The sequence below is a fragment of the Neovison vison genome, chromosome 6 (assembly GCF_020171115.1).
Source record: "Neovison vison isolate M4711 chromosome 6, ASM_NN_V1, whole genome shotgun sequence".
NCBI classification, from domain to species: domain Eukaryota; kingdom Metazoa; phylum Chordata; class Mammalia; order Carnivora; family Mustelidae; genus Neogale; species Neogale vison.
This window is the reverse complement of record NC_058096.1, coordinates 213,191,207-213,328,571: the sequence shown is the minus strand read 5'-3', so window position 1 is coordinate 213,328,571 and position 137,365 is coordinate 213,191,207. Positions and strand designations below refer to the sequence as shown.

Below are 137,365 nucleotides of genomic sequence, written 5' to 3'. Positions count from 1 at the left end.
CTTAATAAATAAGCAGTTTGGATCATGGGAGTCCTGGTGGAAAAAAATGGTTACTTATTTTGGAAGTCATTATTTCAATTTGTGTGTGTGTGTGTGTGTGTGTGTGTGTTTAAAGATTTTATTTATTTGACAGACAGATCCCAAGTGGGCAGAGAGAAAGGCAGAGAGAGAGGAGGAAGCAGGCTCCTTGCTGAGCATAGAGTCCGATGTGGGGCTCGATCCCAGAATCCTGGGATCACGACCTGAGCCAAAGGCAGAGGCTTAACCCACCTAGCCACCCAGGCACCCCTCAATTTGTGTTTTGTCTTGCATGTGCTTAGAATGCTGCTGTGGCATCTGCCTCCAATGTAGCCGGACAGCCACCAAGCAGGCCACCTCCATGCTAACTGAAACCCCCTTCTCTTTTTGGTTCATCTTTTCCAGGATGTTTGTTTCTTTATCTTTTCTTTCTTTCCTTCCTTTTTTTTTTTTTTTTTTTAAGATTTTATTTGTCAGAGAGAGAGAGAGAGAGAGAGGGAGAGCACAAGCAGGGGGAGCAGCAGGTAGCTGCTGGGAGCAGGGAGCCCCACCCGCTGGATCCCAGGACCCTGGGATCAGGACCTGAGCTGAAGGCAGACACTTAACCAACTGAGCCACTCACTCGGGCGTCCTGGGGTATCTTATAGCCATTGATATTTGAATGTCCTATACTTTTCACATGTCACTAAGAACTGTTTTGATTCCCTGTCCCCTTCAACCACTGACACATATAAAAACGTTTTTTAGGTCACAGGTTGTATAAAAGCCAGACAGTAGGCCAATCCAGGATATTACAGGAAATGGAAAAATATAGAAGAGTAGACAATAGTCTGTTCCCTAATATTTCGCATTTTCCCCTGTGGGGTATAAAAGCATGTTATCATATTAAGTACTTTCTATCTCATTGAAAAAAAACTGTGTCTGAGAATGATGGAATAGGCAGCTATTAGACCTGAGCTGGAGGCAAGGGTGGCGACAAATAGGTCACACATTAGCAGCCTGGGGGCTTTCTTTGTGGCTTTGTGGGAGCAGGCTAGTCGACCAAGAACCACGGGTGCAGAACCTGTGGTCTCCTCTCCAATCTGTGCTTCAGGGTGACTGCCTGGGCTCATTATAATATATTTACATTGTGGCTTTGACCCCCACCTCCTACCCCACTGTGGGGGAAGATGGCCACGACACTTCCGGCAAGACCCTGTAGAGTCAAAAACTCCCCTTCCGAACCGGTAGGAGGAATCCCTTAGTTGGAAACCTTAATGGCAGACCACTGTAACTGTGCTCCTAAACATAAAAGGAAAAGACACCCCTAGCCTCAGGTCAGCTGCGATCCCTGAACCTGCCCGTTCTCCCACGTCGAGTGTGCGGTTCTTAACAAACTGCTTTGTGCTTGCTACCTTCCTCTTGGCTGTCTTCACTCCAGCGCGGATCCCCGGGTAAATCTTTAGTGGGGAATTCAAGAACCGAGACCTCCATTCACACAACGCGGTCTCCCGCCCCCCCCCCCCCCCCCCGGTAACATGAACAAGTCTGCAAGTTACACAAGATTTATTGGCTCATGGTGGTCCGTATTTTTTGTTATTTAAAGTAATCGCTGCATAACCCATGAAAGTTTACTTTAGGAAGACTTTCTAGAACTAGAATTGCTTTTTTTCACATTTCTCCGCTAAAAGCCCGCGCGTGCGTCTGGAGAGGGTGGTGCCGCAAGGGTTTCTGGGGAGCGTAGTTCTGGTTTAGGGTAAGCCGCGACTTCTGGCGCAGAGCGGGGATATTTCTAGCGGAAGTCGCTAGGAGAGAGAAGGAAGCAACGCAATTCTCCGTAAACGTCGCTCACGGGCGCTCCTGCGCGACGCACGGGGACGTGGCTGCACTTTCCCATGCGATTGGCCAGCTGTCTTCCGGGCACGCGCAATCGGCTCTTTTGACCCCGCCTTCCTTACGGTAGTCTGGGATTTGTAGTTCAGACTCTTACCCGAACTCCGCGGCGGTTCTGCGGGTCGGAGTTGCGAAGCCGCCCGGCCTTCGGCTCTTGTCTGGGAGGATGGATTCAGGACCCGGGACCGACACGGCGCCGCTGACTGGCCTGGCCTGGTCGACGGCCTCGGCGCCTCCCCCGCGGGGATTCAGTGCGGTGAGCTACGTCGGGGGCCCGGGGATTAGTGGGGGCAGAGGCGGCCGCGTCGGGGTAGGAGCCTGATGCTGACTCCGGTCCCCGCCGTAGATCTCCTGCACCGTAGAAGGGACGCCCGCCAGCTTCGGCAAGAGCTTCGCGCAGAAATCTGGCTATTTTCTGTGCCTCAGTTCTTTGGGCAGCCTAGAGGTAAGGGGCGCCGTCCTTCGGCATCCCCCGGGTACGCCCACTCCCCCGTTCTCTTGCGGGGCCCTACGCCAGGCGCGCTGTCCCCGCTGCAGAGTGACTGTTGCTGTGTCCTCCCCTTCCTCCCCCTCAGAATCCGCAGGAGAATGTGGTGACCGATATCCAGGTCCTGGTGGACAAGAGCCCCCTCCCACCGGGCTTTTCCCCGGTCTGCGACCCCCTGGACTCCAGTGAGGCCCGCGTCCGAGGCTGGGGTGGGATGGGGGGCCGCGTTCGGGTCCCCGTGGGTAGGACCAGGGAAGGGTGGAGGGACGACAGGACAGGTGCTTGTTTTCCGAGCCACGACCGCGCACTGGGTGATGACAGGGCTGGCTGTGGAGTCGAGCCCTGTTCTGAGGCGGGGCCACATGCCCTGCCCTGCGTAAAAATGTGTGGTTGGCACAGCCTCTGACCTAGACCAAGAGTTGTGACCCGTTTCATTACTGTCTGCTGCTTCTTACACCGTAGCCAAGCCGCACCACGGGTCATTGCCAAGCCTTTTCCTTTCCAGGCTTTTGCACACGGTTTCCTCTGCCTGGAGCACCCTTCCGGGACTCTTCCCCCTAGCTAATACTTGGTTCTCCCCCAGGTCTTTGGTTACTTCTCCCCACCCCTCTCCTCTGGCTCCTGTAGCCGGAGCTGTCCTCCCAGGCCTGACCCTCTGCTGCTTTCCAACCACCTGGCTCCCCCTGCCTCTCGCTGTGACTTGTCACGTGTATTTAACTCTCAGGATGTATCTATGGATATTGGAGTTGGCAAAGTTTTTCTGTTCAGATGGAGATAGTAGATATTTTAGGCTTTGCAGGCCAGGTAGTGCTGTTTTCTCCCTGCTCCCCCTGCCCCCCATAATCCTTTAAAAACATGAAAACCATTCTTAGCTCATAAGCCCTGTAAAAACAGATTTTGGACGTCTTTTGGCTCATAGGCTGGGGTTTGCAGACCCCTGGATTAGAGGACGAAGGAAAAGTTAGGTTTGCAGGCCAGGATAGGCATTCAGTTCTGTCTGATTTCATAGCTGTCCACCCTTGCTGTAGGTGCCCATGGTCATCCCATGAATGCTTCTCCATGTCACCAGCTCCTAGAGCTACATGGAGTCCCCTCCTTTGGCTATACCATTCATGATTTAACCGTTGACCTAGAGCTCTCCAGGGAGCTGCTTTAAACAGTGCCCTGGCGAGCATCATCCTGGAGCCATCTTTGGACCCCCTTCACTGCTTCTTCCCTCTTCTCACACCCTTGCCACCCCCCACTCCCAGAGGCCTCTGTGTCCAAGAAGAAACGCATGTGTGTGAAGCTCGTGCCCCTGGGGGCTGCAGACATGGCTGTGTTCGATGTCCGGCTGAGCGGGAAGACCAAGACGGTGCCTGGATACCTGCGAGTAGGGTACGGCCACCCCTAGCCTCTGGCCTCCTTTGCCCTCCAGCTCCCGTATCTGCCCTGCTGACCCTCAGGGACTCTCCTGAGGCTTCCTGTGCCTTCTATCACTTCCCTGTGCCTCAGTTTCCACAGGTTAAATCTGGGCTAATTTGTATCAGTCTTGTAGGGTTCTTGTGAGGGGTGCGTTGATGAGTCTGAAGCTCACAGTACGTGCTCAGACCCAGCAATATTAATTTGGAATGTTGCTCAGGGTGTGGGCTAAGACAGAAGGCAAATCCCCCAAAGGTCTGGGGTCATCCTCTTGGACCAGGACCCCTCCCTACTTCTCTCTCCTTCTAGGGACATGGGGGGCTTTGCCATTTGGTGCAGGAAGGCCAAGGCCCCAAGGCCAGTGCCCAAGCCCCGAGCTCTCAGCCAGGACATGCGGGGCCTCTCCCTGGACCCACCTGCCCAGCCCAGGTGAGTCCTCAGGCTTGGGGATAGGGTGGCCATGGGGGGAATTATGGCTGACCTGTGCTGTCCTGCCCCCGTCAGTAAGGGTGGCTTTCCAGAGCGGACCCTGTCCAGGTTAGGCTCTCGGGCATCTACACTGCGGCGGAGCGACTCCATCTACGAGGCCTCCAACCTCTATGGCATCTCAGGTGAGCGCCATGCAAGAAACTGAGGCACTGGGGCGGGGTAAGACTGGCTCGAGGTGGGCTGGCCAGGAGGGGGTGGGGTCAGGGTTGGAAGCCGTCTTGGGCCTCCCCAGTTTTTTGCAAAGACTGCAGAGAGCCTGGGGCTTAGGAAAAGGCCTCTCTGGCTGGGGGTGGACCGCAGGCAGGCCGCACCCGCCTTGTGTCTCAGCCCCTACCCTTACCTGCCTTCCTCAGCCATGGATGGTGTTCCCTTCACCCTGCACCCCCGGTTTGAGGGCAAGAGCTGTGGCCCCCTGGTGAGTCTCTGCTGGGGGGATCCTGGGTCTGCGCCTGCCAGTTGCCTTCCTAAGGGTTCAGGATGCAGGGAGGGAAAGAGGGTCATCTGTGTACCCAGTGGCCCAACACAGAGACCATTTTCCTGGGTTGGAGGAGGCTGGAAGCCAGAGGGTTGTAGTCCCAGAATGGGGAATCAGGCGGGACAGCTGGCGGCAGGAGGCTGTGGCAGGAAGGATGAGGGGATGTTCAGGCAAATACTGGGGGGCGGCCCTCCTTGAGGATGAGGGCATGGGGTTCCAGGAGGTTAGGGTCCCTCCCGCAAGACTGACCCATGTCTGCCCACCAGGCCTTCTCTGCCTTTGCTGATCTGACAATCAAGTCGCTGGCGGATATTGAAGAGGAGGTGGGTGTGGGGCCCAGAATGGGGTGCTAGGGGACCCCCGCCTTCCTGGTACCCCAGTTTGCCCCAGCCACACCCCATCTCCTGAGAGCTGGAGCTCACTAAGCCCTAATTGCCTTCACCCCCTCACCATTCCTCAGGCACCACTGTGCCCCCCTCACTCACTCTGTTTTCCCTTTCCCCCTGCTCTGCTGTCCCCCAGTATAACTACGGCTTCATGGTAGAGAAGACTGCAGCCGCACGCCTGCCCCCCAGCGTCTCGTAGCTCTCGGTCAACCCCGGGACAGAGCGCCCCCACCCGCCACCCCGGGACCGGCCGCCATCCTACCCCACAGCATCTTGGGAATCTTGGCAGGGCAGGGCCTTCTAGACCCTCAGCCATCCAGGGGAGCCACAGCCCTGGAGAAGGAGCAAGACCGGTCTGCTTGGTGATGGGGTCTCTCGCCCCCTGGGCCCTACAGGGCAGGTGTGGGGGCTGGACGGAAACCAGTGCCTTCAAGTCATTTGTGTCAAAACTCTCTGGTGCCTGGAGGCCACGCAGGCGTCCTCCTGGCAATAAACACTACCCTGTGCCCACCGTCTGGAGTCCCGATCCTGGCTGCCGGTCCTCTGTGGCTCACCGTCTTTGCCATGCGCACCCAGCACAAGACAGGGCAGGTGCCCACCCAGTAAGCAAAATCGAGGAGAGGCAGCAGCTCCACTGCCACAGCCAGAATATTCCGCAGGGGCAGGGAACAGGCTTAGCAAGCGACTGAGCGGGCCTGTAGATCAGAGAAGCCCCGGTCCGCCCCTCTGACACTGCGCGTAGCAGGAGTAACAGTTTCAAGTACGTTTGGATCATGGGGAGGGGATCAGATCCCCAACACCTGATGTGCAGTGTCTCATTTGGTATTCCCAGACCCCGATAGGAAGCCCTAGTTTTGACATCTTACAGACAGGGAAACTGAGGCCAGAGCAGCTGAAGTCACAGCTGAGATGTTCTTTTTTTTAAAAGATTTTATTCGAGGGGCGCCTGGGAGGCTCGGTTGGTTAAGTGGCTGCCTTCGGCTCTGGTCATGATCCCAGCGTCCTGGGATGGAGTCCCACATCGGGCTCCTTGCTCAGCAGGAAGGCAGAGGCTTAACCCACTGAGTCACCTAGGTGCCCCCGGAAACCTTTTTAAATAACAAAACTGCCATGCAAAAATGTGGAAAATGCCACTAGATGGACCGTAGAAAGGTCACTTGTGCACAGTCCAAGCTGATGTGAGATGGCGTCCCACTTCAACGGGGGCCGTGTTCCTCGGTGATTCACATTTCTGGAACCCTGCTCCGTGCGTGTCCCTGAGTGACCACGAAGGGCTACAAGCTTTGGTTTGAAGGTGGCAAATCAGTCTCGGCCAGCGGAGCTCCACAAACACCGGGATCTGCGCATAATGGGGTGGACCAATGCGTAAATGAATGATCCAGGGCTCACACCATTTTTCTCCCGCACCCCCGCATTTCTTCCTTTCCTGCTCTGTCCGCCCTGGGTCCCCGCAGCATCAGAGTGGCCCAGGTTCTGGTGATGTCAGGAACATGCCCGTATCTCTGTGGCTTAGAAAGGCTAAGGCTTCTTTCTCTTTTGTGCTGGGTGCCGATGGCGGTGCAGCATCTGACTGCTGGCCACAGGCTCTGAGACCCGCCCAAAGGGGCTGCCCCTTCTCAGCTGTGACAGCAGGGCAGACTCAGGAAGCTCTTGCCCTGTCAGTGAGATACCCTGGATTAGAAGTGCCTCGTCAGAGCTCTGGTCACAGATCACCGGCCAGAACTCACCCCACTTGGTCCCCCGCAGGGGTGTGCCACCCACTCAGTCACTTGTGTCCTGTCCTGGTCTGGAGTCAGAGGGAGGCAGAATGGTCCTGTCCTGGACGTCTGAGGGGAGAGACAGCAAGCTGTCCTGGACAGGGGGGCAAGGGGAAACCGAAAATATGCTCCCTCCCCCGTAGAGCTCAGCTGCCCCGGGAAAACTAGGCCTTCGGTGCTGCTGAGACATCTCCCCAGCTCTCCTCTCTCGGCGCCTGTTGGTCCCGCCCAGGCTGCTCTGGCGCCGGCTGCGGAATCTGATCTGGCCGAGAAGCAAAGGCTGTTTGTTCTCCCTGGTCACCCTCTTGGCGACCCTGAAACCAGCTCTGGATCACTTTCCGGGGCATCCGTGGGTGACCAGGGGCCCCCAGATGAGCCGTCCTGGCCCCGGATCTGACTGGCCTTGCTGGTATTGCTAGGCCGATGACCCAGCAAAATCCAACCCTCTGAGCCCCCTGGGGCCCGAGGACAGCATTGGGAAGTGCGTGAGGGTCACCTTGGAGCCTACTCATGCACCTCTGTCTTGGGCCACATCAACCCTGACTCCTGTGGCTGAGTTGACACCACCTGGGCTACAGAGGAGGGGGCCAAAGCTTTATCCCTCCTGCCTTCGGCTTGCTCCCACCTGAGACAGGTGACATAGGGCGAGATGAGGTACCACCTCCCCTGCTCACTTGCTGGTGATGCTGAGCTGTGGCTTAGCCTCTCCATACCTCAGTTTCTTCATCTTTATAATGGGAATCTCAATGGGCCTACCTCAGTGCAGCTCTGAGGGAGAATGCACTCGTCCCTCCACAGCTCTACTGACTTGCAGAAACACTTCCCGGCTCCAAAAGTTCTGCCCCGCTGAATGGTTTCTGGAGTGCAAAGTCCAAGCAGGTGCAGGAGGGATGCAACCCCAGCGGCCTCTGCTAGTGCAAAACCCATGCTTCCTGGATTCAAATGTTGCTGAGCCCAGCTGTGGCCCCTACTGCTCTCTCCACCCCATCAGAGCACCCTCCCGGGCCAGATTCAAACATCCCTTTGCCACCCGCCTTCAAGCCCCCTAAAGCTACAGGGTTCTACCTCATCAGTCATCCTACTGGCTCTTGAACTTGATAGAAGTGTAATGCTCGGGCGCCTGGGTGGCTCAGTGGGTTAAGCCACTGCCTTCGGCTCAGGTCATGATCTCAGGGTCCTGGGATCGAGGCCTGCATCGGGCTCTCTGCTCAGCAGGGAGCCTGCTTCCTCCTCTCTCTCTATGCCTGCCTCTCTGCCTGCTTGTGATCTCTCTCTGTCAAATAAATAAATAAAAATCTTAAAAAAAAAAAAAAAGAAGTGTAATGCTCTCCTGAGTTCTCTTCTGAGTCTGGCTAATTCTGTTCAATATTCCCTCTCTGACATTTATCTAGGGTGTCGCCTGTATGAATCATTCCTTTTTCTTCATTGCTGGGTCCATTGCATGGATGTACCAGTCTGTTCCCCTGCTCCCCTGCTGATAATCGCCTGGATTGTCTTCTGTCTGCGACCACTGAACAAAACCACCCTGGGAGGGTGCCTGGGTGGCTCAGTGGGTTAAAGCCTCTGCCTTCGGCTCAGGTCATGATCTCAGGGTCCTGGGATCGAGCCCCACATTGGGCTCTCTGCTCAGCGGGGAGCCTGCTTCTCTTCCTCTCTCTCTCTGCCTGCCTCCCTGCCTACTTGTGATCTCTGCCAAATAAATCTTACAAAAAACCACCCTGGATACTGTTGTACATGTCTTTTGAGGAACGCACACCCGCTCCTGTTGTGTAAATGCCCCGAGTGGCAATCGTGGGTGGTAGGCGAGGCCTGTGTTCAGCTCTCAGAGTTGTAGCCAAGCAGACTTCCAAGGCTGTTGTACGTTTACGCTCCCATCCCCAGTGAATGAGTTTCAGCGACTCTGTGTCTTCACCAACACTTGGCATCACAATTGCGTTAATTTTGGCCGTTGGTCTCGCCAGAGTTTGAGTTCCTTAGCTGTTCTGCAGTCTTGGTGGCTTAGAGATCCTAACTGAAAACAGCTGATTTGTGCTGTATGGAAAACACCCCTTTCTCATCTTGCTCAGACCCCTGCCCTTTTTAATTGTCTTCGGGCAGAGCCTGACGAGAATTTACGAGACATTAGGTAGTTTCTCAGATGGTCCCCAAAGACCATGGTGTCCCGGTGTTCAGATCCCTATAATCCCCTCCCTTGGGTATGGGCTGGACCTAGCAACTCACTTCTAACCAGCCCAACATAGCAAGGGGGCTGGGTGTCACTTCCATGATTAGGTTCTAAGCCAGTGGCTTCCGTCTGGTTGCAGACTCTCTTGCTGGTTTTGCTAAAGCAGATTGGCTTATAAAGATATAAAGATGTATGATGGGACTGAGGGCAGCCTCTTACCAACAGCCAGAAAGGAACCAAGGCCCTTAGTTCCGCAGCTTGTAGGGAATGGATGGACCCCTGCCAACAACCCCGAAGTGAGCTTGGAAGCAGATCCCACCCCTGTTGAACCCAGATTGCAGTCTGAAGGGGAGGTCTCAGTTGAGCCATGCCCAGATTCCTGATCTCCAGAAACTGTCAGATAATAAATGCGTGTCTTTCTTTTTTCCTTTTTTTTTTTTTTTAAGATTTTATTTATTCATTGGGCAGACAGAGATCACAAGTAGACAGAGAGAGAGGAGGAAGCAGGCTCCCCACTGAGCAGAGAGCCTGATGCGGGGCTCGATCCCAGGGCCCCAGGATCATGACCCGAGCCAAAGGCAGAGGCTTTAACTCACTGAGCCACCCAGGCGCCCCTAAATGTGTGTCCTTCTGAGCGGCTAACTTTGGAGGATGATTTGCAGCAAGAGCTAACAGATACAAACTCAAAGGATATTGAAGTCGGAAAGCAGGAGTGCTGGATTTTTAGACAGTATTTTTGTGATTGTTGCTCCATTTATCCCAATAAACTCAGTTTTGCATCTTGAGTGGTCTTCTGAGCCTTCTGAACCCTTCTGAGCTTGTGGTCCAATTTGCACTGTACTTAGAACAGTCCTGAAATGGAGGGTTCATGAGGTCTTTTCAAAACTCTTATTTCACCCAAAATATGTTTTAAAGTGTGTTCATAAAGTGTTCTCTGGGGAATGTGTGTGTGTGTGGGGAATATGCCCCTTGTCATGCAGAGCAATTTCCTTCAAGGTGGCTTTCCATTCTAAATATCACAAGCACAGAGGACCCCAGCTCTGTCCTGCCACTTTTCAGTAGATTGCATGTGCAGAACTAAAGAGAGACCAGTTGGATCAAGGGGACAACAACAGTGATGTTTGTGTGAATTACTCAGGGTATCCAAGCCATGGTGGGCAGCCAAAACTCAATAGTTCTTCTCAACCAGGAATAGTGTGGTTAAGTGTTTTCAGTATCCCCACTATGCCTGCTGTTGCAAAAATGCAACAAAGCTGGAACAGACACTCTCTGCTCCCAACTCCCCTTCACCCTCTTCATGTTTATCTCTTCCTGATGAATGTCATTCACAGAAAATACCTCCAACCCTTCCTGGGCCTTCCTTTGGCCACAAGAGTGTGTCCAGCTGGTGCACAGGGAAGACCAGAAGCGTGAGGGGTTAATCTCTCTAGAAGCAGCTCTCAGCCAATACCTGATGGGGTTCAGTGGATAAACACCCCAGGCCCAAGCCCCACTCTGCTTGTGTGCTCTATGCTGTTTCCCAGAGGTCCCCAACAGCATGGAGCCTCAGTTGCCCACAGTACTATCTGCTCACTGGCAGATAGTAGCCAGTAGCCCCCGAAGGGGCTCTGGGGGTTCCTGGGGTAATCTCCCATATAGACAAACTACATCCCTCAAATCCTCTCAAGGTCTAGTTTTGTTTTTTTTTTTTTTAAGATTTTATTTATTTATTTTTTTTTCTTTTTTTCTTTTTTTTTAAGATTTTATTTATTTATTAGTCAGAGAGAGAGAGAGCGAGCACAGGCAGAGAGGCAGGCAGAGGCAGAGGGTGAAGCAGGCTCCCTGCCGAGCAAGGAGCCTGATGTGGGACTCGATCCCAGGACCCTGGGATCAGGACCTGAGTTGAAGGCAGAGGCTTAACCCACTGAGCCACCCAGGCATCCCTCTTTGACAGAGAGAAAGATCACAAGAGGCAGACAGAGGGAAGGTGGGGGGGAAGCAGGTTCCCCGCCAACCAGAGAGCCAGAGGTGGGGCTTGATCCCAGGACCCTGAGATCATGACCCGAGCCAAAGCAGAGGCCCAACCCACTGAGCCACCCAGGCGCCCCTCAAGGTCTAGTTCTGATGATCCCAATTCAAGGCAACATTTTTGAGAGATGTTGTCCACTTTCTAATCACACCAGGATGCTGACAGCTGCTGGTTTTGCATGGCCCGTGGAATTAATGGAGACTTCGATATCCTTTCTGATTTGGTCCTCATAGCTGTGTTTGGTGGAGTGGAGGAGGTTACCTTATTTTGTAAAGCAAACTAAAGTGGCAGGTCGCATGACTGTTTCCGGAGCCAGGTCTGTCCTAGCTCCTGGAGGACACAGAGCGACCTGAGCCTTTGGCTCCAGCCCCAGAATCAGCCTCATCCCCTCTTACCTGATTCTGGCCGAGATATGAGGATGCTTGGAGTCCCTTCCAGGGAACAGCCGGCAAGGCGGGGCAGGTTTCAATTGGGCTATGGGCAGCACTCCCAGCCAGCCTTCCAAGCTGAAACCTTGCATAGTTTTCAGGGCTCCTGTCCTGGGTCCCATGAGGATGAGCAAGGGTCAGACCAGAGTGAGGCTAGTAACCTCAAGAGGTACAACATTTAAGGAGCTCATTCTAGTTCAGGACCCCATCTGTACCTGCAGGAGCCTGAGAACAAGTGCCTCCTTAAATTTGTCTTGATTTAGGTGAAATTCACATAACACAGGATTCACCACTTGAAAGTGCACAATTCTAGGGCTCTCTGCTCAGCAGGGAGCCTGCTTCCTCCTCTCTCTCTGCCTGCATCTCTGCCTACTTGCAATCTCTGTCTGTCAAATAAATAAATAAAATCTATAAAGTGCACAATTCAGTTAGCATTTAGTGCACTGACAATGTGGTGCAAACATTACTCCTGTCTAATTCCAGAACATTTCTATCACCCAGAAAGGAAAGCCTGTCCTCATGAGCAGTCACTCCCTATGCCCCCACCCCAACCCCCAACCCCTGGCAGCCACTGATCTGCCTCATCTCTATGGATCGACCTGTTCTGGATGTTTCATATATGTGGAATCACACACTATGTGGCCTTTTGTGTGTGACTTCTTTCACTTGGCACGATGTTTCCGAGCTTTATCCATATGTAGCATAGGTCAGTGCTTTGTCCCTTCTCATGGCTGAGTTAATATTCCCGTTGGATGGATTCATCACATTTTTTACCCGCTTACCTGTTGATGGCCATTTGGGCTGTTTCCACCTTTTGGCTGCTACGAATATGCTTGTAGAAGAATTTGTCTGAAGACCTGTTTTCAATTCTTCTAGGTCTCCAGTTTTGCACCTGCACCCTAGGCCTGGCCCTGGAGATGAGGCTGAGGGGTCCAGCTTCTGGTTCCCCTGCCCAGTCCAGGAGATGAGGTGCTGCTCGCTGGCAGACAGCCACGGTCCTCCCTCCTCGTTCTCTTCTCCCACACCCCAGAGTCCCAGGGGACTGCCCGATTCCAGGGGAGTCTCAGAAACGACAATTCCCAGTGTTTCTCAGGCACCTGCTGTGTCCTGGAACCATCTGTGATGGGGTAATGAGGTTCCAGCCATGGCCACCATGTGGCCTTATTTCCTGGGTCTCAGTTTCCCCATCTGTACGTGGGGCTGTCCCAAAGATAAACCGAGGCCAGGAAAGTGCCTGGCACGCGTCTGCAGAACCAGGCATGTTATAATGATGTAACACTTATTTACTTATTTATTTCTAAAAGTAAGTTCTACACCCAACATGGGGCTTGAACTCATGGCCCTGAGGTCAAGAGTCACACGCTCTACTGACTGAGCCAGCCAGGTCCCCTGACATTTATTCTTATTTGATCTTTTTCATTGATATTTATGGTGGTCCCCGAGAACCCATGCTTACTGGGTGCTCCCACGTGTCAGGCGCCATGTGGGACGTTCATGTGTGCTCTGTCCTCGCTCCATTCCACCAGCAAGGTCGTCTATGCATCTTACCAGCCGCTCTGGGAGGAGGCAGCTGGAGCTGGAGTTGGTGGGCCACTCAGGTCTGGGTGTATCAGATCAGCAGGATTCCTGCTAGGGTCAGGCTTGAGGGACCAGCTCCCCACCCCCGCCCCCGAGTGCTGTCACCTGTCTGTCTGTTGGAAAGGGTCCTAGGGGGGCTTGAAATCACTTTGTGGCTGAGCCGTCTCCTCTCTCCCTGGGACTCAGAGTGCCTGTGTGGCTCAGGAAGAGATGCAGTAGGAGAATTCTGGGGACATTTGTCCGTTTGGGGTGAGAGTGGAGGCCAGGCATCCCCACTCCCAGTGCAATTTATGTGCATGAAGATTTGTGGGACATGGCTCCCCAACTAGGGTCTACAATGAATAGACCCTTGCCCCCCCACTTCTGCCTCCCCACCCCACTCCTGTCATCCCACCCATTACCCCAGGCCTGGGCTTGACCGCACATGTTTGGATGTGACTCGAGTGACAAAGGAGATAGTGAGGGTCAGAGTTTATTTGAGGGCTGCATGAGATGGGAATGGGGCCAGGGCCTCTGGAGATCCCTGGGGCTCTGAGTCATCCACTCTAAGCCTTGGCAGTTTTGTGAGCCCCAGAAAGTGGCCATCAACCCACCTTCTCCTGCCACCAGGGCACCCGACTGACGACGACACAGGTTGACATGCACTGAGGATCTACTGTGCACAGGCACCTGGACTGGCTTACACCGAGTCTCACAGGAGCCCTAGGAGGGGGAACTGCTTCTGGCCACATTTTATAAACAAGGAAACTGAGACACAGAGCAGCGAAACCCACAGCCAGAAGGCTGGATCCAGCCGTCCATGTGCACCTGGGGCCCTAGGGTGCTCTGAGCTCAGCACACACAGATTTCAAATGCTCACAGCCTGGAAGAAGTCGCAGAGTCTGAGACTTGCACTCTCAGCAGCATGGGAGTTACAGAAACCCGGTTCGAATCCTGACTCTGATGCTCAGTACTGGCCATGGGACTCCTGGTGAGTCACTGCCCTTCTTTGGACCTCGGTTTCCTCATCTGTAAAATGGATGGAGACATTTAGAGAACCACTGTTTAAGCCCGACCCTCCCCTCCTGCATCTAACATCTGGAGAGCTACATTTTCCAGCTTCCTCTGCCCAGAGATGTGGCCATGTGACTCTGTTCTTGCCAGTGAGGTATAAGCAGGAGGGTCCCAAGGCTTCCCGGGAAGATTTCCAGGTGCTGAGTGCCCCCTGGTCTCTGCCTTTCCCTCTGAGAGAGGAGGTGAAGGCTGGAGCCCTGGCAGCCATTTTGTGACATGAAGCCACCTTGCAGACACAAGGCACGGATGCTGAGAAAATCAAGTCATACTGCTACTGTGGCTGAGCCTGGACCTATCTTTACAGAGTCCTCTTCCTGCTGCCTGACACCAGGTCTCTACCCCTGATCCCTGGGTTCACACCAGTGTAGAGTCCTTCCCTGAGCCCCGTGACCGGTGGCCCAGCATGCTACGCATCTCGTGGGTAACCCCTTCCCAGTGGCCCCTGCCAGCCGGTAGTGTCCGGTGCAAGCGGGATAAAGGCAGGCTGCTCTCCCGGCCTCCCCCCATGGCTGCAGGTGCTGTAGCAGTGACTGTGGGTCTGAGGGGGTCCCCAGGTTCTGGGCAGGATGAGTAGGGGGTTTGGTGGTGGGTACCCTGCTGGGGCTGAGCCCTGGGGCTGGCCTTGGAGACTTCAGCAGGGCGAACAGGGTCGTCTTCAAAGTGTGGTGGGGACAGTTCATGGAGGCCACGGCGGGTGGCCTGGGCAGCTCGGAGCAGAGTGTGGGTCAGCGCCGCCACCAGGACCAGAGCACCCACTCCAAGGATGGAGGCGGCTGCTGCACCTGTCTCGATCTCAAAGAGCAGCAGGGCGTAGATGGACAGTGCTGGGGAAAGAAATGACTCTCATTTACTTAGTCAACAAACATTTGATCCCCAAGCTCTGGGAGAGCTCCCTCAAACAGAGGGCAGTCACAGAAACTTGTACACGATGGGCACATAGCTTAACTACCTAATCCTTTTACACCATCATCACATGCATTTTACTGTAAAATGGTGAATTTTATGTTATATGTACTTGACCACAACTAAAACAACCCAGATCTCAGGCTTCCTGAATCCCGTGATTTAACTTTGAGTGAATCACAGCCCCTCTCTGGCCTGTTTACCGGTCTCAATGAGATGGTTGGTGACCTGACCTTGAGGACCAATCTGTGCTAGTTTGTTGACTTGTCCAGCACCCAGTTGGCACCATTCTTTTTGATGAGGACTGTCCTGTGGACTGTAGGATATTTAGCAGCTTCTACCCACTTGATGCAGTAGCATTCTCCGCCTTCCCTGTCATGACAACCAAAAATGTCTCCAGATATTGGCAAATGTCCCCTGGATCAGCAGAATCTGTTCCCATTGAAAACCACCAGCTCAGTCCCTTCCTTGATCCAGATCGTTAATGTAGGAGCACTGAGCCACCTCTCTGACATGTTGATGGGTATGGTGCTAGGCTAGGCCAATCAGAACTTTGCTACCCCTCATTGTACTGATTGGGTGCAGGTCTATCACATGACCCAAGCCCAGCCAATCAAAGCGAGCCCTGGGGCTTTTGACTGGGCTGTGGGTAGGGAGGAATTTTCTTACTGCAGCAGCGGGGAAATTGGTCCAGGAGAAGCCCAGAGTGGGCTGGAAGCCTTCTTGGCACTTTGCTGGCTGTCTTTATGCTTTCTCTGGCTCTGTACTGTTTGCTTTTTAGATGCCACACTGCATCAAGTTCAACAGATTAAAGTGAGGCCAAGGACTTCTTTTGCTCTAAACATTTTTGAAAAGGTTTTTTAGATTATTCTTTTGGCTCTGGCTAGCAACGAATGGATGATTGGGTGATTGGCTGGATGTGCTCGGGCATTCTTGCTGAGTGAGGTAATCTAACCTCAAAAGGAATCTAAATGGGAGCTCAACAAATTCTTAATTTAACACTTAATGAGGCTGACACAGTTACCTTTTTTCCCTCTTTGTGAGTTTTCTTGTGTTTTAGAATGAGGATATCTTATTCTCCAAGTCTCCAACAATTTTTTTTTTTTAAGCCAGCCTGGGAAAGGGCTCAAGGTTGTAGGCATTGTATTGAAAGCACTTATAGATACAGGCATCTTTTCCAGGGGATAGCAGGTGAAGAGGTGAAACAAGAGGCATTTCTGATTACCTTGTGGAGCACCTAGATCCAACTGCACCTGAGGCCAACCAGCCCCGATCTTTACAGATACATGCGTCACCCCCTCCACTCTTCTTTTTAAAAAAACTCACCGCTGGAGCATTTTATTAAGTCTAACAGCAAAAGCTATGCAGAGTTCCCTGCACTTTATATATCCATATATACCCTTATAGTCCCATAATGAACCCTAGGCTCACATCTTATAAATAATTTAAATATATCTCCTAAACTTCTATTTCTGTGTTGTGGAAATGAAAAAAACAAAACAAAACAGCAAACCCCTTGTTTTTCATTCAGCTGAATATTTTCTTCTTCTAGTAAAACAGGTTGTTTATAGGACTGCCAGTGGTCTGTGTATGTTTCAGCCCTGGGTCTGCAGCATCATCAATGCATTTTCCAAGATTAGAATGATATATAAGATGTTGGGATGCTTGACGCTTTGGTTACTTTACTGGCAAGTGTGGGTGACAGGATGTTGATCTAAGAAGTATCACGAGTCAGGGAAGGAAAGACAATGTGCTGTGTCCTTCTGGCACCCACACTTTTAGTTTTTGTTCTGTTTCATGTTATGGGATTTACAACTGCATTTCTGGTTTATAAAGCATTTTTTTTTAACCTAAGCCATTCTTGAGCTAGAGGTTCTGATTATTTGTAACCAACAGCTTTTTACTAAGACCAACCCATGGAACACTATCTCCAAAAAAACACCAAGGACATGAAAATTTTTTGTTCAAACCAAAGGTAGGAAACTGAAGAATCAAAAATGTTCTGAAGACCACTACGACTTACGGAACCCCTACTGGGGTCAGATGCCATTCACAGTCTTTCTCAGGGATGAACCCGAAATCCCCTTAGTAATTCTAGAAGGCAAGGAACTATGTATCCCCACTGTACTGATGAGGAAACCTGGACACAGAGGGAATCTGCCCAAGGTCCCAGAGCAAGAAAGTGTCAGAGCCGAGAGTTGAACACAGGCCGACAGGCACGGGAGCTGACTTCAGTTATGGGACCACGACCCTTGGCCACCCCAGCCCAGGGCTCTACACCCAACATTCTATCCCCCAGCACGCACCTGCTAAGTAGACAGAGACCCCACAGCAGAAAAGGCCAAGGGCCACGTGTCTGAGGAGACGGCAGTCATAGAGAAACCAGTCAGACCTGAGGGGGCAGCAGGAAGAGAATGGGCTCAGGTGGAGCTGGTGGGGGAAGGCCAGGGAGGCCCGAGATCTATGTAAGGACCCATCCATCCACCCATCCATCCATCCATCCATCCATCCATCCATCCATCTCTCTATCTCTCTACCCATTCATCCATCCATCCAGGTACCACTACCATCTACACATCCCCATCGATTATTCAACCGTACAGCCATCCATCCATTCAATCAGGCCCTATTAATCCATCCATCCAACCACTTACTGAAACAGCAACCATCTGTCCATCCATCCATTTGCCATTCACCACCCAACTACCCATCCGTCCTTCCATCCACCCTTTCATCCTTCACCCACCCATCCATCCACCATCCATCTCCCCCTCACTATCCATTGATCCAACCAACTATCCATCTGTCTATTCATCCATTCCTCATTCACCGCTCATCCATCCATCATCCTTTCCCCCTCTTCTATGGCCCATCCGTATACATCAGTCCATTCAAACATGCAACACTCATGAGGCAGCTATGATGCACAGACACTAGCTGTGCACCTGACTTCCATTATTTTACAGACCATAAGCTCATTTGGGAAGTAAAGAAACCAGGGCTAACTTGTTATCAGACATGGTAGAAACAGAGATTCCCAAGAGCTGAGACTGATGGAGGTCTTCGTTTTGAGCCTGGCACCATGCTAAGTGCTTCTGTTGTGTGTACTCTCCCTTCCTCCCTCCTGGAGGCTTAAGAAATAGAGGCTCTGAGAGCTTCCATTATCACTCATCTCCCAGTGGTACAGCAGAAGTGGCCTCCTCCCCAGTCTCTCCACCGCCTGACCTCATGCCCCCTTTTCCCACAGTGGCCGGAGGGGTTATTCCAAACTGAAGTCAGATATGCCCCTCCTTTCTCCCAACTCTCTCAGGCAGAGTAACCCTCAAAGTGTTCATCACAGCACAAGAAGAGCTACATGGTCCAGTTTCTGATTTCTCTGCCCTTATCTCCCTTATGTCTCCCTCTGGCCACATCAATCACCTTGATCTCCCTCTAACACCCCAAGCTCATTCCTGCCCCAGGTCCTTTGCACATGGTGTTCCTCCTGCCTGGATCACAGTCCTCTAGATCTTCTGCTTCCTTCCCTTCTTCAAGTCTCTGCTCAAGCCTCCGCTGATGGTCCCATTTCAACCCCCATTCTGCCCTCTTTCTTGGCATCACCCCATTTTCCTCCTTTCCCAGCATTCATCCTAACAATGTTATTTGTCTTGTCTCTATTGTCTACCCTATGAAGACAGGTCTGGGTCCACCTGGTTCCTGCTGTGTCCTCTACTCCTGGTGCTGGGCTCAGCCCCCTGAAGACACCCATGATTGGGTGTTTGTTGACTGACACATGAGTTCACTCCCCCTTGAGATATGGAATGAATAGCGCACACTTTAGGTGAGATCTACCCCAGTGGTGAAAGTTCCCATCCATTCAAATCCATGGAATAGGGGACCCTGATTCTGGCTCCCCTCCCCCAGCATCCTGGAGGGGAATACTGGGAAGGTTCTTTGTTATACTCCCTGTCCCCTGACACCTGCCTCCCCCAGTGCCCATGTTCCTGAGCTCAGCTGCCTGAGGAAGGATACCCACCCAGGACCAGAGCACAGGCTCTGGCTCTACCAGAAAGAAGTTCAAATCTCCTCCACCCTCTTCCAAACCGGGAAGCCTAAAGAGATCAGCTTCCCCTGTGTAAGAGAGGCAGGAACACCAGCCTCGCAGGGGGTCACGGGCCTTCACTTGGCTAGTCCACAGAGTGCGAAAAGCACATAGAGCTTAGGGTTCCCTCAATGATAAGCTGTCAACACCGGGGCCACCCGGCCCTGGGTCCCCAATGACCGCAGCTTCCACCTCTGTAAAGTGGTGGGGGGAGTGCAGCAGTCGATGGACTCCCGATGGAGGGAGGGATGGAGGGAGGGAGAGATGATAGAGGGAGTGGGGGATGGAGAGAGAGGAAGAAGAGAGGACGGGGTGGAAGCAAGGAACAGGGGAGAGGGGACGCTCTCCCCCAACCTGAGGTCCCGATAGGGGCAGCGGCTCGCCTGGGCTTGCCCAGCCCCCAACCGGGCCTCGGGGCGGAGGGGCCTGTCCTACCTGCCGGGGCCGGGCCCCCGCGCCAGCTCGGCGCCCAGGTGGCCGCAGAGCGCCGCTAGCAGAAGGCAAGTCAGGCCCAACACCAGGGCGAGCGCGGCAAGCGCGGCGGCCAGCGGCAGCAGCGCCCCGGCCGCGTCCTCGGGCAGCCCGGGGCCGGCGCCCAGCTCCGGGCCGAGCCCGTCGACGCGCAGTCCCCGAAGCTCGGCGCGGCCCGCCTGCAGCTGGAACAGCAGCTGCGCTCCCAGTGCCGCCAGCACGGCCGCGGGGATGCCCAGCAAGGTCATCGCGGCCAGCACCCGGCCACCGTACGACCGGGCCATGACTGGGGGTCTGTGAGCCGGGGTGGGGGTGGGAGGAGGTCGAGGAATAAAAGAGATTTTAGCGGGGCAGGGGAGTTGGGCGGGCGTCCAAAGGTCCCCAGGAGTTCCGAAGGGGGCGGGACCGCAAGGGGTATCTGAAAATTGAGGGGCCGAAGAGGGATTGGTGTGCAGATCGCCGTGGGGATGAGGAAGCTCTGCGAAAACTTGGGTCAAAGTCTTTCTCCTCCCTCCAGGGACCCTGCGGGCGCCCTCTCCCGGTCTCCAGGTCCTGGCCGGGCGGGGCCGGCGCGGGGCGGGGCGAAGAAGGGACAGAGGCGGCCCCAAGATAGGAATGGGCTCGGTGGCTGGATCCCCGGAGCCCTACAAGCCCCTAAACTCATTAAAGGGACCGCCACACCAACCACTGCCCGAAGTACCTGTTTCATTGCTTAAAAAGAAAAAAAAAAAAAGAAAGAAAGAAACTTGAACGAATTTTTAAATAATTTACTTTGATACTCGGTCTCTTTACCTGCGGCGCTTGCAGTTGGCTGCGATTTCCCCTCCGTTCGACCTTCTTTTAAGGCTTTGCCGAAACGTCGCCTCCTGGGCGAGGCCCTTTGGCGGCCGCGGCTTGAGCAGGCACCCCTGTCTTTTGCTGTTCGACTTTGTTCTTCCCAAGGCCCGTATTTTTGGTTATTATCTATTTATTTTTAAGTTTCAACACTGAGGTGAGATTTAAATGACATAAAAGAAACCATTCCGAAGTGAACAGTCCAGTGGTATTTAGTACATACACAGTGTTGTGCAAACAGCATCTTCGTCTGGTTCTCGAACATTTTCATCATCCTCAAAGGAGACCCCATCCCCTTCCCCTAAGCCCTGGCAACCGCTGATCTGCTTTCTGTCTCTGGATTTGCCTGTTCTGGACATTTTATATAAATGGAGGCAGAGCCTATATGACTTCCGGTGTCCTGTTTCTTTCACTGACGTTCATCTACATTGTACCGTGTATTAGTTCTCTGTTCCTTTTAGGGGCTGAAGAGTATCTCACTGATGGATGGACCACATTGGGTTTATGCATTTGTCTGTTGAGGGGCATTTGGGTTTTTTCCCACCTTTTAGCTGTTGTGAATAGTGTTGCTGTGAACACGCACACGGTTATTTGTTTGAGTCCCTATTTCTTTTGGGTTTATACCTGGAGTGGAATTGCTGGCAATTACGGTCATTCTGTATTTATCTTATGGAGGAACCTCAGACCGTTTTCCACAGCAACCTGCACCCTTTTACCTTCCCACCAGCAATGCCCGAGGGCTCCACTCTCTTCATTTCCCTGCTAACATTCATTACGCCCTGGGTTTTGATTATAGCCATCCCACTGGGTGTGAAGTGGGATCTCACCGTGCCTTTTTTTTTTTTTCCTTAAGATTTTATTTATTTATTTGACAGACAGAGATCACAGGTAAGCAGAGAGGCAGGCGGTGGGTGTTGGGGGGGGCGGGAAGCAGGCTCCCTACTGAGCAGAGCCCCATGGGGGACCGTGGGATCATGCCCTGAGTCGAAGTCAGAGGCTTAATCCACTGTGCCACCCAGGAGCCCCTCACCTTGCTTTTGATTTGCATTTCCCTAAGGGCTAAGGAGGCTGGGCATCTTTTCGTGGGTTTGTTGGTCGTTTGTGCATCTTCTTTGGAGAAATGCCTCTTCAGGTCCTTTGCTTAGTTTTGAATGGGTTGCTTGTCTTCTTGCCACGCCCCCCCCCAGCCTCCCACCCTGCGGCACTTTACATCTCTCGAGGCTCCGCAGGTGAGTCCGAGGGCCCCCTGCTGGGGGGGGTTGGCGCTGCTCCCGGACGCCGCGACGTCTGCCTCGATTGTCCCCTTCTGTGACCCCTTAGAGTCTGGGGCGGTAACTCCTCTGGAGGTCGCAGCCCCGAATCCCCACTCGCGAGCTCCCCGCTGGGGTCAGAAGAGCTCCCCGGCGCCGCCGCCCTCCGCCCCGCCCTTCGGCTCCGGCGGGCTCCCGCTCCCGGGGCCGCGGTTGCCCCGGGCGGTCTGGTCTACGCGGTACTTGCAGCGGCGCAGCGGCTCGGTGAGGCTCCGCGGCGCGGGGTCGTCCAGGTCTTCCGGCTGCAGGAAGCTGCGGTCCAGCAGCTCCGCCGCCTCCTGCCAGTTGGCGAAGCAGGCGGGGCCCAGGCGCCGGATCTCGTCGGTGGCATCGTGGGTGAGGACGTCCCCGCTGGGCTTGAGCACCACGACAGCCGGCAGGCGCTCCACGGAGAAGCGGCGCCCGAGGTCCCTGTGGGGCGGGCGCGTCAGTCGGGTCGGAAGCCGGTCCCTGATCCCGAGCTGGGGAGCCACCCCCACCCCCAGGACTCACGGAGCGCCTTCCGTGTGCACGGTGTGCGCTGGGGGCGCCCGGGGACCTGGCCAGGCCTCAGTGGCCTCTGCACTGTGTCTCCAATACCTCAGACAAGCTACCACTTCATATATTTCATGTCATGTCATGTCATGTCATATTATAATTATATATGTTATAACACATCACAACATGCACTATGCGGGACATACTTATGCTAAAAACGTATACTGGGGGGCGCCTGGGTGGCTCAGTGGGTTAAGCCGCTGCCTTCGGCTCAGGTCATGATCTCAGGGTCCTGGGATCGAGTTCCGCGTCGGGCTCTCTGCTCAGCAGGGAGCCTGCTTCCTCCTCTCTCTCTGCCTGCCTCTCTGCCTACTTGTGATGTCTCTGTCAAATAAATAAATAAAATCTTAAAAAAAAAAAAAAAGTATACTGGGGCTCCTGGGTTGTTCAGTTGGTTAAGCATCTGCTTTGTGCTCAGGTCATGATCCCATGGTCCTGGGATCCAGCCCAGCGCCCAGCGTTGGGCTCCCTGCTCAATGATGCCTGCTTCTCCCTCTCCCACTCCTCCTGCTTGTGTTCCCTCTCTCTGTCAAATAAATAAATAAAATCTTTAAAAAAGATAAAAAGTAAAAAATACACTAAAAAATGACTCATTGTTGATGCGAAATTTGTTTTTGTATTTTTTTATTTTATTATTTTTTTAAGATTTTATTTATTTATTTGACAGAGATCACAAGTAGACAGAGAGGCAGGCAGAGAGAAAGGAAGGGAAGCAGGCTCCCTGCTGAGCAGAGAGCCCCATGTGATGCGGGACTGAGCAGAGACAGCAAGATGCGGGACTCAATCCCAGGACCCTGAGATCATGACCTGAGCTGAAGGCAGCAGCTTAACCCACTGAGCCACCCAGGCGCCCTTGTTTTTGTATTTTATCTGGGAACTCTGTGTGTGTGTGTGTGTGTGTGTGTGTGTGTGTTCCTGTGTGTATAGGGTGGCGAGAAGGGGGTAGGGAATCGCTCACTCTCTGTCCAGACACCTAAGCCACCCTGAGTAGGCTTTGTCCAGAAGACCCTGTGTCACACGAGGTCAGCAGGTCCGAGTTTGGCTCTGACACCCTCACAGCTGACATTTCTGCCCTGGGAAGGAAAATGTTGCCACTTTGCAGGAAAGATCCCCCTCAGCGGCAGAAAGGGCAGAAGGAGGAAGCAAATGTCCTAACTCTGATAATGTTGGGTGGAGAATGAAGGTCTCTAGAAACTTCCAACTTGGGGAGCAAAATTAATGAAGTCAGTCAAGTGTCAGAGCCTGTGATTCACTTTCAGATGGTTCCTTGCAAACTTCCCGTGTGTGTAGATAAAGCAGATATGGCCACGTGCCAACAAGTGCTGTGGATTTCACTGCATGCTTCTTCCAACTTGAGAGATCTTGGAAATTTTTCATCATGAAAAGTTGAAGTTTAAAAGAAGGAAAGCCAGGGTGCCTGGCTGGCTCAGTCAAAGGAGAGTGTGACTCTTGATTTTGGGGTTGTGAGTTCGAGCCCCATGCTGCGTGTAGAGATTACTTAAAAATAAAATGTTAAAAAAATTTTTTTAACTAAAAAAAAAAAAGGAATGCCTTCCTGCAGAAAAGGGGAGGGTCCTAAGACAGCCATGAGTTGGAGCATGGTTCATTGGGCAACTGGATACATCACCTCTCTCTCAGTTCCGATGCCCTCCTGCCTGGCTCCCAGCTACTCTGAGGATCATATCCAATCCCGTTAAGATGGAGACCATGGTGCTGCCCCGCATGGTGCTTGCAGACCTCTCCCATCGCTTACTTTTTTTTTTTTTTTTTAAGATTTTATTTATTTATTTGTCAGAGAGAGAGAGAGAGCGAGCACAAGCAGGGAGAGCGAGAAGCAGACTCCTGGCTGAGCTCGGAGCCCAACGTGGGACTTGATCCTAGGACCCTGGCATCGTGACCCCAGCCAAAGGCAGACATTTAACCTGCTGAGCCACGCAGGCATCTCTCCCATCTGTGATTGCTTACCGTTCCCTGAACTGCTGCTCTTTCTCTGATGGCCTCCCAGCCTTTATCTGTGCTGTGCCCTCTGCCTGGGAACCCGTCCCTCTCCTCACTCTTTCTTATCCTCCCTGGCCTTGGGGGTCTCTCTCTCTCTTTTTTTTTTTTTTTTTTAAGATTTTATTTATTTATTTGACAGACAGAGATCATAAGTAGGCAGAGAGGCAAGCAGAGAGAGAGTGAGAGAGGGAAGCAGGCTCCCTGCTGAGCAGAGAGCCTGATGTGGGACTCGATCCCAGGACCCTGAGATCATGACCTGAGCCGAAGGCAGTGGCTTAACCCACTGAGCCACCCAGGCGCCCCGGGGGTCTCTCTTCAAAAACACTTCTTCAGGGAACCATTCCCTGACCCCAAACCTCAGCAACATCTCCCTATTATATTTCCACATGGCATCCTTTGTCCTCTGGACCATTACTGCAGTTTCTTATTATATATGTATTTGAGTCTTTGTGTCACATCTGTCTCCCCAACTAGGTTGTAAGCTCCTTGAGAGCTAGGTAGAAATGGGCATACGTAGCCCCTTAGGTGGTCCCCTCCACACCCCATCTGGGGATAGACTGGCACACAGGACATGCTCATTAATTCCAGCTGGAAGAGAGGGAACAATAAATAAAAACTTCACTTTCAGCAGAAATATCTCCTCCTCCAGGAAGCCCTCCCTGATCTTCTCCCACCTCACCTCCTCAGGTCATCCTCGAAGGGCAGGAAGAGCCACTTCTTTGGCATGTCCCTGAGGAACAGATCCTGCTGCTCCTCTGTGGGATCCTGGGACACGTACACCAGAGCCAGCTGGGCTGCCCGCAGCACGTAGAACTCATCTGTGAGCTTTACGAAGAAGTCCCTGAGGATAGGTGCGAAGGCTTGACACTGTGGGCAGGACCCGGAGCCGAAGAAGAGAAGCACCAGCCGGTTCTCCAGCCTGCGACTGAGCTCAGCCTCTGTGTCCAGCTCGTCCTGGTCACTGTTGTTGCGAATCAGGACACGGCCGGAGAACAGGGAGGCCATGGCAGCCTTGGCTGGGAGCTGGGGACACAGTGGAGGGACTTTGTGTGGCCCTGGGTCTGCTGGCTGGCGGCTGGCCCAGGATTAGGTATCTTTAGGAGGCCAGTTTAGGACCTCACTAATCTGCTTAAACCACGACCTGATTCTGTGCTGCCTTTGAGGGTAGGGGCAGGCTGCCCAGGGGCTCCTTCCCGGAAGACAGCTAGAAATCCATTAAGAAAAAAGTACAGGATTGCAAAGGAAAACAGTAATCCTGACATATGGGTGTGAAAATATCTTATTAAGTTGTGATGTAAAATATACGAGATTCTTCATGAATTCAATGTGTTAAGTAATTGTGGGTCACCCTGGCTCTACAAATGATTGTGATTTCTACTGTGATAAATGGTATTTTGAAGTGTCTGCCTGCAATGGCCAGGATGTGATGTGAAATTATCTTTGATTTCCACGGGAGTCAAAGTCACAGGGCTGGCTGATACCTGCTTTGACAGGACATGAAAAATATCCCACCTTCCAGTTAAGTGTAAAATTTAATGGGAAACTTGTTAAAATGGACGCGGGAGGCCAGGAGGGGGCGCTCTCACCATACCAGCTGTCAGTTACCGGAAGACGGGTCAGTTTCAGAACTTCAGTAGAAGAATCCAGGGGAAAGAATGATCAATTGTAGCTCCCAACAGGAAAAGAGGGACATTGCAACCACCCCTGCAACTCAGCCAATTAGCCATCATCACCCTGAACTGCTTTTCTCCATTGGACTTTCCTTCAAAACAACCCCTCCCAACTTCCTCCCTTCTTCTCCATAAAATAACCTTCATCTTCTTTATTGAAAGAGGCTTCGGTTTTTGTTGTAGTTTGCTTTTCCTGAATCACAATTCTCTACTATTTCCAAATAAACCTATTTTTGCTAGCTGACTTTATTTTTAAGGTCAATAGAAGTTAGTGAAAATAAATGTGGGTTTTTCCCCCTATACCCTCCTGAATTCAGTGGGGACAGCCCACCTTAAGATCCCTTGGTGTGTAAGGTTGAAAATCATGGCCACAAGCATTTGCAGTCCCCTCTCATCAAGAATTTGAAACTAGTTCCCCTTTCCTTGAATCTGGGCCAGCTTCATGACTTGCTTTGACCAAGAGAATGTGGTGCGAGGTCTGAGTTTGGAGGATGAGTCTTATCCTCGCTTGTCATTTTCATTCTCTTAGAAGGCTGCCTCCAAAACCCCTGTGTGAGGAAGCTGACCTCACCCAGGGGTTGACAAAGCTTTTCTATAAAGGGTCAGATAGTAAATACTTTTGGATTTGTGGGCCATAGGGTCTCTCTCTCTCTCTTTTTTTTTTTTTTAAGATTTTATTTATTTATTTGACAGACAGAGATCACAAGCAGGCAGAGAGAGAGAAGGAAGCAGGCTCCCCGTTGAGCAGAGAGCCTGATGCGGGGCTCGATCCCAGGACCCTGGGATCATGACCTGAGCAGAAGGCAGAGGCTTTAACCCACTGAGCCACCCAGGCGACCCGGGCCATAGGGTCTCTTGCAATTTCGAATTCTACCAATGTCTTGCAAAAGTAGCTCTGGACGATATGTATATGAATTTATGTGTCTGGGTTCCAATAAGACTCTATTTACAGACACTCAAGTTTGAATTTCATAAAATTTTCGCATGTCATGAAATATTACTCTTGATTTCTGATGAAGTTCTAGAACCTAGGTGAGTTTCGGTGGGGTGAGGTTCGGAGCCGACGGCTAAAGAAAGAATTCTTAAGACGTCTCTGGTGCAAAAAGGTGGTTTATTAGAGCACGGGGACAGGACCCGTGGGCAGGCAGAGATGCGGCTGCCCCGAGCCTGTGAATAGTGTCTGGTTATATACACAGGAGTTGGTAGGTGAGGACAAAGGGGTGTTCAGAAAAGCTATTGGGGCAAAGAAAACTATCAGGATATTGAAGGCCTGGTTACTATCAAGTCAAGGCATTTCCCCTCTAATGAGGCATTAACATAAAGACAATTGGGAGTTTCCTGGTGGAATGTGACATTCCTGCTATCAAGCGTCCTTGCGAGTGAGATTTAGGTTTAGAAGAAATTTAACTTTATTTACTTTTCTTTTTACCTCCGCCTCCTTTGGTTTCTTATGGAGGGGAGGGTGGCATTAGGGCTTGAGGAACTGAGTTATGTGTCCTTGGAAATTGGGCTATTGATAAGGTAACTTCTTTGTAAATCTCAAGGACATTTGCAAACCAAGGGAGACTCCTGCCTTACAGGACTGTGATCTCTGCAATATAACCATTTGTTCTTCTTTTAGGGCAGTCAGGGGTGCCTGAGGAATGTCATACATATTACTAAGGGGAGTGGGTAGAGAGGGGGTGCAAGGCGCCAGCCCCTGCTCCCTCCTCAGCCAGCCTCCTGCTCCCTCATCAATTTCCTTCAACCATTCCTCAATGTAAAAACGATTCTCAGCTTCTGGCAAGCCAGATCTGGCCAGTGAGTTGTATTTGCAGACCTCTGTTCTAGCCTATTGGATAAGGGGCCACACGGAGGTGTTGACCTTAAAATTAGAAGAGTCAATTATTTTACCAACAAAAATGGGCTTGTTCAGGAATAGCAGAGAATTGCAATTCAGGGGAAGCAAACTATGGTAAAAACCACAGGCTTGTCCAACAAACAAGAGAGGATTTTATGGAGAAAGAGGAAGTTGGGAAGGGTTGTTTTGAAGGGAAGTTCGCCGGGGGGAACCAGGAGTTTGGGCTGATGATGGTTTCTCATTGGCTGATGCTTGGATAGTCAACTGGATAGTCCTTATAGGAGGTGCAATGTCCACCTTTTCCTGTTGGGTCCATTAAATGATAATTCCTTCCTGTTGATATTTCTGTTTAGGGTCTGTAATTGACATTTCTTCCTGTAATTGAAATGCGGTGGTACCGGCAGGAGACCTCCCCCTTCTGGCCTTCAACTGCATTTCAGGAATGTTTCCCTTTATTAATTTTCACCAAGGCGAGCTAGATGCTCACCGATTGCTACACACCTGATCTTCCAGTCCAGCCACTGGCAGATTGTAGCAGATTGCCTGAGCCAGCCACGTCCAGCAGAGGGACTGCCCAGGCAACCTATGGGGTCCCCAAAACAGTTGGTCCCTGTCGTATACCCACTCCAGTTTGGGGTGATTTGTTATGATTTGTTACACATCAATAGCTAACTAGTACACCAGGTCTAGAGGATTTTTTCCAGGCCTAGGAAAACATGAGAGACTCTGAAAGACACTTCACATTGGCTTTAAACAATAAGAAAGAATGGGGCTCGCGGATGGCTCAGTAGGTTAGGCATCTGACTCGATTTCAATTCAGGTTTTGATCTCAGGGTGGTGAGACTGAGTCTCTCTCTTTTTCTCTTCCTCTGCCTCTCCTGCTCATGCATGCATGCATGCTCTCTCTCTCTCTCCAAAATATAAGTAAAAAATAAAAATAAATAAAATAAAAAGGAAATCACAAAGTCCACATTCTCCAGATTTAATTCATGTTGTCAAGTTTTTGTGAACGGGCTCATTCCTAATGTGTCCTTGTTACATTCTGCTTAGAAATGATTTTCGGGTCAGATTTTCCTCAGCCTACCAGAACCCCAGGAAGTCCTGCTGTGTTGTGAATGCAAGATGCACTGGGAGCATAGTGATCTCAGTAATGGGGGACTCTCCTCTAATCTCCATAGGGTGCCAGGCTCCTGTTCTCCGAACAGCCCTACCAGGTTTGTGCGATTTGATTCCATCGTACAGGTGCAGCATAGAGCCTCAGAGAAACGGATTCTCAAAGCCAAGTCACCCAGTGAATGATGTGTGGTGGGGGCGGGGCAGGGGGAAGTCACCCAATGAGTGGTGTGTGTGTGTGTGTGTGTGTGTGTGTGTGTGTGTGGTGTGCTGCGCTGCGGAGCCAAGTCCAACTTGATTGGGGCCTTTGTTTCTCCAAGCATTTCCAAACTGCCGCATCCTTGGCATTTGGGGCTAGATCATTGTTTGTGGTGCAGGCTGTCCTGTGTATTGTAGGATGCTTAGCAACACCCCAGCCTTGATCCGCAAGATGCCAGCAGCAACCCTTCCCCTTGTGATGATTAAATATGACTCCAGACATGGCCCGGTGCCCCCAGGGGGCAGTTGAGAGCTACTACTCTAATCTTTTGTTCTGTTGTAGTGGGTTGAGTGGTGGCCCCCAAAGAGATATGTCCAAATCCTAAACCCAGAATCTGTGACTGTTGCCTTATTTGGAAACAGGGTCTTTGCGGATGTAATTAAGAATCTCAAGACGATGGGGCACCTGGGTGGCTCAGTGGGTTAAGCCGCTGCCTTCGGCTCAGGTCATGATCTCGGGGTCCTGTGATCGAGTCCCGCATCGGGCTCTCTGCTCAGCAGGAAGCCTGCTTCCCTCTCTCTCTCTCTGCCTGCCTCTCCATCTACTTGTGATTTCTCTCTGTCAAATAAATAAATAAAATCTTTAAAAAAAAAAAAAAGAATCTCAAGACGAGATCATTCTGGATTATCTAGGTAGGTTTTCAATCCAATGACAAGTGTCCTTATAAGAGACGAAAGACGGGGCATCTGAGTAGTTCAGTCATTAAGCATCTGCCTTTGGCTCAGGTCATGATCCCAGGGTCCTGGGATCGAGCCCCACATCGGGGCTCGGTGAGGAGCCTGCTTCTCCCTCTCCCTCTCCCACTTCTTGTGTTCCTCTCTTGCTGTGTCTGTCTCTGTCAAATAAGTAAAATCTCAACAAAAAAAAAAAAAAAAAGAGAGAGCGAGAGAGAGAGACCGAAGAGGAGACACACAGAGGCAGAAGGCCATGTGGACATGAAGCAGAGACCGGAGTAATGTGGCCATAGCCAAGGAACGCGTGGATCCTCCCCTAGAATTACAGAGGGACTATGGCTGTTCACACTTGAATTTCAGACTTCTGGCCTCCAGAATTGTGAGAGAATAAATTTCTGTTGTTTTAAGCCAGCTGGTTTGTGGTACTTCCTTAGGGCAGCAGAGGAAATTCACCACTGCTTGTGGCCGGCACATGACTTGAGCAGAGAGACACTGTTCACTCCCACAGGGCTCATGCTCTCTTTACAGTGAAACCCCCAAGCTATGATCATCCTCTATTTTACTTTTAATGTATGCTTCATTTTTCTTCTTCCGGAAAGTCCTAAGAACTCCCTTTGCTGTGGCCTGCAGCCCCTTGTGTTTGCTGAGGAAGGAGATGCATGACTGCCTGTGCCCCTATACCTATCATGTGCCTGGCCCATTCAGTCTGCAGATGCGAAGTCACTTGTCAACCGTGGCGCAGTGGTGATCAAGAAATATTTGTTGCACAGTGCTCTAGGAGATGAGCAGGACCGCCCAGAAGGCAACAAAAGTACAGAGGGGAGAGGGGACCTGCCCAAGGCCACCACCTGGAGGGTAGAACTCGAATTTACCCCCCACCAGGTGTTCAGGCCTCAGTTTTCACGTCTGTGAAATGGGGATAAGACAGTGCTTCATCCAGAAAACCGGGGGAGAGTTGCACTTCAGAATTGGGAAGTTTTTTTGGTGTCTTATGAAAGTAATCGAGTGTAAAAGTTGCTGTATATTGTGTGATGCCCCTGGGGATCTAGGAACAGCCTTTAAGCAAAGGCATAAATAATGGATAAACAGGGATACAAAGGGGTAATTGACCATTGAAATGGATTCGGTCAGCTCAGTGGGAGGTGGTTCTTCTGCACAGGAAATTGGGTTCTCCTCCTAGTGTGAGTCTGGCTAGAAGACAACCAAGCCAAAGAGTGGGAAAAGGAAGGGTTTTATTCGCAACAAGTAGGGAGACCACGGAGGATATTTCCCAAAGTAGTGTTCTCTCCCTCCTCCCTACAACAAAATTGGGGAAATTTTAAGCTAAGGATTCATGCATATTTATGAAGGGGCTTGGCAAAGGAAAGATCTGTAGAGAACTGGGGCAAAAGTCATCAGTGTTTGAGAGCTCAAAGGGGTTTAAATTCTGCAATGACTCAAGACTGTGTTTTGGGTCATCCTTTACTTCTACAACAGCGCTGGGAGTTTGACCCCTGATTTATTGTCTGAAATGGTACGGCTCGCCCCTGGCCTGGTAGTGGATGCTAGTTTTCAAGTTCTTTTGTTTCTTTTTCTTCTTCTTCTTCATCTTCTTTTTTTTTTTTTTTTTTTTTTAAGGTTTTATTTATTTATTTGGCAATGAGAGAGAGAGAGGAGAGAGGGAACACAAGCAGGGGGAGTGGGAGAGGGAGAAGCAGGTTTCCCGACAAACTGGGAACCCAATTAGGGGCTTGATTCCAGGACCCTGGGATCATGAACCTGAGCCGAAGGCAGATGCTTAGTGACTGAGCCACCCAGGCACCCACATTCTTTCGTTTCCTTAAAATCATTAACTATTAAGGTCTATTTTTCTGCAATTTGAACATATCCCAGGAAGTTCTGCAATTGGACTTGACAATGTGCTTGGGCAATGAGGGCCTTTCAGGTGTAGATCAAAGTGGCTGGGAACCTAAAATGACTTCTCTTATGTTAAGAAAGCTGTGGTTCATCTTTCTATTTTGGGGAACCCTTCACCCTACCTGCCTACACCTACATCTGGAGTTCTGGTCCCACCTGAAGGAAAAGTTGGGTTTCCAGAGCCTTTTGGAATTGGGGATTTCAGACTGAGGACCCATAACAGTATCTTGAAGAGCTGTGGGCAGAATTGGAGAGTGATGGTCATGGACACTATTTATTTATTTATTTTATATTTTTAAAACATTTCTTTTCAGTGTTCCAAAATTCATTGTTTATGCACCACACCCAGTGCTCCATGCAATACTGCCCTCTCTAATACCCACCACCAGGCTCACCCAACCTCCCAACCCCTTCCCCTCCAAAACCTTCAGTTTGTTTCTCAGAGTTCATGGGCACTATTTACTGAGGTCTCAATGAACTTGGTAGGATGGAGAAGGAGGGAGGGAAGAAAGGGGGGAGGGGGGAGGAGGAAGGGAGAAAAGGAAGAAACTGCTGGAGAGGAGGAGGGAAGTCAGGAGGGCAGGGGTGGGGGTAAGAGGAGGGGTGCAGAGGAGGAGGGATGAAGCAGAAGAGAAGGGGAAGGAAGTAGGTGGGGGAGGAGCAAAGAAAAGGGAAAGTGGGGGAAAGGGGGAGGGGAGGAAGAAAGCTGAAGGCGGGGAGGAGAAGAGAAGGAGGGGGAGGAAGTGGGGAAGAATGGAGGAATCGGGGTCAGAGCGAGGAGGGGGAGGAGAAGTTTAGGGAGGAGGAAGGAGGGAAGGTAGGGGGAGGTGGAGGAAGGTGGGAGAGCAAGCCTCTAGCCCACATTTGTGAATGAGAGAATTTCAGCTCCAGCTCATGTGACAGCTCTGGTTCTCGATTTCTTTACCTGTAAAATGGGGTGAGCACAACAGGGCTACCTGACAGGATAAGAGCGCAGCTGTGCTTACTGGTCATTGCCGACTCTGCTGATCCCTGTCCAAGAAAATAGCCATCCAGTGGCTGGCTCTGGGCCTGTCCTCCAGATCTGCCCCCTTAACCCCCATTCCACCAACCCCGGGCAACTACAGGCACCAATGGTAGCATGTGGGAGGGGTGGGAGCCTGCCCAGCCCTGTCCTCCAAATGGTGCTGGAAGCAGGCCCTGGCTGCCTCCCAAGGAGAGCGCTGAGAAGGTCGGCCAAAGCAAGGCAGAAAACAAGCTGGGGTGGGGTGGGCAGGGGGGCAAAGGAGGGGGAGCTTGGAGGGAGGGATCCAAGGCGGTGGCCTGCATGGGCATAGCACAGGCGGAGCCGGGCCCAGGAGTCTGCAGAAATAGTGGTTCCGGAGGGCCCCCACTCTCAGGCTAGGTTTGGAGTCCTCTGTCTTGGCCTCATCGTCCCTGCCTCAGCTTCTGGGAACCCACGAGGAAGCGGCTAAGACTGAGGGTCTGTGCACCGCTCCAGGTAAGCCAGGGTCCAGGGTAGTGGGCAGCCAGGCCAGCGCTGGCCCGTGCCTGATCAGGAGGGCTTTTGGGTCTCTGGGTGGGCATTTAGAACTTCCGGTGTGGGGGGTGGGAACCTGGCGTGTAGCTTTTGCCGTCCCTGGGCTCCTGGGGTGTTACATTGAGATTTAACTGACAAGATTTTGCGTTATGGATTGGGGATTAGTTGAGTCCTTGAAATGTATAATTAAGACTGAGGTGGGGTTTGGATTTAGAACATCCTGAGGCTCCTAGACTGTGAGTTTAGGACTCTCCGGATCCCTGGAATGTGTAAGACCCAAGAGGCGTCGCAGCCTAGACTCAGGATAAACGGGGCGAGAACCCAGTACACACAGGCCCTGGGTGTGAACCGAGACTTTCTGGTCCCCCGGGCTAGGAATCCATTTGCCATCCAGTGCTCAGCCCTGAGCCACGCCCCTAGGGTGCGGGAGCACCTGTTTTCTAAACGCCGCTCGGGGGCGGGAGTGGGGGAGCCGTTTGGGTGTCTCCAAGACAGCGCTCGCCCTTTCTGGGCCGTTCTAGGCTCCGGTCTCGTTGGCCGTCGTCTCTCTGGCCTGGGGCCCCTCTCTATGGTCGTGGCCTCCCGAAAGGGGCGGGCTTTGGCTAAGCAGCTGAGGAGCTCGTATCTGGACAGGTCGGAAGATAGCCTTGGGGCGGGCCTGGGTTGGCAGATGGGGTGGGGCCTAGGGCTCTAGGTGGGCCAGAGGGAGGTCCAGAGGGTGTCGATTGGGCCAAAGCCCGAGGGCGGGGCCAGTGGCCGGGGACGGAACCTGGGCCTGGGTTAGGGGCGGGCCGGGGGGGGGCCCTAATTGGGAGTGGGCGGGGCGTTGACTGTGGGCGGGACCAGAGGCCAATCTGGGGGCGGGGAATGAATGGCGGAGTAGAGATAGAGACGGGTCTTGGAGGAAAGCCCCGGCCCTGTGGGAACTGGGGTGGATCCTGTAACCGAGGACGGCGCTAGATCACGGCAATGGAGGAAGGCTGATCAAGTGCCTGGGAAGGGCCTGTGTCTGTAGTAGGGACGAGGTGGAGCCCATGTTTGGGGCCAAGTCGTGAGCCCGGAGCTTGGGTTCAGAGCCCAGCCGCTAGGTCAAGACGTGGGGTAGGTCTTGACAGTGACTGGCGGAGTCTAAGAGCTGCGTCTGAGGGCGTGGCCTGTGCTAAGAATTGGCAAAGAGGCTTGAGCCGGGCCAAGAAGAGGAGGGAGGCCTGTGCCCAGCATGGGACGGGGCGGAGCCCTGATCCGGGGGCGGAGTCTGTCGGGACCTGGCTAATTCCAGGCAAGAGCGCGGGGCTCGAAGGGGGTGGCTTGGGCTCCCTGAGGAGGCGGAGCCGGGAGCTGGGGGCGGAGCTCATTCTGGGGGCGGGGCCCCAGCCTTCCGCGGCCTGAGAGCTCTCCGCCTCCCCAGGATGCAAGCTCCCGGTGCAGGCTCGGCCTCCGTGGTCTCGCTCGTGCTGCTGTGGCTGTTGGGGCTGCCGTGGACCTGGAGCGCAGCTGCGGCGCTCGGCGTGTACGTGGGCGGTGGCGGCTGGCGTTTCCTGCGCATCGTCTGCAAGACCGCAAGGCGGGACCTCTTGTGAGTGCAGTCGGGGCCTGGCCCCGGACCAGCTGCGCGTCTTGGGGGGTGATCAGAGCGGGGGTGTTGCAGGGGCGGAGTCGGGGGCTCTGAGAGCTTGGGGTGAGGGGTTTTGGAGACTGGCGGGAGAGGCTTAGATGAGGGCGGGGCTAGGGGCGGGGCAGGGACCTGAAAGAATGACGGATTGGGGGTCTCTGAGGGGAACTGGAGGGGACAGCTAGACGGTCTGTGGAGGGAGAGAGTAAGTTTCAAGATTCTAGAGGCTGAAAAAAAAGAAAAAGATTCTAGAGGCTGTTTGGGAGACCTCAGGGGACTGGGCGATAGCTTGGAGATCTCTGGGCAGCTGGTAGGTGTTCCAGAGAGCCGGGGCTGATTGGGAGGCTTGGTTATTTGGGGGTCTCTGTGGGGACTTGGTGACGGTGAGAGGCTTCTAGGGGTTCTTCAGGGATTTTCATAGGTCTCTAGGGGCCCTGGGTGGCGACCCAGTGGTCTTTGGGGGATGCAAAGACACTTTGGAGTTTTTTAGGGCTTTCTCGGTGGGTGAGGGATGAAGGGGCTTCTTGAGACATCTGTAAGAGACTTTTAGGGTTTCTGAAGGGTGTGTGTCTCCTGGGGGCCATTTACCGGTTTCTCTGTGGCCCGGGTGCTCTTTGAAAGTTTCGGATCTGTACAGGATTTGAGGGGTTCAGAGTTTGTGGAGACGTTGCTGCGTATTCCAAGACTTGTTTGGGGATCTCTAGAGATCGTGATCTTTCACGAGGGGATTCTGGTGTCCTATGCGGGTTTCCTTGGAAGAAGGTCTCTGGCGTGTCTCCAAGGGGAATGCTTGAAGAAGCTTTTGGGGGTCCTCCTGGGGTGAAATAGGTGTTGCTGGGGGTTCCCATTGGAAAGAATCTTAATAACAACCACCACATGGGAATGCCTGAGTACCTGCTGTGGGTCTGCGGGGCTGATCCTCACAGGTGAGGTGGGGTAAACTAACTAACCCATTGTAAGGGTAAAGAAACTGGCTCTGTGAGCAGCAGGGATGGGATGAGTTGGGAAGAGTCCCACCGCCAATTGACTGGTTCCGAACCTTCTAGAATTCGTCCTTTTCTCTCCATGCCCTGGCCCCTGCCTCTGCCTTTGGTCTTTCTGACCAGATTTGACTGTGCCCTCTGTTGACACATCCTCCACAACCCCCATCCTCTGCAGGAGAAAGACTCAACCTCCAGCTGGACACTAGGTTCTGTGACCTACGAGGGGATCTGCCCACTCGTCACTCCCCATCTTCATAGATTCACCTGACCCTCACATCAGCATGCCTTGTCAGGCTCAGGATGTTCCCCCTCTGCCTGGAACACGCCAAGCCTCCTTTTGCGTGGTGATGCTTTATGATGTTGCTACACTGGCCTTCTTGCTGGCCCTCAACATGTGCAGTCCTGGGGCCTTTGTACTTGCTGCTGTCTCTGCCTGGATCACTCTTTCTCTGCTCTTCCTTTTCATCAGGCTGTGGCTTGAATGTCACCCCAAGAGCCCTCTCCTGACACTGTGTCCCTGTATGCCCTCCCACCTTGTTGGCTTTTTGGCAGAATGGCCAACATTTGCAGAGTGCTTCCTCCATGCCAAGGCTAAACATGACTTCTTTAAATCCTCCCAGCAACTTGCCCCCTGTGTGACTCTGGGCAAGGGACCAGCCTATGCTGTGCCTGTGATGTGGGTACTCTCTTGTCCCCATCTAACTGATGAGCAAACTGAGGCACAGCATAGGCTGGTCCCTTGCCCAGAGTCACACAGGGGGCAAGTAGTGGGGACAGGATTAGAACCTAGGCAGCATGGCTCCAAAGCTTGACTTGGTGCCACTAGTAGCATCTGTCATTTGTAATTATCTGCATTTAAATGCTTTCCAAAAAAAAGATTTTATTTATTTATCTGAGAGAGAGAGAGCTTGAGCACGGGGAAAGGCAGAGGGAGGAAAAGATTCCCGGCCAAGCAGGGAGCCCAGTGTGGGACTCGATCCCAGGACTTCGAGATGAGGACCTGAGCCGAAGGCAGCTGCTTCACTAACTGAGCCACTCAGGCGCCCCATCGTTTGTAATTCTCTTATGTGTCTGATTTCTTGCCTTTTAATTGTTGAGCCTCTTTCTCCCAGCCAGGCTGGGGGCCCTGTGGGGGCACAAGGGAAGCTGTGTGGGGTCTTCGTGCCACCTTGGATGAACTGGTTTCCACATAGGGTGGCATAGGGCAGGAATATGGGCTGTGTGTGTTGGCTGGCAGCCCTTCCCTTGCTACTGTGGGCTTGTCCAGGCCCCAGCTGTGCCTCATTGATCCTGAGTATCTGTGCCTGCCTGTGTTCCCCCGGGGATGGAGTAAGAGCTGGGCGGACTACAACTCCCTGACCTTGGGCTTGACACACTTTTCTGTAGGAGACTGCCTCAAAGATGACCCAACCACCTGGTCTTCACTTTCATATGATCCCCCCCATGCTTTGAGTGTGGGCTGGCTCTAGTGATTTGCTTGCCATGGATAGAATACAGCAAAAGTACTAGGATACTATACCCAAGATTAGTAATAGAATGTGGCTTCCATCACCAGTACTCTCTCGGATCGCTCCCTCTAGGAAAAGCTGGCTGCCCTGATGCGAGGCAGCCCATGTGAGTGAACTTGGAAGTGGATTCTGTCCCAGTGAAACCTTGAGAGGACTCCAGCCCCAGCCAGCACATTGATTGTAGCCTCACAAGACACCTGGAGCCAGAACCACCCAGCTAAGCCCCTCCTGGCTTCCTGACCCTCAGAAGCTGGGAGATAAGAAATGTTTCCAACTGGTAATTGCGGAGATGATTTGTTACACAGCAATAGCTAACTAATGCAGCTTGCTTAGCCCTCTCTAGGGACTAGGATCACAGTGCTAGAAAGAAGGAATGCCTACTAACCTCACTTTACAGGCTGGTGTACCAAGGCACAGAGAGATGAGGTCATTGACCTAGAATGCACAGCCAAGGAGGACTTAGGACACTGGGGTCCCTGTTCTTAGCTACTGTGCAGTGCTGGGAATGGTGGGGGGCCTGCACTGAGACCCGGGCATCTTCTCCCACCTCATCCCATGTCCCGTATTTGCGGCCTGAAATCTGATCCCGTTTATCGAGTTGGTTTCTGTCTGTTCTGGTGCTCTGGGGCTCGGGGTGAAAACATGAGGGGGCAGAAGAAATAGAAAGAAGAGAAGGGTGAGAAGAGATCTCAGGAAGGGCTCAGAGGTGGACAGTGGCTTCTTTGTCTCCGGGTAGGGGTGGCTTGGGCTGCTGCCAGGTGGGGCAGCCCAGGCAAGTGGCTAGAGCTAAGAGCACTGGAGTCCACTGCCTGCCCACGTGGGTGTGCTCCGGAGAAAATGGGGGCGAGGGCAGGATGGGACAGTTGGTAAGGGCTGGGCCTTGCCTTAAGTGCTCATGTACCCTGATCATCACTAGCTCTGGCCTCAGTGCCCGTTGCCTGGAATGTCACTTATAGATGGGGGCTGTGGGGGCGCTTCTTGGCTGGAGCTGCCTGCTCTGGTTCCCAGTCTTGCTGGTGGTCCTTTCCCCATGGCTATAAAAGTAGTGCCAGCTCCTGGGGTTCTTGGGGTGCTCTGTGAAGTTTATTCATGGCAAACTCTCAGAGGAGAGCTGGGTACCCAGTAGGCACTCAAATGCATTCGTGCTGGCTGCCATCAGCTGGTTGGGGGCGGTGAGGGGGGGCCTTGGCGGCTGTGTGGGTTGGATGGTTGGGGGCTGGGTGGCCAGAGCCAGTGTGTTTAGCTGTGGACCTCAGCTGTGCCCCTTGCTGGCCCCAGGAGTCGTACCTTCGGAGTCTCACTTCCTCCCTCTGTAAAAACAGTCGTTGTGTGGTACCGCCTCTTCAGGAAGCATGCGTTGAACATCTGCATGCAACATGGGCACTTGGCCTGCCTCATGGTACGCGGTGAATACTTTATTAATGCTTTGTGGCAAGCCTGTGGAGGAGCAGCAGGCTCCCCCTGCTGGGGCCTGGTTCTGGGCTATTCTGTCTTGACTTGCTGGCTGACCTTGTGCATGTGAATTCACCTCTCTGAGCACCCACCTCATCCCATCACCTGTCACGTGGAAATCTTAGGACCCTACTTTGGAGGGTGCCCATGAGGTTAGCTCAGTGCCTGGCACACAGTAGGTGCTCAATAAATGCTAAGGCTGCTCATCTTAGCTACTCTGTTCACTGTTGAATGGGTGAGATATCAGGATCTGACCAGGGAGGTGGGTGAATTTTTGTTGTTTTTTTTGTTTTATTTTTTAATTTTTGTTTTATTTTTGTTGTTGTTGTTTACTTTGTTTTTTAAATTTTGTTTTATTTTATTTTATTTTTTGTTTTTTATTTTGTTTTGTTATTTTTATTTAATTTTTTAAAAATTTTGTTTTATTTCAATTTTTAAAAATTTTATCTATTTATTTGTCAGAGAGAGAGAGAGAGAGAGAGCGCATACAGGCAGGGGGAGCGGGAGGCAGAGGGAGAAGACCCTTTGTTGAGCAAGGACATGGGTACGGGGAACGAGGACCCCGGGATCATGACCTGAGCCAAAGGCAGACACTTAACCAACTTAGCCACCCAGGCATCCCAACAGGTGTCTTTTAATATTTTGTGTTTACTTGTTTTGTGTAATAGTCAATATATAACCCGTGGCACAAAATTCAAATTTTAGAGAGAGGTTTACAGTGAATGCTGTCCTCTCTGCTGCCCCCAGCCCTGCAGTTTCCTTCCTTAGAGGCATCTTCTGCCACTTTCCCAAGATACAGTTAGAAAAATCTGCACAGACCCACCTGTTCTTTGTGCCTACAGATGCCCTCATGTTCTCCGTCCTGTTTCTCACCTGGTGCTTTCTTTCCATTTTTACTTGTCATTTTTATTTTTTATTTATTTATTTTTTTAAAAGATTTTATTTATTTATTTGACAGAGAGAAATCACAAGTAGGCAGAGAGGCAGGCAGAGAGAGAGAGAGGGAAGCAGGCTCCCTGCTGAGCAGAGAGCCTGATGCGGGACTCGATCCCAGGACTCTGAGATCATGACCTGAGCCGAAGGCAGCGGCTTAACCCACTGAGCCACCCAGGCGCCCCTTACTTGTCATTTTTAAATTTTATTAAAGTCACGCGAGCTTTGAGATGAAAGCCTCTGAGCCTTCTACTTCGAGGGGCAGCTGCGTGCCCCACCTTTCGGCCACACCCACACTTTTCCTTCCCTACCTGGAATGACTCTTAGGTCTTGTCTGACTCCTTTGGGCTTTTACTCCGCCGTCTCTAAATGGGTTATGGGATGATATCTGCATTTTTTCACTTGGACACTTCATCAGTCGTCTCCCTCCGTGGAAGACAGGGATGTGGCACCCCTTTATCCCCCTTGTCCTCACGCTCTTCCTGTCCCTCTACATACATGTACGCCCTGCTCCCCAACAGACACGTGTTTTTCCATACCTTCATTGTCCCAATATTATTACAGTCGATTCTCACTATCTGCGGTAATTTTGTTTTATAAAGTCACTGCAAACATTGGATTAACAAATACTGAACCATCATTCCTAGGGCAAGTACAGGGTTAGGGTTCTGCAAACCTTTGGTCACAGCATTTTTATCAACCAAGCAATACATAACCTTGTTTTATGTTTGTTCTATTTAGAGACACCTTGTGGGGCGCCTGGGTGGCTCAGTGGGTTAAGCCTCTGCCTTGGGCTCAGGTCATGATCTCAGCATCCTGGGATCAAGCCCCGCATTGGGCTCTCTGCTCACCCAGGAGCCTGCTTCCCCACCCCCTCTCTGCCTGCCTCTCTGCCTACTTGTGATTTCTGTCTGTCAAATAAATATATAAAATCTTTTTTAAAAATAGACTTCATTTCATATATATTCCCCCCCCCTTTTTTTTTTCCAAAACAAGCTCTGTGCCCAGTGTGGGGCTTGAACTCATGATCCCAAGATTCAGAGTTACATTTTCTACTGCCTGAGCCAGCCAGGTACCCCCATAGTCTTTTTATTTATCTATTTTTTAAAAAATATTTTATTGATTTATTTGACAGAGAGAGAGCACAAGCAGAGGCAGCAGCGGGTAGAGGGAGAAACAGGCTCCCCAGTGAGCAGGGAGTCCGATATGGGACTCGATCCCAGGACCCTGGGATCATGACCTGAGCTGAAGATGGATGCTTAATGACTGAGCTGCCCAGGTGCCCCGCACCCCCATCCCCACACCATAGTCTTTTAAAAGAAATGTATTTTCTTGACTCAATACCAGTGAACTTATGGCCAACAGCATTGTAACTCACACCTGAACAAAACTTTCTAAGTAAGGCACATCCCAGCCTTCTTGCCCTTAGAAACACTAGAGAGCACTTTAGCATTATGCCTGGAGGCCCTTTTAAACAGCAAAATCACCAGCAAAAAGGACAAAATGCAAAAAATGTGGTGCTAAATAGACTGCCAAAAGGATGCTTGTTTACAGCTTGAGCAGAAACAAGAAGGCCGAGTGTTGCCTTGTTTGACCTAACCTGGGAATGTACACATTGGCAATGCAACTTACTTGCTGCTCTGTGTGTGTCCTCGAATGGCTATGAAAGTAATGTGGATGTTGATTTTGGGATTACAAATAAATTTTAGTGAGCAGGCAGATTTGCAATGAAGAAATCTGTCAATAATGAGACTTGACTATTATCCATTATTATAATTTGGTCAGTTCAGTAATTGGTGTTTACATTTTCTTTTTTTTTAAGATTTTATTTACTTGACAGAGAAAGACACAGCAAGGGAGGGAACACAAGCAGGGGGAGTGGGAGAGGGAGAAGCAGGCTTCCCACCGAGCAGGGAGCCCGATGCGGGGCTCGATCCCAGGACCCTGGGATCATGACCTGAGTCGAAGGCAGCCCCTTAACAACTGAGTCACCCAGGCACCTCTACATTGTTTTCAACAGTAATAGTATTCTCACTCAGTTGAGCTGTCTAGTATACTATGATCATTTTTTATTCTGTTAACAACCTTTGTGTATTTTCTTTGAGGTTATTGGTTGCCTTTATATTTGTTAGTTTTCTTGGTATTTATCATTACTTCAAGCCCAGACAACGGTTGTCTCTCTCTTCTTTCATGACTTTTATAGCATAAGATGGGCTTTCAGTTTCACCTTTTTTGGAGAAGTCTCTCTAGCCTTCAAATTGTCCAGGCTAGGCTCGTTGCCTCCTGCACCTGTTGCATAGCCATCATCTAGGCTTAATCCTAGCCACCATCCCGAGGATGGGTATTACTTCTCTGCCTGCTTGTGATCTCTGTCAAATAAATAAATAAAATCTTTTTTAAAAAATGGAATTAGCGGGGGGACGCCTGGGTGGCTCAATGGGTTAAGCCGCTGCCTTTGGCTCAGGTCAGATTGTGGGGTCCTGGGATCGAGTCCCACATTGAGCTCCTTGCTCGGCGGGGAACCTGCTTCTCTCACTGCCTCTGCCTGCCTCTCTGCCTGTTTGTGTGTACTCGCTTGCGCGCTCTCTCTCTCTCTGCTCTCTCTCTCTCTGGCAAATAAATTTAAAAAAATAAAAATAAGAATAAATGGAATTAGTGGGCACCTGGGTGGCTCAGTGGATTAGGCCTTTGCCTTCGGCTCTGGTCATGATCTCAGGGTCCTGGGATCGAGCCCTGCTTTGGGCTCTCTGCTTGGCGGCGAGCCTGCTTCCCCCTTTCTCTCTGCCTGCCTCTCTGCCTCTTTGTGATTTCTGTCTGTCAAATAAATAAATAAAATCTTAAAAAAAAAAAAATGGAATTAGCCCGCCATCTTGAAAAGTCTTGGGTTGGATACCCTGCTTCCTGGATCCCTGGTGGTTTTTTTCTTTGGTTTACTCCTTTGCTCTGTTGCAGCACATCCTTATTAGCTTTTGGAGAAATATGGATGAGAGGTTAATTTTTTAAAAAAATATTTTATTTATTTATTTGACAGAAATCACAAGTAGGCAGAGAGGCAGAAGGGGGTGGGAAGCAGGCTCCCCGCTGAGCAGAGAGCCCAATGTGGGGCTTGATCCCAGGACCCTGGGATCATGACCTGAGCAGAAGGCAAAGGCTTTAACCCACTGAGCCACCCAGGCACCCTGAGAAGTTAATTTTTTGAGACCCTTCACATATGAAAAGATTTTAATTTCTACCGTCACACTTGACTGATGGTCTGGGGATAGACTTCTAGGTTGGAAATTATTTTCCTTCAAAAATGAAGACATTTCGGGGCACCTGGGTGGCTCAGTGGGTTAAGCCTCTGCCTTCGGCTCAGGTCATGATCCCAGGATCCTGGGATCGAGCCCCGCATCGGGCTCTCTGCTCAGCAGGAAGCCTGCTTCCTCCCTCTCTCTCCGCCTGCTTCTCTGCCTACTTGTGATCTCTGTCAAAAAAATAAATAAAATCTTTAAAAAAAAAATGAAGACATTTCTTTTCACATTATTGTTGAGAAGTCAGAAACCCTCCCAATTTCTGATTTTTTTTTTTTCCCTTTCTGGAAGCTTCTGGGATCTTTTCAAGATGGTGGGCTAAAAGACTTTTTTTAAAAAGATTTTATAAAAAAGATTTTTTAAAAAAAGATTTTATTTATTTATTTTTTAAAATATTAAAAAATTTTTTTAAAAAAGATTTTATTTATTTATTTGACAGACAGAGATCACAAGCAGGCAGAGAGGCAGGCAGAGAGGCCGGGCGGGGGGGGGGGGAAGCAGGCTCCCTGCTGAGCAGAGAGCCCGATGTGGGGCTTGACCCCAGGATCCTATGATCATGACCTGAGCCGAAGGCAGAGGCTTAACCCACTGAGCCACCCAGGCACCCCTATTTCTATTCTTTGTATGATCTTTTGGTTGGTTTCAGGTCCATGAAGTTTTTTTGAATGATATTGATGATTTACTTAAGTTTATTTCCTTTGCTCTTCTTGGAACTCCTGTTATTCAGTATCTGGAACAGCATTTGGTTTGATAACTACTTTTTTTTTTAAGATTTTATTTATTTATTTGACAGACAGAGGTTACAAGTAGGCAAGAGAGGCAGGCAGGGAGAGAGGGGAGGAAGCGGGCTCTCCGCGGAGCAGAGAGCCCAATGTGGGGCTCCATCCAGGACCCCGGGACCACGACCCAAGCCGAAAGCAGAAGTTTTAACCCACTGAGCCACCCAGGCACCCCTGATGACTATTTATTGAATAAACGTAATGTTGGACCTTCTTGGCTGGTTCTCTAATTTTCGTTTTTTCTTTTCCATCTCTATCTTATTATCCTACTTTCTGTGATATTTCTTCAAATATACCTTCTAACCTTTCTTTTTTTTTTTTTTTAAAGATTTTTTATTTATTTATTTGAGAGAGAGAGACAGTGAGAGAGAGCATGAGCGAGGAGAAGGTCAGAGAGCAAAGCAGACTCCCCATGGAGCTGGGAGCCTGATGTGGGACTTGATCCCGGGACTCCAGGATCACGCCCTGAGCCGAAGGCAGTCGTCCAACCAACTGAGCCACCCAGGCGTCCCACCTTCTAACCTTTCTATTCATGTTTGACTTATGCCCTCACATTTGGAATTTCTTATTGTGATCATTATTTGTTTAAAGTAAAAGATTTTATTTTTAATTTTTTAAAAACTTTTTTTTTTAAAGATTTTATTTATTTGACGACAGAGATCACAAGTAGGCAGAGAAGCAGGCAGAGAAAGAGAGGGAAGCAGGCCCCCCACCAAGCAGAGAGCCCAATGTGGGGCTCATCCCAGGACCCTGAGATCACGACCTGAGCTGAAGGCAGAGGCTTAACCCACTGAGCCACCCAGGCGCCCCTATAAACTTCATTTTTTTAAAAGATTTTATTTGTTTATTTGACAGAGAGAGAGCACACACAAGCAGGGGGAGCAGCAGGCAGAGGGAGAGAGAGAAGCAGCCTCCCCACAGAGCAGGGAGTCCCATGTGGGCCTCGATCCCAGGACCCCAGGATCATGACCAAGCTGAAGGCAGATGCTTAACTATCTGAGCCACCCAGGTGCACCTCTTAGCAAGTTTCCAATATGGACTACAGTACAGACAGTCCCTGGCTTTCAGCGGTTGACTTAGAATTTGTCCACTCTACAGTGACGTGAAAGTGATATGCATTCATTAGAAACTGTACTTTGAATTTTGATTTTGGATCTTTTCCCAGACTACCGACAGGCAGTGTGAGACTCTCTCGTGATGCTGGGTGGTAAGCCTCAGCTCCCAGTCAGCCATACGATCGGGGGTAAGCGGTCCACCCAAGCATTCTATTTCTCACTTTAGTACAGTATTCAATAGCTTATGTGAGATATTCAACACTTAATTTAAACCACTGAGCCACCCAGGCGCCCTCAACACTTAATTAAATTGGCTTTGTGTTAGATTATTTTGCCTAGCTGTGGAGAGTCTGTAAGTGTTTTGAGCACATTTAAGATAGGCCAAACTAAGCTGTGATGTTTGTTCGGTTAGATGTATTTTTTTTTTTTTTAAAGATTTTATTTATTTATTTGACAGACAGAGATCACAAGTAGACAGAGAGGCAGGCAGAGAGAGAGGAGGAAGCAGGCTCCCCGCCAAGCAGAGAGCCTGATGCGGGGCTCGATCCCAGGACCCTGAGATCATGACCTGAGCCAAAGGCAGCGGCTTAACCACTGAGCCACCCAGGCGCCCCTGTTCGGTTAGATGTATTAACTGCATTTTCGACTTAGGGTATTTTCAACTTACGATGGGTTTATTGGGATGTAACACTACTGTAAGTCGAGGAAGATCTGTTTTTTTTTTTTTTTTTAAGATTTTATTTATTTATTTGAGAGAGAGAGATCACAAGCAGGGATCTCAAGCAGAGGGAGAGGCCAACTCTGCACTAAACCTGGAGCCTAACATGGGGCTCGATCCCAGGACCCTGGGATCATGACCTGAGCCAAAGGCAGACACTTAACTGACTGAGCCACTCAGGCACCCGGAGGAAGATCTATATTACGAACTATGGTCACTATGTTGTACGTTACATCCCTGTGACTTCCTGATTTTATATAGAAGGTTGCTTCCTAGACACATTTCTACCCATTCTACACTGGAGCCTGGGATTCAGCTTTCTCCCACTTCCAGGGACCCCCATCTGTCATCACTGCTCCCCAGCTTCCAGAAGTGGGGAGATTTGGTCTCCATTCCCATTTTCCTAGTCTTTGTGTTCACACTTTAAAAAACAAAAATCCCTTTACTGGCTATTTTGGTGGGGGCGGGGTGGCAGGGAAGCACAGTGATCAGTCAGTGTCTGGGTATTTGATCTGCCAGCTTTGCATGAAATCACCCATGCCTTTTCTCACTTGTGGCTCCTTCCTCATCCACCTGTGTTGGGGCCCCATTCTCATAATGGCTGTACAGCCTTCCATTGTAAGGACCGACCATTGCTCATTGGACCCCTCCCCTACTGCAGGACATTGGGTTCTTTCCATCCTCTACTTACTGAAAGCTACAAATGAATAATGCTATCATTTCCCCCATGTGACTTTAACAGGCCGAGACCGATCTTCTAATTAGTGGACTGATCCAGAGCTGTGGAGAGAGTCCCATCCCTGTGCAGTCTCTTCCCACTCTCTGTTCTCTCTATCCCACTGACCTTGGCTGTCTTTGAAATGTGCCAGTGTCCTTCCTGCCTCCAGGCCTCTGCACTCAGGGTACTGTCTGCCTGGAATGCTTTCCCCCTGAGCTTTATCGACTGCTGCCTCCTTCCTATCCTCTAAAATGCAGTGCAGATGTTGCTTCCTCAACGTGGCCTCCCCCATTCCCATGGATAATGTCTTCCTTGGTTATGCTCTATCACATCAGTCTGTTTGTTTCCTTTTTAGGAAACTTATTATAAGACTACCATTGCTGGGGTGCCTGGGTGGCTCAGTGAGTTAAGCCTCTGCCTTCCGCTCAGGTCATGGTTTCAGGTTCCTGGGAGCCTGCTTCCCCCTCTATCTCTGCCTGCCTCTCTGCCTACTTGTAATCTCTCTCTGTCAAACAAATATATAAATAAATAAAATCTTAAAAAAAAAAAAAAAAGACTACCATTGTTTTTCTTTGCTATTTCCTTGGTTATTAACTCCCTCTCCTCCCTAAATCGTAAACCCCATGTAGGCAGTGATCACACCTACCTTAGTCACCTGTGAGTGTAAGGAGCATGAATCCCAATTTGGAGTGGCATTGGCAGTTAGGAACATTTACAGCTGATTATAACATGGAGTTCTGACCTGAGATGGCTTTGGGCCGGTCAGTTCATTGTGCCGTATGTTGTCATTGACTCGGGTTCCTTCTGTCTTTATGCTCTGCCATCCTTGCTGTAAAGGTTTCTTGTCTCCAGCTGGGTACCCTCATGGTCTCATATTGGCTGCTGTGGTTCCAGCCATTACATGCCTGTGACAGCTTCTCTGGGTAGAAGAAAGGGAACATGGGACTGCTGTGTTTCATGTTGAAGAGATTGTGTGAAAGTTGCTTATGTGTTGCAGGGAGGTGTATGCGCTGGGAGTTCAAGAAGCCAAAGAGGTCACCGAGCGGAGCCCGATTTCTAGGGCTTTGAATGCTGAGCAGAGGAGCGTCGTGTGCCCAGGGAAGGGTTCTGAGCAGGAGAGCAGCATTGTTAGACTGGCATGCACCGAGGAGGAGGAGGGTGGCGCAGCAGGGAGGGTTTGGGGCAACCAAGACGAAAGTGGACTTGTTGCTGGACAGTAGGAATGGAAACATGGGCTCCCCTGTTTTAGGTGCTGGGGTGAGAACAGTAAGCAAGACAAGGATTGAAGATGAAGCATGGTGTATAGGCATATCTCGGTTTATGGTGCTTTGCAGATATTGTGGGTTTTTTTGCTTTGTTTTGGTTTTTTTATTTTTATTTATAAATTAAAGGTTTGTGGCAATCCTATGTTGCGCGCATCTCTTGGCACCATTTTCTTCTCACGTGAGCGTTTGCTCATGTTGTGTCTCTGTCACATTTTCACATTTTGATAATTGTTGCAATATTTCAAACTCCTGTTTCATTATCATTATATTGGTTACGGTGATCTTTTTTTTTTTCCCAATTTATTTATTTTCAGAAAAACAGTATTCATTATTTTTTCACCACATCCAGTGCTCCATGCAAGCTGTGCCCTCTATAATACCCACCACCTGGTACCCCAACCTCCCACCCCCCCGGTTACGGTGATCTTTGATCAGTGATTATGACTCGCTGAAGCCTCAGATGATGGTCAGCATGTTTTAGCTGAAGAAAGGAGCTAAATAAAGTATTTTTTTTTTAAAGATTTTATTTATTTATTTGACAGAGAACACAAGTAGGCAGAGAGGCAGGCAGAGAGAGAGGAGGAAGCAGGCTCCCTGCTGAGCAGAGAGCCCGATTCAGGGCTTGATCCCAGAACCCTGAGATCATGACCTGAGCTGAAGGGGCTCAGTTCGTTAAGTAACTGCCTTGGGCTCTGGTTGTGGTCCTGGGGTCCTGGGATCGAGTCCCATGTCGGACTCCCTGCTCAGCGGGGAGCCTGCTTCTCCTTCTCCCTCTGTCCCTCTTCTGTCCCCTGTCAAATAAATAATATCTCTAAAAAAAAAAAATAAAAGATTTTATTTGTTTATTCATGAGAGAGAGAGAGAGAGAGAGCAAGAAAGAGCGGCAGAGGGAGAAGCAGCCTCCCTGAGGAGCAGGGAGCCCAGTGTGGGACTCGATCCCAGAACCTTGGGTTCACAATGTGAGCTGAAGGCAGGTGCTTAGCTGACTGAGCTACTCAGTGGTCTCTAAATATGTATTTTTTTTCCAATTTATTTATTTTCAGAAAAACAGTATTCATTATTTTTTCACCACACCCAGTGCTCCATGCAAGCTGTGCCCTCTATAATACCCACCACCTGGTACCCCAACCTCCCACCCCCCCGTCACTTCAAACCCCTCAGATTGTTTTTCAGAGTCCATAGTCTCTCATGGTTCATCTCCCCTTCCAATTTACCCAAAAGCACATACCCTCCCCAATGTCCATCACCCTGCCTCCCTTAAATATGTATTTTTTTGATTAAGATACATACATTGGTCTTTTAGACATAATGCTATCTATTGCACACTTAATAAACTAGAGTATAGCGTAAACATAACTTTTATATGCCGTAGGAAACAAATTCATTTGATTTGCTTTGTGGTGCTGTTTGCTGTATTGTGGTGGTCTGGAACCAAACCCACAATATTTCTGAGGTATGCCGGTGCTCACTTCCCGTGACACAAACTGGGTGACCTAAGACATCCGAATTTAATTCTGCTATAGCTATAGAGGCCGGAAGTCTGAAGTCAGGCTGTGGGCAGGGCTGGATCTTTCAGGAGGCTCTGAGGGAGACTCTCTCATGCCTGTCTCCTGGCTTCCGGTGGCGGCTTGTGCTCCATGGCAGTCCCTTGGTTTGAAGGGAGGTTGACCGTTATCTCTGCCTCCATTCTCACGTGGCCTTCTTCTCCGTGTCTGTGTCTCCTCTTCTGTCTCTTATAAGGACATTTGTCATTAGCTTTGGGGTTTACCTTAGTCCAAGACGATCTCTTTAAGATCCTCAACTAACTAAGATCTACAAAGATCCTTTTCCCACATATGGTTTCTTTCACAAGCTCTGGAGGCCAGGACTTGGATATGTCTTTTGGGGGCCACCATTCACCCTGCTGTGCAGGGAATGGGGCCTGGCCCAGACCAGAGCCAGGAGACCAGGAAGACTGACTACAGTGCTGGTCCCATGGAGTCATGGTGGGGCCCGGGCTGGGCTGCCAAGAAGGTCAGATTCTGGCTGGTCTGCACTGGAGAAAGTCATTTGTTCTCTCCATCCCTGAGAACCTCCTAGGTGCCACACCCCATCTGGGCTTATGGGACAGCATGTTCAGTGTGACACGCTCTGAATGTGTCCAGTGGAGCCCACAGTCTAGTGAGAGAAGAATAATCAAAAAGGCAACGAGGACATAATAAAACATCCGAAATTGACAAGAAGGCTTGAACATGTTGGGGGTGGGGCAGGGATCACTGGTGGTGACTCCAGCCAAGGTGATCAGGGCAGGGCCTCAGGCGCAAGTAGGCAGATGAGAGGAAGCAACCTTGCAAAGATCTGGGGAAAGGAAGAGGGAAGAGCAGGTGCAAAGCGCAGAGGCAGGATCCCGCTGGGCAGAGGAACAACGGATCCCTCTTCTTCAACCCTTCTTCTTGGCTGGGCACTTAACATGCTTGACAGATATTAGGCTGAGAATTGCATTGTTTGGGTGGCTGCTCTGGGCCCCACTTCCTGTTTGTAAATAGGGCAATGGCAGGACCTACACTTTGGTGAGCTGGAGAATACCTTGGAGGTCGTTTGGTCCAGTCTTTGGACATTCCAAGTAAGGAAACTGAGGCCTATAGGGAGGGCAGGGTCTGCCCAGGCCCCCACAGCTTGTAGGCAGTCAAGGAGGCTTTGAACTAAGATCGTGAACTCTAGGGCACTTTTTTCTCCTGGGTTGTGTTGGCGCTCAGAGCTCCTGGACAGGTGCTTGAGAAACCAGCTCCGCCGCCTCCTCTGCCTCTCTGCCTTACCCCTGGGGGCTTTGCGGGCTGACCCCTGCTCTTATAACTTGCTTGTTCCTCTCTTTTCCTTGCAGGGTGAATACCAATGAAGTTGCTGGGCAGATAAAGTGCTAATTCCATTCTGATTTCTTATTCACCATGTTTCCTTCCCGGGGGGAAAGGATAGCAACAGAGTTGGTTGGGCATATAGGATGTGCCAGGCCCCATCTTCAGCGGTCTACCTCTGGCCTCTTTTCTCCCCAGCATGACCTGGGAGGTGGGGGATCTTATTGTGCTCATTTGTCGTGTCCCAGGACTGCTGTAACTGACCACAAACGTGTGGCTTAAAACCACAGGAATTTGTCTTCTTCTAAGTTCTGGCGACCAGAAGCCAGCCATCGAGGTGTCGGCAGGTGTGCTCCCTTGGAAAGCTCTCGAGGGAATCCTCTTTTGCTTCTTCCAGCTTCCGAGGGCTCCAGGTGTCTTGAGGCTCGTCCCCTGTGTTTCTGGGTTCTCCTTCAAAAGACACCTGTCAGTGGACTTAGGTCCCGCCTGGGGAATCGGGATGACCTCGTCTCATATGCACCTCAGTTACATCTATAAAGATCCTACTTCAGGATGAGGTCACGTCTGAGGTTTCCGGTGGACATGAATTATTGGGGACACTCTTCAATAGCCACAGTTGCATGCAGATGGGGGGGGGCGGGGCTGTGTTTGCGTAGCGTGGTAGGATACCAGCATCGGCCTGTGTTTCGTGCCAGTACTGTATTCCCGGACACAATAGACAGGGTGCTTACTCTCATAGACATCAACATAAAATGCCAGGAAACCCATAAAGGAAGCTGGTCATTTCCGATTGTGATGATTGCTCCGAAGGAATAAAACGGGCTGGGAGCGTAGCAGTTACCCATCAGTTCCATGGCTGCGTAACAAATTACCTCAGAACCTAGAGGCTTAACACAAGGCCCAGTATTATTTCCTGTGGTTTCTCTGGGTCAGGAAGTCAGATGTCACCATGTTGTCTGCTCTGCCAAGTCTGGGGCTTCCGCTGGCCGACTCAGAATCTGGGACCAGAATCACCCGAAGTTTTGTTCACTCAGACGTGTTGTTAGAACACCTGTATATGGGCTCTCCACATGGTCTGGGCTTCTTTGCAACTTGGTGCTGGGTTTTGAGGGCCACTGTCCCCAGAGAGTGTGAGAAGATCGGTGTGCCTAGAGGAAGGGGGTGCTGTCTCTGTGCCCCCATCTCAGAAGTCACACAGCATCACTGTTGCTATGTTTTCTTCATTAGAAGTGAGTCCCTGAGTCTGCCCCTTCCCGAGGGGCAGGGAAATAGGACCTGCCTTTTGAAGTGAAGACTGCCAAGGATTTGCAGGCAGGTTGTCAAACAGCCATAGTGATCCAAGCTGGGCAGGGCAAGGAAGACCTCTCCAGGCAGGAGCTGGAGCTGAGAGGTAAAGGATGTGAAGGAAGCCTGATGAGATGTCTGGGGCAGAATATTCCAGCAGTGCCAACTGCATGGGCAAAGGCCCAGGGGCAGGAACCTTTGCCAGGCTGAAAATCAGGGAAGGAGGTGAGAGGAAGCTGGAGGAATAGATGGCAGGATGAAGTGGACAGATAGATGGAGGCTGGGGCAGGCGGGGCTTCACAGGCTGTTTGGAGGGTTAAAACATTTTTGTGGGGAGAGGGTGCCTGGATGGCGCTGCTGGTTAGGCATCCGTCTCCTGTTTTCAGCTCAGGTCACGATCTCGGGGTCGTGAGATCAAGTCCCATGTCTCAGCATGGAGCCTGCTTAAAATTCCCTTTTCTCTGTCTCCCTGTGCCCCTTGCCCCCCCCTTAAAAAATAAAAATAAATAAAAGATTTTATTATGGAAGATTTCCTGCCTATGGAAGTGGAGAGAATAATGTTTTGAGCCCATGTGCCCATCCCCCAACATCCATGACCTTCACTGACTCTCCCTCTGCTCTCGGAGTCCCACGGGCACATCCTTTCACCTGTTAGTTTTCTAGAGTCTGTCTCTGGGAGGCAAAGACTCCCCCTTTTTAACCTTGCTACAAGATATTCTTCCCGAGTTGTCCTGTTCATTTTTATTGTAGTGAAGTGTGTATAAAATTTACCTTAGTGACATCGAGCACATTCACAGTTACGTAACCACCACCTCCATCTGGTTCCAGAACATTTCCATCACCCTAAAAGGAAACCCCATTCCCATTAGCAGTCCTTTCCCCTCCCCGCAGCCCCTGGCAACTGCCAATTGGCTCTGTTCCCATGGGTTGTTTTTGAGGTATCACTTACATAAAATGAAATATACCCGTGCTAAGTGTACGTTTGGGGTTTTCGATCTAGGTAACTACCACCATCAAGATACAGAGCATCCCCATCTCCCCACAAGACTCCTCCCGCCCCTTTGCCACCAGTATCTCAGCCCCCCAGCGCTCACTGTGGGCCGCCCCCCCCACCGCACCCACCGATCTGCGTCTCCCACGTGATCAGCTTCACCTGTGCAAAGCAGGTGCTTGCTGTGTGGGCATGAAGGAATCCGTGTTTCTGCACTGGTCGCCAGGGAGGGACGGGCTCCTGGGCTCCAGATTCAGGGTCTTGAAGGGAGTCATTCAGCCTCTCTTTGCTAAGCACCTACTATGTGCCAGGCTCCTGGTGGGAGGCAGGCGTCACTTCCCCTGGTCACTGCAAACAGGGGCTTGGATGAGCAGAGCTCTGTGGTTAGAGGCCATCAGTCACCCTGGGAGTAACGGGGCAGGCACCCAAAGGGGACTGGTGGGTGGTAACCCCCCCACCAAACCTTTGGTTTTGGTCCTTACAGCTGTCCCCCTGCCTGTCCTGCCTCTCTTCACAGAGGTCTTGGCCTGGGACCTTGCTCCTCCTCTCACCAAAGATCTGGCCAGCCGTAAAGAGGTGGCTGCTTTTTTTGGGCTGCGGGCTTCAGGTCTGGCATGAGAGCTCCAGATGCCTCTCTCTCTCTCCCTCTAAGAGTGTCCTGTGGGATTATTTGTGGCAGGCTCACTGCGCTCCAGGAGAGTGGGGCCTTGGTCTGTCTCCACGGCTGTCTCTCCAGGGCCTAGAACAAAAATAGACACAAGTGCCTGTCATCCAGAGCAGGGAGAGATAGATAGCCCAGCAGCAAGATGGTAGGTCAGGAAACTGCACAGGGCATCTGACAGTGTAAGTGCTGTGTTGAAAAATAAACAAAGCAGGGATCAGAGGGGGTTGGTGATGGTACCGTAACAGATGGGTGTCCGGGAATGGCCACCTGAAGAGGGTGGCATTTAAGCTAAGATCTGATGCAAGTGGGGTAGGAGCAATGTAGATGTTGGTGGAAGAGTGGTCTAGGCAGGGGGCATGACCTGTGCAAAGGCCCTGAGGTAGGAGTGTGCCGGATGTGCTCAAGGAACAAGGAGGCCCCGTGGCTGGAGTGAGTGAGCAAGGGGGAGCTGGCAGGGGAAGCAAGATGGAAAGGGAGGTGGAGCAGGAGAAAGTTGGAGGGGGAGAAGGGTTATGTCCGGGTCACCACTGGGTCTTGCCCATTGGGAGCCTGGCACACAGGAGATGCTCATCATTTGGGAGATGAGAAAAATCTGACTCTATGCTGGCTGCTACCTCCAGGGATGGAGGGCACACTGAGGTCCAGGTTTGGGCACATGAGTACAGTCCGGCCTGTTTATTGGGTACCTAGTACGTGCCAGGCTCCTCAGCCAAACCAGATGTGACTTCCCCTTGGGTGCTCACGATCTAGGGGTGGGGGGAGCACCCATTATCGAATGGCTTTGCACAGAGGCTTTGATGGAGAATAGGGGATAGGGAGAGCTTCCAAGGTGGGCAGGAGAGAGTTTTCTGAGCCCAGCCAGTGCCTGCCCCAGTTTGGCCCCATTTGGGGGACTCTATGCTTGATGGAGGAGCAGTGGGCACAGTGCAGGGGCTGAGCCCTGGAAGTCTTCCTGGAGGAGGTGATAAGGACACCAGGTTGGGGTGGATGCAGCATGAGGAATCCAGGCTAAAGGTGGTGGTGGGGTCCATGGGAGGCTCTGGATGTTCCAGGAGAGAAAAAGAAGGACAGGACTGGACCCTGGCTCCCTCAGAGTCACTGAACTAGCTGGGGTGGAGAAGGACAGAGTCACTCTGATTTTCATGGCATGGCATGGCATGGCATGGCATGGCCAGCTTTGACCATCTGTGTACTTCTGGGCTGGCTGGCAAATTGCCCTTTCTATGCCCTTAGTACCCCCAAGAGACCCAGTGACCAAAAGGTCCTTATTGAACCTTTGCCTTCCTTGGGGGTGCAGGACTTTCCCCCCTGCTTTCTCCAGATGGAGATGCTGAGGCTTGGAGAGGTCTGGAGGCCAGGCAGGGCACCCAGTGACCTCATCCCCTCCATCCGCCCTCCTCCCAGTGGCCTCTTCGTGCTGATCCGTGTCCGTCTGGAGCTGCGGAGGCACCAGCGCGCCCGCCACACCATCCCGCGGATCTTCCAGGTGGTGGCGCGGCGGCAGCCGGATCGCCTGGCACTGGTGGATGCAGGCAGTGATGTGTGCTGGACCTTCGCGCAGCTGGATGCCTACTCCAATGCTGTGGCCAACCTCTTCTGCCAGCTGGGCTTTGCACCAGGTGACGTGGTGGCCATCTTCTTGGAGGGCCGGCCAGAGTTCGTGGGGCTCTGGCTGGGCCTGGCCAAGGTGGGCGTGGAAGCCGCTCTGCTCAACGTTAACCTACGGCGCGAGCCCCTGGCCTTCTGCCTGGGCACTTCGGGGGCCAAGGCCCTCATCTTCGGAGGGGAGCTGGCGGCAGGTGAGGTTGGGTGCACGCATCACCTTGGGTCGGGACTCCCGGGTTTCTAGGACCGGGAGATGGTGTGGTGCATCCCAGGCCTTGGGAGGGGCCCTGGCCATCCTTGACCGTGACATCTGTTTTGGACTGCAGCAGTGGCCGAGGTGAGCGGACAGCTGGGGAAGAGCCTGGTCAAGTTCTGCTCCGGAGAACTGGGGCCTGAGGGCATCTTGCCAGACACTCAGCTCCTGGACCCGTTGCTGAAGGAGGCCTCCACAGCCCCCCTGGCACAGCCCCCTGACAAGGGCATGGATGGTGAGGCCAGGGTGGGACACCCTTCTTCAGCCAGTGCCTACCTACCCTGTCCTCTTGTCCCACCCACCCAGTCTTCGGTCTCCAACACACGCATCTCCTGCAGATCGACTCTTCTATATCTACACCTCGGGGACCACAGGGCTGCCCAAGGCTGCCATTGTAGTGCACAGCAGGTAAGGGGCCCATGGGCCTTATCCCAGGTTTGGAGAGTGACTCCAGGTTGCCTCTATGGCTGACCCTTTCCCTCAATCTTGTTGGGATCTTGGGAACATTTCTGTCTCAACCCAGTAAAACCCACAGCCCATCTCAGGATAGTGGTGCTCTGTGTCCCTCCTTGGTCTCTTGCTCCTCCTCCTACCCCTAATGGCCCTGCTCCCCTCAGTGGCTGCAGAAGGGTTTAAAATCCTAAACCAGACCCCCCTGTGCCAGACTTCCCTGTACCTGCCTTGGCCCTCAGAGTAAAATCCATGGTCGCATTGTGCAATGCCTGCCAATTCTCTCTGCTGTCCTCTTCCTTCTCTCCACCCCTCACTCCTAGCCTTTCAGCTCCTTACACTTCCTCAGATCCACTAGTGTCCTTCTGGCCTCAGGGCCTTTGCACATGCTATGTCCTCCACCTGGCAGCTCTTCCCCGGCCCTCCCCGGTCCCCACCATGGCTCCATCTCACCAGGTCTCAGCTCATGCGTCACCTCCCCACACAGGATCCCCCAGCCTCTCTGGCTGTGTCACCTTCAGCCCCTCTCTCCGTTTATCTGCTCTCCTATTTCTAATGGCCCCTAGCACCACTGACATTATTGGCAGCATGTTCCTCTCCAGCACCCCTGTGAGCTGGGCTGGCTCTGCCTGGGTCCCTGCGGTGTTCTGTCCCCTCCCCCCCCCTGCGCCCCTCTCTGCACGTTCCCCCCACTCCCCTGCCCGGGAGGATGTAATTCGCAGCCCCTGCACTCCCCGCCCCTGCAGGTACTACCGCATCGCAGCCTTCGGCCACCACGCCTACAGCATGCAGGTGGCAGACGTGCTCTATGACTGCCTGCCCCTGTACCACACCGCAGGTACTGCGGGTGGGTGGGGGCGGGGTGGGGGGCAGGGACTGGGGACTCCTCACCGAGCCCGCCCTCTGCAGGGAACATCATGGGCGTGGGTCAGTGTCTCATCTACGGGCTGACGGTGGTCCTCCGCAAGAAGTTCTCCGCCAGCCGCTTCTGGGATGACTGCGTCAAGTACAACTGCACGGTCAGGCCCCGCCCCTCCCGCGTGGCCCCACCTTCCACCTGCCAGGCCGCCTCCGCGGTGCAGCCACACCCCCACCCGCCTTCCAAGCACCACCCCCACCCCGCCCCACCATGACTGCTCTGGAGAGGGACAGGAGGGTGGCCCGCCCCAGGCTAAACCTACCCCCCCTCCCCCGTAAGCTCAGTGGATCCGCATGACTGCGTGAGAGTGGGCAGAGGCACCACCAAGACCATTTTGCAGGCCGGGAAACTGAGGCCTATACTACAGACGGGGTGGGGCCCAGGCTGCCGACTTCTCTAAGGAGTCCGCTCTGTGCCCCAGGAGTCTTCCCTGCTGGTGGCCCCAGGAAATCAGGAAATGAGACCAGTGTGTCCAGACCCCGCTCTGGGCTGGTTAGGGCCACAAGGTGTGGGGCTTCCAGGCGGGGTGAGCATGAGATAGAGGTGGAGGACATCCACGGTCCTGGAGAGGGGGAGGATAAGGGGAACTAGGCCCTGCCCAAACCTCTTTTTTCCCCTCACGGTGAGAGGAAACCAGCCTGAGGATCTCAATGCCCTGATGGGGGTTTATATACAGGTTCTAGCAACTTCCTCCAGGAAGAAGGGTTGAGGAGAGGAGAGAAGGGGGTGTGGTCAGGGACCGCCAAGTTTTGGCAGGTGCCCGCCTTGCCTTGGACAGGTGGGGACCAGAGAGGTCAGGCTGGCTGCCCAGATCGCACAGCTAGGCAGGGTGGGGGCTCTGGGCTGGCATCCTGGGGACCCCTGGGGGCAGAGGCTGGGATCGGCTCCACTTTTGAGGATTTTCCGTTTTGCTCATGGGGAACTCTCTAGGAACATCGTTAAACCAAGTCTTGAAATGCGGAATGTTTTATTAACTTGATGATCAAGAGTCGTGAATATAGATAGTCCACACTCTGAAAGTTCTGATTATGGTTTCGCTGTGGGGAAAGACTTATATCAGTCCCTGATTTCGCTAACCGAAAGAACTCCAAAGAGGATTTTCTCTTTTACAAGAAAAAAAACAACACACATTCTAGTACTGATGTATATCTTTCATAAAAGTGAAGTGTAATTCGTACTTTTAGGTATCAGGAGATATGTTTGATGCTGTTCCAGCTTATGAAAGTTTTCCTAGGAATGCTCTGTTTTCGGGTTGTGGGCAAAGGCTGTGTACATGAATATGGACAGAAGAAGGTACAGGTGATTCCCAAGCACCTGTCACTGGCCCCAGGGGGCCTTCAGACACCCATCCCACCCCCTCAAGCCCCACCCACCTCCCTCCTCCTGCATCCTTGTGAAGCAGCCCCCAGAGAGAAGTGTGTGTCCTTCACAGAAATGCTTCGGGAAAACCTCCGAAAGATGAGAACGACTTTGTTTTGGGGGCAAAATGTGTATAAAAGAAACCATTTTTATTTTTTTACTTTTTAAAAAAGATTTGTTATTTATTTATTTGACAGATAGAGATCACAAGCAGGCAGAGAGGTAGGCAGAGAGAGAGAGAGAGAGAGAGAGAGGAGGAAGCAGGCTCCCAGCTCAGCAGAGAGTCCAATGCGGGGCTCGATCCCAGGACTCTGGGATCATGACCAGAGCCGAGGGCAGAGGCTTTAACCCACTGAGCCACCCAGGTGCCCCAAGAAACCATTTTTAAAGCGAACAGTTCAGTGGTGTTTGCTATATTCACAATGTTGTGTAGCCATCATCTCTGTCTAGTTCCAGAACATTTCCATCACGCCAGAGGGAAAACCCGTTAGCAGTCACTCCCCATCCCTGTCCCGTCACTGGCAGCACCCCCCCACCCCAAACTGGGTAACCACTAATTTGCTTTCTGTCTTCATGGATTAGCCTGTTCTGGACATCTCTTGTAAGTGGGACTTACACAGTGTGTGGCCTTTTGTGTCTGGTAAGGACTATTGTTAAAACAAGAAAATTGAAAGCAGGGTCTTGAAGGGATATATTTTTTTAATTTTTAATTTTTTATTAACATATAATGTATTTTTAGCCCCGGGGTACAGGTCTGTGAATCGCCAGGTTTACACACTTCACAGCACTCACCATAGCACATACCCTCCCCAAAGCCCATAACCCCACCCTCCTCCCCCACTCCCCTCCCCCCAGAAATCCTCAGTTTGTTTTGTGAGACTAAGAGTCTCTTATGGTTTGTCTCCCCACACCGGTCCCATCTTGTTTCATTTTTTCCTTCCCTATCCCCCAAACCCCCCACATTGCCTCTCAGATTTCGAAGGGATATTTGTATATCCCTGTTCCCAGCAGCATGATTTACGATAGCTAAAGTATATAAGCCACCTAGGGGCTACCAACCTGGGAATGGATAAACAAGAGGTGGTGTATTCATATGACAGAATATTGTTCAGCCTTCAAGAGGGAGAAATTCTGGCACATTCCACAACATAGATAAACTTCGAGGACGTTATGCTGAGGGAAATAAGCTAGTCACCCAGAGACAAACGCTGTATGATCCCTCTTATATGAGGGACTTAGAGCAGTCACGGTCATAGAGACAGGAGGTAGCCTGGTGGGCACCTGGGGCTGGGGTGGAGTGGGGACTCAGTGGTTCGTGGGGATAGAATCTCAGTTCTCCAAGATAAAAGGAGTCCTGACAGATGATAGTGGCTGCACGGCAGGGTGAGTGTTCTTAATGCTACCGAACTGTGCTCACAATGGTAAATTTTATGTTATGTATATGTGGACACAACAACAAAAGGGAAAAAACAAACAAACAAATACCCCATAAGCTCAGCCCCATCATCACAGCCAAAATGTGACAGTGAGCTCTCAGTATCATCAGAAATCTGAGCAGTGGCTCCACCCCCTGTGTCTCACTGGGTCAAAATGTGACTTTCCCCCGTTTCTATAATTTGGAAAAAATCTGGTTTTAGAGGAGACCCACACATTTTGACCTGTCGATGTGTCTCATGAGGATCCCTTCATCTGTAGGAGCCCTTTGTCTCTTTTTTCTTTTTCTGCCTTATATTTACTGAAGGGCTGTGCGTCCTATAATATTTTCCCAGTCTGGACGTTGCTGGGGTGTCTCTTAACATGTTCCTCTATCCCCGGTGTTTCCTGTCCGTTAGGAGTTGGGTACAATGCAGTGTTTCTCAGCCATGATGCTAAGGATATTTGGGGCTGGATCATTTGGCGGGGGCACACTGTGTACTATAGGATATTCAGCAGCATTCTTGACCCAAAATCACTAGACCCCGCCCCCCTTCCCCCCCAGGTTGTGAGCATTAAAAATGTACCCAGATGTTGCCAAGGGTTCTGAGAGGACAGAGTTGCTGGTGGTTGAGAACCTCTGGTCTAGATAATTGATCAGCTTCAAGTTCAGCTTTTTTTCCTGGAAGGCCCGTAGTGTCTGGTGGTCCCTCTCTTTGTCCTTGACGTGCCATACTCCCACTGGGCACTGGGCACTGTCTCCAGATCCTTGATAGTCTATTCTGTTTCTAAGAAGGGGAATTTCTGTGTCAAGAGAAGTACCCAGGAAACCCTAGGGGTCCTTTAAGGAATAGAGGACAAAATCCTCAAAGGTCAAGTTTAACAAGAATGTTGCTAAAACAAGCGCATGCATTTGGGTTCAGAAATCCCATCCTCTGGCTGTTGGATGGGGAAACGGTGGCTGCAGCCAAATGACAGAACACCTATCCTCACGGGAGACAGCAGGCTGTCATTTAGAACCCACTTTCTTAGTTACATAGGAACAGACAGGCAGGAGACAGGGCTGGACCCCTTCTCATCCCTGGGGGACTGAGTATGTGGTGCCTTTATCCTCCCATACCCACTGGGGTGTGTGCACTTAAAGTATAAGGTCACCCTGACACAGGAGTCATGGCAGGGTCCCAGGTCAATCATCTCCTCCCAGAATCTTTTTTTTTTTTTTTTCCCTATTCATCCAATCTCTTTTTTAAAATTTAAATTTAATTAATTAACATATACTGTCTTATTAGCTTCAGAGGTAGAATTCAGTGATTCATCAGTCTCCTGTAATACCCAGTGCTCATTCCATCATGTGCTCTCCTTAATGCCCATCACCTGGTTATCCCATCCTCCTACCCCCCTTTTTATTTTATTTTTAAATTTTTTTCCACCCCCCTTTTTAAAAAAGGTTTTATTTATTTATGAGGTAGAGTGCACAGCGGGGGTGGTGGTGGGGAGGGACAGAGGGAGAGGCAGAAGCAGACTCCCCCGCTGAGCAGGGAGCCCAATGCAGGGCTTGATCCCGGGATCCAGGGATCATGACCTGAGCTGAAGGCAGATGCTTAACTGACTAAGCCCCCCAGAGGGCTCCCCAGCTCCCAGTTTCTATCCAGTTGTCACCCTGTAGGCTGGAGGTCTTGCCGAAGGCCCACTGATGTATGGCTCTCTGAACTGACCTGAGTTGTCTTCCCTTGAGCACTGGGTCTGTCTGAGGGTCCAGACCAGAGGTAAAGATTAAATGTTTGCTCTCAGTGCAGGGACACAGCCTCGGGCCCGAGGGGGTCATTACCCCCTCAGCTGCCTCAGTCATGGCTGGCATCCCTCCCCTGGCCTGAAGAGAACAGCTGAGAGCTGCTCAGGGCAGGACTTTGCATCATTTGACAGGAGCCAAAAGCCTAACCTAAACCCTGGCTTCCTGAAGAAGGGGATTTATTAGCTCATGGACCTGAAGATTCCACATGGGGACAGCTTCAGGCACAGCCTGATCCAGGAGTGCCTCAATCCCTCTCCAAGAGCCAAAAGCCTAACCTAAACCCTGGCTTCCTGAAGAAGGGGGTTTATTAGCTCATGGACCTGAAGATTCCACATGGGGACAGCTTCAGGCACAGCCTGATCCAGGAGTGCCTCAATCCCTCTCCATTTCTTGTCTTTCTCCTTCCTTAGTGGCAGCTTCCTTCCCAGCCCTGCTTCTCTGGGGCTGGGAAGGTTCCCAGCAGCTCCGGAGATAAAGAGCCTTTCTCTTCTTTTTGGTTTATCAGAAGTTCTGGGGCTGATTCTTATTGGTCTAATTCTGGTTAGGTTTAAACCACTTAGTAGCTGAGGTTGTACTGGGCTGATTGGCCAGACCCTGTCTGATGCTCTGCCCTGGAGATGGGGTGGGCTGGGCCACAGGCAAAAGCAGGGACCTGAACCTCAGGGCCCAAGGAGAGAACGTAGTGCCATTGGGTTCCGATCTAACCTCCTGGTTAGATCTTGGGCACTGGTTAGAACTTAGCGCCATTGAGTTCCGATCTAACCTCCTGGTTAGATCTTGGGCACGCTCTTTCCCTCTGTGGATCTCAGGGCTTCATGTCCAACATAGGGTGTTGGGAGAATTAAATGAACTCTGTGCTTGGCGGGAGAGAGTACTCAGCACATTTGTTTTCTCATCAGAGATTTAGCAAGCAGTGTTCAGGGACAGTCTGTCCTCAGCGGTTACCTTTCTCCCAAAACGGGAGAGCCAGATGCATCCCAGGGAAGAATGCCCCAGGGAAGAAAGCATGCGTGCAAAGGCCCCGAGGAGGAGCTGTGGTGGTAGCGGGTGTTGGTGGGAAATGAAAGGAGAGGAGACAGTGAGGACGGTGGGGCCAGAGGGAACTGGCCCCTGGCAGAAATTTGGACTTGGTCCTGTGTGTGAGGGGAAGGTGTGAGCGCTTGGAAGCTGTGACATTCAGCTTGGCGGTTAATCCCGAGCTCGTAACTGCTTCATTCAGACTCCGGAGTCAGGCTGCCCAGCTTCAAATCAAGCTCTGTTGTTTATCAGTTTTGGTCCAGGTACTTACTGTTGGTGACCCTCAGTAAAAATTGGGGATGTTGGTGGTAATCATTCAAAGTCAACCCAGAGATGAGGACTGGAAGGCGCCTGAGGTATCTGGGAGATGCACCCCTCCCCACTGGGAGTGGAGCCCGCGGAGCTAGGGCTGTAGGCTGAGGGCTGGCTGGTGGGGTGTCAGCGGTGCGCCCCTCAGTCTTGCGCTGCCTGTGGCACACACGGGGGTCCCTGGAGACAGCGTGGGGAGCAGAAGGGCGGGGAGGGGCATGAGAATCGCTGAGTGCATCCTCCTGCCCCCCACCCCCATCCAGCAAGGGGTAGGCACAAATGGCCCGGGGTTGGGGAGGTGGGTGTTACAGCGCCTGAAGACGATTTGGTTTTAGCACCCAGGTCGGAGTGGTGACTCTCCTCAGGCCCACCCCTTGCTTTCCCACGCCTCCCCAGGTGGTCCAGTACATCGGGGAGATCTGCCGCTACCTGCTGAAGCAGCCGGTACGTGAGGCGGAGGCGCGGCACCGTGTGCGCCTGGCGGTGGGCAATGGGCTGCGGCCCAACATCTGGGAGGAGTTCACCGAGCGCTTCGGTGTGCGCCAGATCGGCGAGTTCTACGGAGCCACTGAATGCAACTGCAGTATAGCCAACATGGATGGCAAGGTGGATGGGGATGGGGGTGGTGGGGGGTGGGCGTGGGCAGGTTATCGCTGCCACCTTGGCCTCCCCAGTACCCCCCCACCCGCCCCCGGATTCTTGTAGGACAGCCTTACCCCTGGGAGGGCTCTGCCAGGCTGACAGGGTTGGGGGAAGGGGGAGCTCCTAGGCCTGGCAGGACCACACACAGCCCTGGGTCTGTGCCCCCAGAGTTCAAGTCCTCTGTCAGGCGGTATACCTTGGGCCAAGGCCTCAGCCTTCATGAGCCTCAGGCCCCACCTGTGGGGGTATCGGGTGAGCAGGGACCTGGGGGTCCTGGCCCGGGGTTGGCGTGCCCATCTCCTTCTACCGGGGAAGCCACTCAGACTCCTTGGGCTTTGGTTTCATCATCTGTAAATGGGGATGATAGCTCCCTGGGTTTGTCGGATCCCCAGCAGACCGTGAGCTCAGCACAGCACCCCCAGGGAGCAGGCTCTCTGCAGATGGTTTGAGGGTTAGCAATCACTGTCTCCATTCTGTCCGAGCGGGACCCTCCTCTTATGCAGCCCTACTAAGCCACGCATAGATCAGGAGAATCATGATAAAGCAAGCGTCTGGGGGCAAGGATTCCTTTTTTGTCTGTCTCTCTGTTGGGGCCCCAGTACCTGAGAGCCAGCCTCCCCTCCCCCTGCCCCAGCCCCATGCATATCTGTTAAATAGACAGCCGGGAAGATACCCTGGCCATGCTCATGGAACTTGCTGCTGTAACAAATATGCCCAACAGTGTAGAAACAGGCATTTCTATTCATTGGATTGAGCCAGGTGGGCAGTGGGCTTCAGGGTCCTTCTAGACATTTCCTTCCTGCCAGCACAGAGGGTTTTATGGACCTGGAAGTGGTGACCAGTCAGCGGGTTTCCTCACATGGTTGCAAAGGCAGCTGGGAAGGGGGGGAAGAGGGAGCCTGAGTCCCAGGAAGGAGGCACTGCCCTTAAGACCCCCTTTTTCAGATCACCCAAGGTCACAGAGTTCAGGCAGCGCAGGGGCGTTCATTCCAGCCCCTGGGGCAGGAAAGGCAAGGTGTCCGTGGGGAGGACGCTGTGTCCCCTCCATCCCCTGGGGCTTCTCACCAACTCAGATCGCTCTGTCCCAGGTTGGCTCCTGTGGCTTTAATAGCCGTATCTTACCCAATGTGTACCCCATCCGGCTGGTGAAGGTCAATGAGGACACCATGGAACTACTGCGGGATGCCCAGGGCCTCTGTATCCCATGTCAGGCTGGTGAGCCAGGCCCTGTCCAGTCCCCTGGGGAACTGGGGCCCCCACCCCCTGCCCACCCAGCACAGTCTGAGGGTGGCCTCCTTCCCAGGGGAGCCCGGCCTCCTTGTGGGCCAGATCAACCAGCAGGACCCACTGCGTCGCTTCGATGGCTACATCAGCGAGAGTGCCACCAGCAAGAAGATTGCACACAGTGTCTTCCGCAAGGGCGACAGTGCCTACCTCTCAGGTGGGAAGACCCCGGGGGTGGGGTGCTGGCTATGGAGATGGTGAGCCACCATCTCACCTCTCCTTCTCCCCTCTGCCAGGTGACGTGCTGGTGATGGATGAGCTGGGCTACATGTACTTCCGGGACCGCGGCGGGGACACCTTCCGGTGGCGTGGGGAGAATGTTTCCACTACAGAGGTGGAGAGTGTGCTGAGTCGCCTTCTGGGCCAGACAGACGTGGCTGTGTACGGGGTGGCTGTGCCAGGCAAGCTGGGGTTCTGGGGCTGGTCCTAGGGTATGGCAGCCCCGGAGGAGCCAAACCTGCATGAGCTTGAAGGCACAGGTGCCCTTGGGCAGTGCTCAACCTGGGTAACTGCACATGGCAGCCGGGATAGGGGCCCTGGATCTGGAGTCACCCCTCATGGATGATAATCAGCCTTGGTTTCCTTATCCAGAAAATGGGATCAGGAAAGCTACTGTCTTACTGTTACAGAGAGTGCTGCAGGAGCTCAGTAACACAGTGACTGTTCCAGCAAATGTTATCTCAGATGGCAGGGATTGGACATCAGAGGCCAGGGGCCTCCAAGGGTGCATCCAGTCCTGCGATGGGACAAAAGGTGGGGTGTTCTTAGCAAAACCTCTGTCTCCAGGAGTGGAGGGAAAAGCAGGCATGGCAGCCATCGCGGACCCCCACGGCCAGCTGAGCCCCAATGCACTGTACCAAGAGCTGCAGAAGGTTCTGGCGCCCTATGCCCGGCCCATCTTTCTACGCCTTCTGCCCCAAGTGGACACCACAGGTGCGGCCTCCTGTGTCTGTCTGTCCATCTGTCTGTTGATTCAGCAACCATTTGCTTATTTGTCCCATTTTAGGCGCCCCCGCCAGGTCTGATTGCAATGGTCCATGGCCAGCGGGCACCATGGGCTCATGTAGGGGCCTTACCTTGTTTTCTCTGCATCATTATTTATTCCCATTCCTCGATCCCAGCCCCCCTAGGCATTCTGCAGTGTTTGGTGCATTTCTTCCATTTCCTGTATTTTTCTGATGAAAGGAAATTTGAGCAAATCGTATTAGTACCTCGGAAGTTCGCAGAACTAAGAGGTTCCAGCTCCTATAAGTCACCTGTTTGTAATTTTTGTCCATCTTTTATAGCCTTGCTCTCTTTTTCTTCTTGACCAGAAGTTTCTCCTAATAGTCCCATTGTTAATTCCTTAGCGGTTTCGGACATCAGGAGTCTTCTCTTGGGAGTCTTAACTGTCAATCTTGTTAAGGGGGCCTTTGTTGAAAAGCCCTTCATTTTGATACAAACTTACCTTTTTTTTTCTTTTTTAATCTTATGGGTTGTGTTTTTGAAGTTCTGTTTAAAACGAGAAACCTTCTCAACTCCAATGCACACAGGTCTCCTGCCTCAGTTTTTTCCTACTCACCCTATCCCTGAGCCTTAATTTTCATGAAACTTTTCTTTAATTGTCCACCGCAGGGAGTGCAAACTGTTTCTTAAAGGACCAGATGGTAAATATTCTCAGATCTTTTTGGGCCATGCAGTCTCTGTCCCAGCAACTTACCTCTGCCTCTGTTGTGCAAAAGCTGCATTGGATGGTGTGTAAATGAGTGGGTGTCACTTTGTGCCAGTAAAAACTCTTTACAAAACAGATGATGAGCTGCATTTGGCCCTCAGCTCTGGGTTGCTGACCTCCGACCTACTTTGTGGCAGATTCAGCCCTTCCTTGGCCTCATGGGAAGTGGACCCGTGCCCAGGCAGGGAATCCACAGTGTTTGGGATTGTGATGGGGTAGTGGGCAGGGAGGTCTCCCTGGAGGAGGGGGTATGAAGTCAGGATCTGAAGGACAAGGGGGAATCAGGCCAGCAAAATGGGGAAGCATGTTTCCAGCGCTAGGGGATGGCTTATGCAGAAGCCTGGAAGTGTAGGACAGGATGGTGAGTTTGGGGATCCCAGAACCTTCCCCCCAACAGCTGAGAAACCCTATGCCCACCCCCACAGGCACCTTCAAGATCCAGAAGACTCGACTGCAGCACGAGGGCTTCGACCCACGCCAGACCTCGGACAGGCTCTTCTTCCTGGACCTGAAGCAGGGCCACTACCTGCCGCTGGACCAGGGTGTCTACACCCGCATCTGCTCGGGTGCCTTTGCCCTCTGATGCTCCTCCTCTGCTTGCTAGAGGCTGCCGGCTGGACCCTGCCGGTGAGGCAAGCTTGAGCCGGACAGCCCTGCCTGGGGAGGGGCTGGTCCAGATGCTCCAGGTGGGGCCATCCTAGTGCCGAGCAGCTGGATCCCAGCAGGAGCCCACGGCTCTCCTTTTTTCTCTTCTAGGCTCTCTCCTGCCTGAATTCTGGCTTCTGTGTTTATGTGTGTGTGTGTCTTCTCCCTGCTTCTGTTCATCTGCCCTCACCTCTTCCCTCTCTCCTCCCCTGCTCTCTCCTGGGATCTATAGGCGTGCAGGGTCTCGTTGCCCTCGAGGGGCATCTTGCTGGATCCTGGACCCAGAGTGGAGCCTCCTGGCCTCCCTCTCAGCTGTGCCTTAAGGAGCCTCTGTCCAGGCCTCCCCAGGCTGCCGGACTCCAGGGCATCCTCGCCCTCTCTGAGTGCCAGGCAGACCCTCCATCCTCCCCCACGCCCCCCCCCGAGCAGAGGAGCCACAGGTGGTCCACCCCACTCACCTGGATGTAGTGGGGCATTGTTAAGGGACCTCCAGGCTAGCTAGAGATCTCCCAGGCTGGGCCAGTTGCCCTTTGCACTTGACCATCTTTGCTGGGTCTCCCATACACTGTCTGCCCTTCCTGATGCCCGGAAGGTTCCAGAATCAACTCTTACCCCTTGGACATTGCCCCTGCCCACATGTCTCCTTTTAGGCGTCTCCACGGAGCTCCTGTTAGAGGGGCCCTTGAAGATTGCATTGGGTGGCTGTTCGGCTCACCGTTCAGATGCCCACCCCGGCAGAGGCCTCTCGGTGTCCCCATTTGGCACGGCTACTGCTGGGACCCATAGGAGTGGCAGCAGGGGTGTCAGGGGAGGGCTCGTGCCTGGGGGGTGGTGTCTGAGATGGACTTTTGGGCCTTGGGGTTTCCAGCCTGTTGAATATCCCCACTGGCCTCGTTGGTGATGGTGACCCAGTGTTGGTGGTGACATCCTGGACGACACAGCCAGGATGGCTCGGATGTCCCCGTTGGCCTTGTTGGTGGCTCATCCTGGACTCCCATGGTTGGGACTGGCCACCCAGACTGTCCATCCTGCTCTCCTCCCGCAGCAGCATCCAGCCCCACAAACACTGGGACTAGCGCTGTTGCATGTGGGCCTTTCCAAGCACCACCAAGGTTTTGTTTCCTGGTTGAATTCAAGAAATAAACCTGCAGAGTGTCTGGTGCCGGAATCCCGGTTATTTACTGTCCGTCTCCATGTGGCGCGGAACCCTTTCTGAGTTTCAGATGGCAGGACTTTTTGCTGGGGAACTCACGGTCATTTCTTGCTGCCCCCCCCCCCGGCCTCTGGGGTCTGGGGACTGGCTGCATATGGGGGTGGGGGTGAGGGGAGGGGAGGTGGGGGAGTGAGGAAGGGTGGGAGATGGGGGGCTTGGGGGTGCAGAGGGGTGGTTAGCATCCTCCCTACCTCCCGGCAACCTCTGGGGCCTCACGGAGTCCTGCACCAGCTTCAGCCCCAGGGAAGGGACAGTTGATCTGCCTGTGGGTTCTGGCAGGTGCCCCAGTGTGGCCGTAGCTCTGGGTGTGAGCTGCAAAGGGGCCCTTTGGAACTGGCTTTCCAATCCAGGACTCCCAGCTCCAGAGTCTAGACACTCAATCCTAATTTCTGCTGTTCCCCCTTCAGTATTACAATGTCTGTTTCATCTTGTCTCCACTGCAGGGGACAGAGGAGGAAAGGGTTGTGATGCCTGAGCATTTGCTGGGAGGGGGCAGCCCTGAGAATGGATTGGGGTGGGGGATGGATGAAGCCCTAGTTGACTGGGGATGGAGTGTCCCCAGTATGCTGATAAGGCAAGTGCATCCCATATGACATCCCATCAGACCTCGCAACTGCCATGGTCCCCCTTATACAGATAAGAAAACAGGCACGAAGGCAGCTCCTGGTGAGAAAGCGGACCAGCGGGACCTTTCCCATTCCAAAGCCTGTGACTCTCATCAGGGTAAGAGGCTCTCTCTGAGCTGGCAGGGAAATAATCCTGGTGACTCTCGGCAGCAGGCTCTGTGTTTGTCTTTTTAATTAATAACAGACTTTAAGTATTAGAGCAATTTCAGGTTCATAAAAAAATGAGCAGAAAGCACAGACTTCCCATACACTCGACCCCGCACCACTGTTTCCCTTACTATTTATGTCCTGCATTACCAACCTGTGTTTGTTACAACTGTGCTCTCGCAATGTTATTACCTGAAGTCCACGGCTTCCATCAGCGTTCGCTCTGTATTGTACCTTCCTTGGGTTTTTTTTTTTTTTTAAAAGATTTTATTTATTTATTTGACAGAGAGAGATCACAAGTAGGCAGAGAGGCAGGCAGAGAGAGAGAGGAGGAAGCAGGCTCTCCGCTCAGCAGAGAGCCCGATGCGGGACTCGATCCCAGGACCCTGAGATCATGACCTGAGCCGAAGGCAGCGGCTTAACACACTGAGCCACCCAGGCGCCCCCTTCCTTGGGTTTTGACCTGCGTCCATTGTGATGGTGTCATCATTCCTCTGCCTTAAAAATCCCCTGTGTTCCCATCTCTTCATCCTTCCTATCCCAATCCCTGGCCACCGTCGATCTTTTATGGTATCCATAGCTTTGCTTTTTCTGGGTCATGCACTTGGAATCCCACGAGGTACAGCTTTTTCAAACCAGTTTCTTTGACTTAGCAAGATGCTTTTAAGATCCTTGCCTTTGGCTGGCTTGAGAGCTTTGTATTTTTTATTTTTTTTTTAAGATTTTATTTTAAAGAGAGAGAGAGATAGCAGGAGTGGGAGGGGCAGAGGGAGGGGGAGAGAGAGAATCTTAAGCAGACTCCATGCTGAGCATGGGTGGAGCCAGATGTGGGGCTCGATCCCAGAACCCTGAGATCATGACCTGAGCCAAAACCAAGAGTCGGATGCTTAACCAATTGTGCCATTCAGGCGCCCCAAAAGCTTTTTTGTTGTTGTTTTGGTGGTTGTTGTTGTTGTTGTTGTTGTTTTGGAACAAGAAGTTCTGTGACTTGCCCCCAGGGACCATCATTAGGTCGGGAGGAAAGCCAGAATCAGAAGGTGCTCGGGAAGGATGTGTACAGAGAGGATGTTTGTCCCTGTGATGTGGGAAGAGAAACTCGCCCCAGCCTGGCATCAATACGTGGGCCAGGAGTGTCAGGGCTTAAGCGGCGTGTGAGGGACGAAGGGAGGGAGGGAGAAGCGTGCTGGAGAGGGCATGGGGAGGAGGGAGAGTTGAGGACATGAGAGGCTTCCAAGGAGAGGTGGCTGCAGGCTAGAACCTTGCCTCTAACCTTTCAAGGGTTTCCCTCGCTCTGGGGAAGAGTCCAGTCTCCTGGGTGCTGCCATCCTGAAGGCTCTTTTCCTTCCATGGTGATTGGTTGTTTCCAGTCTGTGTCTTGCTCCATGCCTTTACTCCTGCTGTCCCTTGTCCCTGAACCATTGTTCCTATGCTGCATGCCTGGCCAACTCCAGCTGATCTGTTTTTAATTAAGGTGTCATTCACATGCCAAATAATCCACGCTTGTAAATCGTACAATTTGGTGGCATTTAGTGATCGCAAAGTTGGGCAACTGTCGCCTCTGTCTGGTTCCAGAACATTTTCATTCTCCCAAGAGGAAACTTCAGACCCATTAAAGTCTCTCCCCCAGACCCTGGCAGCCACTAACTGGCTTTCTGTCTCTAGATTTGTCTATTCCTGACATTTCATGTCAATGAGATCATACAACATGTGGTCTTTGGTGTCTGGCTTCTTCCACTCAATGTCTTATTTTTAAGATTCATCCAGGTTTGTCCCTTTTTATGGCCAAATAATATCCCTTTGAATGGATGGGCCGTGTTTTGTTGACCATTTATCCAGTGGTGGACATTAAGTCATTTACACTGTTTGTCTATTGTGAGTAAGGCTGCTGAGAACATTCATATACAAGTCTTTGTGTGGACGTATGTTTTTAATTCTTTCTGGTATAAACCAAGGCGTGGAAATACCAGGTCATATGGTAACTGTTTAATATTTTGAGGACCTGCCAGACTGTTGTTCAAAGCGACTGTGCCATTTTATGGTCCCACCAGCAACAGTAAATCAAAGTTGCAATTTCCCACATGCTTGCCAGCACTCTTATTGGGAAATATATGTATTACAGACAAGACATGGCCAACACATGGACCTGAGTCTTCTCCCCAACCCGCTTCTCTGGCTCAGTTAAAGCTCCACGTGCATCCAATTAAGCTAGAAACTCAGGACTCAGTCCTGAATCCTCTTTTTTGTCATGTTCCAAGGCTCATAATCGGAAAGGACCAAGAACTCTGCCTCCAAGACACCCTGAACCCACCGAACCCAACCAGCACTAGATTTCTCTAGCCCACTAAATGGGCTCCTAGCTGGCCTCCCTGCTTCCATACCTTCTTTCACAATCCCTTCACCGAGTAGCCACAGTGACTTTTAAAAAACGGACCCTAGGGGCGCCTGGGTGGCTCAGTGGGTTAAGCCACTGCCTTCGGCTCAGGTCATGATCTCAGGGTCCTGGGATCGAGTCCCGCATCGGGCTCTCTGCTCAGCAGGGGGCCTGCTTCCTCTCTCTCTCTGCCTGCCTCTCTGCCTACTTGTGATCTCTCTCTGTCAAATAAATAAATAAATAAAATCTTTAAAAAAAAAAAAAAAAACAGACCCTAGTCACTCCCCTACTCAAAGCCCTCCAAAGGTTCCCCTAAGATCAGTTTTCCAGTCTCACCTTTCCTGTCTGGCCTGGGTGGTCAGCCTCCAGTTACACGTGTCTGCCTTCTGCTAGTTCCCGCCTTGGGGCTCTAGTCTCCTTGTGCCCCTGTTGGAGATGCTCTTCCTCCAAATACACAACCGTGTCCTTCCTGCCATTCAGGCTTCCATGTAAATGTCGTTTTTGTTCACCTACCGATCTCTACAGCCCCCAGTCACCTTCTCTCCCGTCACCCTATAGTATCTCCATTATTGTGCTGGTTTTTTCTTGTGTTTATGTGGCTTACCTGTTCATTGTCTGACTTCTCCAGGAGGGTATGAGCTAGGAGAGGGCAGGGACTGCTGCCCTCAGGGGCTCATTCAGATGAAGGACAGCATTGGGCACAGGTGGAGCTTGGGAAATGGTTTTCTTTTTTTTTTTTTTTAAAGATTTTATTTATTTATTTGAGAGAGAGAGACAGTGAGAGAGAGCATGAGCGAGGAGAAGGTCAGAGAGCGAAGCAGACTGCCCATGGAGCTGGGAGCCTGATGTGGGACTCGATCCCGGGACTCCAGGATCACGCCCTGAGCCGAAGGCAGTCGTCCAACCAACTGAGCCACCCAGGCGTCCCGGGAAATGGTTTTCTGAATGAATGAATGAATGAATGGTTGAAGAAACCATTGCACTCCCTGAGCCTCGGTTTCTCCAGGTGTGAAATGGGAGCATTTGAGGGAAGGCTCAGATGTATTGTGATGGTGAGTGAGGGCACGTGGAGCCCTGGTGAGCAGGACAGCTCCTTATAGGTGTAAAGTATCAGCATCGTGGGAACCAGGACATCAGAGCGAAAGCCTCTGGTCCTGATTTCTGCTGAAGCAAAGGGTGCTAAATAATAAAACTTGCCTGAACAACACTTTGCGGGTCGGCCTGTATAATTTGTCTATAGCACCTTCATTCACTGCCCCCAACTGTACTGTTTAAGGGACACCATGGGAACCCACCAGATTTTTTTTTTTTTAGATTTTATTTATTTATTTGACAGACAGAGATCACAAGTGGGCAGAGAGAGAGGAGGAAGCAGGCTCCCTGCTGAGCAGAGCGTCCGATGCGGGGCTCGATCCCAGGACCCTGGGATCATGACCTGAGCAGAAGGCAGAGGCTTCAACCCTGAGCCACCCAGGCGCCCCAACCCACCAGATTCTTAACAACACAGCATCCACATGATGCTTGCCTTCCCTTCCCAATCTGATATCCCACCCTTCTGCCCTCTGCTCCAAGACTACCCCTTAACCACTGAGGACCAAAATTGCTTAGAAGCTTGAAAGACAAAATGTGTTCAACATCTCGGAAATGAATAAATGCAGTTACCCCTCCCTTCTGCAGGCTGGATTCAGCCCCTCCTTCTTACTTTCCAGCTACTGCAGGCAGTCATGACTGTTTCCAGCAAATGGAGTCCTAGCCGCCAGTCTATGAGTAGTACTGAGATCTGGCCCATGGTCTGTGTTACTGAGGTGTCTAGCAGATAAAAGCAGTTCTTTCCTCCAAGTCTGTCTTGAACCTGAGCTGCTTTTTGTGATTTTTTCAGGATTAAAGGAGTGGAGCCATATTACAGAAGCAATTAGATAACTTTGAAATATGAGAAGGGGTGATGTGTGTGCGCAAGTGTGTATTTATGTCTTTTTAAAAAAAATTTATTTATTTATAAAGAGAGGGTGAATGGGGGGAGAAATTCAAGCAGACTCCCTGCTGAGCGTGGAGCCCACTTAGGGCTCCATCTCATGACCCATGAGGTCATGACCTGAGCCCAAAACAGGGGCCGAATGCTTCACCAACTGAGCCACTCAGGCGCCCCATCTGTCCTTTTGTATCATGGTCACTCTAGTGGGTCTGTGAAGTGGTGTCGCATAGTTTGATTTGCATTTTCCTGGTGGCTAGTGGACAGGACATCTTTGCATGTGGTCGTTGGCCATTTCTGTATCTTCTTTGGAGATGTCCCCTCATCTAGTGGAGATGTCTATTCAGAACCTTTGCCCGTTTTATTTATTTATTTATAAAGATTTTGTTTATTTATTTGACAGAGAGATCACAAGTAGGCAGAGAGGCAGGCAGAGAGAGAGGAGGAAGCAGGCTCCCAGCTGAGCAGAGAGCCCAATGCGGGTCTTGATCCCAGGGCCCTGGGATCATGACCTGAGCCGAAGGCAGAGGCTTTAACCCACTGAGCCACCCAGGTGCCCCAATTTGCTACTGATTTTAAAGATGTACTACCTATGCATGTCTCCTTGCACTTACTGAATTATCCCCCCACCCCCATAAGTGGGCCAGCTTCCCAGGCCCACCAGGCCTTCTCTTCTTTCCAGACTTCTCTGCCCATGCTATTCCCTGGAATACTCCTTCTCATCAGCCATTACACATTTGCCCCATTCTGGGAGCCTCTCCAGGCAAGAGCAAGGGTGGAGGCCTCTCTGGGTCCTCAGACACAGAGATCCCCGGGGAGCATTGGCAGAAGCAATTCAACAAGTATCTTTTCAGGTCCAACTCTGTGCCAGGCTTTCCTGGCATCAGGGAGCTTTCCAAGCATCAGAGAACAAAATAAAACTCTGTCCTCCTGTAGCTTATATTTTAATTAAAGAGGGAGACCAAAAAGAGCAACAAGATAAATATTATCAGGGGCACCTGGGTGGCTCAGTGGGTTGGGCCGCTGCCTTCGGCTCAGGTCATGATCTCGAGTTCCCGGGATCGAGTCCCGCATCGGGCTCTCTGCTCAGCGGGGAGCCTGCTTCCTCCTCTCTCTCTCTCTGCCTGCCTCTCTGCCTACTTGTGATCTCTCTCTGTCAAATAAATAAATAAAATCTTTAAAAAAAAAAAAAGATAAATATTATCAGGCTCAGGAACTTCAAAGTCCATCAAAAGGTGCCTTCCTCCAGGGAATCTCCCATCTCTTCCCTCCATCCCAACTCGCAATCCCTTCTTAGGGACCCCAGCTCTAGGGTCCTCTCTTTGGCCCCACCCTGACACCACGAGGCTTGAGAACAACCGCATCAGTTCTGCCTGCTCCAGCCCAGGGAAGAGCTCAGGAACATTGTGCAAAGAATCAAAGAGCCCCTTTGGATCACCGCAAGGCCCTGCCGCAACTTCACTCGTGGGACTGCGCATGTGCCATAGGCGGCCGCCCGTAGGTACTGACAGCCGTGCGGCAGGGCCGGCCTTCGCGCAGGCGCACTGGTGGCTGCCCGGAGCGCTTCCGCCTCCCTGCCGCCGCCGTCGCCATGGCCGCGCCGGCCCCGGACCTCATCTCGGTCTTCTCGAGCCCGCAGGAGCTAGGCGCGTCGCTAGCGCAACTCGTGGCGCAACGGGCAGCGTGCTGCCTGGCGGGAGCTCGCGCCCGCTTCGCGCTCGGCCTGTCGGGCGGCAGCCTCGTCTCCATGCTGGCCCGTGAGCTGCCCGCCGCCGCCGCCCCCGCCGGCCCCGCCAGCCTCGCGCGCTGGACCGTGGGCTTCTGCGACGAGCGCCTCGTGCCCTTCGAGCACGCCGAGAGCACGTACGGTCTCTACCGGGTGAGAGCTACGGGGGCCGCCGGGGGTCACACCGAGAGGGCCGCGCCCACCGCCCGCACCCGACTACGGGGGCCGCTGGGGGTCATATGAAGAAGGCCGCGCCCACCTCCTGAACCCCGCCACGGGGGTCGCATAGGGTCACACTCTGCCTTCTGCCACTATCTGGGAATGGCCTGCTGGGTGCCCTGAAATCCCACGTCCACTGCCACCGAGTGGGCCGGTAGGGACCTTGAAGTCTCGTTATGCTTTGTCCGGTGGCCAGGTAGAGGGAACACAGTCCGGGCGAGAGCGTGGAGGTCAAACAGTGGCCCATTCCAGGGACCCAGGGACCCAGAGACGTTCTGGCGCGCCAGCCCCGTAGCTTGCAAGGGCAGAGTTAGGGAAGGGCCAGGCAGGAGGTATCTGGTGTGGAGCCTGGGTCTCAGTTTTCACATCTCCAGCCTGGACGCCTTCAGGATGATCTACATGCTGCTCTCGGTGCTGATGACCTCCCAGTCTGGTTATTTAACTTGTGGCCTCAGGTCTTACACAATTAGGGAAACTGAGGCTTGGAGGAGGTGTGGTCTGCGCTGGGGTCCTCCAGCTGCATCAGCTAAGTCCTCCTGGGGAAAACACGCCCAGGGAGGTGTGGAAGGGGTGGGCTTGGTCAGAAGAAGCTACAGGTCACTTAGGTCCTGGTTGTGTTGCCTTCTCTTTGCGTAGAAGCTTGAGCTGACGATTTCCTGGTTTCTGTTGTTGTTGTTGTTGTTGTTTTGTTTTGTCATCAAAAGGAAGGTCTACTGATTATCAAACATTTTCTCCCCATAATCTCATGTAATTTCACAATAACCTATGAGGTTGAGGCTGTCATTTCCTCCATTTCATAGATGGAGAAACTGGGGCTGGAAAAGGAGAGCTTGTGTGCGGGGGAGGGGGGTCTCCTGCTGACCTGCAGGGGAGCTAGGGTCTGAACGGACCCCCCAGGGACCCCCAGGGACGCATCTCAAGGGCAGGGACCCCCCAGTGTGTCTTCCTCAAAAGCTTCCTTAAAAACTGGGCTCGCCTTTCTTTCTTTTTACTTTGCATGAATTTGAAGAACTTTTACTTTTTTTTGAACTGTACTTCCTCGAGTAACAAAATCCTAACAAAACAGTAAAAAAAAAATGTTGCAGGGTTGTTCATTGTCCCTGTATCCAGCGCTGGGGACACAGTGGGGTGTTGGAAAGTTCCTTCATGGGACTCATAGCTCATAGTGGGGCATCGGGCACCATCACACAGGGCAATAAATAAATAAATAAGAGCATTCACTTAATGCAGTGTGGACCAAAGATAATAGCGTGAGAGAGAAAGTGCCCGGGATATTTGAGCTGAGGCCTGGAGGTGTGAGGTCCTGGCCAGGGGCAGAGCTGGGCCAGAGGGTATGACAAAGACAAATGCGATGCCATGGGAACAAGTGTGGGGCAAAGATTTGCTCCTTCTGCCAGTTTCCCTGTGAGGGGAGTCCCGTGAGTTCCCTGGCGCTGTCCTAACAAAGGACCACAACTTGGGTGGCTTAAAACAAGAACTTATTTTCTTAGTTCTGGAGGTCAGAGCCTAAAATCCAGGTGTAGGCAAGGCCACACTCCCTCTGGAGGCTAGAGGGGAGGATCCTTGGTCCCTTCCAGCCTCTGGGGGCTCCTGGTGTTCCTTGGACTCCAGTCTCTGCATCTGCCTCTTCAAGGAGACCAGTCATTGGATTCAGGGCCCACACTACTCTACTTGAAGTCAACTAATGACATCTGCAAAGACCCCCCTTCCGAATAAGGTCTCATTCTGAAGTTCTGGGTGGACACGAATCTTGGGGGCCACGAGTCAACCCAGTATAGGAGCACAGGATTGCTTCTGTCCTCAAGGATGGATCCGGTATACCTTGGGGCTCTGTCAGCAGGAGTGTTCTCCTGCTTACCCTGTGTGCTCTGTGGGTCTGCTGCTGCTGAGGCCAGGGCTTCCTCTGGGCTGGGGGGATTAGCGGAGGCTGCCTCCTTCTTAGGAATGGTTTCTCAATGCCCACAGAATGTTAAGAGAGGAACAGTCCGATCAACCAGCAGTTCCACTTCCAGGAACCTGCCTGACTGACACTCCAGCCCTTGGCTCCCTGGCAGGAATAGCTCTGAGCCTGGTGGGAAGGGGCAGCTAAGGAGAGGATCAAGTGACAGAAAGAGGACACTGATAGCCTGCACTGGCTTTGCTCAGTGTAATCCCTAAGGGTGTGTGTCGATGGGAACCTTGGACAAAGCAGAGAGGTCTTGCCAACAACAGATCTGACCCTTGCCCTCCTTGGCTCACAGACCTTCCTTGGCTCCCCATTACCCTTAATACAGAGAGAGCTCTTACTCCTCGGGCCAGTGTTCAGGGCAGGCAGCCCTATGTGGTCTGGTATGTGTACTCCAAGTCCCTGTCCCTTGCCCCTTCTCATACAATATTTTTTGTGGCTTCCTGCTTTTCCACTGTGGCTCAGCTTGGCATTTTCTCCCTGGCACAGGATTCCAAGATCCTGTGTGAAGGGAGGCACCAACGTGGGGGTCACAGTTGTCCCTCCTGGAGCAGATCAAATCTGGGGAGATGAGGGAAAAGGCTAGAGCCCTCCATCTTGCAGGGGGCCTGATTCCAGGTGCTTCCAAAGAAATTAAATCCACCTTTCCGAGGCCGGGGCATGGGCTATATGCTGGCCGAGGACACCCTGTAGTGGCAGCCGAAGAGAAGTCAGTGCTTACCACTGTCACATGTGGTGTAGGGGAGGCACAGGCAGGGGTGGGTGCTCAGAGGAGGTGCTCTGAAGGACGCATAGGAGTCTCCCAGGCAAGGGCAGTGGCTTATGTGTGGGTTGGGGTCGCAGGGTCTGCAAAGCCTTGTGCAGGGCAGAGAGGGGCTGGGTTTTATCCTGAGGTGTAAGGGACTCTGGGGGCTTTGAAACAGGACTGTGGTACAGCCACACAGGTGCTGGCTGGGGCCAGAGGCCCCCAAACATGCTGGACTTGAAACACTCCTGGCGGAGTGCCGCCAGGATCCCAGCACACACAGAAGGTGGGTGCGATGATGGGTCTGTCCCAGGGACCTTTCGGTCACCCATGCAAATCTTGTGCCTCTGGGAGCTGAGTGTTGCTGTTGGGTGACTTTTTTCCTCTGTCTGCTGCAGACCCACTTGCTCTCCAGGCTGCCCATTCCTGACAGCCAGGTGATCACCATTAACCCCCAGCTGCCTGTGGAGGAGGCAGCGGAAGACTATGCCAAGAAGCTGAGACAGGTGAGTTGTGGTCGACCTTCTGGTCGTCCCATGCCCCCCACCCCCTACTTGGGCCCAGGGAGGCCTACTTGGCACCCAGGGAGGTGGTGGGGGAGTGGTCCAGCAGGTGGTGCTGCATGATTGTCACCAGCAAAAACTGCCCCCAGGGGTGGTTGGCAAATCCCGCCCCACCCTGGTCAGATGCCAGGAAGTTCCCTTTTCTGAGAGGCCACAGCCCCACCTTTGGGTCTCTCAGGGTGGCCCAGCTTCTGACCTCTGGAAGTGGGCTTGGGCTCTCACATCTGGGGGACAGTTGTGTCTCCAGACTCTTGGCCAATCAAATGGGTGAAACGTGGAACCTCCTAGAGACCCTTTCATGCAGGTGAGACTGAGTGTTGCTCCCTGTTAAAACCACTTGGGATTCTTTTTCTGATCACTGTCTCTTTGTGGCCTTCGAGTACCCCCCACAACCTCACAGGACTGTTTTCTCCCCCATCTAGGCCTTCCAAGGGGACTCCATTCCAGTGTTTGATCTGCTAATTCTTGGGGTAGGTCCTGATGGCCACACCTGTTCGCTCTTCCCAGACCACCCCCTCCTGCAGGTGAGTGTGCCCACATGGGCCTCTGCTGACTGGGGCTTCCAGAGGGAGGGCCACTTTTGGGCGCCAGGAGGTACCCACAGCGGGGTTTAGTTAGCATCTGCCAGTTGGCTGGGCTTAACCCTTTTGAGCCTCAGTTCACCCATCTTAAAATGAGGATTTAAATCAAGTACTACAGGATCAGTAGGAGGGGTTGGAATGATCCAACAGACCATCCCGGGTGTGTGTGAGTGCTCATGAAGCTGAAGTGACCTTGACCTTCTGTCTCCATCCCGGCCTTCCTCCCCCAGGAGCGGGAGAAGATTGTAGCCCCCATTAGTGACTCCCCAAAGCCACCACCACAGCGTGTGACCCTCACACTTCCTGTGCTGAACGCAGCTCGAACCGTCATCTTCGTGGCTACTGGAGAAGGCAAGGCAGCTGTCCTGAAGGTAATGGCCAAGGGCCCTATTCCCAAGAAGATCAAAGGTGTGTGGGCCCAAGGATGGAATATGGCCCCAGATACCATAGTACTGAAAGCACCAGGTGCCAAGGTACTTGAATAATTCTTGGGCTGAAGGGGAGGTGGAAGCTATAATTATAGGCTAGTTAGGAATAAACAATTATTAAAGCATATTGATGAGGTGAGGCCAAATCTGCATTCAGAGGCAAATTCATAGCTTTGAAAAGGCAGTTTTAAAAAAAGTATTAAATAGGGGTACCTGGCTAGCTCAGTCGGTAGAGCATGTGAGTCTTGAGCTTGGAGGTGTAAGTTCAGAGCTCCACATTGGATGTAGAGGTTACTTAAAAATAAAGTCTTGGGTGCCTGGGTGGCTCAGTTGTTAAAAAAAAAAATCTTAAAAAAAATTGTTAAACAAATTGACCACTTTAGACTTGAAATGAACAATAACGTAAGTCTAGAAAAAGTCAGTGGAAGGAATACCTGACATTATAATCAGAAATTAATGAATTGGTTAAGGGGAGGGTGACTCTGGGTTAAGCGTCTGACTCTTGGTTTCAGCTGGGGTGGTGATCACATAGTCATGAGATTGAGCCCCACGCCTGCCTGTGCCCTCTTTGGAGTCTCTCTCACTGTCCCTTTGCTTCTTACCTAACCCTCCTCATGGTCTCTCTCTCTCTCTCTCTAAAAAAGAGAAAAAAAATCTTAAAAAAAAAGAAATTAATGAATTGATTAGTATTCTTAAAAGCTTAGTAATAGATCCCAAAGATAAACCCTTGGCAAAACTAATCAGGGAGGAAAATTATGTAGGAGGAATAAGAAAAAAAGAGAGACAGTTAAACATAATATTTTAGGGAAATATAGAATATATAAGCTATTAAAAGTAAACTAAATAATAAAAAATATATTGTAATTGCCATCATTGAAAGACCAACTATGGGAGAAACTGGAAATATATATATATATATATATGTATATTTTTTAAGGTTTTATTTATTTATTTGACAGAGAGGGATCACAAGTAGGCAGAGAGGCAGGCAGAGAGAGAGGAGGAAGCAGGCTCCCCGCTGAGCAGAGAGCCCGATGCAGGACTCGATCCCAGGACCCTGAGTTCATGACCTGAGCTGAAGGCAGCGGTGTAACCCACTGAGCCACCCAGGCACCCCAAAACTGGAAATATTTTTAAAAAATTAACAAATAGGGGCGCCTGGGTGGCTCAGTGGGTTAAGCCTCTGCCTTCGGCTCAGGTCATGATCCCAGGGTCCTGGGATCGAGCTCCGCATCGGGCTTTCTGCTCTGTGGGGAGCCTGCTTCCCTTCCTGTCTCTGCCTGCCTCTCTGCCTACTTGTGATCTCTACTGTCAAATAAATAAATAAATAATCTTAAAAAAAAAAATTTAACAAATAACAATTCATCCTCCCAAACAGTTGAGCCCAGATGTCCTCATGGGCTGGCTTGGTGTTAGGGTTAAGGGTGCCGACTATAAAGAATCCAGCAGACCAGGATCCCTGCCCATGATGCCCAGCATGGCCTTGGGCAGCCACTTCACACCTCCACCCCAAGCCTCAACTTTCCCTTCTGTAGGGTGGGTTGGGAGGGCTCCTCCCTATGGACCTCCTGAGGGTCAGTCCAGGCAGTTTTAGCTCAGAGTACACTCACCTGAGGCCCCCCAAGCCTCAGCTTCCCACCTGTAAAATGGGGCTGGGCATAGAGGTGACCTCACAGAGTGAATGGGGCAGGCCCAGCTATCAGAAAGCAGCGTTTATGATTTCCACTAATTGCGAGGTCACGTGGGGTGATCAGCATGCCATGGTCCATGGACCCACATCCCGCCAGCTAAGAAGGATTTCTTTTTTAAAGATTTTATTTATTTATTTGCCTCTCTGTAGTCAAAGAGGCAGGCAGAGAGAGAGTGGGGGAAGCAGGCTTCCCGCTGAGCAGAGAGCCCGATGCGGGGCTCGATCCCAGGACCCTGAGATCATGACCTAAGCTGAAGGCAGAGGCTTAACCCACTGAGCCACCCAGGTACCCCTAAGAAGGATTTTATTTATTTATTTATTTATTTATTTATTTTTTCCAATTTATTTATTTTCAGAAAAACAGTATTCATTATTTTTTCACCACACCCAGTGCTCCATGCAAGCTGTGCCCTCTATAATACCCACCACCTGGTACCCCAACCTCCCACCCCCCCGCCACTTCAAACCCCTCAGACTGTTTTTCAGGATTTTAAAGCGGATGGGAAAAGAAAGAAAAAGCAGAATATTCTCTGACCCATGAAAATTCCGTGGAATCTGGATTGCAGTGTCCATGAATGAAGCTTCATGGGAACAGGCTCTGCCTGTTTGTTCATGTGTCATCTGCTGCTGCTTTCGCCGTGTGAGAGCAGAGCTGCGCACTCGTGACAGACAGGGTGTGATCTGCAGAATGCAATTGTGACCCCGGTCTGTGCAGGGCAGGTGTGCCAACCCCCGTGTCCTGTAGTCACAGATGATAGAAAATGCAGGGACCGACTGAGGCTAAGACAGCTGGAAGGGCGACATCCCCTCTTGAGAGTAGGACAGTCTTGTCCATGCAGGGAACTGGGAGCTCTGAGGGGCTATGTGGGTGCTGGGGGGTGCCTCATGCTCCTGCCCTTTCTATGCAGCGCATTTTGGAGGACAAGGAGGAGAACCCGCTCCCCGCCGCGTTGGTGCAGCCCCACACTGGGAAACTTTGCTGGTTCCTGGACGAGGCAGCGGCTGGACTCCTGACGGTGCCCTTTGAGAAGCATTCCACGTTGTAGCTGGCCCCAAGGGACTCCACGGCGGGGACCACAAATGGCCCTCGTGGGCCAGGACCTTCCTGGGCTGGGGTCCGCTGCCACCACCACTCCAGGCTTCATTTTCAAAAAGCCACCTGGTGCCGCAGGAAGGCCCCAGGGTCTGGCCGCCAGCCCTGCTCTGGGGGCACTCAGCCCACCGGCCAGGGCTCTGGGGGACCAGAGATTAAAGGGAGCATTTGCTTGAAGTCTCCACTCTCTCGTGGTCCTTGGTGTGTGGTGGGATGCCCCAGCTGAGTGTGTGACCCAAAGCCCTTGGCCCAGCAAGGGGAGGGCAGGGATGGGGTACCCTGGGTGAGTTTCTCAGGGTTGCCGGAGCAAAGGACCACAAAATGTATGGTCGCTCAGTTCGGGGGTAGGGGGTCTGAAATCAAGGTGTCCACAGGGTTGGATCCTTCTGGAGGCTCTGAAGGAGAGTCTGTCCTATGCCATTCTTCTGGTGTTTGGTGGCTGCTGGCAGCCCTCAGCCATCCTTGGCTTGTAGACTCATCGCTCCGGTCTCCTCCGCTCTTGTCACATGTCCTCCCCTGTGTCTCTGTGTCCTCTCCCATGTAAGGACACCTGCCAGTGGATATCAGACAGCCCTACATCCGGGGTGAATTCTTCTCAAGATCCTTAAGAATTACAGCTGCAAATAAGGTCACACTTGGAGGTTCCAGGAGACATGGCCTATGTGTGTGGGTGTGTGTGGGGGTGTTTAAAGAGTAACAAAATTTACCATGTTAACCATTTTTAAGCGTCCCGTTTGTGGCATGAAGTATGTTCTCTCTGCTTTCACTGCCGTCCATCCCCAGAACCCTTGGGAATCTGAAACTACACCTATAAAACAGCTCCCATTCTCCCCTCCCCCAGCCCCATGCACCCACAATTCAACTTTCTGACCGCTCTGGGCACCCCCCCATATGTGGAATTACACGTTATTTGTGCTTCTGTGGCTGGTGTCTTTCACTCAGCATAATGTCCTCAAGGTTCATCTGTGTTCGAGCCTAGGTCAGAACCTCCTTCCTCCTTATGGCAGAAGAACATTCCACCGTGCACATATGCTGTGTAGTTTCCCGTCCATCCACCAGCCACCGCTTGGGCGGCTCCCACACTTTGCTCATTGTGACAGAGCTACTACAGACTCAATTCTTTTGGGGATATTCCTAGAAGTAGAAAGGGTGATTCATATGGTGATTCTATGTTTAAATTTTGAGGCCCTCTGTACCGTTTTGCACAGCATCTATACCATTTTCTGTTCCTGCCGCTGGTGCCCAAGGCTTCTTCACCACCTCACCAATGTGTTTTTTTTTTTTTTTAAAGATTTTATTTATTTATTTGACAGAGAGAGATCACAAGTAGACAGAGAGGCAGGCAGAGAGAGAGAGAGAGAGAGGGAAGCAGGCTCCCTGCTGAGCAGAGAGCCCGATGCGGGACTCGATCCCAGGACCCTGAGATCATGACCCGAGCTGAAGGCAGCGGCTTAACCCACTGAGCCACCCAGGCGCCCCACCAATGTATGTTTTGTTTTGTTTTGTTTTGAAAGTGGCCTGGGGACATATCCTTTTGGCGTACACCGTTCAGCTCACTACACACTTAACTGAGCCCTCCCTGCACACAGGGGAGTGGCAGCCTCTGTGTCCGGCTCTGCTGCGGGCCTTGTCAGAGCCTTGAATGTTGAATGGGCCGAGACCCCTCAGTCTGTGATGTATCAGGGCTGCAGCATTTCCCCAGAGCTTGACTGTGCGTATAGACCACCCATCAGCCTTGTCGGGGAGGCTGGTGGGTGCATGGGAGCTTTGCCAGGTTTGGCGGCTGGGCACATCCCACAGAGGCACCTGATCAGGCCGTGGGGGTTGAAACCCTGAAGCCAAAACCACAGAAAGTGAAGTTTCCTTCAACCTCTTGTCTGGGTTGGTCACTCAGATGTGTGAGTGAGGAAGTGGGACAGGGCCTGGGGCGGAAACATGAAGAAAAGCAGAGAAAGCAGCCCAGCCATGGGCTTGGGCAACAGCAGGTGGCCATGCCCCCAGTGTTTCAGGCAGTAGCCAGGATGGGGGTGGGGGTGCCAAGAAGCAGAGGGATGTGATGAAAGGCATGGGGACCCCACATGGGGGTCCTTTAGGGTGCGTCACCTCTCCACTCCTCTCCCTGTAGCCGCAGCTCCCCCTGCCCCTCACTCACCTTCCCACCTTGTGTTCTACTGCAACCTGCCAAACACATTCCCACCTCAGGGCCTTTGTGTGTGCTCTGGCCACTACCCAGTATTCTTTTCTCCAGCGTTGTGTACAGTGTGGGCGCTCACTTGCTTTCGGTCACTGTGCAACATCTCCCCGATCCTGCTCCACCACTAGTACTTTCTACCTCTTCCAGCTTCATTTTTCATCCTTACTTTGTCATTATCTGACACTTTTGTTGGTATGCCAACTGACGGTTCGGGGGGGCTGGAGCCATGGTCTCTGTTGCCCACTTCTGCATCCCTGGCACACAGTTCAAGGATGACACTCGGGCTGGCAAGGAGTGATGTTTGTTGAGAGGAGAAATGAATCCTGGGGCATGGGTGAGGATTACAGTCAGATGTTTCTGGTGGTTTAAGCAAAATGGAGGGTTAGCTCTTTCTCTGGAGGAAGGCCACCCAGGGTTGGAGCAATGTCATGTACTCCTCAGGGACCTCCTGCTCCTGAATCATAATTGTGCCACTGTCACTATGTGGGGTTCACCTCGTGGTCCAAGATGGACTGCATATGCTCCAGCCATCACATCCACCTTCCAGTCACTGGAACTCAACACTCCCCTCATTTGAAAGCCTGTGAGATTCCCATTTGATACTATATTCAGCCTGGAGCACAGATTCTGCTCCTTCCCTCCCTCCCTTCACCAGGGCTGCTCTCTGCCAGGTGCTGGAAAAACAGGTGAAGGGGTAGGGAGGTCCAACTAGCCTGAGCCAGTCCAGTGCTATGTGCACTGATGGAGGACAAGCTGACAAGACAGGAATGCAAGGGACGCATTGCACCAGTCCATGGTACTCCAACAGCTGCCCACCCTCTTCCCTGGCCCCAGCACAGATCCCAAGAACTGGGGGTGTCTGTCCAGCTCTGCCTCCCCAGTCTGGGGTTGCTGGGGACTGCTGGGTCAGTGCTGGGTCCTCTCAGAACCCAGCATCACCCACTGGGGGGAGGCACAATGGAAGTGGGCACCAGGATTTAGACACCCTGTCCCTGCCCACCCTCCTTCCCTGCCCCACACACCTGACAACTGCTGTTTGTCCTTCCTGGTATGGGGTCTGCATCCCTCCTCCAAAGCTAGGATTCTAGGCTTCCATACCCCCAACCCACCCCTGGGGCTGCCCCAGCAGCTCCTGCAGAAACCAGCAGTTCTGAAGGCCTTGGCCCCAAGGGAACCAGGAGGACGCAGGTGCAGGGTGGGGTGGGGCAGGGGTAGGGCGGGGATTCCCTCCCACCCCCGACACATTTCACACAGTGGCCATGCTCTGGCTTCCCAGGGAGCTGGTCTCAGCAGCATCCAAGCCCCTCACTGGCTGCCCTGCTCCCGGGGTACCCCTGAATCCAGAAACCTGGGGGTTGTGGGAGGGGAGGGAGTGTCTGCTTTGCTCCCGAGGGAGACCCTAGAAACGGCAGCAGGATGGGTGGGCGGCCCTCAAGCTCCCTGGACAAGCGGCAGCAGCAGCACTTGAGAGGTGAGCCGGCATGGGGTAGGGTGGGAGTTGGGGGGGTGGGTGGTCAGGGCTAAGGTTGTCAGACACACAGTAGGATGCCCTACTAATGTAAATTGTGGATACGGGATGAATATTTTTGTTTTGTATAAGTATGTCCCAAATTTTGCATGGGAGCATACTTATGCTAAAGAATGATACCTAATTTATCTGGAATTCAAATTTAATTGATGACCTATATGTTTTCTTAAAGATTTTCTTTATTTGACAGAGATCACAAGTAGGCAGAGAGGCAGGCAGGGCTGGGGGAAGCAGGTCCACGCTGAGCAAGGAGCCCGATATGGGGCTCGATCCCAGGACCCTGAGATCATGAGCCGAGCTGAAGGCAGAGGCTTAACCCACTGAGCCACCCAGGCACCCCAATGACCTATATTTTTATTGGTAAATCTGGTAACCCTATTCAGGGCATGGGTTCAGGATGAGGACGAGGGACCAGGTGAGAGGTGGCTCAGCCAGATCTCCTGAGTTGGTTTTACTAGGTGGACGGGGACCAGCAGGGGGAACAGGCTCAGATTCCGATTCAAGACTAAGAGTGGCCGGTGCCCTCACATGCTTGAGCACCTACAGTGTGCTGGGTAGTGAGGGCACAGTGGGGTTAAGAATGGTTCCCAGCTCCTGGGTTCGTGACCTAGACCAGGAAAGAAGGTCAAGTTATAATTATAAAAATAGCAGTTGACTGATAAGCATTGTGGGAAAGCCCATAGGTTCTCCAAGTCGGGCGCAAGAAAAGGGGTGGGTAACTGCCCACTGAGGAGCTGAGGGTCAAGCCAGGGCTGGAGGGTTGTGATGGAGTTCGTTGGTAGGAGATGTGGGAAGAGCATCCCAGCTAGGGGGAACAGCATGTTCACAGGCATGTGGTGTGTCTTGCAAGGACTCAGACCATGTAAGTTCACACTTTAGCCCTGCCCTCACTCACTGTGTGACCTTGGGTAAATGACTTCGTCTCTCTAGGTCTCATTCTCTTATTTGTAAAGCAGGGATAGCAACAATGTCTATCTCATGGAACCATTGTAAGGATTCAGTAAGTTACTCTTTGCTATGTTGGTTGTTTTTGTTTTTTTGTTTTCTATAGTGGCTTGAACAAGATAAAGATTTACTTCTCTCGCCTATAGAAAAGTACAGTGGCAGGCAGCCTCATATAAGTTAGACTCCTGAACTCCTTCCACTTCATGGTTCTACAACTCATGGCTTCTGTGCCTAAGGCCATCTCATAGCACATAATAACTGCTGAAGCTCCAGCCATTAGGTCCACATTCCAGGCAGCAGATATGGATTTGTTTTACATACAGTCAAGTGCACACATCTTAGGGGAAGAGCTTGAAGGACTTTAACACTTGTGCGATCACTTCCTAGATCAAGATGCAGAAAGTTCGCTGGTGCTGGGGTGAGGCTTAAAATATTCAGAAACTCTCTCCAGGGAAAGGGCCAGAGGAAACTGGGGTGGAATGGATCTGCTCATTATCTTGATCATGGTGATGGTTTCTAGGGTGTGTAAAGGTGTCAAATTTCATCAGATTGTATGTTTTATGTAATTAAAGTTTATTGTGCATCAGTTATAAATTAAGCCTGAGTCGCTCATTTCCCCGCCTCTGACCCCCACGTGGCTACAAGCAGTCTATGGATGGTGAGTGGAATCTGGAGCACATCTTGTTGGGCAGCTTTGGGGCAAGGGCAGGAGCTCACCAGTGGCCTCTCTGCCTGTTCTGCCCTCCCCAAGCAGGTCTTCAGGGTTCTGAGTCTATCACCTTACCATGCCCTTGTCGCTGCAGGCCAGGTGGACACCCTGCTGAGGAACTTCCTGCCCTGCTACCGGGAGCAGCTGGCAGCCTCTGTCCTGCAACAGATCTCCCGTGAACTGGGGCCCAGGGAGCCAGCCGGATGTCAGCTGATGCGCAGTAAAGTGGGTGCCACAAAGGGAGGGGTTGCTAAGGGAGGGAGACGGGAGTTGGGGGGGCTTTGGTTCAGTTGCGGGCCTTCCTTCCTTCCACCTTTACCCTATAGGAGACACCAAGACCTAGGGAGATTGTTAAAAATTCATTCTTTGAACAAACATTCACTGGGCACCTACAGCAGACCATGCCCTGGGCTAGATATATGGGCGGGGAGCCCACAGCATTGGTGGAGGAAGGATCCTGCTTTGCAGTGCCCCTCCCCCACCCCCAGGCTCACAGTCTGACTGGGGGAGAAGTGAGCAAACAAGTTAGCATGTCATGGTACCGGAGGACTTCTGATAGGTGCTCTGAAGACAAGATGAAAGGCAGTGTCGAGGGGCGGGGAGCTGGGGTGCAGGGAGGGCTTCTCTGAGCTGAGATGTAAAGGATGAGAAGGAACCAGATCTGGAAGCCAGAGTAGGAAGGGAATTCGAGGCAGGCAGCACAGTTCATGCAAAAGCTCTCAAGGTGGAAAAGGCTTGCCTTGTTGATGGGGCGTGAAGCCCGCCCGTTGGACCCTCAAGCCTTTGCACACATGGTACCCTCTGCCCGGGGCACTCTTCCTGGTGTTCCTCATGCTCCAGCCACGCTTCTTCCAAGAAGCCTTCCTTGATCACCACAGCCCCTTCCTGGGTTGGATGCTTCCTCTGGGATCCCCATCCTGATGCTTTTCCAGAGAAGCCTTGGGTCACACATCTGCCTCCCTCCCTCCTCTGCCCTGTGAGGGCGGGGGCCATATCCTTTGTGCCCACATGATGACTGTGCATAGGAGGAGGTCAAAAAGAGTTTGCTGATGGAACTTAAGATTGCGGAGGGGTGCCTGGGTGGCTCAGTGGGTTGAGCCTCTGCCTTCCGCTCAGGTCATGATCTCAGGGTCCTAGCACTGAGCCCTGCGTCAGGCTCTCTGCTCAGCAAGAAGCCTGCTTCTGCCTCTCTTTCTCTGCCTGCCTCTCTGCCTACTTGTGATCTCTGTCTGTCAAATAAAATAAATCTTAAAAAAAAAAAAAAAAAAAAAAAGACTATGGAGCTGCCCAGTCCAGCTCCAGATGTCTCCTGAGGCAACGAATGGCTCCACATGCCCTGTACCACTCCCCCAGTCCTTGCCAGCCTGGGAAATGAGTCTTTGACCAGAGAAGAAACTGAGGCACAGAGAGGTGAGGTGACCTGCCTGAGGTCACCCTGTCAGGAAGAGGCGAGGCATGATTTGACCCTGGAGTCCATGCTAGTTACTGGGTCCCTGCCCTAATCAAGGGCTCCGAGTTATCCCATCTTTCTCGGATGCCTTTGACCCAGTCGCACCCGCCCTGGGCTGGAGGCTCCCCAGCCCTGTGGACACAGAGCCTTCTCTCACCTGGGGCTCTCCCTGTCCTGCTTGGGGCATCACAGGACTCCAGGTGTCGTCCCCACCTGCACCTCTTGCCACCTGTAGGTTCTGGCCACTGGGCCCAGGAAACCATTGACACCGGGGTTCAGACAGTGTGAGGGGATTTCCCCTTGCTTCAGTTTGAACATTGTATAATATACTTATTTTATACATCATTTCTATAACTATTTTTTAAGGATTTTATTTTTTTAAAGTTTTTAAATTTTTTTCTTTGTTTATTTGAAAGAGAGAGGCGGAGATGGCGAGAGAGGGGGAGGGGGAGAGAGAGAGAGAGAGAACAAGTGGGAAGAAGCAGGCTCCCTGCTGAGCAGAGAGCCTGATACGGGGCTCGATCCCAGGACCCTGGGATCATGATCTGAGCCAAAGGCAGATGCTTAACAGGCTGAGCCACCCAGGCACTCCACTATAACAATGTTTTAATGATATTATTATGAAAAATCTCAGACCTCAGAGAAAGTTTGGAGAACCATTCAACAAACACCTGACTTTCTACCACCCCATCAAAGAATGAAAATATCACAAATACAGTTAATTTATTCATTGAATATTTATTGGGCACCATCTGTGCACTGGGCCTTGCTCTGGGACCCAGTGATGAAACAAAACACACACAATTCAGGTGGCCAGGTAGTGAGAAGAGCAACAAAGATAATAAAACAAAGGGTTTTATTATTAAAACAAAGGCTATCCCACCCTGCCCAAGGGAGGGGTCTGTGGACAGAGGACTTGCTGTTTCACAGGAAGGCGGACTACACCTGCTCCGTGACCCAGCAATCCCTCTTGTATTAGTTAGCTAATGCCACGTAACAACACATCACACTGTCAGTGGCTGGAAACAACCCACGTGTATTATCTTAAAGTTGCTGTGGGTCAGGAATCTAGACACAGCCTCCTGAGTTCTTTCTTTTAGGGTCTCTCACAGGCTGCAATCAAGATGTTGGCCGGTGGGGGGCGCCTGGGTGACTCAGTGGGTCAAGCCGCTGTCTTCAGCTCAGGTCATGATCTCAGGGTCCAAAGATCAAGCCCCGCTTAGGGCTCTCTGCTCAGTGGGGAGCCTGCTTCCCCCACCCCCGCCTGCCTCTCTGCCTACCTGTGATCTCTCCCCGCCCCCTGCCAAATAAATTAAAAAAAAAAAAAAAAAAGTTTGCCAGGGGCTAGGGTCTCATCCGAGGCTCAAGTAGGGGGTGGGCTGCTTCCCAGTGATGAGGGCATGACAAAGCGTCTGCCTCCCAGGGCTGTGGGAGGGAATGAAGTCAGTGTGTATTTGGAAGTGTCCCAAACAAGTGCATAATCTTAGCACGTGAGAAAGAAGAACAGTGCGATCACATCAGTGCCTGAGTCCTGTACTTGGTGGTGCCTGGGATGGGTGGAGGGTGTTTTCTAGGTGATCTGGATATGGGGATACCGATCTGGGCCCCTGACATCCACTGGTCCCTCCTGCAGAAGCTTCCCCGAGTCCGTGAGCACCGAGGGCCTCTGACCCAGCTTGGGGGCCATCCGCCTCGGTGGCAGCCTATCTTCTGTGTCCTGCGTGGGGACGGCCGCCTGGAGTGGTTCAGCCACAGGGAGGTAAGCAAGTGGCTCTTGTCCCTTCCATTTTAGCCTCACTATCCCACTCCCCTCAGCAGCTCCCAACGTACTCCTCTTTCCTTTCTTCAGTCACCTGCTATGAATTGAGGGTCCCTGTGAGATTGACCTGGGAGGGGTGGCCATCTCTTGCTGGGCCGGGGAGGTAAACTGAGGTCCAGGCCAGGAATAGGGATTTACTCATGGTCATTAGCAGAGCTGAGGTTGAAACTATGAGAGTCCTTTATGCATCACATCTGCTGGGGAATTCAAGTCACTTGTGCCCCTGGGACTCAGTTTCCATCTCTGTGAAATGGGATGATGGTGGTCTAGGCCACATGGGGCTGTGGGGAGTCAATGAGATAATCCTCATACAATATTTGGGACTAGCCTAGCACACAGTGGGTGCTGGTGCTTGACTACGGGGAGGGAGGGAGGGGGGTGGAGGACTTCCCTAGTGAACCCTAAGCCTTCTCCTGATCCCACAGTTGGGACATGGAAGGCACAGTTTAGACCTGTCCCAAGCTGGTTCTCTTGATGCCTTTCATAGGAATATGAAAATGGGGGCCATCCCCTGGGTTCCACGACCTTGACAGGGTATACCGTCCTGACTTCCCAGCGTGAATATCTCCACCTGTTGGACACTCTCTGCCCAGTCTCCTCAGGTAAGTTTCCTGGGTCCTCAAAAGCAGATCTCTTTACCTTAGAATTGATGACAGTTAGGGCCAAATCATTCTTTGTGGGGGCGGGGGGGGGAGGGCACCCTGTGCATTGCACCATGTTGAACAGCATCCCTGGACTCCACCCACTTGATGCCAGTAGCATTCCACACACCCCGCCATGAGAGGTATGACAATCAAAGATATCTCCAGACACTATCAGGTGTCCCCTTGGGGCAGCATTGTCTTTGGCTGAACACCTCAGCTCTAGCAAGCAAAATATCCACTCTCATCAGAGAGAGAAGGAGACCTTGAACATTGGACAAGAATCCAAGTAGCAAAGGTAAAACAGTAAAACCTGGTGTCAGTGAGCATGTGGGGAGATGGGCACTGGTGGGTGGGCTAAGGTGGAAGGGCTGGGGTGACCAGGGATTTATACCTTCTGGATTATTCCATCTTACTATTGTCCCCTGTATCACCCTGGAAATCAGAACCAAACACTGAAGATTTAGGACACCCCAAATTAAGTAACCAAAAAGAAATTCACTCATTTTGCCCCCACAACAGTGCCCCCAACAGTCTTTCCAATAGTCCTCTCAATATCTCATTGGTATCACTTTGAAGCCCATTTTACAGGCAAGAGACCCGAGTTTCAGACAGAGAAACTGCACCCTAAACATAGAGCGAGCAAATGATTTGGCCGGGTTTGAATCTGGACCTGACTGAGACCCTGTGGGCAAGCCGGGCTCAAATCACATGCCGGCTCAGCTCAATTAGCGGTGGTTGCCCAGGCCTCTGGGATAAGGAGGATACTGAGGCTGGGAAACAATGCTGGGAGGGATTGCTGATGTCCATTGTAGGCCCACCTCTCCCTAGGACTGAGCAAGAATAAGGAGAGTGCAATAATGATGGCATAGCTCATCCTTACCGAGCAACTGCGCAACTGCGTGCCTCCTCTCAGCCCGTCATGGGTGTTTTCTTCTAGTGAATGAATGATTGTAGAGTGAGTGCATGAATGAAGACAATCCCCTCTGCCCACTTGCAGGAGAGCATACACAGGAAGAGTCTGACCCCCTCCTGGAAATGCCAGTGAACTTCCCCCTGTTCCTCCAGCACCCCTTCCGCCGGCATCTGTGTTTCTCTGCAGCCACGGGAGAAGCACAGCGAGCCTGGAGGCTAGCCCTCCAGGGTGGCATCCGGCTTCGTGGCACAGGTGGGTCCCGGGAAAGACCAGGCAGCAGTGGGTCAGGAGCTCTGCTCCTGCTGGCTATGGGGTCACCTCAAAGCTTCTAGTTTCCTTATGAAATGGATTGTGGAGACAGAAGCGACAACAGGCAGTTACAAGCAACCAGGGCTGCGATGGGGACACAGCCCTGTGGCAGCTCAGCCTGGGAGATCAGGGAGGGCTACACGGAGGAGGGGAGGAAGGGATGTCAAGGCTGGGGTCTGACAAGGATAAGGGGCCAGCCGGCTGAAGAAGGGAGCAGGCCCAACACATATGTTGAGCGGGTCGTTGAGTGCACAAATGTACCTTTGTGGAGGGGTAGCGGGGGGTGGGGGTGGCTGTACAGCCTGGGCTGGTGATGGTCCTGGAGCACCGTGTTCCCTGCAAATGGCACTGCTCAAGCAAAGGTCTGGAGGTGATGAGGCTTGGGCGTTCTGGGACCCGGTGAGGAGGTGGAGGGCTTCCTTCCCGGGCGATGGGGACCCAGGCGGAGGCGAGAGCAGAGGAGGAGTGGGCTGGTCCTGAGGCGCTGCCCCCTCAGTCCTGCAGCGAAGTCAGGCCCCCGCCGCCCGTGCCTTCCTGGACGCCGTAAGACTCTATCGTCAGCACCAAGGCCATTTTGGCGATGACGACGTGACCCTGGGCTCGGACGCTGAGGTCAGTGCCGAGCAAGGCCGTCCCCGGGAGCCCCTAGGCCCGCCGTGGCGCTCACGGTCCCCTCTCCCGCAGGTGCTGACCGGGGTGCTGATGAGGAAGCTGCTGCCGGCGCTGCGAGCTCAGACCCTGCCCGGCCTGCGGGGGGCCAGGCGCAACCGTGCCTGGGCCTGGACCGAGGTAGGCACGGGGTCGCGGAGGTGGGGCCGGGATACGCGGGGGGTCGCGGAGGCGGATGGGGCCCGACCCGGGGGCCCATCTTCCCCCTCCTCTCGTCTGTCCCCGAAACCCTCCGCGTCCCTCTGCGTCTCCGTTTTGGTCTCTCTGTTCTCGCACCCCCGCCCCATCACGGCTCCCTCCTGCGCCTCTGGCCCGTGTGGGGTCGCCTCGGCCGGGCCGGGCAGCTCTTAGACGCAGTGCACGCCGCCGTCCTTGCCGAGGCCTCCGCCGGGCTCCGCGCCTTCCAGCCAGAAAAGGACGAGCTGCTCGCGGTCCTGGAGAAAACCATCCGGCCCGACGTGGACCAGATATTGCGGCAGCGGGAGCGCTTGGCGGGGAGGCTGCGGGGTGAGGCCTGGGGGCTGGGACTTGCAGGGAGGGGCGGGGCCGGGAGCCTGAGAGGTGGAAGGGGAACCGGGTGGGTGTGAGGGTGGGTGTAAGGGGTGGGGCCGAGAATTCGGACCCCAGACCCAGCAGGGCAGGGCGGGGTGGGAGGAGGGGTGGGAGGAAGGGTGAACACAAGGGACTAGGTGTCGGTGGGAGTCTGGGCGTGGCCGAGGCTCCGAGATGCGAGACAAGGGTGGGGTCAAGAAAGAGGTCCGGTCGTGGAAAAGCGTTGGGTTAGGGATGGAGCGAGGGACACCCAGTCGGGAGACTGGTGGAGGCGCAGATAGTGGCCAACCTGACTCGGGATATCCCGGTCAGATGGCGGAGGTTCCCACTCGGCTCAGTAACCAAGAGAACCGGCTTGGAATCCGGGCTCTGCCTCTGGGCCGTGGGACTTCGCGCTGACTGCTGCCATACTCCAAACGTCAGTTTTCTCCTGTATAAAATGGTATAAGAGGGTGCTCAGAGTCTGAGCTCTTGTCCTCCTCCTCGTGCTGAGCCCGGGCCGCCTCCACGCCCTTTGCGGAGCACCTTGTGGAGGAGACCCAGGCTAGTGTCCTCCACTCCCAGTCGAGGTCCAGCGCCCCCTGGAGTCGTGCCTGCACGGAAAGGTGGACACACAGCTGTCCCTGGTCACGCAGAAGCTGCTGAGCACCATGGAAGCCGTGCTCTCGGCAGTGCAGACCCTCCTAGCTCAGGGCATGGACCGCCTGTCTCGCCATCTGCGTGGGAGCTCCTCTGGCACGCAGCTGCGCAAGGAGGTGAGCTCGTGTGTGTGTGTGTGTGTGTGTGTTTTCATCCAAAGGACAGTGTATTGGCTTTACAGAAGAGTTGCGTGAACTCTTTTTCCTCTTTCTGTTTGAAAACCTCTTTTGAAAACCTTTTCTTAACTTTGTTGTAGACTGCTTTTTACTTATTGTAGACCACTATGCTATGGTCATTGGGGCCACAGTTTAAACCATGGTTGGAGAGAGGAGTAAAATGACAAGAGTAGCATTTTACTAACATAAGTCTGGAGCCACCTACCTTCAGATTTTTCCTTTTCCCATTCCTTTGTTGTCAGAGGCCACCCCATCCCCTAAGCCAGTGAATTCTGCTCCATGGAGGTCACCTCAGTTTTTCTGATATTAAATGAAGACCGACTAAGTGCCAGGAAAACTTGAACTCATTAAGCTTCCATTTCATAATCATCCCCTCCAGGAACTTTCCCTGCTCTTCTCTGCATCCGCAGCTATTTGTGCGGCCCTCCTCACAGATGGGTTTACACACCCCTCTAGTTGTTAGTCTATAGTTTATCTCCCCCAACTTCTCTGTGAGCTCCTTGAGGGCAAAGACCATATTGGATTACTCCATTTCTGCAGCTGCAGAGCTCCCCAGCACAGAGAGGGCATCAGGTGGTGGGTATAGGTGTGACAAGGGCTGTGCCTATTTCCTCTCAGTCATGCCAGCACTGCATGTTATCCATTTTTTCAGGTTTTACCATTTTATGTCCATCACACCATACCTGTTACTTTTATTATGCATTTTTTGGGTGGCTGAGGTGGGATGTGTTTTCATTCGCGTTTCTCCTACTATGAATTGGCTGTGAGATCCTTGGCCTTTCTTTTCCATTTACTGATGGTATTTTTCTCACTTGCCTGTGGAGCCCAGGTTTACTCATTTGGGGAGATGCCATGGGACCCAGAGCTGATGCAGACCTGCTACCGTGAGGCTGAGAGAAGCCAGAGGCGCCTGAGGCAGCTGGTGGTGCCATTTGGCTTCTTTGGAACGCGGAGCCTGATGTTTGGGGCCCAGGATCTTGCCCAGCAGGTGAGGGGGGAGTGGGAGGCTAAAGGAGGTGGGGGCAGCCGCGTCCACTGAACGGGTGCCAAGAATGTGCTGGGGAGATCATGATGACCAACAGACCTGGCCTCCCTCCCTGGGCTCCCATGTGGTGGGCAGAGTTGTGGTGGGAACACATGGGGTGCTGTGGGAGCCCTGGGGAGGTGTGCAATTCATCTCCAGTGTTAGGAGGGCCTTCAGGAGGAGAGAACTTCTGAACTGAGGCAGCAGGGGGAAAAATGGGGATGGGCTGTGTCCTGGGTAGAGGGAATAGTGTGGATCAGCACCGGGAGGTGAGGGAGTCTATCCGCATTTGGGGAAAATGAAGCCATTTGGAGGCATTGGGTTGTATGTTTCAAGTGAGGGCAGAAAAGTAGGAGATATGCCATCAAAGTGGGTGGGCAGATGGGTCAGGAACTTGAATATGGGGCTAAGGGGTCTGGCTCTGTCCTGAGGGCAGTGGGGAGCCCCAGCGGGTGTGTGAGCAGGGGATGGGCATGACCAGATTCAAGATTTAGGAAGCCCTACCTGCTGTGGGGAAGAGGGGCTTTTGGGGGCAGGATTAGAGGAGGCAAGAAGGAGGCCTGAACCAGACTGGGGGCCGTTAATAGAGAGAAGGGGGGTGCATTTGTAGGCCCAGGGAATGGGACCTGCTCAGGTGGGTGAAGGAGACAAGGATTGAGAAGACCAAGCACTGCCTGGTACAGTTGTTCATTTTGTACACTGCACAAGAGCACTCAGCTAAAGAGGTGGGACTCCAACCAGCCCTCTGCTTCCCAGACTGAGCACCCTGGCACCATCCTCCAGAGGGAAGGGCATTTTCTGCCAAGATTACACATAGGTTCCCACTGTTTGCATGACTCCCAGGTCCTGAGTGGAGGGAGAGGCTGTTTCTTTTTTATTTATTTATTTATTTATATTTGTTTTTTGAAAGATTAATTTACTTTTTTGACACTGAGAGAGAGAGAGTGAGAGACAGAGGGAGCAGGGGGAGTGGCAGGCAGGCAGGCAGAGGAAGAGGGAGAAGAAGCAGGCTCCCTGCTGAGCAAGGAGCCGGATGTGGGACTCAATCCCAGGACTCTGGGATCATGACCTGAGCTGAAGGCAGCCACTTAACTGACTGAGCCACCCAGGCACCCTGAGAGGCTGTTTCTTGAGACAAAAAGGAAGTCGGGGGGGGGGGGGGGAAGTGGCTGATCAGGTTAGTCTGGATGCCAAGAAAGGTCAGCTGGGTAGGCACAGGGCCCAAGAGGCCAGAGCATGGGTTTCCAGGGGGCTTATGAGATGCTCTTTCCACAGCTTATGGCTGATGCCGTGGCCACCTTCCTACAACTGGCAGACCAGTGTCTGACCACAGCCCTGGACTGCACCCAGGCTGCCCAGCAGCTGGAGAAAGTCCGGGGGCGTGTGCTGAAGGTGAGGTCTACTGGGTGGGCATGGCTACTCCCATGGCCTGGGTACTCCGATGGCCCCTGGACCGGCTGCTGTGTGTGTCCGGCAGAAGTTCCAGTCAGACAGTGGCTCAGTGCAGAGGAATTTTACCCGTGGATGGCTGCTCTCCATCTTCTTGCCCTTTGTGTTGCACCAGTTGGAGGGGAGCTGCACAGTGGTGAGCAAGAGGGCACGCATGCGCACATCCTAGAGGACAGCCAAGGGTCTCTGCCTTTCTGTAAAGTGGGCAGAGTGCTCTCTCCCTCGGAGTCACTGTGACGATAAGAGACTCTTGTTCCCTAAGCCTGGTGGTTGGGATGTATGGCTCTTTGGGCTCCCACAATGCTCTCTGCTTCTCCCATGAGAGTGCTCAGCATCTGTCATTTGAGAGCTGGAGAGGAGGGTGGGTGAATGCACCCAGGCATTGCTTACCAGTGGGTGACATGGGCCTTAGGAAAGTGGGGAGGCAAAGAGGGAATGTGTGTCTGTTGGGGGGTTTGCCAGATGGTCAGGGAGGCTCTCACTGAGAATGACACTCGAGAAGCAGTGAACTGAGGGCATGAGCCATGTCCTGGGGAAGCTTGGTCCAGGCAGAAGGCACAGCAGGTACAAAGACCCTGAGGTCAGCCAGTGTCTGGTGTGTGGGAGGAATAGTGAGGAGGTGCGCATGGCTGGAGCTTGGTGAGTGAGGGCATGGGAAGGGGGTGAGAGAGAAGGTCACAGGGGCCTGGTCACACAGGGGCATCAGGGAGGGGTCTGCCTCAGTGGCTGACAAGATCCTCTTGCCAGGGAAGATGGGTGGGAGGGCTAGTGGAGATGCCTGCCCTATGCTCAGTAAGATGTGATGTGCTGTTTCATTGGTCCCCACAACAACCCGAGGGCATATGGATCAAGGAGTCCATTTTAGAGATGAGGAAATTTAATCCCAAGGCCCCCCCAAGCTAAACAGGGTCAAAGTTGCCGCCCTCCCCTCCAGACTAGCCCCTCAGCCGCCTCTGTTCCAGGAGCTGCTTGAGTTCGAAGGAGACGTCCTTGCTGTGGGTAGCCCAGCCCTGACCGTCAAGGGCATCTATAAAGACATTGTCCAGGGGGTCCTGCTGCAGATGATCGATGGAGGTAAGCCCCATTCCTCTATGCCTCAAAGAAGCCTGGTGACCCCTGGCTGTGTGTAGCAGCCTCTACCACATTCCCTATCACCTCTTACTTCCTGTCAATACTAGTCCGTTGATGGAGGGTAGGACTGGGACAGATGGGAATGGGCTGAGCGAGTCTTCGAGGGGCACTGATGGCAGTTCCCTAAAGGAGGGGGCATTGGAACAAGGCTCTGAGGAGTGTGTAGGAGTTCTTAGGATGGGGGGAAGGAGGCAAAATGCAGAAGTTGGGGGTAGACATTTATATTTATTCATTCAGCAACTCCCTGTTCTTTCCGGGCTGACATTGAAGCCCCCAGAGTTCTTGGATCTTCTGGGCTGGGCAGGAGCTCCAGAACCCTCTCTTCTCCTTCTTGCTTCATCAGTTTGCATATAAGCCAGTGCCTGAGACTGCAGAAACGTGCTCTGGGATGAGCCATGTGAGGCTGAGGGAATGGCATGGCATCCATGTGGCTGATGAAGAGGGCATGAAGGAGAATGGAAGGAGAAGAGGCTGCTGGGGCAGGTGTGCAGGGCTTGAAATAACAGGCACAGGAGGTTAGGCTTTATTGAGCAGGCAATGGGGAGCCATGGAGGGTGTGTGAGCAGAGGGCAACAGTGACCAGACCAGAAGCCAAGGAGGAGGCTGAGGGCACAGTCCTGGAGGCAAAGGATGGATTCAGGTAGCTCTCTCATTTCTTGGGAGAAAGCCAAAGACAGTAGGGTTCTGGGAACCAGGAGGTAATGGTGAGGATGTCTTTGGTCCTTGGGCATCCATGCAAAAAAAACCCCTAAGTTCCCTTAGAAAAGGGGCTTTTCTTTTTTTCTTTCTTTCTTTTCTTTTTGAAAAGGGGCATTTTCAATGGAAGAAAAGCTATTCTCTGATGGGGGGGGTGTGGAAATCCAGAAGCAGGTAACCTCAGAGAGTTTCTGTCCTAGAGGTTTTACAGGTAGCTGTATTCTATCCTTAATTGACTTGTAATGTCTGTTTGGGATGCTGTGTTGGCAGGTGGGACTGGTGGGGGGCTCAGTGAAGGGGTGGGGATTGGCTAGCCTTGTCTGCTCTGAGCACAGGTATGGAGAGAGGCTTATTTGAACCACTTGTTTTGGATTCCTGGTTGAGATGTTTCCTCCCATCCTTTGCCATCTTGTGACCTCTCTGAGGGAATGCATGGAATCCCCAGGTGGGTGCAAGGGTTTATCTCTCGCTTTAGAACTGAAAAAGGCCCTTGGTGCCAATGACATGTCCTGCACTCTGGATGGCTGCTCGGAGGCCCCATGGGACCAGACAGGAATAGGTGAGGACACCACAAGCTCTTGGGTCATGCCAGTGAATTGTTGGGGGAGTAGGGGGGCTTGGCATGGGGTGGGAGGGATGGTTGTAAGTGTGGATTCCTGGGTGGAACAACATATACCTTATCTCCTGACCCAGCCAGTTGGTCAAGCTCATGGAGTTCTCAACACTGCAAGGGGAGACTGTGGTGATGGGAGTCTTGGGGCCACTGCAAGCAAGGGCTGTACTAGGAGATGGGTATAGGGAGCCAGGCTCAGGGCCAGGGCAGCCTGGCCTCCTGCTGCAGGATCCTACAACAAACTCTTTGTTGGAGCAGTAAATGCATGTAGGGCTGCGGCTGACGCTGCTGGCAGGGCAGGGATCATCAGCTCCAGTCGTGAGATGGAAATGCATCATGGGGACTTCCCTGAGATGGGGCAGAAAACAGCTGGTCCACCTAGAAGCAGACCAGTGGGCAGGACAGCTGTAACCTGGATATTCAGAACCCAGGGTGGGTGCAGGATTCTAGAACAGCTCACAGCTCAGTCCCCTTGAGTGTTGCTGTTGAACCCACCCAGCTGAGCGCCCCCATACTTTTCACCCACAGAAATTCTGAGATAATGTGTGTTGTTTTTAGCTGCTAACTTTTGGGGTCATTTGTTACACAGCAATAGCTAACTGATACACTCATACATTGCTGATCTGGCCTAGTCATAGTGATCATAGTCGATCACTGTAGACAAAGTGATGAGTATACACAAGTGTGGGGATAAATGGAGATTAAACTGTTTTAAAAAGACTTCTGGGGTTAGAATATTTGGGGATTCATGAGCAAGAATGAAGGATTGCAAACAGGCCCCTTAATCCATTTGACCAGAATGTACCCAGTGATGGCCATTTTACTTCTTCTAACTAGTTAGTCTTCCAACTAACTGTTAGTGCTACAGGGAATGACCTTGTACATACTTTCCAGGAATGTGCAGATCTCTGTGGGTAAATCCCCCAGTGTGAAATCTCAGAGTTTCGAGCCTTTGTGTTTGGCATTTTAACAGCAGTTTCCAGAGCACTCTCCACCAGGCTGTTCCCACCTGGCGCCCCTCCCCCATGTAAAGGTGGCCCATTTCCCCAGCAGCACAGGCTACCAGCTGACTCAGGATTTCTCAGATCTTCTGAGTGAATAATGGTGTCTTGGCATCATTTTTACAAGCATGTCTTGTTGGAGATGAGATTCAGCATCTTTTTGTGTGTTTAAGAACTATTTTAGCTTCTTTTCTGTGAAACTTTGTTCCTCTCCTTGGCCCACGCATCTCCTGGGTGCTTGTCATTTTCTGCTCAGTTTCTTTTACTAGGGCTTCCATGTCCAGAGCATTTACTTTGTGTCAGGCATTTGGTATGTTTTTGCCTCCCGATGATACTTTTTATTTTACAGATGAGAAAGCTGAGGCTCAGAGAGGAACTCGCCCTGGGCAGCCAGGCTCTGGCACTGAGGTCCAGCCACTCTGCCCACTGCCTCCTCCCAGAACATTCTGCAGTTGAATCTTAGGCCACCTCGGTCCTTGTTCCCATTGGGTAAATGTCTACTAACAGAATTTGGAGTCAAGCATATGCACCATTTCAAGGCTTTTATAATCCTCATACCTCCACTTTATTCCTCTCCAGAAAAGCTGGCCTCTTTCTTACACTCCCATCAACAGCATTTTTGCATATTCTCCATATCCTTTCCAAACACTAGACAGTTTCTTAAAAGAAAAAAGTCAACTTGAGACACACGCACACATTTCATTGTTTAGTTTGAATTTCACTCATGGTGGCACTGAACCTAAAAATATGTTTATTGGCCATTTTTATGTTTCTGCTTTTGTTTTGTTTTGTATTATTATTTTTTTTAAGTGAATTGCCTGTTCATGACTTTTCCCTACTTTTCTCTTCAGGAGGTTTTATCTCTTTCTTATTGATCTCTAATAACTCTTTGTATATTAAAGCTATGAATGCTTTGTTACACAGGTTACAGGTACTTTTATTCTCAACCTGCTGGGGGTCTTTTGGGTTTGTTTATTTGCTCTAAATTTTAACTTGGTATCAATGTCCCCGCTGAGAGTGAAGCATTTGCTGACTTCCCTCTGCTTGCCAGAAGAGTCATCTGTCTCCTTGGGGTTTGGCAGCTTCTCCCTATCACAAGCCTTCCAGCTGCTTCCGGAGCAGATTCCGGAGGGATTTCCCCAGGGTGCTTCTCTGGTTCAGCTTTCAGAGGGGGATACACATGCTGCATGGGGATGGTTTCCTCCTGTTCCTCCCTGGAGTTTTTAGCCTCCCCAAAGAGAAAGATTTTCTTCACTTTTCCTGACTTTACCCTCCAACTCAAACTTCTGAGATACATTCATGTTTCACAGCCCTCGTACAGCTGGGTGGGATTTTTTTTTGTTTTTGTTTTAATTTTTAACCCAGAATGTGATGCTAATTCTGCAAAATTGGAACAACAAGAACTTGTCATCCTGCCCTCTTTGAGAAGATCACTATTTGTGGGGCACCTGGGTGGCTCAATGGGTTAAGCCTCTGCCTTCAGCTCAGGTCATGATCTAAGTAAGGGTCCTGGGATCAGCCCGGAATCAGGCTCTCTGCTCAGCAGGGAGCCTGCTTTCCCCACCCCTGCCTGCCTCCCTGTCTACTTGTGATCTCTGTCAAATAAATAAATAAAATCTTTAACCAACCAAACAAACAAACAAAAAAATCACTATTTGCTTTTGGTTCAAAAACTTTAAGTCTTTTCTCAGTTGATCAGGGTATGGGACCTGTCTTGTCACTCTGTTTTTCTCACTTAATATGACTGATCTTTCCTTGTCAGGCCTATAGAGTGTAAAATTGTTTTTTGCCATTTTGTTACAGAAAGTTTCAAATACACCCCAAAAGCACACTCTTGTGTGCCCCCACTCGGATTCAGCAGTGACCAAGTGTGGCCAGATCCCTTTCCTCTACTCCCATCCCTCACCCCCTTAGTCAATCATGTAACCAGGACATTTTAGGGTACGTTTCCAAAATATTCAGCTAAAAACTGAACTTGAACAAATGACTGTTGTAGAAAAAAAACTGGAGAACAGAAATAAAGGAGAGATGAAATTCGAAGAGAGGGATGGACAAGGAGAAGGACATGGGGAGGAGGAAGGGCAAGTATCATGTGACTCCGCTAGCCATGCTGGGAGATTTGAGGCATTTGGGTCAAGCCCGCCTCCCTGTCTTACTTCCTTCAGTTCAGGCCCTACTGTCCCTTTGAGCACAAGGTCGCAGGACCCTGAATTTTACCTAACAGTACTGAATCTCTCCCCTCACCATCATATTAACAAATGTATACCTGAGCATCCTTCTTAAAACTTAGTTTTTAAGATCGACCCAAAAACAATCCATTAGAAAGTACATTGGAGCATTGGGAAACAATCCCTTAGCAGCATTTCTATGGAAATTCCCACCCCACCTGCGGAGCACGTGCTCAACGCTTACAAGTATCTGGCTCCATCTGACGCCAACCCTGCGGTGTCGGTAAGACCCTATTTTACAAATAGACAAATTGAGGCTCTCACTGGGAGCCCACAGTGGGGGCTGAATTTGAAGCCAGGTCTCTGGGGACGCTAGAAACCGCATGCTTAATACCCAACAGCCCTTTGAAACCAGGTCCTAACTAGCCAGGTCCGCCTGGTGGCAGAGACAGGATCCTACACAAATGGAAGTGGCACGGCGTATCAGGGGAAGGTCCAGGCGGGGGCGGGTGTCGGGAGGAACGGAGCGTTGTGAGCTCTGACACCTTTATGGCACTGAGTCACGTGAAACGGGAACGCTAGGAGCATTCTGTGCCTTTAAGGCGGGAGCGGGGGGCGGGGCGTCGGGGCGGGACTGACGTGACTCCCGGTGGGAGTCGCGTACGCAGCACTTTGAGCCTTTAAGGCCCTCGGGAGGAGGGGTCCGGGAAGCGGGCCCAGACGGCTGATTCACTCCAGGCACTCTCCTCCCCTTTAAGGCGCGCGGCAGGGCGGGGCCCGGTGGCTGGCTCGAGGCGCGGTCCGCGTCCTCCGGCAGAAAAGCGGTTTAAAGGCGACGCGTGGAGCGATGGCGGCGGCCCCACGCGTGTGCAGGCGGCGCTGGCGGCTGCGCCCGGTGCTGCTGCTGCTGCTACTGCTGGCGCTGCCGCCCCCGGGCGGCCCGCCGGGCGCCGCCGCCTACTTCCCGGAGGAACGCTGGAGCCCCGAGTCGCCGCTGCAGGCGCCCCGAGTCCTCATCGCGCTGGTGGCGCGCAACGCGGCCCACGCGCTGCCCGCCACGCTGGGCGCGCTCGAGCGGCTGCGGCACCCGCGGGAGCGCACGGCGCTGTGGTGAGCTCGGCACCCGCCTTCCCCGCGCCCGGCCTGCCTCCCCCATCCAGCCGGCTCCACCCCGCGCGCTGACTGCTGCCCTGGCACCGGGCGAGGCGGGCGGGACCCACGCGTGGCCCCTGCTTGTTTCCCTCTTCGGGCCGGCCAGACCCGCTGGCCCTCCGCTTGCTGTCCCTCCCTCCCGGTCTCTGCTCCGCCGCTGTGGGACTGACGGACCGTGCTCTGGCCTCTGGCCCCGCCGTTGGGGCAGATTCCGAACCACTGGTGCCCAGCCCAGGGCTGGGCTGCTCTGCTTGGGACGAACCCTCAAACCGCCTTCGGGGCACTCACAGCTCCAATTAGGGGATCCTGGAGCCCCCACGGCCCACACTGCATTTCCACTGACAGGAAGTCTTTTCAGCTTCTGGGGCATTGAATCCTGAATCTAGCCTGAGTCGATCCCCTGCCCTCTAACCAGCGTGGGTGGGTGGGTGCGTGGGTTATGGGACCAGGTGGCCAAGGGTGGGGGAGTGGGCAGAGCTATATCGCAACTCGTGATTTCCTGCCTCCTGCTTCGGTTTCCTCATCTGGAAAATGGGGGCATTAATAGAACTCTGGTTGCCTTCCTCTCGGAAAATTAACTAGTTAATGCACTCAAGGCCTTGAGCCTGGGATCTCTAGCTTGGTGCTGGGTGACCAGAACTGTGGTTATGGTTATGTTGTCCTTACTAGTCATGGCTGCTCATGTTGGCAAGTTAATAAGAACTTATTGTGGACTCCTAAATGCCCCTCACCCCTCCATCGCAGATTCGCCAGCCTGGATAATGCAGTCACACAGTTGGTGCTTAAAAAATGTTTGTTGAATTAACCAGTAAGCACAGGCACTCTAAGGTGGTGTTGTTGATAGGAGACAGTCAGGGATGGTGGGGTGGGGGTAGATGATACAGAATTTTTAAATTAAATCACCATATTTAGTCCTTAACGTGGTTATGAGATCCTGGGTGCTCAGTGTCTGCTGTATTTTTCCCCAAAAGCTTGTTTAATCCCTTTTGTAGCCCAGTGCAGTGGGTCCTGCCCTCATCTCTGTTTTAGATGAGGAAACAGGCATGGAGGAGGGAAGCATCTTGCTCAGGGCTGTATAAGCTGCTGGAAGGCAAGCTTCGGGGTGTGGAGCCCATGTTGCTTCCCTGCTGCCCGGGGCTGCCTCAGTCTCCCCAGCCTCACGCTGACTGCCCTGCTCTGCTTTGCAGGGTGGCCACAGATCACAACTCAGATAACACATCGGCTGTGCTGCGGGAATGGCTGGTGGCCGTGAAGAGTCTGTACCACTCTGTGGAGTGGCGACCAGCGGAGGAACCCAGGTGAGCTCCAGGTTCTGCCCTGACCCCCTTCCCCAAGTCAACTGGGCTGCGCCCCTATTCACACACCTTCCATGACTCCCCATTGTCCTGTGACAGAACCCCAGCCCTTCCTCCTCTGCCTCTCTGGCCCAACTCTGCAGCTGTACGGGCTGGCCTTGGCTGCTCTGACCCGCCCTCAGCTTCAGTGGGCCATAATCCTCCAGGTGGACTTTTGTCCCCACAGGTCTCTCCACCTAGAGTTCCCTCACTCCCTTGTCCTCCTGGTGGACGCCTACTGCTTTGTTCCCAGTCTCACTCTATGCATAACTTTCTCATGAGCCCCTGGGCAGTGCAGACCACTTGTTCCATTCAGCCTTTCCGGGTTTATTTCTTTACGTGTCTGCCTACACATTCCCTCCTCCAGGAAGCCCTCTCTGACCACTGCCCTCTGGGTTGCCATAGCGCTCCATCCTTCGCACATGACAGCTGTCTCTCTCTGCAGGTCCTACCCGGATGAGGAGGGCCCCAAACACTGGTCTGACTTGCGCTATGAGCACGTTATGAAGTTGCGCCAGGCAGCCTTGAAATCTGCCCGGGACATGTGGGCTGATTACATCCTGGTGAGTCTCAGCCAGCTACTCTGAGATCATGCGGGACATCTGGGTGGCCACCGAGGGAAGGGGCATCAGTGGGATGTGGAGATCATCCTTAAGCCCGTTTACAGAAGGAAACAGGCTCTGAGATGGGGGAATGAGTTGTCTGATGTGATACAGTTGGTTAGCGGAGGAGCTGGGATTCGATCCCTGGCCTCCAAGGTTCTTAACATCGGTTGATGTCCCCGACTATCCCCTGGGGTTGCACCCTGGGGTTGTCTCCACTTTATTGCCACCTCTTTGCACCCCACAGTGACATCCTCTGGGTGACAGCTGAGAAGCAGGAAGATGGGGTGGGAGTTTGCGGGCTGGTGGAGAGTCTAGGCTGCTGAGACCTGACTTTCACTTCCTTCTCCTGGGCCAGCCATTGCCTCTGGAGGAAGGGACGGTTCAGGCTGGAACGCAGTAATGTGAAGGTACCTGCCCACAGGCCTGTGCGAGCTCCTTGAGTCCATCCCTTTGATCAGGACGTGATCCCTTCCCCTGGTGTGGATGGGACTGGATGGCACCGGGGCTGCTGGGCCTGGCTCCCCTGATGCCAGCCCGACAGAGCCTGTGGTCGGTTTTCATTTAGGCGCCAGACCCCCGAGCTGTGGTCTCTATCTTCTTCCACCTGCCAGAGCCTGGGGATGCAGTGAGGATGACCCGGGCTGAGCCCTGCCTTCCTAGTGTCCCAGGAAGGGGGGCCATGGCCAGAAACCAAAACCGAGTGAGGAAGAACTGAGAGCAGCCCGTGCTGTGATTGTGGAGGCTGGTGGATCAGTGTCTGGGGCTGCTGTGACAAAGGACTCCCCGCCCTGGCGGGGAGGGGGGGACTGCAAACAGCGGAAGTTCATTGTCTCCCAGTTCTGGAGGCCAGAAGTCTGAAGTTAAGGTATCAGCCAGGCCCTGCCCCCTCCCCTGGCTCTAGGGGAGGATCCTTCCTCACTTTTTCCAGCTCCTGGGGCTCCATGTGCTCCTGGGCTTGTGGCCTGTGGCTGTGTCCCTCTGTTGTCTGCCTCTGTGGTCCCGTGGGCTTATCTCTCTGTCCCTCCTCCTCGTACCAGGTCATCAGTCATTGACTTTAGCTCAATTCCTGTGTGAGCGCATCTTAACCTACATCCTAGTTACATCTGCAAAGACCTGTTTCCAAATAAGAAAACAGTCGCAGGGTCCTCTGGGTTAGGACTTCAACCTTTTTGGGGGCCACCGTTCAATCCACAACAGATGGCACAGTCAGATGGCACAACAGATGTAGTGACGAGTGAGCAGGGTTGGGGGTGCCTCTCTTAGGAGAGAACCCTAGCTGTGACCTGAAGGAACAAAGAAGCCAGCCTCGGGAAACTGGGGCAGAGGGAGCAGAGTAGCGTGCAAGCTTGAGGCTTTCAGGGACCGTTGAGGCCCCTGTGGGGGTGATGGAGGTGGTTCTGTAGTGGTGGGAGGGGACCAGACTATGCGGACCGAGGCAGAGATTTGGTTTTTACATTGTGGGTAATGGTGAGCCATGGAGGGTATATGAGCAGGGGAGAGTTGTGTTCTGATTTATGATTTTCAGAAGCTCCGTGGCTGCTGTGGGGAGCAGGGCCTGTTGAGGCTAGAGGGGGAACAGCAGGAGGCCAGTGTGGAGCAGGGCTGTGAAGAAAGGCAAGTAGATTGAGGTTGCCTTCATAGGTCAAGGGGACGGACCCTGCTCAGGGACTGGATGTGAGGGGGCCGGGAGGACCCCGTGTGCCTGGCCTGAGCTCTGCAGAGAGGAGGAAGAATGGAACAAGCTCTTCCTTGGAGCCCTATGGGTTGATGCCTTATCAGACCATTTTATAGATGGGAAAATGGAGGCTTAAAGATAGAGGGAACAACGTGCTTGTTGGTAGTCTCAGAACCAGTGAGGCGCAGTGGTGGGACCAGAACCTTCTGGAACTGTCTAGCACAAGGCCACCTTATTTGCTTCCCTGGGTTTTGCTTTCAGGGTTTGAGGCTGGTTGGTTTTCACTTTTTTCCCTCTGCAAACTTGGGTGGAACTCTACATGTCAGTTCAAAACTCAAAGCAGCTTTTGACACACCAGTATCTTTTGGTAACTAGGGACTTTGGAAATCCATATTGGGGTGTGAAATCATTTGTCCAGTGTTTTAAAATTTTTATGAAAAGGACCTCTTTTTTCTTTTTTAAAGACCTCTTTTTAAAAGAAAAAGCAAAAAAAAAATGTTTAAAAAGGACCACTTTTTTTCCCTCTTTTTGTAAATGCTCCGGGTGTTACTTATAAGAAAATATACAAGAAAAAATAAGAAACCTAGGGAAGAAAAAACAAGCAAACCTTGTAATCTTACCTCCCAGAGAGACTCCCTTTCTGGCTGGTTTCCGTGTTTTCTAATTGAGGTGCAATTCACATAACATAAAATTAACTGTTTCAAAGGGAACAACTCAGCGGCATTTAGTACATTCATTATGTCATGCAACCACAACCTCTCTCTAGTTCCAGAACGTTTCCGTCACCCCAGAAGGTTGCCCTGTCCCCAGGAGCAGTCTCTCCCTCTCCCCCGCCCCTCCCCCAGGCTCTGGCAGCCACCAGTGTGCTTTCCGTGTCTGTAGATGTGCCTGTTCTGGACGTTTCTTATAAGTGAATCATGCGCTCTGTGGCCTTCTGTGTCGGGCATCTCTCACTCAGCGCAATGTTCTCGAGGTTCATCTGTTGTGGCGTGTGTCCGTGCTGTGTTCCTTGCTATGGCTGAGTGATGTTCCATTGTATGGTCGGACTATGTTTTGTTCATCCATTCTCCCGTTGACGGACACGTGGGTCATTTCCACTGTCTGGCTCTCGGGGCCGGTGCTTCTGTGAACGTGGGTGTGCAGGTGCCTGTTTCTAGTTGTCTCGGTGCATACCTAGGAGTGGACTCGCTGAGTCATTAGGTAGTTCTCTGTGTAACTCTTGGAGGAACCGCCAGACCCTTCTGGCTGTTTTTATTGTGTATATATTCAAAGGTCACACATACAAATGTTGGCAGGGGCCAGGCATGGAACAGCCCCGCGGCTTGCCCCAAGGGGCAACCACCTTCCGTCTCCAGCTGGGGGTTGCCCTGTGGGAGTGCCACTCTGGAATTGCCAGGGAAGGCTGGGACTCTAGTTCTTGCTGTTGCGTGTGGCAAGTGATTTATAGGTTTTAAAAATCCTGTGTGGGTGGGTGCCTGGGTGGCTCAGTGGGTTAAAGCCTCTGCCTTTGGCTCAGGTCATGATCCCAGGGTCCTGGGATCGAGCCCCGCATTGGGCTCTCTGCTCATCGGGAGCCTGCTTCCTCCTCTCTCTCTGCCTGCCTCTCTGCCTACTTGTAATCTCTGTCTGTCAAATAAATAAATAAAATCTTAAAAAAAAAAAAAATCCTGTGTCGGGGACAGAAAGCCTATCTGTGGACCAGAGGCATTTAAAAACAAATCAATCAGGGGCACCTGGGTGGCTCAGTGGGTTAAAGCCTCTGCCTTCGGCTCAGGTCATGGTCCCAGGGCCCTGGGATCGAGCCCCACATCGGGCTCTTTGCTCAGCGGGGAGCCTGCTTCCTCCTCTCTCTCTCTCTCTGCCTACCTGTGACCTCTATCTGTCAAACAAATAAATAAAAAAATCTTTTAAACAAAAAACAACAATAAAAAGAAAAACCAATCAATCCTAAGAGTTCCGTGATGCGTGGTGGCCTGGTGTCTTCACGTTCCAGTGGACAGGGACACCCTCGCCTGATCCTACTCCGCGGTGCAATTCCTAGCTGTCTGGGCTCACTCTGCAGTGGGATGGGGCCGGAACTTCTCTAGCCGATTCACCATGACTAGACTCCTGCGTCGTTCCCCAGTTAGTGTGGTCAGCAGCACTGCAGTGAGCCTCCGGGTATGGCTTCTTTGGGGAGTGTTGGTGACACATGGTTTTGGGGGGAACAGCAGGCACCTCCGCCCCGATGGTGACCCTTTTCCTGGGTTGGTGGATTTCATCCCAATGCTGCAGCAAGCAAGTTACCATCTTTTTTTTTTTTTTTTTTTAAGATTTTATTTATTTATTTGACAGACAGAGATCACAAGTAGGCCGAGTCAGGCAGAAAGAGAGGAGGAAGCAGGCTCCCTACTGCGCAGAGAGCCCGAAGCGGGGCTCAACCCCAGGACCCTGAGACCATGACCTGAGCTGAAGGCAGAGGCTTTAACCCACTGAGCCACCCAGGCGCCCCTAAGTTACCATTATTTTATCCCGACATGTAAGGTGTTACAGGAAAACAAAGGGCTTCCGTAAAGACCGGATTTGTATACACTCTGTCAGCCCGTAATTCACATTGGACAGGAGTGTGCTCCTCCCTGCCAGGCCCCGCGGAGTTGGCCTCTGCTCCTACCGTCCTACTCATGGACAGGGGCTGCCTTTTTGAGAAGTTCCCATAAATGTTGCCACGTGTACTTGCTGTCGAGTTGGATGTGTTCCCCTCCCCCCCGCCCCCAGTGCCGCGTCTGGACCCCATTTGTGTTGCTTTGTGCGTTGTGGTCTGTCCCTTCTCTTGCTACAGAGTGTATTTCGTTGTATGAGCATTACTGGGCTTGTCACCAGGGGCAGAGCCAGTGGTGGGGGAACGGGCTGGCTTCCAGGGCCCCATCTGCTACTCTAGGATCCCCAGACTGCCACCCCCTCCCCTCCAGGATGCTGGCCGCTGCCACAGCTGTTCAGAGCCGTGGGCCAGCCTGGGTCAGTCCTATGGGCCCTGCTGATTCTCTGCTGGGTGTTTTGCAGTTTGTGGACGCAGACAACCTGATCCTCAATCCGAACACACTAAGCCTCCTCATTGCTGAGAATAAGACGGTGGTGGCCCCCATGCTGGATTCGCGGGCTGCATACTCCAACTTCTGGTGCGGGATGACCTCCCAGGTGAGGGGGCTGCTGGGGGAGGGTGGGGGCCAGGAATGGTGGGCGCAAGTGAATGGGGACTGTGGCTGGAGCCTAGCTTCCCATACCACCTCATGGTAGGCCCTTTACAACACCATTGTGGTAATCCTTAACTAGCTCCTTGATGGAAGGTCTATGATTGTGCCCTCTCCTCCCCATTCCCTTCCCAGTCACTGAGGCAGAGACAGAAACGCAGGGAGAGAGGACTTGACTTGCCTGAGATCACACAGCTAGGAAGCCATGTGCCAGGTAGGACTTCAGGCACAGCTTGATCCAGGTGTTCAAACAACTTTCCCATCTTCCTCCATCTTTTGGGTGGCTTCATTGTCAGACTCCTGGAGCACAATCCTAGCACCATCCAGCCAAAGTCCACTTTGGGCCTTGTCCAGTCTCCTCCTACACCTGAGCCAATTCCCGAAGCCAGGAAAATGCCAGGTTCTGATTGACTGATCCTGGGCCGGTAGTCCCACCCCAGCGTTGAGGCTGGGATTGCAGGCAACACCAGGAGGAGTGAAAGGGTAGGTGCTGGAGTGGGGGGCATGCCAGAGCCAGGACTTCCTCCTGTCTCCTCCTGTCTTTTTAATTGATGTATGATTCACATAATAGGAAACTCACTCTCTTAAAGCGAACATTTCAGTAGTTTCTATTTTAAAAAATATGTCATGGAAATCTAAATATTACACTCTAACAATTCCAGTTTGTAAAGGTATGATGAAGAGAGAGAACAACTTCAGATGGTTAAAACTTGTTTTTGAAAGATTTCGCCCCGTGTTTCTTGAAGTCCTACTTCTGATGTTCAGTCCTGTGTAAATCAAGGAATCGCAAATATCTGGTCCCTTTCTCAGCTTGCTCATTTCCTCCAAGTGCTGCCTTTCTGATCTGAAGTGTTGAGCTAGGTCTGTAGGTGGGCACACAGCTGCATCCCTTCCCTCCTCGGCCCCCACCCTACTGCCTGTGGCTCTGGGTGTGGGGGACGAGCCCTGACCACCCCCGGAATTCTGGACTCAGGGAGAGCCCACCACAGCCAGAGGCTGGCGTCTGGGTCCTGCTCTCCAAGTGTTCCATGCCTCCCCTTGTCCCAGGCCTCCAGCCTTACCTCTAGGATCCTCCCCCCCATAGAGCTGCACCCTCCCCCCACAGGGCTACTACAAACGTACCCCCGCCTACATCCCCATTCGCAAGCGGGACCGCCGGGGCTGCTTTGCTGTTCCCATGGTGCACTCCACCTTCCTCATTGACCTGCGGAAGGCAGCGTCCAGGAACTTGGCGTTCTACCCTCCTCACCCTGACTACACCTGGTCCTTTGACGACATCATCGTTTTTGCCTTCTCCTGCAAGCAAGCAGGTGAGCCCACAGAAGGTTCCCAGAAACCAGAACTGCAGGGTGCAGTGATGGTTTCAGGTGTGGCTGTATCCAGGTGTTCAGGTGATGTCCCCAGTACTCCCTTTCTTCCAGCCCCCACTTCGCCGGGTCACTTCACTTCTTTATCTTTAAGACCTCTTTATTGGAGGCTATTTTCACCTTAATAGTCTCCTGTGTTCTCCCAGTTTTCCGTAGTTGAGCATAATTTTTCGCTAATTATACAGTTAGGGAGGAAACATTTTAAAAAGAAAGAACACAGCCATAGCTGGCCTCTCATTTTTTTTTTTAAACCGTGGTTCGGCGAACAATGGCCCATGGCCCAAATCTGGCCCACCATGTGTTTTCCTGTAGCATTAAGCCAAGTATGTCTTGGGTTCCTGGACCTAATTCTATCTTGAGTGTGTGTGTTGGTGGGGGCGACTTCCCCACACCAACAAGCCATTGTCTCTGTAAGACATGCAGGGTATCCTCCAATTCAACTCACTTCTGACAGTCAGATCGCACAGGTTGGGGGGTGGTCAGTCGGACAACACTGTCCGCCACCCCAACTTCAAATGCTGGCCATAAACCCACATGCTTCTGGGAACTGGCCATAAACCTGAGGCTCCCAAGACGCTCTCCTTGGGGTCTGTTACTTTGTAAGAGCAGCTCACAGAATTCAGGAACCCCATTTACTCACCAGATGCCTCAGTTTAGTCTAAAAGGCTCTAACTCAGGAGTAGCCCTGGGGAAGAGATGGGGTATGTGGGCTGTGTGCGGTCCGGGGGAAGGGGCGCAGAGCTTCCTTTCCCCCTCCAGGCTCCAGTACATTACTCTCCCCACACCCCACGTGTTCACCAACTCAGAACTGCTAGGGATTCCATCCTTTTGGGTTTTTATGGAGGCTTCTTTATGTAGACGTGATTAATTGGATCATTGGCTCTCAGCAATCCAACCTCTAGCTCCCCTCCCCTCCCCAGAGACCAGAGGGGTAGGACGGAAAGTTCCAGCCCTCTGTTCATGGCTGATTCCCCTTGGCAACCAGTGTGTGTGTTGGGGGAGGGAGGTTCCTCTTTAAGTGCTTTCCAAAAGTCACTTACTAATGTGAGAGACACCTCTAAGCTCTCAACATTTAGGAAATTCCAAGGATTTTGGGAACTGAGCCCGGACCTGTGGACGAAGACCAAATATATACGCCAAGTCTGTATTTGGTCATCTGAACAGGAAAAAAAAAAAAATGAAAAGAAGACATTTGTGACATCTGAAGATTGTATAAGATTCGAATCTCAGTGCCTATAAAGAAAGTTTCATCAGCATGAGCCACGCCCATTCACTGAAGCCTCATTTCTGGCTGCTGCTGCATTCCAGCTGCAACTGAGTCATTGAGATAGAACCGTCTGGCCCATAAGTGTAAATATTGACCATCTGGCCCTTTACAGAAAAAGTTAACCAGTTCAAGTGGAATCGTTTTTCATTGGGTTTTTCACTTAAAAAAGAAACGATATGCATAAAACCTTAAACCACCCAAAAAGGACAAATGCAGATGGAGGTGCTGTTGCTTCTGTCCGGGTCAGCCGCGTCTCCTTTCCTGCCCCACTGGGCCTCTGCGCTGCCCCCCCGGGGGTTGTGCGGTTGGCCCTCGGAACCCCGCGGGGGATCATGGCAGTGGCCGTGAGAGGCACTCGTTAACAGCTCTGGAGTTCTTCCCAGGCCGGCCTGGCAGCTGGGGAGCTGAGGAGTCCCCGCCGGGTGCCGGGAACGGGGGGGGGGACCTGGAGAGGTTCTAGGCTCACCCTCAGTGGTGCGTCTGGTTTCTGGGAGCCGCTGTTGCCTCGTACCATTTTTCACTTTGCATTGTTGTTCCCTCGGCCGCAGAGGTCCAGATGTACGTCTGCAACAAGGAGGTGTACGGCTTCCTGCCTGTGCCGCTGCGGTCACACAGCACCCTCCAGGATGAGGCCGAGAGCTTCATGCACGTGCAGCTGGAGGTCATGGGTGAGTCCCCAAACACGGAGGGCTGAGTCACCTCCCTTTCTCTACCACCCTGCCTCTGTCCCATCTGTTGCGTGCCAGTCCCTTGGCTGGGAGTGGGGGACTCGGCACGAACAAGGTGGATGGTTGTCCCTGGTCTTGGAAGCTGTGTGCAGCATCCTGAGAGCAGTCAGGATGGGCTCCTGGGAAGAGGGGGCATGAAGATGCGTGGTGGGTAGGAGTTAGCCAGGAAGAGAATTATAGCTGGAGGGAACAGCACGGGCAAAGGCCAGGAGGCTGGAGGGGACTTGAGCTCAGAGAACAGCCAAGATTGACGGGACAGAAATAAAGGCGGCGAGTGGGCAGAGCTGACAGGCAGGGCCAGCACAGGGGCCTTTGACACCAAGCTGAGGAACAGAGCTTTTGCCCAAAGGCAGCTGGGAGCTATAGAGGGTGTGAGGGCAGAAGGGGCCTGGCGGTGTCTGGGGCTCCACCATTGCAAGCTGTGTCCTCATCCATGCCGCTGCCAAACCCAGACCCAGCGTTATTTCATACTTATCTTAAGCAGACACTTTTTCCCCCCACTTGAATACATTTAAAAAAGGAAACTAGGAATTGTTTAAAAGATTTTATTTATTTATTTGACAGACAATGAGAGGGAACACAGCAGGGGGAGACGCAGAGGGAGAGAGAGAAGCAGGCTTCCTGCTGAGTAAGGAGCCTGACCTGGGGCTCGATCCCAGGACCCTGGGATCATGACCCGAGCCGAAGGTGTACTCTTAATGACTGAGCCACCCGGGTGCCCCGGAAACTAGGTACTTTTACTATAGTTGCAAGCTTGTGCCTTTCTAATATATATATACAAATAAATCCATGAACTATGCAACTAGCCATCCCTCTAGTGGGCCCCTGAGATGGGACAAGCACAAAGGGCAGAGCTGCCACCAAGGTTGTTTGAGGAGGGGGCTCCTGTTCCTGCTGAGGCTCTCCAGAGACACCAGACAGTGTCTCTTGTGAGGGCCTCGCCCAGTGCTGGCCACGCACATCCCCCAAAAGGCCTCTGAGGCAGCGTGGCCTTTCCTCCCACTGCACAGACAGGGAGGAGCCCTGCTCCTTTAACCTTTCCCATGGTTAAACCTCTCTCTGGAAAGTTCTAAGACACCCCCCCTGGTGGCTGAAGATGGAATGGCACCCTGCCCTCTGTTTTTTGGGGGACATTGGGTACTTTGAGGTGACACCTGTAGGTTGCATGGTCACCAGGGTGAAGACCCCTGTAGTACCTGAGCATTTGTCACACTCAGATGCCCAGGCCTGGTCCAGCAGCCCCACCAGGCCACACTCACAGAGGGAGGGTCTCTGGCGTCACCAGCTCCCGCCGGTGACTGGCCTCTGAAAAATGTCTCACAGGCTGCCAGAGTTTTCCTACTTGATTTTATTTTATTTTTTTTTGATTTTATTATTTTTTTAGATGTTATTTTTATTTATATATTAATAACTTTTATTTTTATTATTTTTCATTTTTTGAGAGCGAGGGAGGAAGCACACGAGAGCGGGGGCGGTGTGGAGGGAGAGGGAGAGAGAGAGAGAGAATCTTACACTGTCTCCACAGCTAGCAGAGCCCGATGCAGGGCTCTCATGAGAACATGACCTGAGCCAAAATCAGGTGTCAGATGCTCCACCAACTGAGCCACCCAGGCTCAGTTAGAAAGTATTAGAACCTGATGTCACCAGAGGAGTGAATATTTTCCTATGTCTCGAGGGCCAGAGCAAAGCCTACGGAACAGACAGAAGGAGGGTCTGGGGGTTTCAGATATTTGTGTAAATCCTTCCTTCCGGTCTGAGTGAAGACTGTATTTTTCTCTCCATCCCTGTGTGGGGATGTGATCTTCATCCCAGACTGTGCATGTGATTTTTCATGCGTTCAAAAGTCTGTCCAGTGATGAAATTTCAGACTTGCAGGAAGGCTCAGTGATGTCCCCGGGGCTGGGGGATCCTGCCGCCTGCTTCCTTTCCCCCACCCCTCTCGTGGACAATGGAACATCTTTCCCCATCGCCTGGTAACCCTTGCTCTTATACTCAGGGTTTATTACAAGCAAAAGGATGCAGGTTACAACTGGCAAAGGGAAGGGGTGTCTGGGCTGGCGACCCAGAGAGTTCTATGCATGAACTTCCGGGTGTCCCCCATCTGTGGATTCGTGTGGACAGCTTTCAGTTCTCCCAGCGCCCTGTATGGCCATGCACATGGTGTACTACCGTCCAGGGATGCTCCCTAAGCCTCAGGGTCCAGGCTTTTTACTGGGGCTCACTCACACGGACCTGGCTGATTGCCTCTCTAGCCCCTGCAGGGGGTGAGCTGATTCCACACGGCCCAAGACCCCTCCCCTAAATCACACTGTTGGCATAGACCACCCAGTGTGGCCCGAGAGCCCAGGCAAACAAAGATAGTTCTGTCAGGCAGAATGTTCAGAGGGCTTCTACCGCTGGGGACAAAGGCCAGATGTCTTTTTGGGTAGGTTTGATTATTTACCCCCACGATGGGTCTGGAGGTGTTCGGTTTTTGTAATCACTGTGCTGTGACTTTTCTGGAAAGGCTGCATTGCTCTGCTCCTTCTGGATGCCTGTTGTGGACAGTGAGGAGCTCCTCCCCCACCGCAGGCAGCCTTGTTGCCCTCCGCACCCCTCAGTGGAGGGGCAGAAGCTCAGAAGGAGAAGGGAAAAGGCATCCGGAGTTTGAACTGGGTGCTCAGATCCCAGCATCTTGTTCTCCATCTCCAGCTCCCCCAAGAGGGTGGGGACGGGGCGGGGCAGAGCTGTGAAGAGCCCCGGGGCAGGAGGAAACCCCGGAATGTGGTGTTCCTGGGGGCTCAGGTTGGCTTTGGGCCGCGCCCCAGCCTGTCCCAGACAGAGAGGCCTGTGTCTCTCCCTCAGGCTCACACGGGGCCTTTATTCTCCATGGGGCAGATGGCGCACTCACCTTCAGACTGGGTTCCTCTGGGCCAGCCTCTCCAGCCTCCTGTCCACCCGTGGAGCTGATCCTTCTGAAGGAAGCTGCCAGGGTTGTGCCAAGACAAGGCCCTGGAGATGTGGTCTGAGCGCTGCTGACAGCAGCTGGCGCGTTGGGGGCGGGGCTCATGGCCACTCTGAAATTCTTGCCATACTTTGGCTTATAGACCTGCCACTCCGGTCCCATGGTCACCTTCTGCAGGTGTATCTCCGTGGTCCCCCCTCTGCGTGTGTGGCTGGATCCAAGTTGCCCATTTTGATAAGGACCCCAGTCACTATTTTCACTTGGTTGTCTCTGTAAAGACCCTATTTCCAAATAAGATCACATTCTGAGGTGCTGGGGGTTAAGACTCCATCCTGTTGGGGAGGACACGATTCAGCCCATAATGTGCATCATTTCATGGCATCTCCTGAAACCTCTGGGAGGAGGAGGAGTTTTTTGTTTTTTTAAGATTTTATTTTATTTTAAGATTTTTATTTATTTGTCAGAGAGAGAGCAGAAGCACAGAGAGCTACGGGCAGAATAGGCAGAGCAGGCAGAGGGAGAAGCAGGCTCCGTGTCGAGCAAGGAGCCCGATGTGGGACTCGATCCCAGGACCCTTGCATCATGACCTGAGCCAAGGCAGACTCTCAACTGACTAAGCCACGCAGGCATCCTGAGGAGGAGGTTTTTATTTATTTTTTTTTTTTAAAGATTTTATTTATTTATTTGACAGAGAGAAATCACAAGTAGATGGAGAGGCAGGCAGAGAGAGAGGGAAGCAGGCTCCCTACTGAGCAGAGCGCCCGATGCGGGACTCGATCCCAGGACCCTGAGATCATGACCTGAGCCGAAGGCAGCGGCTTAACCCACTGAGCCACCCAGGCACCCGAGGAGGAGGTTTTTAAAATTGGAGTCCTGGGGCACCTGGGTGGCTCAGTCAATTGAGCGTCAGACCTTGGTTTCAGTTCAGGTCATGATCTCAGGGTCCTGAAATTGAGCCCCATGTTGGGAATCCGTGCTCTGTAGGGTGTCTGCTTGAGATTCTCTCTCCCTCTGTCCCTCACCCCCACTACCCCCACTCAAGCACACTTTTCTCTCTCTCAAATAAATAAATCTTCAATAAAATAAAATTGGAGTCTCTTTTTATAGATGAAGAAAGCCAAGGCCCCAGTAGGTTAAGGTCACACAGTTTGCCATCATTTTTTTGTTCATTCTCTGAGTAATTATTGAGTGCCTGCTGTGTACCAAGCTTTGGGCACTGGGGATTCAGTGTGAGTGGACAGACGTGGTGTCTGTCCTGCAGTGCTTGTGGCAGACAGATCGAAAGCCAGGGAGGTGGGCTCACAGGATTGGGGTTTGATGATGGAAGGCCAGATGCTGTGGGAGCCAGGAGGAGGTACCCTGCTTCAGCTCAAGAGGGCGTCTTAGCTGAGAACTCAGGAGAAGGAGGGGAGGAAGGAAGGTGTTTCATGCAGAGGCCCAGCATGTACACAGGTCCTGAGGTAGGAGGGAGTACATTTGGGGGCAGTGCCAATAGCCAGAGTGAGTAGGTGCAACATCATCAATGATTCCAGGCTAAGGAGCTTAGGGGGACGGGGGTCCCAGAGGGGCTGGGGAAAGGAAGGGACACTGGAGGCTGGAGCGCCTCCCTGGGTGATCCCACTGACACCCTGGATTCTGTCTGCCTCACAGTAAAGCACCCACCGGCGGAGCCCTCCAGGTTCATCTCCGTGCCCCCCAAGACGCCTGACAAGATGGGCTTCGACGAGGTGAGCCAGGCTTACCCCAGCGGGTGGGGGCGGGGCGGAGGCAGGGGCCGGCCTGGAGGGTTCGACAGGAGCTCTGGGCCCGCAGGTCTTCATGATCAACCTGAAGCGGCGGCAGGACCGGCGGGAGCGCATGCTGCGGGCCCTGCAGGCACAGGAGATCGAGTGCCGCCTGGTGGAGGCTGTGGACGGCAAGTGCGTCCCGAGTCCAGCCACGGGGTGGGGGGGTTGGGGGGGGCTTGTGGCTGTTGGAGCGGGTGGGCAGGGCACCTGGGTGTAGACGGCCTGGGGGCCGGCACTGTCACATACGGCTTACTTTGACCCCCTCCTTCCCGTCCCCGCCTCCAGGGCCATGAACACCAGCCAGGTGGAGGCGCTGGGCATCCAGATGCTGCCCGGCTACCGGGACCCCTACCACGGGCGGCCCCTTACCAAGGGCGAGCTGGGCTGCTTCCTCAGCCACTACAACATCTGGAAGGAGGTAGGTCTGGCGGGGGAGGGCAGGGCTGCGCTCAGGCTTCCGGCCACCCAGGGAGGGACTCGCTGCAGGCACCCCCTGCAGGCTTCTGGAATTTCAGCATGACACAGGGCCTCGGTTCAGAGAACCCTCCACCAGGATGTCACGTTAGCCTGGATGGGCAGCTGCTATCCTTCCGTTGTGCAGAGAGGGAAGCAGATGAGGGAGGCAGGGATGTGTCCAGCTTCCAGAGAAGGTGAGGTCTCAGACCCAGGACCTCCAAGTGAGGCCCCTTCTCACCCCGCTGCTGCCACGGGTCCTTGGAGCCTGGACTTGGTGTTCTGCTCAACACTTACCAGTAGAAGTGACAGCCACGGGGACAGTCAGCAACGCTAACCCCACACCGGGGTCTTGTCAGCCACTCTCAGAGGCTGAGATTCAAACATGGAACCACCGGGCTGGGGGCCAGATGGGGTGTCCGGGCGTTTGAGGTGATGGGTCCTCTCTTCCTCAGTGAGATTCGTCATGGAGGGCAAGGGGCCGAGGTTCCTGTATCCAGGCGGCCTGATCTGGGTTCAAGCCAAACCCTGCCTCTCAGAGGGGTGAGCTCTGTGAGCGAGGAGGGCACCCTGTTCTTGAAGATGACAGTCACCCTCCTCAGTCTTGAGGCTTCTCAAGTGCCTTTGGGGACGCCCATGCACCTGCTGTGCATCCGGCCTGGTGCTGGGAGCGGGACAGCCACCAAGACAGATGCGGGTCCTGGCAGGGGGCTCACGCCCTGGGAGATGGGGACTCTGATGGCAAACCACAGTAATCTAAGTGTGACGCACCCACACGAGGACGAATTGTCCTCAGCTGACAGCTGTGGCCAGTGGTCAGGGAGGGCCTCCTAGGTGACCTCTGAGCCCAGGCCTTAAGGCTGGGGGCCAGCCTGCCACCGTGCTGCGGCGGTGGGTGGTGGGCACTCTGCGTTGGCATCGGCAGAGGTACAGACCCTGGGGTGGGAAGGAGCAGTCAGGCCAAGGGCAAGGCCAGGGCACCTATCGCCAAGTGTGCAAGGAGCTGATGGCCAAGAGGTGGATCCAGACGACGGTGAGGAAGGCTTGTGTTTGCTTCTCTCCTGTGGCCCCAGGGCCTTGAAGCAGAGCTGACTTCTGGGTCAGGTCTGGCCTTGGTCCCCGTCTGATGTGGGCAGGGCATCCTCCCTCAGGTTGTGGACCGCGGGCTGCGGAAGTCACTTGTCTTCGAGGACGACCTGCGCTTTGAGATCTTCTTCAAGAGACGCCTGCTCAACCTCATGCGGGATGTGGAACGGGAGGGTCTGGACTGGGACCTCATGTGAGCTTGGGCCCCTGGGTGGCACTGGGGTGGGGTCGGGGCTTGGGGGCTCGGTTTGGAGTGGGTGGAGCCGCAGTCTGGACCCGGGAAATGAGGCCTAGAGCCTGGAGGTCTGAGGGCCTTTATAGGGTAATAGGCCGTACCAACTCTCAGGGGTGTGGCGGGAGGGGACTCAGGTGTAGCCTGTGGTTCCTGGATCCAGAGAGCACTCAGGGTTTAGACTAAGGCCTGGGGGGTAGGGCCTGTGGCCTGTGAAGATGACCTGGAAATCTAGGGACCTGGCCTGTGGGGAGGGGGCTCGAGAGGGCTTGGAGGCTTGAGGAGTCCTAGAGGGGATGGGGTTTGCCTGAGATTTGAGATGGAAGCCTGTGCTCAGGGCTGAAGATCTTGGGCTGTGGCGTGGGGTGGGTGTGGTCAGGGCGTGGGGCTGTGCCCAGAAGCTGGGGGCGTGTCTGAGTGTGGGGGCGTGGCCAGGAAGCCTGGGTCTTAGACTAGCAGTAGGTCTGATGTGGCCAGCATATTTCTGGACAGTCCTTTGGAATCTCCCCTAGATGAGTTGGTTTGTCCCCCGGGCCCGGGTGTACAGGGCCCTGATGCAGGTGCTGGGCCCCAGACTCTGGACTGTGCTAGTCATAGGACTAGGAGCGATACCCTTTCCTCCCCAGCCATTCACCACATTCCTGGACGTTGCCCAGCTGCCCCACAGCCTTCTGAACTCAGAACAGCTTCCCTCCTAGCCCCAGTCCTTCCCATGGTTCAACCTCAGAGTGTCCAGGACGTCTTTCCCTTCTGAGCTCCAGATCCTCCCATGGCTCCCTAGTACCCCTGGGAAAAACACAGTCTCCTCCCTGCACGTCCCAGATCCCTGAGGTCCACCGTGGTCCGGCAGCCACCCCTGCCTCCTGGCTGCTCCCCCAAACACGCCCAGCTCGCTTCCACCCCAGGGCCTGACGGAGGCTCACCAGACCTCAGACTCGCTCCCTTAGCATTCTCCGCGGGGGCGAAGAGGGTGACAGGACCCTGATTCTGCACCCGCAGTTACGTGGGCCGGAAGCGGATGCAGGTGGAGCACCCGGAGAAGGCCGTGCCCCGCGTGAGGAACCTGGTGGAGGCAGATTACTCCTACTGGACGCTGGCCTACGTGATCTCCCTGCAGGGCGCCCGCAAGCTGCTGGCCGCCCAGCCGCTCTCCAAGATGCTGCCTGTCGACGAGTTCCTGCCGGTCATGTTTGACAAGCACCCAGTGTGAGAGGGGCGGGCCTGGGTCGGTGGGCGGGGTGGACCCCCATCCTGTGGCTTTCCCTCCACCCACTCTTTCCTAGGTGCCTGCCCCCCCTCCCGCCCCGTCCACTTCCACCTCGGTCGGTCGGTCAGGACTCCCAACCCATGGCGGCCCCCCTTTCTTCCCCCACCAGGTCCGAGTACAAGGCCCACTTCTCGCCCCGCAACCTGCGCGCCTTCTCGGTGGAGCCCCTGCTCGTCTACCCCACGCACTACACGGGGGACGATGGCTATGTGAGCGACACGGAGACCTCGGTGGTGTGGAACAACGAGCACGTGAAGACCGACTGGGACCGCGCCAAGTCCCAGAAGATGCGGGAGCAGCAGGCGCTGAGCCGCGAGGCCAAGAACTCCGACGTGCTGCAGTCGCCGCTGGACAGCGCGGCCCGCGACGAGCTCTGAGCGCTGGGGGCCGAACCGCCAAAGCCGGCCTCACCCGCACAGCCCGACCCCCGGTAGGCGGCCGAGGGCTCTCCCCTCGAGGCAGTGTGCGGTGCGGCCGGCTTGGCTCGGCTCTGGCGCAGCAATCACGTGCACGCAGGCAGCTTTAATGGAGTGCCTACTGTATGCCGGGAATGGGGCTGGGCACTAGGGCATCAGAAGAGAGCCAGACCTCGTTCCTGTCTTCAGGTGCCAAACACTTGGAAGTCCTCATCGGGTACCAGGCTTCCGCGTTGGCGGTGGATGGGGCATAATTATTCCTTCAGATAGTGACCGTTTGGTCCATCACGCTTTTGTTGATTTCCCCCCCCTCCCCACCCCAAGAATCAGCACTAGTGATACACAGTCATTGTTCTAATGCATTGAAATATTTATTGAATGCCTGCTGTATGTCGGGCACCAACCATTCTGGGCTCTGGGAATACCGGGATAAACAAGATACTTTCATTCGTTTCTCCGAATACCTATGAAGCACCCACCATGTGCCTGGTACTTGGAACACAAAGACAGGTGCTTATTAACTCAGAGCATTTATCGAGTGCCTGCTGTGTGCTGGGAACTGAGCTTGGTGCCGGGGTGAAAATCAACAAGGTGCTTTTCACTCTTCAATTGGCTTCTTCCTCACACGTGTAGAGGGCGCCCGCTGGGGGCCGGCATTAGCGAAACCAAACAGCACAGCCTGTGCTGGGTCAGGACATCAAGACGACCCTCCTGCGTGCAGGGCCACCCAAATGAACAAGATGAATCTTATTTCTCCTTGCAGCAGGCGTTGATGGAGCGCCTACTGTGTACCAGACCTCGTGGACTCCCCGTGAGACTGGAGAATTGTTGGCTGAGAGTTTGATCCCTGCCTGCCCCGCCCCCCCCAGCCTGCTCACCCAAGCCGTGTGCAGACAAATTCCCCCACCACCACCACCCAGGAGGGAGGGTGGCTCTCCCCTCACCAGGGACAGCCGCGGGTCCTAGCAACCACACGGCCACGCCAGGCTTCCCTGGACCCAGCCCCCCTGGCGGGGGCAAGGGATAAAGCAGGGGCTGGGTCTCCTGTGCTCACCCACCTCCTGTGTTGACTTGTCATCCCGTCTGCTTGACCTCCCTGCCCTGCGTCTCGGGCGTGGGCTCTGCCTGCTCCGTGGGGTTCCTGCGTTCAAGCCTTTGGTGGGCTTGTGTGTTTGGGGCCCTGCAGGGGCTTGGCTGCACCAGGGACTGCCCGGGGCCTGGGCCGGTGCTCCGCGGCTTGGGCTGAGGGACTTGCTGTGCCTCCGGCCGGGAATGAATGTCCGAGCCGGCCAGCAGTGCTTTGCTCTCTTGGGGACATCTGCTCATTGGGTCGGGTCCTGGATAACTTGCTTATTTTTTTATTAAACGTTGCTGGTTGGTTTTCACATCAGTGTTTCCTTTTCTTGGTCCACTGCGTTGCTCACCACCAACCCACGCTCACACTTCCCACTCCCCCCAACTGCCTGGCCAAGACATGGGAGAAGGTGACGGCCAGCCAGGCGCTGGAGGGAAGCCCACTGGTGGAGGGAGTGTGGGGTGAGGGTGGTGTGAGCCCTATTTCCGGCCTACCCCGCCCCATAAAACCCCCCTGAAATAGCCCAGGGACAGCTGACCCACCCCGCGCCAACTGCAGGATCGTCTCAGGTGACAGGAGGAGAGACGCTGTCATGTTCTGGGGTCTCCAGAAAACAGACCCCCAAGATGAGGATTTGAGTTGTCCCAGACGTGACCCCAGGAAGCCACGATGTGGGTGGGGACGTGAGACGAGGAAGGAAGGAGCCCTGAAGGAGGCCCCCAAGAGCAATTGAGTCTGGGCCGCTGGGGACCAAGGGAGAGAGCAGGGAGCATGCGCCTCTGAGGGGTCCCGCCCCAGGGGCGATGGAGGCGGGGCATTTAGCCACACCCAGCTCTTCGTCAAATAACTGGAAGGTTCTCAAGATTCTTCAGCCCTCGGAGCGTGTGGGTGCATACCCAAGCCTTTTACAAAATAACACAGACGGCGTGTGAGCCTTGTGGAAGAATTAGAACATATAGCTAAGCAAACTGAAAAAAGCCCAGTTAAATCCTATATCCTCAGAGAAGACAACAATGAACATTTTGGTGAAAAAAACCTTCCAGCCTCACCCATGTGCAGGGTGCAAATATACAGGCATATTCAAAAAGAGGGTCATGTTCCATATACAGATTCGATTCCCCCCCCCACCCCCCGCCCGACTGTACACATTTTTATTCCATAAACATGGGATCCATTGGCACCTGGATTTTCAGCAATTTTCTTTTTTAAAATTTAACAACATATTGTGGACGTTCTAATCGGGGCAGACTCCTATGAATTTCTCATGGATTGTCACATACAATGTTCAGCGATGGTGACAGACTGCCATTCACGTGGCCGTTCTGACCTCAGACAGTCACCGCCCGACTGAGAGCCATGCTACATGTCCCATCCTTCCTGCTGGAGTTATTTCCGTTGGGTGAATCAATGCAGGTGAAAAATGCTGGATTCACGTGTGTGCGCGGCTCATTGCATGCGGCTACCGTATTTACCCTTCTTACCGTATTGATCCTCTTTGCTCGATCTTGTCTGTTCGTGCGTTTACAGAGTTGGATGATGCCAGTTTATTAACCTCCCATAGAACGTTGGAGTCATTTCTCATGAGTTCCAGTTATGTGGGACGTTTCTAAATCTTATTTTAACCCAGTGAATGTCACCTGGAGTGTTTTTGTTCCTCGAAACATCGAGTGACATTTGGAGACGTTTGTGGTTGTGGTGACGGGGGGTGGTGCTCTTAGAATGGGGATGGTGCTATTAGAATGCAGGGATGCCCCTGCATGTCCTCAAGGGCATAGGGCAATCCCCTGACAAAGACTGATTTGGCCTCAGAGTCCACCGGCTCTCGCTAGAATCCTGCGCCAGTCCCATTGAGCCTCTTGGGGACCTGAGTCTGTGGCATGAAGTGAAGCTTCCTTTGCTACAAAATCTCTCTAAAGCAGATTCTCAGGCTCTGCTTTCAGACTGAAGGGGTTAGAAGCTTAGAGGTGGTGACTGGGAATCCCAATTTTATTCTATTTTTAAAAAAATATTTTATGTATTTATTTATTTGACAGAGAGAGCCACAGCGAGAGAGAGAACACAAGCAAGAGGAGTGGGAGAGGGAGAAGCAGGCCTCCTGCCGAGCAGGGAGCCCGATGCGGGGCTCGATCCCAGGACCCTGGGATCATGGCCTGAGCGGAAGGCAGATGCTTAATGACTGAACCACCCGCCCTGCCAATTTTATTCTAAATAAAATCTCCAGAAGACTCATATCCTTCCTTCTGGAATATATAGGTAGATAGATAGATAGATAGATATCTATATCATCTATCTATTTATCTATATATATATCATCTGATATATATATGTTTCCACTGAGATACACACACACATATTCATTCCATATATATATGGAAATCTGCATATATATATATATATAATCTCACAAGTTATATTCAGAAGTCTGAAATCAGTTTCACTTGGGTATAGTCAAGATGTCAGCAGGGTTGGTTCCTCCTGAAGGATCTAGGAGAGATTCTATGCTCTCGTTTTTTTCCAGCTTCTGGAGATTGCTGGCATGCCTCGACTCACAGCCCCTTCCTGTATCTCCCCAGTCCCTTGCTTCTGTCATCGCATCTTCTACTTCTTCATCTGACCTTCTTCCATCCCTCTTACAAAGACCCTTGGATTACACTTAGGGCCCACTTGGATAATCCAGGATAATGTTCCCATCATCTCAAGATCCTCAGTCACTTCTACAATGTTCCTTTTGCCATTCCCACGTGTCCTTCCACAGGGGCCATGCTACGCTTCTCTATATCCTTCCGATTTTTAGCATATGTGCTGCCAAAGCCAGCGCTTCTTTTGTCATTTGAAGTAATAGTCACAGGGGCGCCTAGTGGCTCAGTCAGTTAAGCGTCAGACTCTTGCTCTCGCTCAGGTCTTGATCTCAGGGTTGTGAGTTCAAGCTCCCTGTCATGGAGCCTACTTAAAAAAAAAAAAAAAAAGTAACATTCACAGATTATGGGCAATGGAATGCGGGTATCTTTGATGGAGGCTTTATTTAGTCTACCATATTCATCCTTTTAGCAGGCTGTAATTGTGGCTGGGTCTATGGATGTGTCATAATTTCTTATGTATCATAATGTAGCATAGCAGTCAGAATTAAGGGTGGGAAATAGAAACCACTTGAGGTGTTTTTATTTTTTTTTTAAGTGAACTCTATGTCCAATGCAGGGTTTGAACTCATGACCTGGAGATCAAGATTCTCATGCTCTACTGACTGAGCCTGCCAGGCACCCCAAAAAATGCCTTGAGGTCTTTTGACACAAAGCATTTAATATAGGAAATTCACAAAGACTCAACTCTGCTGTTGTAGCACGAGAGCAGCGGAGATGGAGCTGGATGAATGAAGCATGGCCTTGTGCCAATAAAACTATATTTATAATAATAGGTAGTGGGCTGGAGGAGGTCCACGCGGCAGAGTTTACCACTCCTGGTGCAGGGGAGCAGGATCAGGACTGGTCCTACTGGAATAACTCTGCAGAACCTGCTCACTGGGGGGAACCGAGGCTCCCTCAAATCAAGGCAGGGTGCAGGAGGTCCTCGAAACCTCTGACTTTGGGCACACACCCTGTATCTGCAATCCAGAAATAGATTGCCACCTTTGTGTTGCCATGACGGCTTTTCAACCCCCACCAAGTTTGTCACTGGAGAAGGGAATGCAGATTCCAGAATTACAGGTGTTTCCATGGCTGGCTGCTGGCGGAGAGAAGGGGAAGGAAAAACCAAGACAGCTCTGGTCTCTTCTGCCTTCCACACGTCCCCAGGCTTCTCCATAGCTGGACCTGAACACGTGCCCAGCTGTGGCAAACTATGAGCCTGGCTGCAGCTTTGTAGCCTCTGCCTGGAAAGGGGTTGGATCGGGGCGGGTCCTGAAGTCAACCCACCACTTCCTCCTCGTTTATTACTGTACTTTACGGTGATGGGAAGAATGACTGTGTAATTGTAGGATGCATAATCACGGAACCTATTATATGTAATTGCAGCATTAGGAACACAGTAATTATCATGCGATATAATAAATTATGTAATGAAATGTAATCGCACATAGATCATGAATCACAGAAATGTGTAATACCCTCCGGGAATCTGTTTATCTTGTTCCCTGGGTGATGGTGCCGTGTTGGCAGGTGGCATGCGGAGGTGTGGGGAGATGGGAGTGGGATTAGAGTCGATTAAGGGGTGGGGGCGAGAGCTGGAGGACAGGGTGAGGTTGAGGCTGGGGGCTCAGGGACAGTGGAGGGTGGGGTGAGCATGGGGATGGTGTTGGAGTTTAGCCACAGGCTAGGGGAGGTGCGGAGAAAGAGGCCAGAGCGGGGAGCTGAATAATGGATTAGGTCAGAAGTTGGCACCCTCTGGCCCAGGGGCCCAAGACCATCCAGCCAACTGTTTTTCTTTTTAATCTTTAAAATGGGGATGAAATTCAGATACTATAAACTTCGCTGTATGCAAGTGGACGATTTAGTAGATTCACAGTTTGTGCAGTCATCAGAAAGTCCCATCCTCCCAAACTGGGACTCTGTCCCCATTAAACACAAACTCCTGCTCCCCTCTCCGCCCAGCCCCTGTCACCCACTGTCCTACATTCTGTCTCTGTGGATCTGGCTATTCCAGGGGGATCAAAAGTCTTTGTCCTTTGGTGACCAGCTTCGTTCACTCAGCAAGGGGTCCTTAAGATTCACCCGTGTTGAGACCTGGGTCAAAACCTCCTTCCTGGGACGCCTGGGTGGCTCAGCTGGTTAAGCAGCTGCCTTCGGCTCAGGTCATGATCCCAGCGTCCTGGGATCGAGTCCCACATCGGGCTCCTTGCTTGGCAGGGAGCCTGCTCCTCCCTCTGACTCTGCCTGCCATTCTGTCTGCCTGTGCTCGCTCTCTCTCCCTCTCTCTCTCTCTGATGAATAAATAAAATCTTAAAAAAAAAAAAAAAAACCTCCTTCCTGTTCAAGGCTGAGGAGTCTTCCAAGCTGTGGATAACCCACCTCGCGCTGGTCCATTCCTCCACTGATGGACACTGGCTTGCTTCCACATTTCGGCTCTTGTAAACCATGCTGCTCTGAATATGGGTGTCCAAATACCTCTTCCAGACCTGGCTTTCAATTCTTTAGAGGATATTCCCAGAAGTGGAATTGCTGGGTCACATGGTAATTCTATTTTTTTTTTAAAAGATTTTATTTATTTATTTGACAGAGCGAGATCACAAGTAGGCAGAGAGGCAGGCAGAGAGAGGAGGAAGCAGGCTCCCTGCTGAGCAGAGAGCCCGATGCGGGATTCGATCCCAGGACCCTGAGATCATGACCTGAGCCGAAGGCAGCGGCTTAACCCACTGAGCCACCCAGGCGCCCAGTAATTCTATTTTTAATCTCTCTCTCTCTCTCCCTCTTTTTTTTTTTTTTTTAAGGTTTTATTTATTTATTTGACAGAGAGAGAGAGATCACAAGTAGGCAGAGAGGCAGGCAGATAGAAAGGAGGAAGAAGGCTCCCGGCTGAGCGGAGAGCCCGATGCGGGGCTCAATCCCAAAATCCTGGGACCATGACCTGAACCGAAGGCAGAAGCTTTAACCCGCTGAGTCACCCAGGCGCCCCTACTTTTAATCTCTTTGGGACTCTCTCTCCTGTTTTCCACCGGGGCTGCTCCGTTTTACATGCTCGCTGACAGGACACGAGGGTTCTGATTTCCCCACATCCTCAACGCTTGCTGCCTTCTGGGGTTTTTGGTAGTAGACCTCTTGATGATGCGGGGTAGAATCCTCCTTTTTTTAAAAAAAAATCCTTGGGACGCCTGGGTGGCTCAGTTGGTTAAGCAGCTGCCTTTGTTTTTTTTTTTTTTTTTTTTTTAAGATTTTATTTATTTATTTGACAGAGAGAAATCACAAGTAGAGAGGCAGGCAGAGAGAGAGAGAGGGAAGCAGGCTCCCTGCTGAGCAGAGAGCCCGATGCGGGACTCGATCCCAGGACTCTGAGATCATGACCTGAGCCGAAGGCAGCGGCTTAACCCACTGAGCCACCCAGGCGCCCAAGCAGCTGCCTTTGACTCAGGTCATGATCCTGGTGTCCTGGGATCGAGTCCCACGTCGGGCTCCTTGCTCAGCAGGGAGCCTGTTTCTCCTTCTGCCTCTGCCTGCCATTCTGTCTGCCTGTGTTCTCTCTCTCTCTCTCTGACAAATAAATAAAATCTTAAAAAAAAAATCCTTGATGTTGTGCTTTTCTTCTTTTAAATTAATCGCATGTATGTATCCTGAAACTAGATCTGTGTTTGTAAATATATGTAACTAGTTGCTGGGCTTGCTTGCCATGGTCATGCCTGTGAAGATGTGTAAGGCTGATTTTGTCCCCGTCAACATCACACGTCTAACATTCATTCACATCCTTTGTCAGAGAAGAGCTGCCCTCACACCAGAGAGAAGGTCCCGTGCCCACAGGTACGGCGTTGACCATGAGCCTCAGTGGTTCCAAAGCCAGCCTGTTTGGTTCTCGGAGCACACCAGGCAGCAGGAGTGAGCCTCTGTCCCTAAGCCTCGCAGGTGACATGACGGAGACCACAGGCTGAGGGACACGGGACCAAGGGCCGAGCCCCTGGGGTTGCAAGCAACAAACAAGCCTGTCCCCTGGGTCAGGGAGTGAGCCGTGATGGAGAAGTCACGCTGTGTAGCCCACACATCTAGCTCTGGAAACTGCTTGGTCTCAGAGGAGAGAGAGGAAACCCTGAGCTGAGCGAGATTCCATTTCTGCTCCCTGGTGGGATGGGGGCGCAAAACAGAAATTAAATGCAGCTGTAGGGGCGCACTGAGCGGCTAAGTCAGTTAAGCGTCTGGCTCTTGGTTTTGGCTGGGGCTGTGATCTCAGGGGCCGTGGGTTCGAGCCCCATGTCCGGCTCTGTGCAGAATCCGCTTGAGAGTCTCTCTTCTTTTCCCTCTGCCCCTCCCACTTGTGCACTCTTTCTCTTTAATAAATTAACAAATCTTTTAAAAAAAATTAAATTCTACTGCAGAAAAATAAGGTTTTGTTGTGTGTTTCTGAAATGAGATTCTCACCTGCTACATTAAAAAACAAAACAAAGAGGAGTGTCGTGCTGGCCAAGCGGACAGTCACCTCAGAAAACATCTAAATATGGTGCCCCCTGGAAGAAAACATACAGGGAAATCTGGGAAGACATCAATGGAGGATCAGGTTGTAAGAGCCTATGACTTTGAGAAGGAAGATAAAAAAGATCTGAGTGGGGACGCCTGGGTGGTTCAGTTGGTTAAGCAGCTGCCTTCGGCTCAGGTCATGATCCCAGCGTCCTGGGATCGAGTCCCACATCGGGCTCCTTGCTCGGCAGGGAGCCTGCTTCTCCCTCTGACCCTGCCTGCCACTCTGTCTGCTTGTGCTCGCTCTCATTCTCTCTCTCTCTGACAAATAAATAAAAATAAATTTAAAAAAAAAAAAAGATCTGAGTGGTTCAGAGGAGGATGTTACCGAAGGGAAGACTCCAGTAATTGAGAAGCATGGGAAGAAAAGGACTTCTGCAGCAGTGTTTGAAGATATGGGGGGTGAAGTACAAAATATGCTGGAAAGATTTGGAGCTGACATTAACAAGGCTCTTCTTGCCAAGAGAAAAAGACTAGAATTATATACCAAAGCGTCTCTCAAAACTAGTAACCAGAAAATTGAACATGTTTGGAAAACCCAGCAAGAGCAAAGGCAGAAGCTTAACCAAGAATATTCTCAGCAATTTCTGACTTTGTTTCAGCAGTGGGATATAGACCTGCAGAAAGCTGAGGAACAAGAAGAAAAACTAGCTAACATGTTCCGACAGCAACAAAAGGTTTTTCAACAATCTAGAATTGTTCAGAGCCAGAGACTGAAAACAATTAGACAGTTATATGAGCAGTTCATAAAGAGTATGGAGGACTTGGAGAAGAATCACGATAGTCTACTTACTGGTGCACAAAATGAACTTAGAAAAGAAATGGCTATGTTGCAAAAAAAAATTATGATGGAAACTCAGCAGCAAGAGATGGCAAGTGTTCGAAAGTCTTTTCAGTCCATGTTATTCTGATGACTCTTTGAAGGAAGAACTTGAACCTAAGTAATATGATACAATTACAACATTAACTAAGAGGCATGTAATTCTTTTAGAGTGGTTTAAAAATTTTAGTTTAAAACAATACAGCGTGATAATTGTTAGCTTAAGTGCAAGACCCTTCCTTCTGTTAACCTTCAGATAAAGCTGAACAGTTATGTGAGTCCAGATCTTTAATAGTCATAGTGAATTTTTCTCTTTAACACTTATTAATTAACTTTTAGCAATAAAGGTGATTTAATTTCAAAAAACAAAACAAAACAAAACAGGTAGCGACCAAAGTGGGACTGGGCAGGAGCTATCTGAGCACAGCCTTGGACTGATGGCCCAGACAAAGGCTAGAGGATGAGGCGAGGGGGTGAGATCCTTAGTCCCAACCCACTCCCCTTGGAGGATGCCTAGGTAGGAACCCTGTTTTATCAAACTGCATAAGACCCGGCAAGCCAGAACACCTCCAGGACGATATTCACATCACAGAACCGCGTCTGTCTCACTGCCAACAACCTTGCTGATGACGTTGACCTGAACCTACAGGATGAAAGTGTTACCCAGAGCAGGGACAGCCTTGTCAAGGGTAAGAAGTGAGCCTGGTGACCAGGAACTCACCCCCAGAGAAGAAGCAGATTGGTTTCTTCCCTGGTTTTTGAGGAGCCAGCTTGGAGCCCCAGCACACCCCCAGTATCATGGGATGGTCCCTCCTGCATCTGTCCTCCCTATGCTTCTTGGATGAACAAAGCCCGACTAATTTTTGGGAACGATTTTGTGCCTTCCTATGTTGGCCAGAGGTGTTGGGACAGTGGGGTTGATTCCTTCCTTCCTTCTTTCTTTCCTCTTTTATTTTTTTTTTTAAGATTTTATTTGAGGGGGGCCTGGGTGGCTCAGTTGGTTAAGCAGCTACATTCGGCTCAGGTCATGATCCCCGGGACCAGGGATCGAGCCCTGTGTCGGGCTCCCTGCTCTGTGGGAGAACCTGCTTCTTCCTCTGCCTGCCGTTCTGCCTACTTATGATCTCTCTATGTCAAATAAATAAAGTCTTTATATATACGTATATAAAAGATTTGTCTGAGAGAGGGACACCTGGGTGGCTCCATTGTTTAAGTGTCCGCCTTCAACTCGGGTCATGATCCCAGAGTGCTGGGATCGAGTCCTGTGCTGGCTCCCTGCTCAGTGGGGAGCCTCCTTCTCCCTCTGCCTGCTGCTCCCCCTACTCTCTCTCTCTCTGACAAATAAATAAAATCTTATTAGAGAGAGAGAGAGAGCATGAGCAAGATGAAGGGCAGAGGGAGAAGCAGACTCCCTGCTGAGTGGGGAGCCTGACCCCAACTCAGACCATGGGCTCAATCCTAGGACTCTGGGATCATGACTTGAGCCAAACGCAGACGCTTAACTGACTGAGCCACCCAGATGCCCCAGGACAGTGTGATTTCTGAGCGATTTCTTGCAGTGTTGGTTCCTCCCTCCAGGCTGGGAGGCGATCACCACCATCCCAGGAATTCTCAATACATTTTTATTACTTAAGCTGGGAAAAACACAACACAACACAACAGCCACACATGGGGCTGTAGGGTGAGTATGAGTGTGTCCTAAGTCGCTTGAGCTAAGAGCAGGAGCTGCCCAAAGTCCTATCAGATCCCGGCTCTCCCCACTCTGCAATATCCACTCTGGGCCTCGCTTGCCCTTCTCCAAAGCTACCTGTGGACCAGTTGCGTTCGTGGGCGGGAAGTGTGTTCAACACTTCTGTAGTCTGTAGTCTGTAGTCTGCGAGTACTAAGGGGTCCATGAGTTTGTTGCCAATATTGGAATGCAAGAAGGCCACCACGTGTCTGAGGTTGTGTGCTTTTGCTTTTTTTAATGTCTGCTGTTAATAAAATATTTTTACAGAGACCAAAAAGTCGGAATAGTGCAAAACATCTCAACACCATGCATTCATGACCACTTCTCATTGGTTTTAAACATTTGTTCCAAGTCACATATTTACAGAGAGATGGGGGGGGGTGGTGTCTGTGCAGACACCAGACCAACGCGATGGAATTAAAACAAACAAACAAACAAACAAACAGCATTTTGAGTTCACATTTGCAATCACATGCTAAGAGAAGGTGTGTGGAGGAATAACCTCCCTTGACTGCGTGGCCAGGTTTGGAGGGTTTCAGGGGGCCGGGGCCAGGGGTGCAAAGTAAGTCCCCCTGGCTGTATGGCCTGGGATGCATGGGGGTGGGGGTGGGGGTGCCCACTCCGCCGGTGACCAGTGCCTCAAGAGAGCCACTATGGTTAGGCGTGGGTTGGGGAATGGGGGAGGTCTTACTAGACACCGTCAACTTGATTTCTCTCTTTAAGAAAATAAAAGGCAAAGAGAAAAGCAACACGTGTCAGCGAAGACGACTTTGGTCCTTGACAGTTCTTAGGAAAGGATGTTCAGGGGGCAGACGGTGTCGTGATCCAAAAACGACCCCCCAGTGAGCTCCCCTCCCACTCCACTGGGGCAGCAGAGTTTAGGGGCGACTCTGGGCTGTCCCTGCTCTGCCCTGCCCCTCGGTGTCCCCATCTACAAAATGAACAGCGCAGGGTGTGGGGGACAGCAAGGTCTCTGAGGTCCCAAAGATTTCTAGTTGGGTGTTAAGTTTTTTGCATCTCTGATGGGGGCACGGTGAGGTTTCAGACTCTGGGGCCTGAGAAGGATTGTGGGTCAAGGCCAGGCACCTGCTCGTTTTACATAAATCCTTCCAGGATGGGCTGGTGAGAGCCAGAGAGAACAGTGGGTTCCTCTTCCTTCTAGATCCCCTACTTTTCTCCCCATCTCTGAGTCTCCATCTCAAGGTTGTTCTATGCCCCCTCCACCACCACCCAGAGACCCTCAAGTTCTTCCTGGGCATGATCTCGCCCTCTTGATTTCTCCCCTTCTCTTTCTCTCTATCCTTCCCTCTTCTCTCATTGTGTCCTTACTCTGGGACACTGTCCCTTTTGGGGGGGTGGGGGCACAGGAAGAAGTGATCAGCTCTGTCCAAAATGCCCCTCAATGTCACACCCCCCCCAACAAAGGGCCAACCCTACTTTATCCTTTCCCAGACCCATGAAAATCTAGGGCATGTTCCTGGCATGAAATGAGGTCCGATACAACCCTGAGGCCCCACCAGGGCTCAGAACTTCGGGCACCCCAGGTGAGGTGGTGAATGGCCTTGTGGAAACCCTGCTCCTCTCTGACGCTTGTTCCGATACAGAAACTTTCTAGATCCAAAGGCTTCCAGGCCCTGAGACTCCTTTCCTATCTCCTCCTTGTCTGCTCTCGCCCTCTCTCCACTCTGTGTTGTGTGACTCAGCAGCAGTCTTGCTGGAGCACGTTCTGTGTGCCCAAGTTTACGTGGGAGGGGAAGGTTGGTATGGACAGACATGGATAGACATGCATGTGAACCCCCCACCCCAAGACATAATTCTACTAGTCATACCCTCCCCCTCCTCCCCCTGTGCCCAGTCTGTACTTGGCGAATTTGGGTCTATCCAGAGGCCTCAGATCCTAGTTGGGGGAAATAGAGCTTGTCACAGACAACTCCCACCCCCTGGCATCAGGGACAGAGGCTAAGGGAAGTTCTGAGGAGGAACAGGGAGGGTTTTCTACAGGAGAGGATATTTGTGATGGGTTTTGAGGGATAAATAGGAGTTCTCTGGGGGAAAGAAGAGGGAGTAAATTTCCAAAACAGTTCTAGCCTGGGAGTCAGAAAAAGTCATTCAACAAATACTACCTAAAGCTCCCTCCATGTGTCTGGGTGGCGCTGGGGAAGTTTACACACACACACACACACACACACTCACTCACTCATTCACACACATGGGCAGGCCTTGACCAAAGACTCCCAAGGACTCTAGGAAAATAAGTTGGCTCTCTCAGGCAGAAGCTCAGCTCCCCCTTTTCCTGCTGGTCATCCATAAATATTTCTGGGTTCACCCCAGGTTATGTTACCTCCCCTTAGGAGTGTTGCTGGTGTTCTCAACCTGAATCATCTATCCACCTCACTCCCATCTACCCCTGAAGGTGGTCTGAATTTAAAATCTGCCTCTCAGTCCATGCAATAGATTCTAAGCTCCCTCCTTGCCAACCCCCACCTGCCCCTGGCTCCAGCCCCCTCCCCCACCATCCTGTGGGAAAACTGGCATCTTAACCTCTGATTCAGAACCTTCTGGCACCTGAATCTGCCTAAAATCAGGGGACAAAGAACACCTCCAGGTAACTTCTCTGAGAAAGTAGTGCCATTTCTTCCAGACTTGTTCACATACCAGGAAATCGTCAATATAAACATACAACTCTCAATGCCTAAGGTCTGCACATGGCCTCCTTTGAAATGCCAAACCCTTGGGCAGTGCACAATGTGGAAAACTGTACCTAGTGGACTGGGGTTCATCTAAGGGGTGAGTTTGTTTTTTCTTTTTAATGTATCCTTCAAAAACCCTCTCAGGTATTAGTTCCAGTGTTCCCAAAGCACTTTGCCTCTCCCCCAAACTGCATTGGTCCATTCTCCATGAGGTGGCCAGAGGGAGGTTTTGAAACCTGACTTCCAGACTCTCTTGAGCTTTTAAATCTCCTGGGGCTCCCCAAGTCTCTTAGCATAAAATAAAAACTCCCCAGGGCAGCACACAAGGCCCTGCCTGGTCTGACATCTCCACAGGGCTCCCGGACATCAACACCTCCTCCTTGTTGTCCCCCTCGTCAGCCACATTGACCTCGCTATGCTTCAAGCCTGCCCACCTCAGCCTTTGCACCTACTGTTCCCTCCACCTGGAGCTTTGTCTCTCTAATGGGTGGTTCCTTCTCCTTTTTCACCTCCTCTGAAAGCCCTCCCTCACTTTCCTGTCTGACACAGGCCCCGTCACTCCAGGAGTCCAGCTACTCCTCACCCTGCCCCTGTTTTAATTTTTTCCTAGTACAAGAGAATCTTGTACTTGTCAGTCTGGCAGAAAAAAAAAAATGGCACATAAGCACCCATCCAACATGGAAAAGCAGATTGCGGGCAAAGACAGGCCAGGACAAACTTTCCCAAAACGTTCTGCCTTTATGAACTACAATGGGGAAACTTGACTCTGGCCAGATTGCCCCACTATTGCCTCCTGGAGGAAAAGCTTTAGGCGGGTAGAGGTCCCACTTGGAGGTATCCTGTGGCACGATGTTTGAATGAATGAATAAGATTTTGGAGACTAAGCTCCAAGTATGTTTATATATTTACACACACACACACACACACACACACACACACCCCTAGAGTTCCTGGTCTCTTTCCTGCCTGCCTGGAGAATTCTGGGAGAGGAAAAAGGGGTTCAAGGGGTGCCTGGGTCCAGGGAATCCCAAATCCTCTTTTTTTCGTGGGAGATCTAGAGTTCTCACAGAATCTCCCCATAGGGTCCCAGTGGAAAGGGTCAAGGGCAGGGGTTTTGCTGGGCAGCCAGACATGGGACAGGGGCAGTGGGGGTGTTGGCCCAGAACTCCCATCCCTTGTAAGGATTGGGGGAGGTCCCCTGAAGAGGGGTTAGCAGCAATGGGGAGCTGTGTCGGGTCATCCGATGTCAGCCCACACTTAGATGGGGCACATAGGCCAAAGGGAGTAAATAGAAGGGAGAGGGTGTGGCACTGGGATCTTCAGTAAAGTCTCATGGCACTGGGATCTTCAGCAAAGTCTCAAGCAGCTCTCTAGGCCTCAGTTTTGCCATCTCTTAAATGGGTGGGTTGAACTCTATGATATGAGAATGGGATATGTTGGGGGAAAAGGAGAGGCAAACCCCCACAGGGAAGTGGGGGCAGCGCGGGTGCTTCAGAGCCGTCCACTCGGCCTCCAGGGTTTGGGCGCCCGAGGACGCATGTGCTTTTGAAATCCCATCCTCCCCTCCTTCCCCGTGTATTTTTTGCACAAAACGAAATGACACTCTGGTCCAACCTGGGCCCTCCAACGAGCATCCTAGTGCCTCCAACCCCTAGGCCACCCCAGGGGGCGCTCCAGGAAGCCCTGCCCCTCGCCCAGGGCCCGCCCCTTGAGGG

General features: G+C 52.3%; 8 protein-coding genes across 10 annotated transcripts; 6 read left to right on the top strand and 2 right to left on the bottom strand.

The window, feature by feature from the left end:
• Window positions 1–1,982: 1,982 nt before the first annotated feature.
• Window positions 1,983–5,639, top strand: MVB12A (multivesicular body subunit 12A). The gene is made up of 9 exons (XM_044253960.1): window positions 1,983–2,146; window positions 2,237–2,335; window positions 2,466–2,562; window positions 3,628–3,754; window positions 4,088–4,207; window positions 4,283–4,389; window positions 4,621–4,682; window positions 5,009–5,065; window positions 5,265–5,639. Exons 1-9 carry the CDS (start codon window positions 2,057–2,059, stop codon window positions 5,325–5,327), a joined length of 822 nt encoding a protein of 273 aa, XP_044109895.1. The 5' UTR covers window positions 1,983–2,056; the 3' UTR covers window positions 5,328–5,639.
• Window positions 5,640–14,470: 8,831 nt separating this feature from the next.
• On the bottom strand, window positions 14,471–19,855 carry TMEM221 (transmembrane protein 221). The gene is made up of 3 exons (XM_044255351.1): window positions 19,536–19,855; window positions 17,326–17,411; window positions 14,471–14,940 (listed from the first exon to the last, which is right to left on the bottom strand). Exons 1-3 carry the CDS (start codon window positions 19,853–19,855, stop codon window positions 14,471–14,473), a joined length of 876 nt encoding a protein of 291 aa, XP_044111286.1.
• A 1,937-nt stretch (window positions 19,856–21,792) lies between these two features.
• NXNL1 (nucleoredoxin like 1) lies at window positions 21,793–25,255 on the bottom strand. Its single transcript, XM_044254893.1, has 2 exons — window positions 24,930–25,255; window positions 21,793–22,126 (listed from the first exon to the last, which is right to left on the bottom strand). The coding sequence occupies exons 1-2, from the start codon at window positions 25,253–25,255 to the stop codon at window positions 21,793–21,795; spliced, it is 660 nt and encodes a 219-aa protein (XP_044110828.1).
• Window positions 25,256–32,475: 7,220 nt separating this feature from the next.
• Window positions 32,476–67,871, top strand: SLC27A1 (solute carrier family 27 member 1). 3 transcript variants are annotated; one of them, XM_044253957.1, is made up of 13 exons: window positions 32,476–33,182; window positions 34,630–34,797; window positions 54,709–55,103; window positions 55,236–55,397; window positions 55,501–55,570; window positions 56,359–56,450; window positions 56,522–56,631; window positions 62,818–63,027; window positions 64,152–64,278; window positions 64,367–64,504; window positions 64,584–64,748; window positions 65,134–65,280; window positions 66,484–67,871. In XM_044253957.1, the coding sequence occupies exons 2-13, from the start codon at window positions 34,631–34,633 to the stop codon at window positions 66,639–66,641; spliced, it is 1,941 nt and encodes a 646-aa protein (XP_044109892.1). In that variant the 5' UTR covers window positions 32,476–33,182; window position 34,630; the 3' UTR covers window positions 66,642–67,871. The 3 variants fall into 3 exon arrangements, with proteins under 3 accessions (XP_044109892.1, XP_044109894.1, XP_044109891.1); XM_044253959.1 differs by lacking the exon at window positions 32,476–33,182 and adding an exon at window positions 34,102–34,322 and having other exon boundaries at window positions 55,239–55,397; XM_044253956.1 differs by lacking the exon at window positions 32,476–33,182 and adding an exon at window positions 34,102–34,322.
• A 6,717-nt stretch (window positions 67,872–74,588) lies between these two features.
• On the top strand, window positions 74,589–82,196 carry PGLS (6-phosphogluconolactonase). Its single transcript, XM_044253955.1, has 5 exons — window positions 74,589–74,908; window positions 78,063–78,170; window positions 78,650–78,751; window positions 79,039–79,179; window positions 81,835–82,196. Exons 1-5 carry the CDS (start codon window positions 74,621–74,623, stop codon window positions 81,970–81,972), a joined length of 777 nt encoding a protein of 258 aa, XP_044109890.1. The 5' UTR covers window positions 74,589–74,620; the 3' UTR covers window positions 81,973–82,196.
• Window positions 82,197–85,629: 3,433 nt separating this feature from the next.
• NIBAN3 (niban apoptosis regulator 3) lies at window positions 85,630–101,713 on the top strand. The gene is made up of 15 exons (XM_044254892.1): window positions 85,630–85,684; window positions 87,490–87,620; window positions 90,479–90,604; window positions 91,152–91,266; window positions 92,306–92,473; window positions 93,027–93,142; window positions 93,215–93,319; window positions 93,544–93,706; window positions 94,316–94,506; window positions 95,396–95,554; window positions 96,866–96,982; window positions 97,068–97,175; window positions 98,002–98,113; window positions 99,342–99,425; window positions 100,830–101,713. Exons 1-15 carry the CDS (start codon window positions 85,630–85,632, stop codon window positions 100,934–100,936), a joined length of 1,857 nt encoding a protein of 618 aa, XP_044110827.1. The 3' UTR covers window positions 100,937–101,713.
• A 1,712-nt stretch (window positions 101,714–103,425) lies between these two features.
• Window positions 103,426–123,573, top strand: COLGALT1 (collagen beta(1-O)galactosyltransferase 1). Its single transcript, XM_044253954.1, has 12 exons — window positions 103,426–103,758; window positions 104,988–105,098; window positions 105,580–105,697; window positions 110,454–110,588; window positions 111,747–111,951; window positions 113,824–113,943; window positions 118,598–118,674; window positions 118,760–118,866; window positions 119,020–119,152; window positions 120,339–120,466; window positions 121,505–121,711; window positions 121,882–123,573. The coding sequence occupies exons 1-12, from the start codon at window positions 103,496–103,498 to the stop codon at window positions 122,147–122,149; spliced, it is 1,872 nt and encodes a 623-aa protein (XP_044109889.1). The 5' UTR covers window positions 103,426–103,495; the 3' UTR covers window positions 122,150–123,573.
• A 6,818-nt stretch (window positions 123,574–130,391) lies between these two features.
• LOC122910730 (synaptonemal complex protein 3-like) lies at window positions 130,392–131,322 on the top strand. Its single transcript, XM_044255349.1, has 2 exons — window positions 130,392–130,497; window positions 130,712–131,322. The coding sequence occupies exons 1-2, from the start codon at window positions 130,392–130,394 to the stop codon at window positions 131,320–131,322; spliced, it is 717 nt and encodes a 238-aa protein (XP_044111284.1).
• Window positions 131,323–137,365: the final 6,043 nt, after the last annotated feature.

Excerpts from the sequence above, each read along its gene's own strand:
- MVB12A (XM_044253960.1), top strand. The coding sequence starts at position 2,057 with ATGGATTCAGGACCCGGGACCGACACGGCGCCGCTGACTGGCCTGGCC. Across the intron at positions 2,336-2,465 it reads GTTCTTTGGGCAGCCTAGAG|AATCCGCAGGAGAATGTGGT; the intron begins GTAAGGGGCGCC and ends CCTCCCCCTCAG. Across the intron at positions 2,563-3,627 it reads CTGCGACCCCCTGGACTCCA|AGGCCTCTGTGTCCAAGAAG; the intron begins GTGAGGCCCGCG and ends CCCCACTCCCAG.
- TMEM221 (XM_044255351.1), bottom strand. The coding sequence starts at position 19,855 with ATGGCCCGGTCGTACGGTGGCCGGGTGCTGGCCGCGATGACCTTGCTG. Across the intron at positions 17,412-19,535 it reads CGGGGGCCCGGCCCCGGCAG|GTCTGACTGGTTTCTCTATG; the intron begins GTAGGACAGGCC and ends CTGCCCCCTCAG. Across the intron at positions 14,941-17,325 it reads GGTCTCTGTCTACTTAGCAG|CACTGTCCATCTACGCCCTG; the intron begins GTGCGTGCTGGG and ends TTCTTTCCCCAG.
- NXNL1 (XM_044254893.1), bottom strand. The coding sequence starts at position 25,255 with ATGGCCTCCCTGTTCTCCGGCCGTGTCCTGATTCGCAACAACAGTGAC. Across the intron at positions 22,127-24,929 it reads TTCGAGGATGACCTGAGGAG|GGACCTCGGGCGCCGCTTCT; the intron begins GTGAGGTGGGAG and ends CCCGCCCCACAG.
- SLC27A1 (XM_044253957.1), top strand. The coding sequence starts at position 34,631 with ATGCAAGCTCCCGGTGCAGGCTCGGCCTCCGTGGTCTCGCTCGTGCTG. Across the intron at positions 34,798-54,708 it reads ACCGCAAGGCGGGACCTCTT|TGGCCTCTTCGTGCTGATCC; the intron begins GTGAGTGCAGTC and ends CCCTCCTCCCAG. Across the intron at positions 56,632-62,817 it reads GCGTCAAGTACAACTGCACG|GTGGTCCAGTACATCGGGGA; the intron begins GTCAGGCCCCGC and ends ACGCCTCCCCAG.
- PGLS (XM_044253955.1), top strand. The coding sequence starts at position 74,621 with ATGGCCGCGCCGGCCCCGGACCTCATCTCGGTCTTCTCGAGCCCGCAG. Across the intron at positions 74,909-78,062 it reads GCACGTACGGTCTCTACCGG|ACCCACTTGCTCTCCAGGCT; the intron begins GTGAGAGCTACG and ends TGTCTGCTGCAG. Across the intron at positions 78,752-79,038 it reads CAGACCACCCCCTCCTGCAG|GAGCGGGAGAAGATTGTAGC; the intron begins GTGAGTGTGCCC and ends TTCCTCCCCCAG.
- NIBAN3 (XM_044254892.1), top strand. The coding sequence starts at position 85,630 with ATGGGTGGGCGGCCCTCAAGCTCCCTGGACAAGCGGCAGCAGCAGCAC. Across the intron at positions 85,685-87,489 it reads GCAGCAGCAGCACTTGAGAG|GCCAGGTGGACACCCTGCTG; the intron begins GTGAGCCGGCAT and ends TTGTCGCTGCAG. Across the intron at positions 94,507-95,395 it reads GCACGCAGCTGCGCAAGGAG|GTTTACTCATTTGGGGAGAT; the intron begins GTGAGCTCGTGT and ends TGTGGAGCCCAG.
- COLGALT1 (XM_044253954.1), top strand. The coding sequence starts at position 103,496 with ATGGCGGCGGCCCCACGCGTGTGCAGGCGGCGCTGGCGGCTGCGCCCG. Across the intron at positions 103,759-104,987 it reads CGGGAGCGCACGGCGCTGTG|GGTGGCCACAGATCACAACT; the intron begins GTGAGCTCGGCA and ends TCTGCTTTGCAG. Across the intron at positions 119,153-120,338 it reads ACTACAACATCTGGAAGGAG|GTTGTGGACCGCGGGCTGCG; the intron begins GTAGGTCTGGCG and ends ATCCTCCCTCAG.
- LOC122910730 (XM_044255349.1), top strand. The coding sequence starts at position 130,392 with ATGGTGCCCCCTGGAAGAAAACATACAGGGAAATCTGGGAAGACATCA. Across the intron at positions 130,498-130,711 it reads GGAAGATAAAAAAGATCTGA|ATCTGAGTGGTTCAGAGGAG; the intron begins GTGGGGACGCCT and ends AAAAAAAAAAAG.